The sequence below is a fragment of the Arvicanthis niloticus genome, chromosome 24, assembly GCF_011762505.2.
Source record: "Arvicanthis niloticus isolate mArvNil1 chromosome 24, mArvNil1.pat.X, whole genome shotgun sequence".
Taxonomy (NCBI): domain Eukaryota; kingdom Metazoa; phylum Chordata; class Mammalia; order Rodentia; family Muridae; genus Arvicanthis; species Arvicanthis niloticus.
In genome coordinates this window covers 20604423-20740914 of record NC_133432.1, presented here as the reverse complement: position 1 = coordinate 20740914, position 136492 = coordinate 20604423, and the positions used below count along the sequence as shown (strand labels likewise).

Sequence of the window (136492 nt, the reverse complement as noted above, 5' to 3'; positions counted from 1 at the left end):
AGCCCTTGAAGGATGGCAGCAAGATGGCTAGGAGTTCAAATCCACCCCAACTCCATGAGAACCTGTCTCATAAAAGCCAAAAGAACAAGAGAAGGGGTTGAGGTTTTGTCTTTAACTGTCTATTGTAGTGCTAAGTGCGGGTGGGGGTGGGGGGTGGGGAAGACCTTGAGTCTACTCGTAGACCCTGTGGCCCTGCCCCCCAAGTTAATTCTGATTGGTGAAATAAAGTTGCCTACAGTCAATAGCTGGGCAGAAGAGACAGAGGTGGGGTTGAGGTTTCATGGGATTGGGTCTGAGAGGACCACGTGGAAGCGAAGGAGCAAGGAAGCCACCGTGGGATAAGGCTCAAAAGAGCATGGCCCTAAGGGCTGCCCAATTGCAGTTAGGAGCAGCCCGGATGGAGCAAAGAAAATAGTAAGTAATAACTCAGGGTTATCAATAGGGAAATGCATTCTAACAACTTGGAGGGAGCTACCCATAAAGGCTGTGAGTGTCTTTTATCCAGGAACACAATAACTAAAGGTGGGGTGGAAGCTCCGGGCTGGGATTTAAATACTTACTACTACAAGAAGGGGAAGGCTGGCCGGGCGGTGGTGGCGCATGCCTTTAATCCCAGCACTTGGGAGGCAGAGGCAGGCGGATTTCTGAGTTCGAGGACAGCCTGGTCTACAGAGTGAGTTCCAGGACAGCCAGGGCTACACAGAGAAACCCTGTCTCGAAAAACCAAAAAAAAAAAAAAAAAAAAAAAAAGGGGGGGAGGGGGAAGGCATTCCTTAGAGTGTGTGTGCAAAGGCTCTTGGGAGCTGAGATGTGAGTGGCAAAACTGTCAGCAAACGAAAACCAAGACAGACAGGTGCGCCCCCACTTCCTCCCCCCTCGCCATCAGAGATCAAAGCGAGCCACACTGATGTTGCGGGAGGCCAGAGGTTCCAACCTCTCCTGTTGCCCAGGTTGGCCTGGAGCTCACATCTAGCTGGAGATAACCCGGAACACCTGACCCTTCCCCTCCAGGGTTATGGGATGACCGTTGTGCAACAGCACACCTGGCCCATACACTGCCTCTTTATCCCTTTAGCTGTTTCTTATAGGAAGATAAAGATTTTATTTTGACGACCGTCAATGAAATGGAATAAAAAAACACCAAAACCATGCCCATGTTGACACAGACAATTAAATCTCGACGAAGGAAAAAAACAAAATCAATGGAAGGAAGCGAGGCTGGCTTTTCAATAAATAACACATTATCTTCATTACCACAGCGTTCATTACCACAGCGTCTGGAAAGAAATAATTTTCCAACCTTTAGTTTTTCATTTCCAATATGGATGTCTTTTATTTCTTTTTATTATCTTATTACACGGGCTAGAACTTCTGGTAAAATATTGAACGAGAGAGCTGGAGAGATGGCTCAGCATTTAAGAGGGCTTGCTGCTCTTACAGAGGAGGCGGGTTTGCTTTTCAGAACCTGTAGGGGTGGCTCAAACCACCCATAGCTCTAGCCATGGGGGGGGGGGGTCTGATGCCTTCTTGGACACTCACACACATGTGACAGACACACACACACACACACGTGTAAACGTAATAATAAAATAAAATAGTAAGTAAAAATTTTAAAGTACACACTTGCCTCTTATTCTAAATTTTAGATGCTTCTACCACATTAAAGATATTGAAGCGGTAATTTGCTAAGCGGTAATTTGCTAATCTGCTCCGCCCAAATGTTTTGGATTCCAGAAAGAAAGACACACACACACACAGACACACACACACACAGCCTTATTTTTAATATCCCTTAAACAGCACAATGGCTGGGCACTTCCAAACCTCCCTTCAGCTGGCACACTCTCTCCTCTGATATTCCTGAATTATTACTTTATGAACCTATATTCCATCTCTGCTACCCCAGACCCAATCAGGGTAGAGTGGCCCCTGGGGTCACTTTACCCCACTTCTTACATAATGAGTGCTTTCTCTCCTACAGCTCTCAGGCTTGATCTTTCTGCTCCCCCAGCCCTTCCCCCCACCCCTGCCCGTCACCCTTGTTCTGTCACTTGGTTGTGCCTTGACCTCACCAAGACTGAAGGTGGTTGGCAGCCATCTTGGCTGCTGACTGACCTCACCAAGATGGAGGTGGCCGGCCATGTGATTCTAAAACCTCCTTCCTTTTGTTGCCCCTTGCCCAGGAAATCCAAAGTCCTGCCTCTGTGTCCCTGCCCAGCCATTGGCCACTAGCAGTTTTATTTACTAATTAGAACCAGCTGGGGGCAGGGACCATCAATGTCTCACAGGCAGACGTGCAAATTCTTGTGTGACTTTGGGAGCCGAATTAACACAAGTAGCATCAGAACCAATCCACAAAAAGATGTTATCTTTTATTCCTAGTTTTCAGAGACTATTTTTCAGGAATGAATGGAGGATTTAATAAAAAATAAATAAATTATGTTTATTCAGATTAGTGACTGGGAGGATGGTTCTGTGGATGAAGCGTTTGCCTCAAAAACATGAAGACTTGAGTTGAATCAGTAGCACCATGGTAAGCCAGGGGCAGTGGAGTGTGTCTGTAACCTCAGCAATCCCACAGCAAGATGGGAAGTGGAAACAGGAGACCAAGAAGCCACTGTGGACTACGGGGCATAGCAGCAAAGATATCCCATCCCAAACAGAAGGAGCATCAAGGACCAACACATGAGGATGTCCTCAGATCTCCACAGCCATGCCACATTTGATACACACACATACACACACACACACACACACACACACACGGGGCAGAGACATTCATCATGAACACACGCATATTACACACTTAGGAGAGCTTTCTTAGATCTCAATTCCCTGACTCCCTATCATAAGGCATAGAGTCAAGAGAGATGCTAGTGTATTTTGGATCTGAGGCTGGTTTAAGTTGCTGTGTGTGTGTGTGTGTGTGTGTGTGTGTGTGTGTGTGCGCGCGCGCGTGCGTGTGTGCCTGTGCGTGTGAATGTGCATGTGCTTGTGGTAACCAGAGTTGTTCTGTCAACCTTGAGCGACACTCTTTAAGAGCACACTCCCTTGGGTTGTTTGTTTGTTTGTTGCAACAGGGTCTCTCACTGACCACAAGCTTGCTGATTAGGCTAAGCTGATTGGCCAGTGAGTCCATAGGGATCCACCTGTCTCCACCCACTCAGCACTAGGATTACAGATGTGCCCCCACCACATTGGTTTGTGCATGGGTTTTACATGGACTGAGCTATTGCTTTGAAAGCCGGAGAGCCTGTCGGAGATGAGACTTCACTGGCAGAACTGGGCCACTGAAGGTGGGCCTTGGAAGGTTTTACTGATCCCTGGTTCTGACTCCTCTCCCCTGCATCTTGGTTAGCCATGGTGAGAATACCTTCTGCCTCATGCTCCTACTGTGAGCAACGGAGATACCTCCACTGCCATTCTTTTTGTAACGCACGTATATTGGTAAGCTGCCGAGCACTGTTTGAACGCTCTGAACTCAGGAAGCAGGACTGCACACACACATATCCTGCTGTCTCAGACCCAAGCATGTTTTTCTCAGAGTATCCTCCAGCATCTGAGAATAGGCTTACCTCCCAAACTCAGTGTCAGGGAGGGAAAGAAATAGCAAAACAGCCCGAGAGTGAAAGACTCTGTCCTTGAGGATACCTAGAAAGAGAGACCCATTTCCAACATAGGTCACTGGTGTTTATCCCAAGACATAAAAGTGCTTGCAGTGGGAGAGGGAAACTGGAAGTTCAACCACAGAGAGAAAGCCCCGTCTGGAATCCAGCTGACTACCTCAGCGTCCCCAGTCAGTTGTTGCTGGATGTTGTGAGTGCTTATTGGATGATGTCATGGATGTTGTGAGTACTTATTGGATGATGTCATGGATGTTGTGAGTACTTATTGGATGATGTCATGGATGTTGTGAGGGCTTATTGGATGATGTCATGGATGTTGTGTGTACTTATTGGATGATGTCATGGATGTTGTGAGTGCTTATTGGGTGATGTCATGGATGTTGTGAGTGCTTATTGGATGATGTCATGGATGTTGTTAGTGCTTATTGGATGATGTCATGGATGTTGTGAGTGCCTGATTTGATGATGTCATCTGCATCTGCTGCGATTTTTTTGTTTTAACTTGGAAGCCTCTCTCTCCTAAGGGGATGATCCTCTGCCCAGGTCTCTCTCCTGATTGACAGCCCCAACTGAATGGCTTGATGGGGTCTCCCCATTGATTTCTTCTATAATGTTTAGAGTACTCAATTTGATGAAACTTTGATGGTCATCCATCCATCAATTGCCATTTATTATTTTGCTTTGCCTTGCCATGTATTTAGGAAGCTTATTTGAAATTGAAAGTCTAGCAATCACATATCAGTCTCTGGACCACACAGAACACCTTCCCTGCCATGCTAGACTTAAACTCCTCTGTAACCATGAGCAAACATAAATCATTCCTGCCCTAAGTTGTGTCTGTCAGGTACTTTGGTCACATAAATGCAAAAGTGGCTAACACAGATGTTACGGAATTTTCTTACTTCTCAGACCCACATGATGTAGCTTAAAGATCAAGATATTTAAAAAAAAAAAAAAAAAAAAAAAAAAAAAAAAAAAAAGTAGGTTCTCCCTAGCTCCATATTTTTTAAAAACCAAGTGTAGAGACTGGAAAGATGGCTTTGTGGTTTAAGATTGCTTGCTGTTCTTGCAGGGGACCCAAATGTGCTTCCCAGCACCCACATCAACAGCTTATAACCTCCAGGGAATCTGCTGCCCTCTTCTGGCCTCTGAAGGCAGTGCACTCACATGCACACTCACACACAGACACACACACACACATACTCCAGAGCATATACATGTGTGCACACAAACAATTTAAAATCTAAAAATAAAAAAAAAGTAAGTGTGCTTATGCACACCTATAATCATAGCACTCAGGAAGTGGAGTTAGGGAGATCAGAGGTTCAGGGTCATTCTCAGCAACATAGCAAGTTCAAGCCAGCCTGGGCTATATATCCACCACCGTCCTCTCTTTTAACAAGAAAAAAGGCTTCCTCTTTTTTACCTCCCCGGACACAATCACATCTGTAAATATTTTCAGAAGAAGTAAGGGAGCAGAGTACAAAGCTTTCTATATTTTTTTATGTCTTCTTTATGAGATTTTTCTCAGTGCTTAAGTCTGCTGCAAGCATGAGGGATTAGCCCGGGACAATCAAGCCTCCAAGAAAAGTTGCCATCTCTCAAAGCCACTGAACCCCTTTGAACTGACTCACCTGCTGGGGATACAGGATTAAATGTTGCTTCCTGGTTGTCTGCTCCAAGGAGTCTCTGTAAAAACACCCTTTTCTGTTGTCTCTAAAAAAAAAAAACGGGAGGGACCAGGGGAGGAACAATGGCACAGATGGAAAAGTGCTTCCCTTGCAAGTGTGAGTACCTGAGTTAGATCCCATGACCCCACAGGAAATTGCAGAGCATGGGCTGGGGAGGTGGCTCAACACATAACGGGGCTTGCTGTTAAGCCTCATGACCTGACATCATGGAAGGAGAAAACAGACTCCAGAAAGTCATCCTCTGACTTCTACGAGCATGTTGTGGTGTGTACACATATGGGAACACACACACACATGCACTGTCATGGTTTAAATATGCTTGGCCCAGAGAGTGGCACTATTTGGAGGTGTGGCCTTGTTGGAATAGATGTGTCACTGTGGGTGTGCGCTTTAATACCCTAGTCTTGGCTGCCTGGAAGTCAGTATTCTACTAGCAGCCTTCAGATGAAGATGTAGAACTCTCAGCTCCTCCTGCACCATGCCTGCCTGGATGCTGCCATGCTTCCACCATGATGATAATGGACTGGACCTCTGAACCTGAGAGCCAGCCACAATTAAATGTAGTCCTTATAAGAGTTGCCTTGGTCATGATGCCTTTTCACAGCAGTAAAACTCTAACTAAGACATGCACATATGCACACACACTAAATAAATAAATGTGGTTTTCAAAGACCAGAGTAGGGGCTGGAGAGGTGGTTCAGCAGTTAAGAGCACCGACTGCTCTTTCAGCGGTCCTGAGTTCAATTCCCGGCAACCACATGGTGGCTCACAACCATCTGTCATGGGATCCGATGCCCTCTTCTGGTGTGTCTGAAGACAGCGACAGTGTACTCATATACATAAAATAAATCAATCTAAAAAAAAAAAAAACCCAGAGTATAGTGACACATGATGTCAGTGCTAACTAGGCAGAAACGGGCAGGCAGATCCCAGAAGCTCATGGACAGATAACCCAGCCTATTTGGTGAGTTCCAGATCCCAGTGAGAGGAATTCTAATAAATGAATGAATGAATGAATGAATGAATGAATAAGTAAATAAATGGTGGGCAATGCCTGAGGAACACCATCTGCACGCATGTACACATATACTTACATATGCATGCAACCACACACTGTGTGCAGTCAAGAATAAAACATGAAGGCTGTTGCTCAGCTCACTCTCTCCTTTTTCATTCAGCCCAGGACCCCAGCCCATGGGAGGGTGCTACCCACATTCAGAATGGGTCTTTCTACCTCAATAAAGCCTGTCTAGAGACCTCCTCACAGACTTGCCCAGATCTACGATACAGCGGTGAGTCTAAGTGCAAGTTGACGATGGAGACAGATCATCATATTTGGTCCTTAATATTTCTTTTTTCTTTTTAGGCAAAGAAGTTGCATACAGAGCTGTAAGGAATCCGGACTTGTGGAGTATCATAGCAGATGCCTGTATTCTCAGCCGAGATGAAGGCTGAGGCAAGAGAGTCGTGAGTTCCAGGCCAGCCCAAGCTACATCACAAAACCCAATCTCTGAGGACAGGAAACAGGCCATGCCTCCTCCTGGCTAGATAAAAAGCCCATGTGAGGATGGAATAAGACTGAATCATCTAGTAGTGACTTTGTCTATGTTGTGAATTCTGCAGAAAACTTCTGAGGACTTGGGATTCCGGCTAGTGGGATATCCCCAGAACGCACAGACATTTGTACAACATGGTTTCTATTAGAAAGGATAAAACAAGGAGCTGGAGAGATGCCTCTGCTGGCAAGAGTGCTTTGTGATCTTCTAGAAGACCCGAGTCCATCGCCAGTGTCCACACTAAGTGATTCTCAACCACCTGTGACTCCAGCTACCCGGGGATCCAGTGCCTCTGCTTCCACAGGCACTGCACGTATGCACACGCGCACACACATGCATGCACATGTACGAATAATTTAAAATATGAATAAATCTTTTAAGAAATGAAGGCTCTTAAAGAATAAAGCAACAAGGCTGTGGAAGTGCCTGTAATCTTAGCACTCAAAGGCTGAGGCAGGAGGATGGCCTGTTTGAGGTTAGCCTCGGCTCCGCAAGGAGACTATCTCAAAAACAGCAAAACAACTTAAGAACAAGAAAAGAAAGCAAACAATTAGCAGGGAAGGCAAAAAGACCAGCATAAAGCACTACCAAATGTTAGGAAAAAAAAAAGACCATTTAGTGCAACAGCTTGAGTTGAGGAGACTTGATTTTATTTCTTTTTTGCTGTGCTCCCCTGAACACACTGTCCAACTTCTCTGAACCTTGAATCCTCACTTTGAAGTAAGAAAAGATAATATCTGGCTCATAAATCTTCTAAAGATCTTCTAAAGATGATGTCACAGCCCCCAAGACCTGTATTATTTAAAGCAGAACAAGATGGCTCAGTCAGCTAATTGCTTGCTCCATAAACAGGAGGTGCTGAGTTAAAGACAAACACCCACATAAAAAGCCAGGCATGGTCTCCCACATTTGTAAGCCCAGCGCTGGGGATACAGAGTCCGTGTGAAGCTCTGAGCTCACTGGCTGGCCAGCTAGCCTAGTCTACTTGGTGAATTTCAGACCAGTGAGAGCCCCTGCCTCAAAAAAAAAAAAAAAAAAGAAGGCAGACATCTCTCGAGGAACAGCACCAGAGGCTGACCTTTGACCTCTAAATGTACATGTGTACACATGTGCACACACATGAACTGACCCACCCACCTACCATAAGCCCTCCCCCACACAAAAAGAATGGGTGTTTTAAAGAAACCAAAGGATGCTACAGAAGACAGAAATGAACGTTTTAAGACTTACAGCCGTGAGTTCTGAGCTGGCTCCATTCTGTTCTCCAATTATTTTAGTACATATTAGAATCACTTTTTGGTTACTAACTACTGTCTCTTTGCCAGTACTTAAGACCTTAAGATTTATTTGAGTTCCACACTCATAAATAATTGAGATTTATTTTCACATGGTGCAATTAGAAGAAATTATATAATCTTAGAGTAAGAAGGTCAGAATATTTATTCTCAGGGGAGGTGGTGCAGCAGTTAAGAGTGCTTGGGCCCAAGTTCCAGATCAGGCTGGTCAAAAGCCACCTGTAACTCCAGTTCCAGGGGATCTGATGCCCTCGTGTGGCCTCCAAGGAAATAAAACTCTTTAAAAAAAAAAAAAAAAAAAAAAAAAATATATATATATATATATATATATATATATATATATATTATCTGTAAACTTATGGAGTCACTATGTAAATCAATATGGAGATTTCTCAAAAAATAAATAACAAAAAAATAAATGGGCTGGAGAGATGACTCAGCAGTTAAGAGCACTGGCTGCCCTTCCAGGGGACCTGAGTTCAATTCCTAGCAACCACATGGTGGCTCACAACCATCTGTAATGGGATCAGATGCCCTCTTCTGGCATGCAGGCATACATGCAGATAGAACACTTATCTATATAAAATAAACAAATAAACCTACTAAATTCAGAGCTACGTATGACACAGCCATACCACGGCTAGGAATATACGGGAAGAACCCTGAGTCAGCAGGTCACAGAGACACCTGCACAACCATTGCTGCCCTGGTTATGATAGCCATGAGTTGGTACCAGCTCAGATGCCATCAATAGGCAGACAGGAGTTTTATTCTGTCACAGAGAGAGAAATGAAATCATGTTGCAGGGAAGTGGATGGGGACCGGAAATGACTGTGTCAAGTGAAGTAAACCAGACTCAGAGAGACAGAGACAACATGAGTTCTCTTAGCTAAAGAATCCAGATTTCAAAATGCATGTGCATGTGTTTTTTTAAGTGACTCTTACATGCCCTTTTGATATACCGTTTATGAGGGTACCTTTTCATGTACATACAATGAGACAGACGTGATGGGGTTTGGAGCCTTCAGAAAATTTTAGGGCTGAAATCTGGAACTCTCGTTCCAGGAAGATGGCTCAGTGGGTGAAGGTCCTGGACAACTTGAGCTTGGTTCCCCAAGACCCACACGGTGGAAGGAGAGAGCTGAACCCCATATCATGGCATGCTTATGCACACACAAAATATGAAACAAAAACAGTTTTAAAGTAATGCAGTGCATGGAGTATGGTCTCTTAAATAACTGAACGCTGACCAATTTATTTACTTCTTACTTCTGCAGTGTTGGGGGTGGAACCCAGGACCCTTGTATGCCAATCAAGTGCGCCCCCACTGAGCCTCAGCCCCAGGCAATATGAGCTCCACTATGCACACACACACACACACACACACACACACACATACTAGTTACATATATAAGCACAGAAATCAGACGATCAGGTCTCTACTGACAATTACACATTTTTAAATTTAAAATGGCGACAGTCCAAATCTCTTCCCCAAGGGTCTAGGGAACCGTGTGGAAGAGGGAAAGAAAAGATTTTAAGAGGCAGAGGGGACGGAGGACACCAAGGACCCAAAGCCCTCTAAATACAACAAAACCAATGCACCCAGGAACTCGCAGAGGCCGTGGTAGCAGGCACAGGGCCTGCACATGTCTGCTCCAGATGAGCTCCCGGTGTGAGAGCCGCATCTGCTCCGCCTCAGGGCATGGCTGAACGGGGTGGGGGGGTGCGGGGGGGGGCTCAGGACCCAGGAAGTTGATCACACTTACCCCAAACTGTCCCTGGGTGGTGTTGGGCCATAGGGCAGTCCCCCACACACACACCGCTCCTGGCATGGGGAAGCACAGTCTAAGGTGATGGACAGCTGGAGCAGGTTGGGGGGCTTGGGGGGGGGGAATGGGCCTCCTCTCTCAGGAGAGCTGAGAACAAAGTGGGGTCCAGCAGACTAGATCTGGGGGGGGGGGAGGCAGAGGAGAGGGGAGCTCTGGCTGGTCGGGGGAGGGGGTAGGGATGGGGTGGGGTGGGGAGGGGGGAGTTCTTGGCTTGAGAGCTGTAGGTTTGGTTTGGGGCTTGGTGGTGGCCATGGCTGGGAGCGCAGAGAGCGCCTTCTACAGGAGCTTAGACAGAGGCTCTGTAGGCAAAGGCCTTCTCCATGGCTCCCCACGGATACGGATGAAAAGAGACAGTACATGGTTTTAAGACATTTATTGTCATGGCGGAAAGTGGGCGAGTAAAACCATACCCCACTTCTCAGGGTGGGTCTGAGGTTAAATACCTTTTGCAGGGAGGAATGTCTGGGAAGGAAAGCATATTGGCTAAGCCCTCCAGGCCTTTAGGTACCTCATCAAAATTGTGATCTGTCTTGAGCCTGTGTGACCACAGGTCATGTCCTCTACATGTGGAGGGGCTTGGGGCATTGCCCTTAGGGGAGCTGAGGCTAGTGACAGGGGCCTGAGATAGATAGATAGATAGATGGATAGATAGATAGATAGATAGATAGATAGATAGATAGATAGATAGATAGATAGATAGATAGATAGATATTCGTTTTGAGGGACAGGGTTTCTATGAAGCCTTGGCTGTCCTGGATTTTGCTATGTAGACCAGGCTGGCCTTGAACTCTGAGAGAGCCCTCTGCCTCTGCCTGCCAAGTGCTGGAATTAAAGGTTTACACCTTCACCCAACAAGACACAGTATGTTTTAATAACTGACTGGAGAATTGGGGCTGTGGAGAGTGAGGCTAGCTGGAGAAGTGGGTTACTGGGTGTCTGGGTGTGTGACTTTGACGTGTGTATCTCCCACTAGGGTCCTCTTGTTACCAGTCCATTTCCTAGCTGCTGGGAGTTTGATGTACTTGTTGCCCTGCTAATTAAGATCTACCATTGCCCTGATAGCTTTCTGGGGCTTGGAGTATAATGGAGGACCCCCTTCATTGGTAGGGCTTCTCTTTCTCTGAATTTGCCTGGGGGGGGGGGGTTAAAAAAATCACACACACACACACACACACACACACACACACACACACACACACACAAACTGCCCTACACACAGAACATTACGTAGCCTTGGTTAAGATTTCTCCTGAAAAGAACTCATCCGGCTAGCACCTGAGATTCCTGCAATGCTTCCCTGGTCCTAATGAGACATTTCAGGGCCCTAAGCCCTCAACCTAGATGTCCTTACTTCCAGTCCCCAAAATTATATAAGCCTTGAATCACCTGAAGTAAAGTTGATCTGTAGCTGGTCATTCACCGTAAGTACTCACAGGGCTTCCGAAGCCCCGTTCTTTGTCTCTGCTCCCTCTGCCCTCATGGACCAACTATCAACTCTCAGTTGATGATCTCCAAGGGCAGGGAGTCATAGCACTCTGGTTCACCATCATGTTCTACTCTCCCACAAGCCCAGAAACATGGACCAGCCCATCGCAGGGGCTCTGTCTTGCCCTAGCTCCTTCCTCTGGTGACTCTACTGTGCTTCCTTGCTGTCAGGAGGCGGAGAGCCTTCCAAACATTACCAATGCTGTGAAGTTTCAACTCACAGAGGCTCAGCAACATCACAGCCAAGGACTGTGTACTGACCTCTGAAAGCGTGTGCTAACACAAACCTGGAAGTCTCCTCTCGGTGCATTTTATCTCGGGAATAAAATGCTATGTCTCATGGGTGCATTAAAGGGCAGTCTTTGAGGCATCTAAAGAAATGGCTCAGTAGTTAAAAGTGCTTATGCAAATAGTAGGCATGCATGTATGTGCATATGCATGGGGTGTGCATGCGTGTGTGTGTGTGTGTGTGTGTGTGTGTGTGTGTGTGTGTGTGTGTGTGACAGAAGCACACTTTGGAAATTTCTCTGGAATATTTACATGAACTCACACACAATGAACCAAACAGCCAAGCTCACAAGAGAGGGACAAGGAGAAAGTGTGTGGTCCCTATGGGTGGGGGTGGGGCATCAGGGAGCATGCTGTAACAATTGATCAAAAGAGGTGCTCTGGATACTGGGGCCCAAAAATATAAAATATTGATATGATCACTCTAAAGCAGGGACTGATCTGTTGACTTCCTCAGGAGAGAAATAGAGGAAATACTAGAGTAGACTGGGGAATGCTACTCAGATAGTAAGTGTTTACTTTGCAATCATGAGGTCCTGAGTTCAATTCCTAGAACTTTGTGAAGAGGAAGAGAAAAGCCAGGCATGGTGCTGAGAGCTTATAATCCCAGTGCGGGGAGGCTGAGACAGACAGCTCCCTGGGGCCCACTGGCCAGTCAGCTTAGCCTTCTCAGTGAGCTCCAGACCAGTGGGAGAGCCTGTCTCAAAAAAGAAGGTGAAATTTTTAAAAAGGAGAAAGGGAAGGGGGGGCGGTCAGTGGGTAAAGGGGTCTGCCACCAACCCTGATGATCTGAGTTCAAGCCCCAGAACCAATATGGTAGAAGGAAAGAACCAACTTTTGCAAGTTGTCCTCTGACTGCTACATGTGTGCCATGGCATGTGCATGCCTCCATACAGGTGTGCACTGCACACCCCCCAATACACATACACATACACATACACACACACACACACACACACACACACACACACACACACACACACACAGGCACACACACTAAATGAGTAACTCTAATACAATACTTTTAGTATTTTTAAAGAATTGGTTATTTTTACTTTATATGTATAAGTATTTTGCCTGTACACATGTCTGTGCACCCATGTATGCAGTGGCCAAGGAGGCCAGAAGAGAGTATCAGATCCCCTGGAATGGAAGTTATAGGTAGTTGTGAGCTGCTATGGGAGAAATGAGAACCACTCAGTGTGTGTGTGTGTGTGTGTGTGTGTGTGTGTGTGTGTGTTGGATAGAACCTAACAGATGGCACCCAAGGTTGTCTTCTAGACTCCATGAACACTCATATACACGGGCACATGTATGTTCCTGTAGACTCAAACACACACACACACACACACTATGGAATAAGGAGAGAGACATCATCCATCATCCACTGAACCCACATATCAGAAGAAAAATAACAAAAACACTGAACTATATTGAATTAGCTGGAAGAAAACAGTGATAGCGTTTTCGGACTCATTCAGAAATGCTTCTCGCTGCAAAATTAGCATGTCTTAAAAGAATAAATTGGTCCTGATCAAACTCAGAAAACCATTTAGAGACTCTCAAAACCAAGATATACCTAGGCATTTTGGTAAGAGCCATTCATAATAAACATGGCAAGTTACCTCTGACTTATTTTTTTTTTCCACAGAGGAATATTTTCTTATAAATGAATCCATTACCAAGTGCTCATTAGATATTAGGGCCCTGATACCTGGCTGAATAGGAAGAAAAGGAAGCTAATTAAGACAGCTAGGGACCTGTTACTTTGTGAGCTTGCCAAAGAAGTGATTCCCACATCCATCCTTCTGCACATAGCTTTTAATGTCTGCATGAGGCTCACCCTAGGATTGACTCCAAGAGAAGCTGGTGAAGACGCCATCTCTGACTCAGGGACTTCGGTCTGAGAATGGAGAGAGAGGAGTTACAGACTAGACCCTTGATGTCCTCCATTATGGTTTGAAAATGAAATATCCTCACAGGCTCAGAGTTTAGGGACTTGTTCACCAGCAGGTGGTGCTATTTCAAGAGGTCATGAACCCTTTAGGAAGTGAGCCCAGCTGGGGGAAGGGAGATCACTGGGCTGGGCGAGAAGGGATCTCAGAAGGTTATATGAAGTCCCTGGTTCCTAATTCTCTCTCCTTCCTGGTCCCTCATGATACGAACAGCTCCTACTACCTGCTCCTACCACCATAAGCTGAGTTGCTTTGCCATGCCTTCCCCACTCCCCCACTGATGGACTGATGGAACCACAAGCTTTCATTTGTTTCTGTGTTTCACTCACAACAGTACAAAAATGCTAATATGGCCCCAAGCCTTAATCTTTAAAACGGTACTATTGGAAAGTGGTAGAAACTTAAAGGGGTGGGGCCTAGAGCAGTGGTTCTCAACCTGTAGGTCACGACCCCTTGTGGGGAGGGGGGCAAATAATCCTTCCCAGGGAAAACACAGAGATTTACATCATGATTCATAACAGTAGCAAGACTACAGTTATGATGTAGCAACAAAAAAATGATTTTTATGGTTGAGGGTCACCACAACACAAGGAACTATATTAAAGGGTCACATCACTGAACTAGAGAAAACCCATTGGAGACTGAATTCTTACCAGGGCAATGGCACCCCATCTCCTCTTTCTCTCTTTGCTGCCTGGCTCAATACTAGGGTCCGGTTTTGCTACATTCTGCCCTTCTGCCACAATGTTCTGCTTCATCACAGGTCCAAACACACGGGGCTACTGTTAACTGATCGAGGACCGAGACCTCCAAAACTGTGAGCCCGAATGAACCTTTCTTCTTTATAAACTATTTGTATCCAGGTATTTGTTACAGTAGCAGAACGCTGACTCATGCAGGAGGTAAATATTTTAAACCAATAAACTGCAACACCATCTTATGTCTAGTGCACAAAGCTCTGGGTTCTGACCCCAGGACCCCAAAAAGCAAAGTCAAAAATGAGTTTCCTTTAGTTAAGAGACATTTCCAGTTGCTAAGGAAGACATCTAAGCATGTGAGACATGGCATCAGGGCTCATGGAGAATCTGAAAGCTTTCTCCCTGGAGGGTAGTGGTGGTGGTGGTAGAACTGGTGACTGTGGAGAGGCAGACACTTGCCTCTGCCCCCAGCTGTTGGGCACAAGGCTGCCCACACCCTCCTCACCACACCAGACCTCATGGTCTGGGTGTTGGGTGGTTCCTTGATGCAATACAAATATTTAAGTGCTGTAAACACGTGTTCCACTTTATGTCTAGATGTGTTTGAATGATGTGGTAACAGGAAAGGTATATTCTGATTTTCCTGTCAAATTAAACAAACACATTAGCTCAGGTAAACAGAGCCCATGGAAATGAGCACACTGGGATGTGGAGTAGCTTCAAAGAAGGTTCAGATCTTCTCCTCATCTCCCTCCCCAGGACTGCAGACAACCTTGGCACCCCAACTACCAGGGCAATATCAGTAATAGAAGCCATTACGTAAGCATTTCCTGTCCCCTGGGAACAACAGGCTGAGTCTTTTGGAGGGGACACGGAGCAGAGTGGGACAGACTGTGGTGGCCAAAGGAATGGTCAGTTTGTGACTCTGAGTCATAAATTGTCATAATGAAGAGGCAGACAGAACGTGAGGCTGTAGCTGCTGTCCTAACTCCCCTAAAAGGTTTGGAAATTAAAATAATAGGCTTTTTAAAAAAGAGCCACGAAGGACTCTGTCTAATGGCCCACACTCTGCTCTAGCCACAGACAGACCCAGACAGGCCAGTGACAAGAACAGACTGTCACCTACACCCTCTCCCCTAGGACAAAAGACTGAGAAGTGGGAAATAGGGTTCACTCACTGGGTTGGGCTGAGAAAGGAGTCCCAGGAGAGCTGGGAAGAAAGAGCTGGTTCATGAGAGAACACTTGCCTAGAATCCTCCAGTGAGGGGCTGGAGGCGTGGCTCAGTGGTAGAGTCAACACTTGAGGAACAGCAGCTGAGGTTATCCCCTAGTCTCCACATGCTCACACACAAGTGTCCTTGTGGTACTTACTTCACATAGACAGATGCCCTCCTTTACTGAGCTTCAGCGGCTATAGGGTGTGTCTGTCTGCCCTCATTTCCTGGTAACCCCATTTCCTACGCTGCTCCTCCTCAGGGCCTGGTAATCCCGGCTCTCCCGGTACACTCTTGGCTTGGATGATGTCAACCTTCCTCTTTTGCGTTTTAATATTTATTTACTATGTGTGTCTGCGCGTCTGAGTGCAGCTGCCCGTGGAGTTAAGAGGGCTCCGGGTTCTCTAGAGCTGGAGTTACAGGTGACTGTGAGCTAGCAGAAGTGGGTCCTTTCCAAGAGTAGTTTGGGCTCTTAACTGCTGAGTTCCTTCTCTAAGTTTGGATGGTAACTCCCATCATGACTGATACACTCCTGTCTCCCTGGAGATGCTCTCCAGACCTTTCTCAGGGTCCTCTTGACCTTCACCCTTGAGAGCCCTCTAAGTACTGCCACCGTCTACTCTATCCCCAGGTCAGGACATGGTGGGCCAACAATGACCTTTGAACTGCAGCCCCATCCATTAAGCATTACATCATAGATCTCTCTTGAATCCATCCACAGCTTTACAACCCACTTGCGCAAATGTCACCACACACACACCCAACACGGGCACACCCCAGAGAGCCATTACTTCTAGACTGGTCTATGAAAATACTTACCAAGTCATGTCTTTCCCTCTTGGCCTCTCCAAGCCATTTTAAAAGCCTCTGCAACTCCAATGATCTTATTAAAATGCAAATCAGATCAAGTTGTTCTTTTGCATAATTGTTCCTAGGGCCCAGGCCTGGCCTCCACCTACCTGAATGAACCATTAATCTCTAGACTAGACGGGTTCTCCCTCCTCCTCCTTCCTCTCTCTCTCTGAGTGTGCATGTGAGGCACCCACATTCGTGTGTGCAGAGGCCAAAGGAAGATTCTGGGTATCCTCTATCACTCCCCATCGTATCCCCTTGAGACACCGATCCTCACTTCATTTAAACACTTGTTCCCAGTTGGTATAGCTGTTTGGGAAGGTGTTTGTTTAATCTTTGTTTTATGTTTATGGGTGTTTCGTCTGCATGTATTTCTATGTCTATGCTTTGTGCTGTTTGAGGAGGTGGTGGCCTTGCTGGAGGAAGTATGTTGCTGAGGCCACACTTTGAGATGAAGAGACTTGGGCCACCTCCAGTTCACTCTCTACGTGGCACTCCAGCTACCATGACCATAAGCCCAAGTAAGCCCTTCCTTCTCTAAGTTGCCTTGATCACTGTGTTTTATTAGAATAGAAAAGTAACCAATATGGCGAGGCTGGCAGCCCTCAAGCTCCGGCTGTCCTCTGGTAGCAGCCTCCCATAGCCTCGGGTTGCATAGGCCAAAAGGTAGGGGCACAACCATGTCCAGCTTTTTATGTGGGGGTCGGGAATTGAACTTAGGTCCTATGCTTTCAAGGCAAGTTCTCTTACCCACTGAGCCATCTCCCCAGCCCCCTTTCCTGAATACTCTACATCATTTCTCAGCTCTAAGTACGTAGGTGGAGCCTTCCCTGACATGGTCTTCCCTCCTTTCTAGAACCAGGATTCTTCCATTAGGTTATAGGTCTATCACGGCACACACGTCTTCCAGGGGCTGTCACTCCTCCTACCAGGAAACATCTCCAGGTAACCACTAACCCTGCCTTCTTGGTAATACTCACTAGACACTGTCTGACTTCCATCCACTATTCATCTCTGGGAGTCTGGCTGTCTCCCATAAATGTCATCATTGGAAGCATAAGAATAGTTCTTCCATGTTACACTGAGTTAGCAACAGATCCCCAATGGAATTAGAACAAAGTCAATGTTTGATGCAAATGTGTTGGAATGAATTACATAGACCATGAGGTACATGGACTACCACCAAAAAAAAAAAAAAAAATCTGTGCCGTTCTTTCAAGGAATCATTGTTTAGGCTATGAAGGGAGTTGGAGGGCAGCCTGGGCTACTTAACAAGACCATGTTGGGATCAAAGGGAGATCAGGAGTGCTAAGGATTCATGCTCAGGTCCTCCTGTTGGGCACTACCAAATGAGGTGCCTCTACCTTAAACCTTTTCTTAACAGACTACAGCTTTGCTTCAACAAACAGGGATGGGGAGGAAGAGAAGAAGAAAGGAGAAGAACAAACCCTTGGATATATAGTATTCTGAAGAATGTTTGGAGGGTTTTTCTCTCCCCATTCTCTAAGATTCTTAAAACTGTGTGTGTGTGAGTACAGGTGCCTACAGAGGCCAAAAAATTCCTGGAAGCTGGAGTGATACGCAGTTTTAAGTGGCCTGCACACACACACACACATTTAATAGCTTGAGTAAATGTAAAATATGGTGGCTCTTACCAGTAATCCCAGCACTCAGGAGGCAGAGGCAAGAAGACTGCCACAGACTGAGGGACATCCTGGGAGGTGGCTCAGTGGTAAGAGCACTTGTATGTGGCATGGGGACACAAGTTTGAATGCCCAGAAGCCAGGTTAAAAAGCAGAGAGCCCACACATGTGCCTGTAACCCCCCAATGCTGGGGATCGGAGTGGAGACAAGGGAATCACTGGGGCTAGCTGGACACCAGCCTTGCTCTAGGTTCAGTAAGGGACAGTCTCAAGGGAGTAATGTTAAAAGGAACAGAGCAGTCCTCATTTGGACTCTGTGCCTGTGTACGGGTGAGCGCGCCTGCATACCCACGTGTATACACAGAAATCTCACACACAAACATACACAACCAACCAAATAGCATGCATTAGTGAACCGATGCTGTCTGAGGCTAGCACATAGATGCCTGAGATCCAGCAGACAGCTTGACCTTGGCTGAAAAGCACGCAGGAAGTGTGGATGGCTACATATTGAAAATCCTCTTGTGCTCTCTCCAGCCCATAATAGCCAATGACCTTAACTTCTGTTTCTTACCTAACACTCCCCTGATAGAACACCTCAACACATATCCAGGTTAGGGCATGCCTGCCTTCTCCCAAACCTAACATAGAGCACAGTGTGTGAAATCTGGGAAGACACGCCCACTCAGGTCAGTCTAACCTGCTGTCCCTTCCAGCGTAGCCTTGAATGCACTGATGTATGGCGTCACTTTTGTTCTGTGACGTCACGTGGCGGGACACATCACCTGGAGCAACCTGAATGCAAGCCCCAGCACGGTCAGTTCCATCTGCCTCTGAGCAGGTGATCTGCTTATCTTCTTTCATTAGTAATCTAAGTCTCTGAATTATATAAAATATTTATCGCGTTGTGTCTTTGCACACGTGTGGGTATGTGACCAAGCATTGCACAGGAAGACCATGCTCAGAGGACAGCTTGCAGGAGTTAGTCTTCTTCTTCTGCCATGATCAGACTCGGGCCATCAAGCTTGGGGACAATTTCCCTTATGCAGCGGAGGCATCTTTGTGTGCCCCTAATTTTTTAAGAGATTTATTTATGTACATGTGTGTCTGTCTGAGTTTATGTTCACCACATGCATGCAGAGGCTCCAGAGACCAGAAGATGACGTCATGTCCCCGAGCGTTAGAGTCAGAGGTGGTCATGGGTTAGCTGACACAGGTTCTAGAGCAGTAAACACTCAAACTACTGAGCTATCTTTCCAATACACCCCTACTTTTAAAAATCTCTGTTGAGTATGTACAAGTGTCTGCGTCTGTATGTGACTAAAGGTGTGCTTGTGACACAGAGCAAGAGTGAGGTCAGAGGCAAACTGTGGCTTTAGTCCTCACTGTCTACCTCAAGACCGGCTCTCTCATCTGTCACTTGCAAACCCAGGCCAGCTGGCCCTGGAGCTCCTGAGGAGGGGGCGGGGTCTGACAGAACATAAAACTCAAAAGAACAGAAGTATCTTTAATCTGAGGACATAAAAGAGTAACCGTGCCCTCGATCTTTAGGAAAGATTATTACGTTTTAGATAAAAGAGTTTTAAAATAACTTCAATTACTTGAGAAAAGAAAATTGACTAAGATGTTTCTGACAAAAACAAACAAGCAAACAAACTTGGAAGCCAGGCATAGTGATGCACACTTGCAATTCCAGCAATCAGGAGTCAGTGGCAAGCGAGTCAGATGTTCAAAGCCATCCTCAGCTACAAAGTGAATTTGGGGCTAGCCTGGGATACAGTAGACACCTGTCTCAAAAAATGAAAGGGGAAAAAAAGAGCTGAACAGAAAACTTGAGCCTTAAAGGTCAGACTGTGCACAGCAATGAGAGCAGAAATGGAGACAGAGAGAGGAGACAGAGGTAGGGGTAGGGGTGTGTGTGTGTGTGTCCCCCAAGCCCACACAGAAAGAAAGACAAGAAGAAACCCTATTCCATGCATGTTTGCTGGACCAATAACACACTGGATAGCAACATCTCTTCTAGAAGGGGCTGGAACATTCCCACAAAAGTTCTAAATACACAAAAGTTTAAAGTGATTGACATAATACCTTAAAATATTTGGAAAAATAAATAAAACATTTGGGGCTGGAGAGATGGCTCAGCAGTTAAAAGCGCTGCTGCTCTTCCTGAGAACCTGAGTTTAGTTCTCAGCACCCATGTTGGCCAGCTCAAAACCACCCAGCTCTAGAGGGTCTGACACCGTTCTGGCCTCCATGGACATGGCACTCATTTGCGTGCCTGTGTACACACACACACACACACACACACACACACACACACGCACACGCACACGCACACATACATACACACCTTTGACAACGGAACAACCGTTTTCAGGTGTGACTCTAAACAGAGTTCTTACCTTGGAAGGGGTAGGAAGGTTTAGCCCAGGGCACTCAAAGCTAAAACTATTAAGTGATCACTCTACCAAGAGCCAGCAGCTCAGAGAGCCTGCCTGCTGGTGCTGGCCTGCAATCCCAGCTCTCAGCAGGCTGAGGCAGGAGCATTACCATGAGTGGATGTCAGCCTGCACTACTTAAGCAGAGCAGATTTAAAGAAAAGAGAGGAAGGTAGGGAAAAAAGCCAGTAGCTCGGGAGGAAAAGGCAGAGATGTTTATTCCCTGTGCAATACTCAGGGATAGCATTTAAGAAAATTACTAAAATAAAATCCAAAACTATTAAAAATCCAGAGGTGACTGTCACCTTCACTGTCTCAGAAATCGACTCATTAAAGGGCCTGAGTTCTGGTAAGAAGCTCGAGCGGAGATCCCAGCCCCATGTGTGGGTGCTGTGTGGCGGCATGGCTGCCTGCTGGTGTCAGACCATGGAATGTGGCTGGGAAACTGCCCCATGCAGCGATGGCAACTGAGGACCTGCCGGGGGCCAGGCAGCTTTTGTCTTTGGAGATCCTCAACTCAGATAGGCTCAACACCCGGAAATGTCCTTCGTTTTGTTCTTCCTCTGGTATCTCGTGTCCTTGGGATCAAAGCCTCTTTCCCTGGCCCCAAACAGTGCCCACTGTGGGGTTCTGGCCATGTAATCCATCGAGCTGAACGTCTTGGAGCCTCCACTCTCTTCGTACTGCAGAACGAGCTCTTGGAAGCGGCTGTAATTGATCCATGTCCACCACTCTCCACCGATCTTAAACTGCAAAGCAAAGTTGTCAGGTCAGAAGTTAAACTGTGTAGAAGGAATAAAGTTCCAGTTCCATCTGGATCACAGCAGCTGCGCTGGCTAGTTTTATGGCAATTTGGCACAATCTAGAGTCTTTTTAGAAGAGACAATCTTATTTGAGAAAATGCCACCATCAGACCGGCCTGTGGTACATTTACTTAATTGATGACTGATGCGGCAGGGCCCAGCTCACTGTGGCTGGTGGTCTGGACGGTGTAAGAGAGCAGGCGGAGCAAGCCATGAGGAGCAGGCCAGTAAGCAGCACCCCTCCATGGCCTCTGCATCAGCTCCTGTCTCCAGGTTCCTGCCTTGAGATCTTGCCCTGACTTCCTTCAGTGACAGACCGACTACAAGCATACGCTGAAATAAACCTTCCCTCCCCAAGTTACTTTTGGCTGTGGTGTTTCATCACAGCAATAGAAGCCATGACTAAAACACACAGCATTAACCTGGGACTGGAGAAATGGCTCAGCAGCCAATAGAATGCATTGCTCTCCCAGAAGGCCAGACTTCCTCCCCAGCACCCATGCTGGTCAGCCACAATTGCCTGTGTGCCTGTATCTCCAAATAGCCCAAGGGCTATAATTCTAGCTCCAGGATATTCAAGGCCCTCTTCTGACCAACATGGACAAGGCCACCAACCAGCATACGTAAATATAAGTAAATGAGTTTTTTTTATAGATCAAATGAATGTCAAAAAGCCCCTAGTGAGAGGGTCAAGGATGTGGATCTGCTGGTAGAGGCCTCTCCAAACATGGGTTCTGTTCCCAGCATTGCACAAACTGGACATGGTGGTGCACACCAGTAATTCCAGTATTCATCAACTAGAATCAGGATGATCACAAGTTCAAGGTCAGCCTAGATCATATAGTAAGTTGAAAGCCAGCCTGAGCTACATGTGACCCTGGCACAGAAAAGGAAAACGAAAGTTTTACATTGCTAATAAACCCGGGTTTCCTATCCTGTTAAACGTTCATGTGTTTTCAGTATGCTTGTGGCCCTGGAGACTGCTCCAAACCATGCATGTCAGGCATGCCTGTTAGCAAGGAATACTTCCTGAACTAGGCAGAGTGACCCAGGCCTGAAGTCTCAGAGCCTGGGAGACTGAGGTTCTATTTAAGAATACATACGTTTGTATCATACATGTATAGGCCTGTAACAATTAATGAAAAAAGAGGCCATGAATCTGAAAGACTGCAAGGAAGGGGTATATGGAGCAAAAAAAGGGAAGGGAGATGTTAATTACATTATAATCTCAAAAAATAAAAGAAAAAAAAATTAAAGCCCTTAAAAAAAAAAAAAGAAAGAGCCGGGCGGTGGTGGCGCACGCCTTTAATCCCAGCACTTGGGAGGCAGAGGCAGGCAGATTTCTGAGTTCGAGGCCAGCCTGGTCTACAAAGTGAGTTCCAGGACAGCCAGGGCTACACAGAGAAACCCTGTCTCGAAAAAGCAAAAAAAAAAAAAAGAGAATTTATATCAGTGGGAGGGAATCAGAGGCAACCTGGGCTATATTTCTGAAAAAGGGAAGGAGGCTACTCCCTAAAGTTGGCAGCTGAGTTTCCCTGGAGTGAGGTGACTGTGATGCCCACAGACACACCTGGTCAAGCTGACTCCGCCTCTTCCTGCCGGGGTTGCTTTCTATCTGGTGTGTGCTCTCTCAGCTCTGCTGGCAGTATGGACATGTGGAGGGCTTTCTATTGCTAAACTTTGCTTGAGTGAAACCTTAATCAATGGCTTCTAACTCTGAGCTGCTAAATGACTCGAGCTAGCCTTTGCATCCTAACGTGAGTACAATATCTCATTAGCAGAAAGCCTCGTTAAGAATTTTAATTCAATAATGGGGAATAATCCAATTTGTACTCTCTTAAGTAAATTGCTTCTCAAAAATCACTGTGGAATAATGGCCGGGATGGAGAGAACAGAGAAGCCACAGAGGAGGAGGAGGAGGAGGAGGAGGAGGAGGAGGAGGAGGAGGAGGAGGAGGAGGAGGAGGAGGAAGAGGAAGAGGAAGAGGAAGAGGAAGAAGAGGCGGAGGAAGAGGAAGAGGAGGAGGTAGAAGAGGCGGAAAACTCACTTTATGTGCATTCAAAGCTTCTAGCTGGCACTCATTTGTGCAAAGCTAATGTTGATGGGAGACTTGTGAACAGACTAGTGTTTCTGTCCCAGCACTAGGAAGACTGAGGCAGGAGGAACAAGAGTTCAAGGGCAGCCTGGGCTACAGAGTGAGAGCCTGTCTCAAAATAAAAGCAGGCTAGAGACACAGCTAAATGATTAAGACCACTCATAGCTCATGCAGAAGGCACAAGTTCGGGTCCCAGCACCCATGGTGGATGGCTCACAACCACCTACAATTCTAGCTCTGGAGAATCTAACACCCCCCTCTGATCTCTGAGGTACTTACTTTCATGCTATCAGTCGCGTGCACATGCGTGCACATACACACCAAAAAATTTTTTTTCAAATAAATCTTAGTCTAATTCTATGAACCAATTGAAGCAACTGTTTCCAGTTACAGTTTGAAAGAAGTATTAAAAATGAAAAACATAGCTTCCTGGAGTTAGGATAATACTTGTTGAATTTAAATGGCTCATGGTTTATGTCAGTTAAGAGCTTTCTAGGAGACAGGGCCAAATGCATGTAAAAGCTTAATTAGTCTGCGGATTAGCATTCTTTGGGATGCTGCCCCAGGGCTTCCTGCAATCTTACAGGCAGAGACCTAAAGCCCATCCTCACGGCCTTCCAAGACTGCACTGCACACAGGGATCTCCAGGCCTGCAGCAGGCAGATAGCTCCCAGCACTCAGGAGGTAGAGGCAGGAAGAGTTTCAAGTCATCCTCAGCTACACAGTAAATTCCAATTCGAGGCCTGACTGGCCAATGTGAGACCCTGTCTCCAAAACCAGGAAGGAGGGGTGCAGCTGGAGAGGTGGCTCGGTGGGTTAAAGCACTTGCTGCTCTTGCAGAGGGCCCAAGTTTGATTCCCAGCACCCACGTGGAGGAGGTCACAACCCCTTGTAACTCCAGCTTCAAGGGACCCAAGGCCTCTGGTTTTCACTGGTGCCTGCACTCACACGCATGTACCCACACATATGTATACGTAATTAAGAGTAAAACTTTTATTTTTTTTTAAAGCAAACAAAAAATAAGAAATAAAGGATTCCTTGTTATGGATAGTCTCAGAAAGACGAAAGGATCCAGACAGCAGTTCTCAACCTGTGGGTCCCGACCCCCCTGGGAGTCGAACAACCCTTTCACAGGGGTCACACATTAGATATGCTGTATATCAGATATTTATGTTACAGTTCATAACAGTAGCAAAACTACAGTTATGAAGTAGCAACAAAAGCAAGTTCATGGTTGGGGGTCACCGCAACATGAGGAACTGTGTTAAAAGGTCATAGCGGTAAGAAGGTTGAGAACCACTGGATTAGAACCATAAATCTAATTTTTAGTCCCGTCTACATTAAAAAAAAAAAAATTCAGAGTTGAGTCAAGGCGCGCACGCGCGCACACACACACACACACCCCTCACAACAACTCATATGCAATGCATCTCATCTGCAAGTCCCAGAAGCAGTCTGCAAATTTGAGCAGTCCAGAATGGAAAAAAGCACTTGCACAGACAGGACTATTCGAAGCTGAAGTGACCAATGACAATTCTGATCCCCAGTCTCTGAGGAGAAAACTGGAAGTCTGAGCAGCTGCGGGTGACACGGATGCAAGGTAGGCTCAGGTCACCATGACAGGGCACCGCAGTCTGGGCAGCTCAGGGACAGAGAGGTTTTGAAGGCCAAAGCCCACAGTCAGGTCCCTGCAAGTCTGGTCTCCGGGGCGCGCTATCTTCCTGGCTGGCAGAGAATGTCCTCTCAGTGGCTCAACACAGCTCTCTCCCTGAGCACAGGCTCACAGTGTCTCCTGTGAGGATGCGGATCCGATCAGGTCAGGGCCCTGTTCTCATGCCTGCATCCAACCCTTGGAAGCCCCGCGTTTAATGCAGTCACACTAGGGAATTAGAAACCCAACACAAATTAATTTGGGGTACGAGGAACACAGAATTCCATCCAGAGTATGAGTAACTCTGAAAATAACGTGAGCCACCAGGTCTCAAGGATCGAACTAAATTTCTACATGCCGGAGACAAGCTGAGATGAAGGTCGCTCAGAAAAGTCCAACTGCTTTATGCAAAAATCAGAAGCTAAAAGGGCAGCGTTTAGCACATCTGACACAAACTGTACTGGAAGACAGCTGTGTCAACAGGGAAACCAAGCCTCAGATCTCAAGACGTGAGGGGAAGTGTCCTGAGACATGGGGTCATGTGACTTCGGGGACTCCTCACACCCCACAGGAAGGGAGGAGGAAAATCTGTGCAGAATTATGAACACACTCAAAAGGTCACGGACGGTCTTATGATACAGTATGATGAGGTACGGGCCTGATTAAATAGCCGGCTGCTCTAGACGGGCCAGCCAGAGAGGCCAGATGCACAGGCCTGAGTACCTGCCACAGGAAAATAATCAAACAACCTCATCTGGCTATTTTCCCACCTTTCACACAGAGAAAATCCCATAAACCAAATGACTGACAGCACGGGTCTATAATTATAAACGATCCACAGAAACCGACACACGATGACACATTAGCCATGGGCTCAGCTCTGAATTCAAACCCGACACTGGGGCTAGGAGCATATTCCCTTTATCTTAATGGATGTTGTAATATTTTAAAAATCTTTATTACACTTATTCATTTGGGCGGAGAGGGTGCACATGTGTGGAGGTCACAGAACAGCTTGCAGGAGTCAGTTCTCTCCATTCACCCTGTGGGTCCCCAGAGTCAGGTGGTTCACCCTGGTGGCAAGTGCCTTTACAAACTGAGCCATCTCTCTGGCCCCAGATCATTTTGTGTTTGACGTCTCTAAGCTTGCTAGCTTAAGGCGATTCATCCACTTGTGAGCCCAGATGGAGAGCCACTGTAACCCCACTCTAGGAGATATGACACCCTGTTCAGGCCTCCGAGGGCATTGCACTCACATGCACATACCATGCACACTGGCACACACACATGATTAAAAATAAAAGTAATTCTTTAAACAAGAATCTCTAAACAAAATCTTTAAACTCAAACATCGGAATGGAGCTGTTTTGTTCAGGGCTTTCTTAACGCTTGTATTAGGAAAGACAGTGGACAAGCAGACATCCCCTGGGATCAAGTAAGGGGCACAAAGAAGAAAAAGAAGAAAGGGGAAAGTTAAGCGGGTGCAGCACACGTCTCACCTTCTTGTGTCCGATCAGGAGGCAGTTGGAGTGTTCATGCTCACACGCAATGTCATAGTCGGGAAGCAGACCCACCAGCTCACGGACAAACCGGACCACTTCCTCGTGCCAAGGGACGTTGGCCATGGTGAGGCTGCTGGCTGCACTCTCACCACAGTAGGTCACGCCCTGTGGGAAGGAGAGCATCAGGGACTGTTAGTTACAGACCTGTCTCTGGGGGACAGCTTGTGGTGGTCACAGTTCATTGCGGACTTGATTTGAGATCACCTAGGAGACAAACCACTGGGCACATCTGTGAGAATGTCTCCAGAAAGGGTTAAGTAAAGTGGGACCCACACTGAATGTGAGTGTACCATCAATGGGCTGGGGTCCTGGACTGAAAAACAGGCACACTGGCATCCATCTCTCTGCTCCCTCACTGTGGAAGCCGTAGGGGAAGCCATGAGAGCAGCTGCCTCACGCTCCTGCCGCCATGCCTGCTCCGCCATGATGTGAGCCTTTCTTCCCTTAAATTGCTTTTGTAGGCTTTTCTCACAGCTATTGAGAAGAGTAACCAATACAGATCCCACCGAAATTCTATTAACGAGATAACCATTTTTTTTCTGACAGAGTATGTCTATGTGGCTCTTTCTGCTGAGCCATCTCTCTAGCTCCACTGAGTGTGAATTTATAAAGTATTCTATATTATACACACTGAGCAGGTCATATTTAGGCATATTTGTGTATTTTATATTCATGCAACAACAATTAATGAGAAAAAAGACCTTAAATTTGAAAGTGGGCAAGGAAGGGCACATGTGAGAGCTTGTAGGGAAGAAAAGGGGAAATGATGTATTTATATTCACAATATCAAAAATAAAAGAATTAAAAATAAATACATAGAATATCACACCAAAGGAGAAGCATTTGTGGATTTACACGCAAGCTGTAATTATTTTACAAACATGGAAATTTCTATTAAAAACAACTGTAGTTCAGTAAGTTGGCTTCTAATTTTTGATACCTACCTGGGAACCCAGACATATCCCCTGAATCTCCTCAGCTCTCTACTGGGTAAACTGCAGTGGGAAATGATTCTTTCTCAAAAAGGTTTATCTTCAGACATCTCCAGATCAACCCTTGTCAGTTTGTCTCTGAGATGTTTCGTGTATCCCAGGCTAGCCTCAAATTCAATCTGTATCCTGACAAGCCTGAGCTCCTGATGCTCTGACTCCATCTCCTGCAAGCTGGGGTTACAACCATGGCCACCGTGACCAGTTCAGCACTGGACTTCCTCAGCAGCTGGCTTCAATATTCTAGACACAGGCAGGAACCGAAACCCAAGGGCAAGCTCACTGCTTACAAGCCCCTCCCTGATACAGACACACAGACACATATGCTGCATACACATACAGAGATTCAGACAGACAAATGCTACAGAGAGAGAGAGAGAGAGAGAGAGAGAGAGAGAGAGAGAGAGAGAGACTACACAGACAGACACTCCACATACACCTTACAGACATGCAAATACCATATACACAGACACTACACATACAGACACTACAGAGACACTGCACATGTATGTGCACACAGACACAAAGAGGTGGGGAGGAAACATGCACCACAGACACACAGAAACACTACAGAGACACTACATAGAGGCAGAACTGCATCATATTAAAAAGAAAGGCCGATCCTACAAGCGAGCCTTAGGCGACCCACCCCTACAGATGGCAGAGCTGGGACTTGGCCTGAGACTCAGATGAGCGACCGCTTGCTGCAGATGGCCGCCACCACAGATGGCTGTTTGCAGCACTACGGACACTGCACCCAGATACCCTTCTCTGCATGTTAACCACCCACAGCCCCACTTCCTTAGAAGAGATGAGGAAACGGCCTCTGTTTGCTCAGGGACTGGAAGACTTCATTAGGCTGAGCTTCGGTGGATTTTTACAGGCAAGCAGTAACACAGTTCAAGACACCATTAGAAAAATCAAGTTGGAAAACTATGCTAATTACTAACCCAAATGTTAAAAAAAAAAAGGAGGAGGAGGAGGAGGAGGAGGAAGAGGAGGAGGAGGAGGGGGAAGAAGGGGGCTTACAGGCAGGTCATCAGATTGCAATGCTGCCTATGATAGCTGAGCTACGCAACTGTGGAAAAGCTATCTCAAAGGAACTCCTTGTTAATATTTAAAAGTTCCCTGAAGCACAGAGGTCTCAGACAAGATCTTATATTCATAACTATGATTGAGGGAGATATTTAAATATTTTATTATTCAGCAATAACAAAGGGGACTCACTGGGAAGATGGACTACATGCTGAAGTTCATTAAAACCTTCTGTTTGTCTTGTGTAGCCCAGGCTGGCCTCCATTTCACTATGTAGCCAAGGATGACCTTAAACTCTCAACCCTCCTGCATGCACCAGCAATCCTGGCTTATGCAGCGCTGGGGATGCCAGCACTTCATGTGTGGTAGGCAAGTGCTGCACCAGAGTGGCATCAGCCATGCTTTGAATGTCTACTACCTAAGGGCCATGAACCAACCGACCAGAGGGGCGTCAGCCCAAACCCTGAACTCTCTACTCTCTGAGGACCATGAACTGTTAAGCAGGAGCTAAGCATTACTTCAGTGTGGCTGGATTTATAACTGTCTCCAAGACAGGCCCTGATGTGTCTGTGAAGGTCTTACTGTGAAAGGTTCACTGAGGAGGAACCATCCCATGGGCTGAAGACCCAAACTAAAAAGGGAAAAAGGAAGGCACCAAGATAGCTCAGCAGGTCAAAGTGCTTTGTCACCATGCCTGAGGACACAAGTTTGACCCCCAAGTCCCATGTAGTCAGAGAAAACTGACTCCCAAACCCTGTCCTTATTGTCACAGCTCATGCATACACAAACATACATACATACACACACACACACACACACACATACACACATACAATGTAACATTTTTTAAGTTTTAAAAAAGGCTGAGTGTGGTAGCACACAGCTTTAATTGGAACACTCTGAAGGCAGAGACAAGCTCTGTGAGTTTAGAGCTAGCCTAGTCTACAGAGTACATTCCAGGCCAGACAGAGTTACACAGTAAGATCCTTTCTCAAATAAATAAATAAAATTATATTAAGGCTAAATAAACTAGAAAGAAAAGAGAAAGCCATTAGTATGTCGGTATTTCTGTTCTGCTTACTGACCCAACTAGATGTAAACGGGCAGCCCCCACTCCCACTATCATGTCTTCCCCTTGATGACAGACTACAGACTCTCCTCAGACCATGCATAGCACATCTGTCAAAAAAAATCCCTGCCCTCCTGTAAGTGGCCCCTTATGGAGTATGTGGACGCAGCAACGTGAAGACTGATAGAGAAACACCAGAGGCTTGAGTAACTGGCAGCCTCCTGCCCCTGCCCCTTGCCCTGCATGTGGGCAGAGAGGGGATCTTTGCTGTGTGTGCTCTGCCATGGTTGAGCCCTGTCAACAGTGTGCCAACAGAGGGTGACTTTAAACAGAGTCACTTGACATCAAGCAGCTACCAGGCACTTCCTGGGCTCAGAAGAGACACAAACACAGGACTTCTTACAAATGTGTTTCTGGGCTTCAAGTTTTCAATGCAGCAGATGTTTGTAACGTGAAGCACATTTTTACCAACAAGCAGGCAGATAATGAGCTGAGAGTCTCGGGCTCACGAATGAAGGCCCCATTCAAACCTAATGAGGCTAAAATGCATGTTAATTTACAGGGAATATAAAAGAAAAAATATTTTACCAGACTGGAAATGAAAGAAAAGAGGAAATCAATATAATAAAGAGATAGCATCTACTGATTTATTTCCTATAAAGTGCCTAATGGAAGGCAGTCTAAACATTTACTGGATCCAGGCACAGATTATCCCACTGAATTCTCAAACAAACCTCCTGAACAATTATTAATTTAAGGCAGATGGGTGGTGTGCACCTACAAGCCCAGCGCTTGGCAGGCTGAGGCAGGAGAGAGAGGTTCCAGACCTGCCTGGGCTGCCCAACCAGACACCTGCCTCGGAGAATAAAAGCCACTGTCATTCTACTTTTAGGACAGATAATTCAATTTGAAAAGCTACACCGGTACATGTCGAATATGTATCAATACATGTTTCAAAATATGAGCGAGATGGTGCAGCAAGTAAGGGCACGTGCTGCCAAGTCTGACACCTGGGGGATCCCCGAAACCCACATGGCGGAGGATGAAACCGACTAATGCAGGTCACTGGCTGACCTCTGAGTGTATCCATGGTTAGCATGGGGAACCTCGTGTGTGTGTGTGTGTGTGTGTGTGTGTGTGTGTATCTATGTGTGTGTATACATATATATATATATACACACACACACACATATGTATATATATATGTATATACACACACGAATAGATACACATATGGACATTTGGAAAAAAAGAAGAAAAGTTTTAGATTTTAAACCAAACCTGTGATTCATGCCTGAGCAGCCTCATAAATAAAATGAAAAGACAAAGGAGGTAGGAAAAGAAAGAAAGAGAACTTTCTTAATCTGGTTCAGTCAGTAAAACAAGAGAAACTGCTAAAAAGATGTGAATAGGGATCATGTTTGAAACTCATCCAAAAACATTCACGTTTCTACTCTTCGTGTGGTATTTATGCATTTATTTAGTGTGTGTGCATACATGGAGGTCAGAGGTCAACTTGCTGGCATTGGCTCTCTGTGTCCAGCCAGGGACAGTGCAGGTCGTAAGGCCTGGTGGCAAACCACCTTTACCTGTTGTCACTGGCCCTTGCTTTTGTTTTGGCTGTTTTGAGACATGTGGTCTAGGCTAGCCTACAACCATGGGAGCCGAGGATGACCCTGAGCTGCTGATCTCCTGCCTGCGTCTCCCAGGTGCTGGGGTTACGGTAAGCTCTCTCACTCCCAGCTTGCCTCTACCTTAGGATCCTACAAATAATTCAGCTCACCTGCAACTCAGATGACAGGCAGGGCCAGCACTGGTTGTGCAGGGCACACATAAATGCGAGGCCATGCATGTGGGGTCCTGCACGTGAGCCTGGCGTGCACGATCGAGGCTGCCCCGAGGCTCACAGGAGGACTTTCCCTTTCTGCTGAGTAAGGGTGGGTATGACTCCAGGCTTCTCAGGGTTTGACTCAGCCCTGGGCAGACATTCCTCTGATGCACTGTCCTGCACTGAAAGGCTGTCTTCTGTCCTTTAGGCTGGGGTCCCTCCTGAACCAACGGACTATGACACACACCACCTCTTGTCCTCAGACCCTGAGGGTTCCATTTACAGACCTGACATATCAATTACACTCACTAAAGGGTTTCACTTCTGGGTGTGTGTGTGTGGGGGGGGGGGGATAGGGGTTATCTTGGCTGTCATACTGTTTCTCAACAACAAAGGCGTTTTAGAGACCCCTCTCCCCCCCCCCCCCCCCCTTCTTAATGTCTCCTTAGCCTCCACAAGTTTTCTCTCCAGGACTTTATTGTTAATTATGTAACTGTGGCTAAGTGTACCTGAGTGTAGTGCCTACAGATGCCAAAAGAGCATGTCAGACTGCCTGGAGCTGGAATTAAAAGTGAGCTGCCAGACGCTGGTGCTGGGAACTGAACTGAACCCTCTGCAAGAACGAACGGCATGCACTCTCAACCCCTGAGCCAACTCTCCAGCGCCCTCCACTGTTTTTGTCTTCACTTTGTCTTTGTTTTTTACATTGAGTGTCACCTTATAGCCCAGGCTGGCCTCAAATTCTGCCTTAGCCTCCCAAGCACTAGGATTACAGGCATGAAGCCACCACCACAGCAAAAATGTCCCCTTTTCAGACATTAACTCTCTGAATCCTACTAACAAGAAAGCTTACCTTTCCTGGTTTACTAACTCATGTTTAGTTGGTTGCTGTTTGCTTGCTTGAAATGCTGGGAATAGAACCCAGGGCCTCATAGATCCCAGGCAAGCACTCCACCACCAGGCCATGTCCTCAGTCCTGTTTCAGTCTCTGAGTTTCAAGAGTCAGGACATGATGGTGCATACCTGTAACCCCAGCCCAGAGGCAGCTAAGGCAGAGGACTAGTAAACAAGGTAAACCTGGGCTAAAACAGAAGGAGTTCAAGGCCAGCCTGGGCAACATAGCAAAACCCTGCTTCAAAATAAGGAGAGAAGAGCTTCGGAGAGAGCTCAGGGGTATGATGCCCTAACTGACCTGTTCGTAACTGACCTGTTCGTCTGGAGGGGAGGGCACACTCATGGCAGCTCAGCAGTATGATGCTCTAACTGACCTGTTCGTCTGGAGGGAAGGGTACGCTCATGGCCTGCCTGTTCCTTGTAGAATCTCAGGGAGAATGCCGGTCTCCAGAGATAGCCACACGCCCATGCCTACTGCCTAACTATTCAAAACTGCCAGCAGGTGGAATCAGCTGGGGTGTCCATCAACAGATGACTAGGTGAGGAAAATCTGGTCTAAGAGGCTGGTGACAAGGCTCAGTGCGTAAAGGCAATTGCCACCAAGTCTGATGACGTGACTTGGATCTTGGAGTCCACAGAGTGGAAGGAGGGAAGCAACTCCTGAAGGCCGTCCTGCCCACCAATGCATGCAGACTGTCACTCTTGCTAGACCACACATTTCTCTTAAGAATTTTAAACATCACATCTCTCAAAGCAGCTCACTGTAGTTCTACGGACTTCAATACCATCTCCACGCCTCCCATCCTTGCTATCAGTTTTCCCCTGAGTGCTTCAGTGAGGGCTGGCACACGGAGTGCCAGCAATCCTGCCGGGATAAAAGGACGAAGTGGGAAGCTGTTTGAAAGGGACCCTGGGCGGTGACACAGCTTTCTCTGCTTCAGAGTCATGTGAACTGGAGACAAATACACAAAACCCCAGCAGGGGAATCTACTGTCTAACAAGTAGCCATTTCTTTCTTTCTTTCTTTTTTTTTTCCAAAAAATAGTAATTACTACTACCCCCAGAAAATTACTGCCACTAGTATGGTAGTGGCACATAGCTGTAATCCCAGCACTTAGGAAGTAGAAGCAGGAGGATCAGGGTTTCAAGCTCATCTTTGGCCACATAGTATAATGTCAACAGAAGACTGTTTAAAAAACATTTATAATAATATTTGACATTTTTTTTTTCAAATTGTAAAATGTTCACCATAGGAAACCTGACTTCAGAAGAAAGGGCAAGAGGAAAAGGGAGGGAGAAGGGGGAGAAAAGAGGGCAAAAAGGGAGCCTGTGGTCCGGCCAAGCACAATAAAAACAGACATTTTACTACCATATAATTTGTGGCAACATTTTTAATAGCTAAACCATAAATTAAAACACCACTAATCTCTGCTGTTGGCGAGCTTTCCCTGAACAGGGACATATATTTTCAGACAGTTTATATTTGTGCGTCATTAAAACTTCTGCCAAGAGAAACCTTTTGAACTTAAGAGCAATTTTAAAATCAAAGAGTGTCTTAGGCCTGACCAGAGATAAAATGATAATGGCTCAGAAAGCAGGAGCACTGGATGCCTATCTTCTGCTCCCCGCTCCCGCCCCTCCTGCAAAGAGCTAAGCAGAGGCCCTTGGTGCACACCTCCCGGTCTTCCTGCAAAGAGCTAAGCAGGGCCCTGGGTGCGACCTCCCGGCCCTCCTGCAGAGCATCTATCTCTGAAGAAGCGAATGCTGCTTCCCAGCACTCTTGAGACTCCAGGAATATTACGTTTCAAAACTCCACACTGAGAAGGCAAGAGCTGGCTTCTAAAGATGAGGATTTTCTCCTACCAGTCAGTCATCTCATGGATGCTCTTTGGACCCCAGAGAGCCTCTCCATGCTCTACCTCACAGGCAGGGTTCCAAACTGTCACTTCCAGCCCAGGCTTAACCCCGAAACGGTGGCCTCTATGAACTTATACTTGAATATATAAAAGTACCCTAAATATAAATGTGTGTACGTGTGTTTCCTTTTCCTTTCTTTTTTCTTTTCTTTTCCTTTCTTTTTTCTTGAGACAATGTCTCATGAAGCCCACATTTACCTCAACCTCATGGAGTAATCAAGGCTGAGTTTGAAGTGCTGGGATTACATGCCTCTACCACTACGCATCACCACTGGATAGTAAGTTTTTTCAATCTTTTTGTATGTGTGGTGGTGGGACTGGAGGTCAGTCTTTGCTTTCTACCTCACTTAAGAAGGGTCTCATTGTTTGCCTCTGTGTAAGCCAGGCTAGCTGACCCACAAGTCCTGGCTAAAAAGTGAGTTCCAGGCTAGGCTGGACTACAGAACAAGACCCTATCTCAAAAACAAACAAAAAGTGGATGGATGGATGGATGGATGGATGGATGGATGGATGGATGGATAGATGAATGGATGAACAGAGAACTCACCTTTTAACTTACATAGCTTACGGTAAAGTAATCAGGGATAAGGACAGACACAGTGGGGTAGCAGTTGAGCTGAAACCAGCCCAGCCCCAGACTGGTCCATCGAAGGCAGACCTACCACCCACACCTGGAGGAGGTTTGAAACGTCTCACAGAATCCAATTCCTCACCTCAGCACTGCTTTCTCAGTTTAGTGGAGCCACACAGAATAGCTCTTAAGAAAAACTGTTGAAGATTTTTTTTTTTTAATCCCAACACCAAATATCTAAAATGTCAGTCTAAACTGACCATGTTGTATGTGGCAGAGACGTACTGTAAAAATAAATCAATGAAATAGTTGATTCTTATAAACTGACCAGTCCCATAATTAAACTTATCTCTCACTCTTTAAAAAAAAAACTTGTGTGTGTGTGTGTGTGTGTGTGTGTGCAGCGTCCTCAGAACTCCCCTTGAGCTGGGTCCTGTAGGGATGCAGCAACTGTGCTTATGCACTGAGCCATCTCTTCAGCCCAGAAGCTTTCAAAGGCCAACGCTCAGTCTCCTTCAGTGCTGCTGTCTGTGCTGCCCAGGACAAAGGCAGCTTCCCGGTGAATTTATGATCCAAATACCCCAGCCCTCGGCCAGCTACCCTTGGCTGCAGCGTGCCCACCACCAGGCGGCAGAGCTCACCTTGACCTCGATGAAGTCGGGGTTCCCCAAGGACACTAGCTCGGCATAGGCCTGGAGGTCATCCACGTTCCAACACTTCACAAGTGTCAGTCTGTACACCGTTCGCTGTTGCTGAAACAGAGGGAAAACAACTTGGCTTTAACCTGAGCATAAGTCACAGATTCACCCAAGAACACTGGCCAACACCCTTGAGCCACAGAGAACCCAGGTCAGGTGAAGCCCCTATGGACTTCTACAAACTGAAGTTACTTTAAAAAAAAAAAAAAAAAAAAAAAAAAAAAAAAGGCTGTTCAGCCAGCTCAACTGGTAGAGCATAAGAGTCTTTAAACGGTTTTATCTTTCATTACGTGTATATAGGTGTGTCTTTGTGTATAGGAGCACACTGCCTTCTGAAGTCAGTGGAAAGCAGAAAGCATCAGACCCCCACCCCTATAACACAGTGCCGAGCGTGGAGCCCAGGACCTCTGGGAGAACTCCACTGCTCTCACCCACTGAGCCCCTGAAGCGCAATCTGCAGACGGGCACAAACTGTTAGCACACAGCCTCCCCACACCCTCAACCCTACCCCCAGGATTTAGAACCATGTTAGTCACCAAACAGCTACCTAACACACACACAGACTGAACTGGCTTCAGTATAAGCAAGGGGCTAGTGAGAGGGTTCAGTGAGTAAAGGCGCTTGCTGAAAATCCTTGCAACCTGAGTTCGAACTCTGGGACCTACATGGTGACCGGTGAGAACCAATTCCTGCAAGTTGTCCCCTTACCTGTGTGTGCATACACACACACACACACACACACACACACACACACACACATGCACACACAGATACACAAATGAACACACACAAGTACTCATACATGCAGAAGCACTCACACATTCACACACACATTCACACCACACACACTAAATAAACAAATAAATAAGTAAAATGATCATCAAAGAGAAAGCACGCTCCCCAGCGGTGCTGCCACTGGTAAGCTGCCCGTGCTCCCGTGGATAGCTCCTCTCCCATGCTAGGGTAAGAAGCTGTAATTCAACTCATTATGTGATGGAGAGATGGCTCAGCAGCTCAGAGCACCCACCCCAGCACCCACATCAGGCAGCTCACAACCACCTGTAACACTAGCTCTAGGGGCTCCGACATGGTCTTCAGGACTCCATGACCACCTGAATACATGAGTGCGTGCGCACACTTAAAAAAAAATCTTCCCAGGTCACACACACACACAAATAAAAGGGAGACCAGTTAGAAAAAAAGGAGAGGATTCTGGGTGGAGCAGGACAAAAGAGTGGAAAGGAGGGTAAAATGACCAAAAGGCATTACAGACACGCAAGAAAATGTCAAAATGAGTCGTGGTATCAGTAAACTGCTACATTCTAATGAAAAGCTGATTAAATCATATTAGGCGATGGAAAATTAATTCAAATAACCTTTTCAAGCTTTTCAAGTTCACAGGAGAACCACGTGGACTGTGAATAACACGGATTGTCATTCTTTCTTTCCGGCTTTCTTGTCACTTACAATCGCTGGCCTTTCTTTTGCCAGGAGAATCATATTCATGGGTCTAACCAACGTCTACCAAAGAACCTGGATTGACTCGGGTTTTTACAGAGAGCACTAAGATGGCAGTCATTAAAGACTCTGAACGATGGACAACCCAAGACTCGGCCACCTTTCTGGACCTGAAGGTAACAAGTAAGAGTCAAGGGCATTCTAGAAAACCCTTGAAAGACCACTACTGATAACTTAAAATCAAAGGCTAACATTTTGTCCTTGAGGGGATGCCAGACCTGGGTAACAAATACAAGTTCCCAGGAACTTTATACTGAGCAGGGCTCAAAATAATGGAGAGAAGAAAAAAGACTTCAAGGTCCCTACTCCTATGTTTGGGGAAAAGAAAAGCGTTAATTTATAAAAAGAAAAAAACACAAGAGTAATTTTTGTTTGTTTGTTTAAAAAGCAAGTCTCCTGCAGCCCAGGCTGGCCAAGCACAACCTTGAACTTCTGCCTCTGTTTCCTGGGTGCTGGGGTGTCCATGTTCCTGAATGCTACAGCACCCTGCACATGTGAGACCTTTCATGGAACAAGCTTAGAAATTTATACTAAAGAGCATCTGTCAGGCATCAAAAGCACTTCATTCCTATCTATTTCTTTAGAAAGGCATTTTACCAGGCAAGAAAAGACAGGGCATTTCTAAATTCCCTTTAAATGGCTGTCAGGCTGCCACATCAAACTGGAGACATAGATAGAGCTGGGCTGGAGAGGTGTTTAACAGTTAAGAACACATTCTGCTCTTACAGAGACTTGAATTCTGTTCCCAGCATCTATGCTGAACAGCTCAGAAGCACCTGGAATTCCAGCTCCCAGGGATCTGTCACCCTCTTCTGGCCTCTATAGGCACTTGCAGTCTTGTACACAGACACACAATTCAAAAATAAAAGAGATGTTACCAGTTAAACTCACATTAGGCTGTCTATCCTGTGTTTTAAAGTCTTCCTGAAAGTTCTGATCAAATCAAGAACGCCAGGGCAAAAAAGACTGAAGTGCACACAAAAGCAGTAAACTGTGAGTAATATAATTGGATTCTTGGAAAGCTACCAACTTAAAAAAAAAATCAGATGCAAATAAAGTGGCCAATTACCAAGGAAAATTCACCAGCTCTCCTAGCCTAGAGCAGCAGTGGGTGAAAATAAACCCGAGGGAGGATGGGACCCAAAGCACACATGTTCCTCAGTATGTTCAACCCCTATCTTTGTAAAATAGGGGATTTGTGCAGGCTTGGCAATGGTAACCCAGTAAGCCCAGCTCTTAAAAGGCTGTGGCAAGAATATAGCAAGTTTACAGCCTGGGCTACACAGCAAATACCAAGCTAGCCTGGGCTACACAAGAGTGCTGGGCTAGCTGGACGACACACAGCAACCCTGTTTCCAAACTAACAAAAAAGCCGTTTTTGTTTGTCTGCCTGTTTTAGCACCTTTATCCTGTTGGACGCAGAACTAAGCCTTGCACAAATAAAGCAAGCCAAGTCCCAGGGACCTGTTCCGACCCCTCTATGAAAATACCAATGACAGATGAGGTGGCTCAGTGTGTGAGAATGCAAGGGCTGCAAGCATGAGAACATAAGTTCGGATCCCCAGAACTCAAATAAAAAGACAGGCCTGGCTGCACACATCTGTGACCCTAGGGATGGAGTAGGAGTTGGGGGATGGGCAGAGAAGATCGCTGTGTCACTGGCTGCCAGCCTCACTCCAGGTTCAGTGTACAAACCTGTCACAGGGCAATAAGGTAGAGAGTGACACAGCAGGTCAGCTGATGTCCTCCCCTGGCCTCCACAGACAGCATGGCACTTGCCCCCCTCCCACACACTCCCAAGAATATACCACACAAACGTTCATCATACGCTTACACACCAAAACTAAAGTAAGTCAGCCCTAACAGAGGAAAGGTTCCGTGCCAGCAAAGACCATTTACAGAATAGAAGGAAGAGAATATTCAATATTCCATTTAAACATCTCTATAAAAACCCAACAATTCATTTATGAAATTACAAGCAAGAGACTAAACTTAAACGAAACACTTTTCTGAGAGACCTAAACCAAACTCTGCCTGCCTCTCTTTCTACCTCCATGGAAAGCAGGATTTATAAACCGAGATTAACTCCAAGAGGGATTTACAAGTCCTTTGAACATATAACCTGATGAGGTCCATAGCAGCAGAGACATTAGTCAGCACTTGCTGTGTGCCAGATGCTGTTACAAGTGTTTGTGTCTTTCCAAGACTATAGTATCTATATGAACATCAGAAGGAATCTTAGCAGATATGTGTGACTATTATTTTCACTTGACAAATAGAAAATCCAGGCTCAGAGAGGGTATGCTTCTAAAAGCCACACAGTAGCTGGGACTTGAGCCCCAGCAACAGGAACCCTAGCAATTGGGCTTGCATGTACACTCTGTTTCTGTCTGTCTGTCTGTCTGTCTGTCTGTCTGCCTGCCTGCCTGCCTGCCTGCCTGTGTCTATCAGCTACACCTTGTAAAACTGAGCTAAAATACACAAAGAAATTGAGACTAAGGCCTTGACTCGGTAGCTAGAGTGTTTGTCTTCCCTACAACGAGGTCCTAGTGTCCATCCCCAGCACCACATAAACCAGGCATGGTGGCATGTGCCTGTCACCCCGACACTAGGGAGACAGAGGCAGGAGGATGAGGAGTTCAAGACCATCCTGAGAGACAGAGCAAGTTTAAAGCAAGCCTGTACTTCATGAGACCCTGACTCCAGTGGGGGACACTGAATGGCTCAGTGGTTTACGACTGTTCTTACATAGGATCTGAGTTCTGTACCCCACACCCAAACTGGTCAGATTACAGCTTCCTGGAACTCCAGTTCCAGGGAATCCTACACCTTCTTTTGGCCTCTGAACTCACATGCAGAGAGACACACGTAATAAAAAAAATCTTTTTTTAAAGATGTGTGAGTAAATTCATATTCCGAATGGATGTTCCACTGTAATTAATATAATGAAGCCCACCTCTACAGCTGAGCCACTTCCAGCTGTAGTGTCAACTGTCGCTGTGCCACAGTAATGGTGGCTTCTAAACCAGACGCGACTCTGCTACCTTGGGGCTATTCTGCTCCAACTTTGAAAGTTCCTTCCACAGAGTGACGCCTTGAGAAGCCTTTGTGGATTCTGTAAGTGGGGGTGCTCCTGACATCTAGTGGGCAGAGGCCAGAGCTGCTGCTGAGCACAGGATAACCACAAGCCCTCCCACCCTGCACCCCCTTCCTTGCTATCACAATCATTCAGTGAAAAAGGCCAGTGGAACGGAAGCCAACAAGTCCTGTGAGAGCCGGTCTTCCCGTGACCACTGACAGAGCCTTGGCTGTCCTTGGCCGTTTTCTTAATGTCCATGTTTGGGATCCAACTGTCTTCTTCCAGAAGTGTACTCACTGAAGTGTGTGTCAGAGCACGCACATGCCACACAAGCTGCAGAGCTCAGAGGACTGAAGGGGACTGAACTCAGGGTGTGGGGCTTGGCAGCACAAGCCTTTACCCACTGCGGCATCTCACTGGCCCTGATCTTATTTGACTTTACTTTGAAGGCCAGGCTCTGATGAAGGCCAGGCTGGCTTCTAACTCCCCATCTAGCCAGTCACCTTGACGTTCCGATCTGTGTGCCTCCACTCAGAGTTCTGGGATTACAGGCGTTAGCACGCCCAGCAAAGTCATTACTACCAAGAGCAGCGGTCAGAGCGGGAGAGTGCCTGGGCTTCTTCCTGGAGAGGCTGTGGAGAGCTGGTTTGTCCTTCCTGGGGCTTACGCTGAGTCAACCGTGAAGCCATCTGGGTCTGGAACTCTCCAGAAGGCCAGAGAGATGGCTCTGTGCTTAGGAGCACTCCCTGCTATTACAGAGGACCTGGCAGATGATCACAACTACCTGAACCTCCAGCTCCAAGGGGTCTGGTGCTCCCTTCTGGACTCCAAGGGCATCATACTCCCATGTACAGAAGACACACACACTCGCGCGCACACACATACACATGCTCACATATGCACACAAAATTAGATAGGCTGGCTGGCTGTGGTGGTGCAGGCCTCTAATCAGAGGAAGACTTTGCTGTGCATCTGGGCCAAACTGCTCTCCATAGTGAGTTCCAGGCCAGCCAGAGCTACAGAGTGAGACCCTCTCTCAATAAGTAAGTAAATAATAAAATCAAATTATTTATAAGTCCTGTTATAGTTTGGTTTTTGTTGCTGTGATTGACCATGACCAGAAGCAGCCTGGGGAGGAAAGGCTTACTTGGCTTACAGATTACAGATTGAGGCTTGGTTTGTGGCGACATATTGTAATGCTAAGTGCAGGCCCCCAAGACCTGGTTGTCCCAGAGACAAGAGAGTCTGCATGCAGACCCAAGTGATGCTATGTGTGACCTTGGCCCCATATTATTTTTGATTGGTGAATAAAGATGCCTACAGTCTATAGTCTATAGCTGTGCAGAATTGAGATAAGTGGGGCCTGGTGTTCCTGATCTTGGGGTTGGAGGAGACCACAAGGGGGAGGGGAAAAGATGGAGAGAGGAGAAAGACACCAAGCGTTAGGACTCAAGAAACCGTGGCCCTGAGGGCTGGCCAACTGGAGTTAAGAGCAGTCTGGATGAAACACAGTAATAACTCAGGGTTATGGATAAAAACAGATCTTAATAACATGGAAGGTAGACACTGCTCAACATCAGTGCTGATAAAGGCTTATTATAAATATAAAGGTTGTGTGGTTTTTATCCAGGAGCCGAGTGCCCAGTGGTGGGAAAGAAAGCCAGACTGAGACTAAATATTTCCTGTAACAGTTATAGCCCATCTTCGGAGGAAATCGGGGTAAGAACCCATGCAGGAACCGAGGCAGAGACCATGGAGGGATGCTGCTTACTGGCTTGCTCAGCAGGCTTTCTTATGCACCTGAGGACTAGGTGGCACCACCCATAGTGGGCTGGGCACGTCCCCAGCAACTCGTTATTCAAGAAAATGCCCCACAAGCATGGCTACTGGCCAATCTAGTGGGAGCATTTTCTCAATTCAGGTTTCCTCTTCCCAGATGACCCTAGCTTACAATAACCTGGAAAAAAACCTAACATGTACAGACTCACTCACAGCCTTCTGGTTTATAACCTAACATGGACAGACTCACAGTCTTCTGGACAGACTCACGGCCTTCTGGTTTATTCTGTGCTCATTGTTCCTGGCTTTGTTTCCTAAGGATCTGTACATTCTGGCCAGGCGATGGTACACCATTAATCCCAGCACTTGGGAGGCAGAGGCAGGTAGATCTCTATGAGTTCAAGGCCAGCCTGGTCTACAGGCTGTTTTGCATTCCAAAACAGCCAGGGCTATGCTACACAGAGAAACACTTGTTTTCTTGGTAAAGAAAACAAAAAAGAATCTATACATTTAATTGGCACATGTCATTCAAAACATTTTTTTTTCCTTTCTTTTCTGAGTTTATGTATGATATATGTGTATACAGATTTGTGAGCATGCACGTAGGTAGCCATACACATGCCACAGGACAAGTGTGGAGGTCAGAGGACTATCTGGATTGTACGTCTTCAACCTCGAGATGGGATTTCCTTGGTTGTCCGCTGTGCCTAACCCAGGCTAGCTGACCCGTCTCAACACAGGGGCACTGATATTGAAGATGAGCTAAGTCTGGCTTTACACGAGTGCTAAGGATTAGAACTCAGAGCCTCAGGCTTCTGTATGGTGAGTACCTGGCCCACCGCACCACCTCCTATATCCCTCCTTTAGTTCTTCAGCATCTCAAGATGTTCAATGTGATGTTTTGAGTGAGAATGGCCCCACAGGCTCATATATTTGAATGCTTTTCCTAACTTGGTGGAACTGTTTTGGGAAGGGTTGGGAAGGCTTAGGAAGTGTGGCCTTGGTGGAGGAGGTGTGTCATGGGTGTCGGGGGGGCAGCTTTGTGGTTTCTAAAGCCCATACTAGGCCCAATCTCTGGTTCTCTGCCTCCAACCTGCAAATCAGATGGGAGCTCTCAGCTACTGCTCCAGCGCCCTGCCTGCCCGCCAGCCTGCCCCAGTCATGCTCCCTGACATGATGGTCATGGCCTCACCCTCTGAAACTGTGTGCAAATCCCCAGTTATCCTCTTATATGCACCTTGGTCATGGAATCTCTTCACAGCAAGAGAACAGTGAGCCCGGCCACACTCTTTTTCCATCCTAATATTCTACATTCATCTTAGCTTGCTTCGCTGACTGACTCTGCAGGCTTACAGGCCTTTTGTTAAGAGCCAACTTTGGTTTTATATCATCTCTACTCTGTGGATAGTCTTCTGTTTCATTAACTCCTTTACTCCCTCCCAAGTTCTTACTCTGTGGGTAATTAGCAGGTTGGCTCTAACTTCTTAATATGTATTGATCGTTAGTCTTTCTTTACTGAAAGAGGAACTCTGTCTCAGCAAAAACATTCACTTCTTGTCACTGTGAAGAAAGCTCCAGACTGATGACCCACAGTGGGTTCCATGCAGCAGAGGCCTCCGTCAGTCTTGAAGACTCCTGTCCCTGGAGCTGGAGGGATGGCTCAGCGGAGAAGAGCACTGACTGCTGTTCCAGAGCAACCAGGTTTGATTGCCAGCACCCTCATGGCAGATAACAACTATCTGAAACGCCAGGGGATCTGATGTCCTCTTCTGTACTGCACGGCCACCAGGAAATAGTTTGTAGACACACACTCCGGCAAGACACTCGTACACACTGAAAATAATACAGTAATTTTTAAAAGGAACAAAAAAAAAAAAGAGTACTGTCTCCATCTTCCCAAGTCTGGCAGAGTTCCAAGTAGGCTTGGCCATCTTTTTCTCAAAGACAAAAGAGGTAGCAACAGAAGATCATTACCAGAAGGTAACGTGAGTTAAACAGAGTGGGGAAACAACTTAAAGATACATTTTTATTTGTTTGTTTTGAGACAGCAGCTCACACTGCCTATACTGGTTAATACCAACGTGACAGAATCCAGAAGAGCACGTGGCCCGGGCCTCTGAGCACGTGTTTGAGGGACTATCTTAGCTGTATTAACTGATGTGGGAAAGACACGCCCTCACTGCGAGCAGGACCACTCCCTGGCTGGAACAGTGTAAAGGAAAAGACACACCCTCACGCCCTCACTGCAAGCAGGACCGCTCCCTGGCTTGACAGTGTAAAGGTTGCTGAGCAGCAGCACGCATTCAGTGCTCTGGTCCCGCCCCCCAAATGTCATGTGACCTTCTGCTTCAGGTGCTTGCATTCCGTCATTCCGCTGCTGCACTAGGCCTTGATCAGGAGCAGAACCAGCCCTTTGCCCTGTACGTCACTTTTGTTGGGTAAAGGCACTTCCATGTAAATCGTAGCAACTTGATTTGTATCTACAGAACCCATGTAAAAAGCCAGATGTGGTGGCTCACATTTGTAATCCCAGCATTCCTACTGAGAGATGAGAGGCAGAGGCTGGGAGGTCAAGGGGCAGCCACCCTGGAGTATGCTGCCCACTGGCAGAAATAAGAGACACTTCAACAGATGAAGGGAATCCACTACAGAAAGCTGTCCTCTGACTTTACCACATGTACCATGGCTTGTGCATGCACACACACAGAGAGAGAGAAAGAGAGAGACAGAGAGAGAGAGGCAGAGAGGCAGAGAGAGAGACAGAGAGATAGAGAATGAGAACACATGGCTTTTTAAAAGCTGAATAACATCTTAGCAATAACTGGAGAGAGTAATACAACAATGCATTGCTATAAATGGAACCAATGGAGCCGGAGAGGCGACAGCAGAGCATGATGGGATGATTGTCGCCAGATTACACACGGACATGGAAAGGTGGAGTACTTGAAGTTTTCTAACACTGATCAAAGGGATTAGAAAACGAACACGGCTCCACAGTGCACAGGAGGAGCACCTTGTACTTACGACATCACTGCAATGCTCTGACCAATTACAGGTCAGCTCGCTGGAGCACCCCTAATTAAATTCAGATGCATCAAAAGGGGTAGGGACAAGAAAACAGGGAGTTCTTGGGAAAGAGGGGTTCAGTGAGAATGGGAGGGGAGTAAGAGAGGAACTGGGGGATTATATACATGTGTGAAATGGAAAGGAATACATTTTTGTTTGTTTTTGCTTTTCAAGGCAGGGTATCTCTGTGTAGAGCAGGCTGGCCTCAAACTCACAGAGATCTGCCTGCCTCTACATCTTGAATGCTGGGATTAAAGGCCTGCACCACCAACACTCATCAAAATCATTTTTAATGGGGCTGGAGCGATGGCTCAGCTGGTTGAGCGCACCAGCTGCTTTCAGAGGACATGAGTTTGATTCCAGCACCCACGTGGCAGCTCACAGCTGTAACTCCAGTTCCAGGGCATCCAAAGCCCTCTTCTGGCCTCCTTGGGCACCAGGCACACACATGGTACATACACTTATAGGCAGGCAAAAGACTCATACACATTAAAATTAAAAAGCAATAAAATAATTTCAAAAGCAAGAAAAAATTAAGGAAGGAAATTGGGGCTGGAGAATGGCTCAGGGCCTGAGCACTTGCTACTCTTGCAGAGGACCTGGGTTCTGTTCCCAGGAGACCTCTTACAACCAGCCTTAACTCCAGCCCCTGGGGAAGACTCCCTCTGCTGGCCACCAAGGGCAACTGCATAACATAGAGACAGCATAGAAATAAAAATAAAATAAAGCTTTTCAAAAAAGAAGATTATAGTCCAGCATTTCTGTGGAACACAGAAACAGCTTTTAGATATTAATACACAAAACAACTCAGTAACACAAGGTAGATACTCACTGACCGACTGAAGCTTATTTCAGGGATGGAATGTAGCTTGGTATTTGAAAATCAGTGCCACTTACCGTATTACCATTAGCAGAAGAAAGGAGCAGAATTTACTCAATAGAATGAGAATAAGCATGTGAACTCAACAATTATTCATAATTTAAAACATCATAGGGCCCTGAGAACAAAAGGAACATTCTCCAAACTAATGATATTTACAAGAAGTCAACAACAAAATATTATTCATGGTAAGACAGCGAATGTTACTCCTGAATCCAGAAGCCCATGGGAAGGCAGTGGTAGACCTTCCTAGAAACTGTATCACACAGCAAAGCTGGTCCTACATGATAAACAAAAGATACCATGGGCCGGTGAGATGGCTCCGCAGGAACAAGTGCTTACAGCCAAGCCTCACAACCTAGGTCTGATGTCAGGGACCCACATGCTGCAAGGACAGAACCAACTCTTGCAAGCTGTCCTCCTCCATATCTGTACTGACTCACAAATGCTTGGTATGCATGTGTCACCACACACATAACACACACACTCCTCCACATAGGTGCTGTTGCACATACACTACAGTATCTCTGTGCCAGCACAGACACACTGTCTTAGGGTTTTACTGCTATGAACAGACACCATGACCAAGGCAACTCTTATAAGGACAACATTTAATTGGGGCTGCCTTACAGGTTCAGAGGTTCAGCCCATTATCATCAAGGCAGAAGCATGGCAGCATCCAGGCAGGCATAGTGCAGGAGGAGCTGAGAGTTCTACATCTTCATCTGAAAGCTGCTAGGATAAGACTGACTTCCAGACAGCCAGGATGAGGGTCTTAAAACCCACACCCACAGTGACACACCTACTCCAACAGGGCCACACCTTCTAACAGTGCCACTCCCTGGGCTGAGCCTATAAAGACCATCACACACATATACACAAACACACTTTTTTTTTTTTTTTTTTTTTTTTTTTTTTTTTTTGGTTTTTCGAGACAGGGTTTCTCTGTGTAGCCCTGGCTGTCCTGGAACTCACTCTGTAGACCAGGCTGGCCTCGAACTCAGAAATCCACCTGCCTCTGCCTCCCAAGTGTTGGGATTAAAGGCGTGCGCCACCACTGCCCGGCCTACAAACACACTCTTAAAAGATCTTTTTAAACATACCATATGACTGGATTTAAAGAATTAATTATTTTATAATTAATAAATTCTTATTCTAATTAATTAATGTTAATATAATCAATACTTTAATATAACTAATAAAATACATATTAATAAAGAATTAATCATTTTAGAAGACTTTGTAATATAAGCATCCAAAAAACACTAATTCTGGCATATCTATAATTTTTGAAAACTAAAAAATTAAGTATTATTTACCAGGGGCATCCAACACTATATATTTGTGAAAAAAAATCACAAAGCACATGAATGACCTCTACAAAGGAACTGTAAAATACCATTTAGGAAATGGTCCCATCTGAAAGACTTAAGAAGGGAGTTCTCAAGTCCAAACCAGGCCTGGGCTACAGGGTGAGTTCAAGGCCAGTCTGGGCTATGAGAGCCCCTGTCACACACACAAAATACAAATGTGGGTCAATACTCTAATGCAAGGATCAATACATTCTGGCCCAAAGGTTGAATGGTCCTCCACTTGTTCTCCTTATAGCCTTGAACTAAAAATGGATTTTATGTCTGAACAATTACAGTCTGTCTTGTAACTGAGAACAGAGACCATGAAGGCCAATTACACAACTCGCAACACCACCTCAACAAATGTCAAGGCCTTCAGCAGAACTCTGCCTGGACTCAGCCTTCACTATTACCATCTGGGCTTTGTGGCTGTGAATGTATAAAGCTGTTTTCTCCTTTCCTAGAGCATCGCCTCCACCCAGTCCCTTCACTGTGGCCCCGGTGTGTGTGGACATGCATACTTAACTCCTAGAAGACCTTGAGCTCCTGTCTTCCCAGTCTTCCCATCCCAGGTGCTGGAGTTATGCAGTGGCACCAACTCTTCTGTTACCCCTAGAGACAAGGAGGCGAATTCTGCCTAGACTCAGCACACACGGCAGTGTCTCAACCCAGATCACAGTTTAGCTTTTGTTATTTTTAAAAAGTGTCTGTTTATTTGAGACAGAATCTCATTATGTAGCCTTAGCTGGTCCAAAGCATACAATGTAGACCAGGAAACCAGGAAACCATCCTGCTCCTACTTGCCTCTTGATTTTTTTTTTTTGTTGTTGTTGTTGTTGTTGTTTTGTTTTTCAAGACAGGGTTTCTCTGTGTAGCCCTGGCTGTCCTGGAACTCACTCTGTAGACCAGGCTGGCCTCGAACTCAGAAATCCACCTGCCTCTGCCTCCCAAGTGCTGGGATTAAAGGCGTGCGCCGCCACCACCACCCGACCCAACTTGCCTCTTGAAAGAGTATTTTTTGAATGGTAAGAAGCTCAGAGTTACACAAAGCAGGCTGAGGCAAATCTACTCTAGAAAGAACAGGGTCTGAACGTTTGGATTAAAGAATGGGATAAACACAGCATTGAAACAAAATAGTGTCCACATCTGGGTGGGTGTATATATGAGTGCAGGCGCCCAAGGAGGCCAGAAGACAGCAATGGATCCCAAGGCTGCAGTTACAGGCGGTCTGACTGCCCAGTGTCCTGCTAGCTATCCTTCCAATGGTGTTATAAAAATATTCACAGATTAGTTTTATTCCAATGAGGTGGTTCGAGGGGTAAAAGTGCTTGCTGCCAAGCCTGAGACCCAGAGTTCAAGCCCTGGAACCCCCATGACTGAAAGACAGAAGTGACTCTTACAAGGTGTCATCTGATCTCCAGATGCATGTCTTGGCATACCCACACCCACACCCACACACAAATACAGAGAGAGATAAATTAATGAATGTCAAAAAACACTTTAATAAAATAAACTAGTCCCATGTCCCTGCCACTGCCTAAGTGGGGAAGCTGATCAGGCAGGAACTTACAATCCTGTCAGGTGTCAGAGCCCAGGCTGAGGCTGTGCTGCGGTCTCCTCTGCTCTCCCTGGCGCCTCAGGTAGTCATAATAAAATGTTGAAACCTGTACAATTACATGGTGGAGTTCTGCTGCTTCTAATTAGGCTGCACATTCCAGGTGAGGTTATTACAGCCCAGACCTACAGCTCTCTTAATTCCAGTGATTTATCTTGACAGTCGCAATTCAAGACAAACTAGTTGAGGTGGTGTCAAAACAAGATAAAATAGTCTTCTAAAATACAGCACCGACTTGCTAGTAATCAAAGGGATGGGAATTGAAGCAGTAATGAGGTACCATTTTGGATTATCAAATTGGCACAGGTTGTTCCTTTTAAATAGCACTGCTCAGGGCTTCCTAAGACAGGCACACTCCTTCCCTCACGGTGGGGCTGTGATTCAGCACAGACATTTTGAAAATTAATGCGGCAACGTGATTAAGGATTCTAGAAAATATCAAACTGTTGATCTGGTAATTGCGTTTCTAAAAATTTAGCCTATGGGAATGATAAAGCTCGCAGACAAATGCTGAGGAGAGACACTATCCCGTGGAGCCCTTCTAGCATGCTGAGATACCATAGAGTTTCAAACTGTTCAACACCAACCAACAGCCCACAGATCTATGGTGTGGCCATTGGCCAAAACACCTACAGTGGTATTTCAGATGGTACCTGTGAACCCCAGCAAGGCTGAGGCAGATATTCCTATGGAAAGCAGGGCTCAGTGCAGACGTATGGGCTAGTTTCTTACCCTGTAGCTGTGAAAAAATATCCTGACAAAAGCAGCCTAAGGAAGGATTTAACTTGGCTCACAGTTCAAAGTCCATCATGGTGGGGAAGTCAAGGCAGCAGGAGCAAGAGGCAGCCAGCCACACTGCATCCAGTCAAACGGGAGTGAGCAATACACGCTCAAATGCTCACTCTAAACCCACTTCCTCCCTTCTATGTACTCCAGACCAGGCCCAGGGAACAGCGAAGCCCTCCTTCGGAGTGGGTCTTCCCACATCAATTAACCTAATCAAGAGAATCCCTCCAAAGGCTTGTCTTCCACATTCTGCCAAATTAACAGGCTCTATGAGCCATCAGAGCAGGATTCTAGGAAAGAGAGGGTGAGCTAAGGTTGAGTTTGTTTTATTAGACTCTCGTTCCCACCGAAACCTTGGAAAAACCTGTTCTAGAGGAATGTTTAATGACAGGCAGTGATTTTCATATTCAATTTGTAAAAGGATGTAGTAACAAGTGGGTGTGGGATCTCATGACCGAAGAGCACTGCCATGAGGTGACAGAGAGGGTCCCTGAGCACAGAGCACCATAGAGAGGTCAGAGAACAATGTCACCAAAATCAATAAGCAGATGCCTCGTCAGCTCCATCACTTACACTTCTATGTCTGAAGATATAAACAGAAAAGCCAATCCTCGGGCAGTATTCCCAGAGACAGCCCATCCATCATTCCTGCAGTAAACCCATACAGACAGAAGTGGCCGGACCCAAGATACATTGTGTGGAGAGACACTCCACACAAGCATCACAGGCAGGGTCAGTGTGACTGGACCACACACATCCCTCAGATAAGCCAACGAACTCAATAGCAGATCTACCTTCCACAACTATTGCTTAAGCCGACCCCAATGTTGGAGTTCCAAACAGTAAGAAAATGACGGCCTTACTGGGACTTGATTGTTTAATCACAAGATTTTAGGGTTTAGAAATGACTGGATTATTCAACATAACTCAATAAATGTCCCTGTGCTTAAGACTGGATCTCAAAAACAAAAGACTGACTACAAAGACAGCTGGGTCCTTGAGCGAAGCTTCCCAGGCTCCCTCTCTGGAACACTTATTAGTGAGTGAGGTGTGTCTGGTGTTTTAAAGTAAAATCAGAAATGACAGCAAGCTGAACCTGCAAGAGGAAGGACAGGCCAGGGAGATGGCTCAGCAGTTAAACACACCTGCCAAACATAAAAGCAAAGAACCAGCTGTCCAAAGTTGTCCTGACTTCTACATGTGTGCTGAGGCACTCAACTACAAACCACATAACAATAATACTAAGTAATTAAAGAAAACTTTTAAGAGGGGGCTGGATTAACAGCTCAGCACACCCTGTTCTGGCAAAGGAACCAAGTTCAATTTCAAGTACCCACATCAGGTAGCTCACAGCCACATGTAATTCCACTCCAAGGGATTCAGCGTCCCCTTCTGGCCACTGTAGGTATTGTATTCACACATGAACATGCATGTATGTGTGTGCGCGCACACACACACACACATTTAAAACTAATACTTCTTAGCGGATGATTCTGTCCTTGAAGTGAGCCTATAAAGTTTATACTGAGCTGTGTCTGCGGGGACAGACTGTAGACTGTTGAGCCTGACTTTTTAAGATGAATCAGAAGCGACAGTGAGCCAAGAGGAAAAGCAGAGAGCACTACAGCCTCAGTGGCACTCCTGTGATGGTGCCTTTCATTCAGATTGCTGTCCTAAGAGGCATTCCTTACTAAGCAACACGGAAGACGAACCACTAGCCAAAGGATGCTACAGGTCCATCTCCTGAGGGGCTCCACTCAAACAGATGAGGGGGGAAAGGAGAGAGGGAGACAATACTAAATAGCATTGATTGAAGACACAATGAGATGGGCGGCCTCATGACCAGGAACTGGACTCAGAGTCTGCCAGGAACACATGGGAACAAAACTAGCATTGAGTCAAGATGGATGCTCACACAATTCCGGGGTGCGCTCACCTGACCTCTCAGATGGGAGGCCAACATAGTTCTATAAGGAGGTGACTGTGGTCAAAGAAAATTAAACTGATAGACATAGAAAGCATTAAAAAGTAAATGAACCCAGACATGGTGGCAAGTGCCTATGATTCCAGTGTTCAGGTAACAACAGAAGTTCAAGGCCATACATCTGGAAACCTTGCCTGAAACAAACATACAATGGAGTCAGGCATGGTAAAAAAAAAAAAAAAAATCTGTGTAATAACAAGAGGTTTTTAAAAACAGATTGTTAGGAATGTAGGATGGCTCAGCAGTGGAACCCAGTGAGGGGCTGGGGGCATGGCTCAGTGGTAGAGCCCCTTCCTAGAATCCCCCAGTGAAGGACTAGGGGCGTGGCTCAGTGGTAGAGCCCCTGCCTAGAATCCCCCAGGGAGGGGCTGGGGGCGTGGCTCAGTGGTAGAGAACTCACCTGACATGCAGCTCCAAACTCAGCATAAAAATTAAATAAATAAATACATACATACATACATACATACATACAGTTTCACATGCACACAGTACACATATAGATCCTATTAAAAAATGTGTACAGTGTTATCCAATTGTACCTTTTAGAACTGAAATACACCCTGTATATGTTGAATAGTTAACTACCATAACAAACACCAAACACTCCTAAGGTTGAGGCCAGGTGACAATTCCATAGGCTGGATTTCTTTTCTGGAGATTATGAAATTATGAGGTTCAGAACGATCAGGTGGACTCTTGTTGGTTCCATTTCTAACCTCAGCCCTCCCATCCGTAGAGAACGGGAAACAAGAGCAAACCCAGCCTCAACCCTGGGGGAGGGAAAGGCTCAGAGGCTGCTGAGGTTGTAATCATGTGAGGGCCAGGGCTGCAGCTCAAACGAGGCATAAATTGAACAATACTGCTTGCCTGGCATGCACAAAGCCCCTGCCTTCCATCCCCAGGACCACATAAACTCCAAAGGCTGCTCTGTATGTGAAACGGGACATTTCCGACTGGTCCCAGCTACAACCCATTTCTCCCCACTGCGTAGCTGGCTTTAGGAACAGAACAAATAGCTGGATACAAATGGTATTCATTCCAAGCCAGTACCTCCAGGACTAATGGAGTAATTCTTTTATTCCTGTGAAGGCGAATGACTTTTTCCCACACGCGGTGCCTTCTTGCAGGCCCTCAGCAGAGGTGCAAGTTATCTTTAAATCGCCATAAATCAAACAGACCCCCAAATGGTCTCTAGGATCTTCATTTCCCAAAAGCGTTAATAAAATGGTTTTTCAGATGTCAATTTGAGAAAGTACTTCCTTCCTTCTGGCTTCAACCAGCCAAAGAAATGAGCTCCTGATCATTCTTTTTAATTTCCCTTTCCCCTTAAACTCTGCTTTTAATAAATCAAACGTGATGATTCTCATAAGGGAGTTCGATTCTAATCTCCAAAATGGGATGGCTGGGCTCAAAGTTTAAAACAGGCCTGGAGATGAGCAGCCTTGAAGGAGCTCACTTGCAAAGGAATTAAAGGTTATGAAGAGAGCTCATCAGCAAAGAAAAAAAGCCACCGAGGTCAGCAAGACAGCCTCAGGGGTAGAAGGCGCTTGCTGCCAAGCTCACGACTTGAGTACAATCTACATGGTGGAAAGAGAGAACCAATTCAAGTTGTCCTCTGACCTCCAAACAAGTGAGGACACACATATACACTCACTCATACACACTCTCACATACAAACACAAACATACTCATACTCACACACATATTCACACTCTCTCACACACACAATAAATATAGAAAAAAAAAAAAACAACAACAAAAGGGTTTTTTTTATGGCCACTGTGAGTGGTGAAGGGCCACAGGCCCCTGGGCTATCCATCAGTTGCCAGCATCACTAGGACCATGAAAAGCCTGCCTCAAGGCACAGCCTACGCCCCTTATCCCAGCATCATTCACTTCTTGATAACCAGGCAGCACCAGAGACCATCGCAGTGCAGATCTCCAAGTGTGCAAGCTTTCCTGTGTCCACATATGTATTCAGCGCCTTCTTTACCTTTAAGCACACACTGAGGTGTTAACTTTTGCACCGTGAAGGGTAACAGTAAAATGAGAGCAAAATTCTGCTTCCCTTCTCTCGGCTACGTAGAATGGCTCTCAAGGTGGAGCTCGTGCTGTTCTCTCCTCTTCCCACATTGAGGACTTGCACCTGTTCACGTTCCAGGCATCTCTTGGCTTGTGCTTGGGGTCCTGTTCTAGTTTTCGTCCTTTGGTGTGAGAAAATACCCAAACCAAAAGCAGCTTTTGCTTTTGCTTTTTGCAAAAGAAATAGGAAAGGACTTATTTGGCTTAAATTTCAAAGTCACAGTCCATCACTGATGAACATCAGGACAGAAACCAGTAAAGGAGGATCAGAAACTCAAGGTCATTCACGGTTACAAACTGAGTTCGAGGCCAGCCTGGGCTACAAGAGGTCCTGCCTTTAAAACAAACAAACAAACAAACAAACAAACAACAAAACCAAATGCAAACATGGTGACATATATCTTTAATCCCAGCACCTGGGAGACAGAGACAGGGGATCTCCACTAAGTTTGAGGCCAGCCTGGTCAATAAAGCCAGTTCCAAGCCAACCGCTACATGGTCAGACCACATCTAAATAAGTGAATGAATGAATGAATGAATGAATGACTAAAGAGATGGCTTACCAGTTTCCTGCTCTTAAAGAGGACAAGTTCAATTCCCATCATCCACTTGGCAGCTCACAACTGTCTATAATTCCTGTTCCAGATGATCTGACACCCTTTTCTGGTCTCTTTGGGGTCTATATGTAGTACACAGATATACAGGTAAAACACTCATATATATAAGATAAAAATTAGTATATATATATTTTTAATGTAGTAACTATACTGTCTCCCATCTCCAACAAACCACTGAGATGGTTTCAGTAACAGCCTGTGTATTTCCAATATTTAAGCTTCTTCTTCCCTCCCTTAGATAAACTGATACCTTCTTTCCTTTTATTTATTTTGTGTGGGGGGGGGGGCTAGAAATCGGCATACAAGTGCATATACAATTTTGTGTGTACACACAGGTACATGTGTGTGCTCATCTGTATGTATGAAAGCGGAGGCTAGAGAATGTCCTAGGGTGTCATTTCTCAGGTGCTGTCTTCCTTGGGTTGGAGGAGGGGCTATCACACATGAGGCCAGCGCCCATGAAGGCCAGAAGAGGCTCAGCTGCCACTGGAAGAGCAGCAAGTGTGAGGTGCTCGGCTTCCTCTCCAGCCCATGCTGTTTTTTGAGACAGATCTCTCAATGGACGGCCTGGAGTTCTGCAAGTGAGCTAAGCTGGCTGGCCACTGAGCCCCAGGGATCCCCCATATCCACTTCCCCAGTGCTGAGATTCTAAGAACACACCACCGTGCCTAGCTTTTTATGTGGCGCTGGAAATCTGCACGTAGCCCTCAAACTTGCTCAACAGGCATATGACCACCAGCCACTGTCCGCCCTCTGTCAGCTCTTCCTCGGCTCCCTAGCTCTTTGCTCCCAGCCCTGTTGCTTACTAATTCCCTGGTGGCAGACAGCAAACCACCTTCAGCCTCCACGCCTCCGTCTGCTCGAGCTACAGGCTGTCCACAACAAGCCACCCTGCTAAAAGGGCACATTTTCCTGGTGCCCTCAAGCAGAGTGTGGCTAAGGAATGGAGTCTGGCCAACAAGATACCAATGGAAGAGTTATATAAATCACCCAGAGACTGGAAAGATGGCTTGCCAGTTATAAGTGTAGTCACTTTTGCAGGTAACCCAAGTTCAGCTCCCAGCACCTGTGTGAGACAGCTCACCACCACCTATAACTCCAGTTCCAGGGGCTCTGACGCCCTTTTCTGACCTCTGCAGACACTGCAGTCACACACACATACCAACATACAGACAGACAGATAATTAAAAACAATCAATCTTTAAAAGGTGCTGGATTCAGCAATGCCAAGCGAGAAAAGAAGGAACTGGAGACTGCACACAAGCCCCTGGCTCACCTACATACAAGCATCATCTCACACATCTTGCCTGTGTGGATAATATGAATGCCGATGGCACAGCCCACTTAGTTCTGGATCTGGCTAGTGATGCAGGCTGCTTATTCTCACTATTTTACAAATATCTATAACCGTAACTTCAGTTCTGTTAGCCTCCATGATTACGAGCTCTTGCTGCTTTCCCAGAGAACCAGAGTTTGGTTCCCAACACATACACAGGGCAGCTCTCAACTGCCTGCCACCCCAGCTCCAGGGAGCCCGACACCCTCTTCTGGCCCCCGCATTCATGTGGCATACATTCGCACACACAAAGACATACACACATAAATAATTTTTTTAAATTATTTTTAAGCTGACTTTCTGAAATGCAAGGGCTCAGAACTTTGCTTGTTGGTGCTTTTTTTGGTCTTGTCAACAAGAAGCCATGCTGGATAGTATACTACCTGCAAATGATCCTCTCTCTCCCTCTCTGTGCCGCCAGTAAACAGGGCCCTCCGCTGCCTTGTCTACTGTTGTCCAGGACTAGGATCATCCTTACCAGGCATTAAGCACTCAGTAAGTACCTGCCGGGTGAAGGGGCCGTCTGTGTGGTTGGGATACTAGCGTCTGTGTATGGATGGGTATGCAGTCTCATTCAGCTCTGACAGGACATCGAACAAGGCTGGAGGAATAGCTCAGGGACAGAATGTGTGCTCGGCATGCGTGAGGCCCTGAGTTCACTGTCCGTCATCAAGAAAAACAAAAATAAACAAAATAGCACACAGGAAAAAAAAATCTACAAATGTTAGAAGGCAGCAGCCCATTTTTAGCAGGAACTAATAGGACATGACTATCATAAGAAAAGCAATTTGGGTAAAAAGTGTTACACACATACACAGATACACACACACACACACACACACACACACACACACACACACACAATGATTACAGCAATATACGCACCCAAAACCCAAGTCAGTGTGTCCAAGGCCTGCCTTCATTACATGAGACCCTGACAATCAATTGGAAAAATTGCATATATCAACTAAAGTCTTCTGAAGAATTTCTACATGAAATAACTCTGGCAGAGATCTGTACAGTAAAACAACACTTCCATCAAATCTAAAGGTCAGCAGCAACTGCCTGGCAGAGAAAGGCAGCCTTTGTGCCGGCACCAACCAGGATGTCTCTTGTTTGGTGATACCTAGTAATCTGGCCACACCAAATTCAACTGACTCTGGTGGTCCATCACCCATATCTGCAACGCCATTTATTTCCCTCACAGTTTGCAGAAAATCAACATAAACTCTGCCCTTGCAAACATCCATTTAAAACACTGGGTTGAAAGATCTGTATGCAAAGTCAAGTCTGGATATTAAACTCCCACTCCACTGGAAAACCAAGAACCTCCAGGCAGAGGAGCTGCAGGCAGCTGCCTGGATGCAGAAGGCATTTGGAAGATATATGGATGCTAATATTCTTTATATGTATGTGAGCCAAAAGTCAAAGGAAGTACATATAAAACTCTATTACCTTGTGGATAGACAGATCTTGAAAAACACTTCTCATTTTTAGATAGTTGCCAAGTTACAGCTGCTGTTCAAGCCCCAATCTTCTCAGGGCTGACCTCAATATACAACTAGCTTTGAGAAAAAGACGGTTTACAAACCAAAAGAGAAAAGTATTATTTCCTGAAAGTCACCCTCTGTTCTGTGTATTTATAGTCATCTGGCTCATTGAGATGTAGAAATTTCTGGAATCTATTTTGCAGTGATACACAAACAACCATCATAAAACTTCAGCAAACTTTTAGAGACAAGTAACAATTACAAAATAGGGCTAGCTTTTGTTGGGGACTTCAGTAGGGAGCCTGCTTTGTTATGAGACACAGTCTCAGTAAGTAGCCTGGGTGGGAGAGGTGTGAATGGGAGGCGGTGATCTCAAAGCTGATGGGGGGCAACAGAGACAGACAGAGACAGTGAGAGAAACAGAGAGGTAGAGGAAAATACAAACACAGAAAAGGCTGAGCAAGACACAGTCCCAAGAACACATATCCTGTGACCTAATTCCTCCAGACAGGCCCCACCTTCTGCTTCTCATAACCACCAATGCCATCACCGAGAGGAGTCCTTCTGTTGGTCAGGGCCCTCACTGACCCAGCCAGCGCTGCACAGCATTTTAATTTTAATTCTTCCTTCTTCTCTTGAGAGCCTCTCAATCCTACCAAGCTGACACCAGGATGGGGCTAGAGATGGCAAGTGCTCAGTGATTAAGTGATTAAGTGATTAAGAGCAGAGGACCCGAGTCCAGTTCCCAGCACCCCTATCAGGCAGATCACAACTGCCTTTAATTCCAGCTCCAGCAGATCTGATGTCCTCTCCTGCTCTCTGCAGCCAACCCCATATGTGTGGTGCACACGCACGCGCGCGCACACACACACAAAAATATTTTTAAAAATATTACAGCCAGGGCATGGTGCTGCACATCTTAATACCAGCACTTGGGAGGCAGAAGCAGGCAGATCTTTGAGTTTGAGGCTAGCCTGATCTACAAAACAAATTCTAGTACAGCTAGAGCTACAAAGAGAAACTATCTCAAATAAATAAATAAATAAAGTATATCATTTCTTTATTCTTTTTATGGTTCTCTTTATTCGTCCCAATCTCAATATTCAGCCTATAACACTTTTATGGTCAGAGAAGGGAAGGTCAACTATTAAATGTTCCTTTAGGTGTAAATTACGGGCCATGTGCAAACACTGTCTTGTTTACATAGTAGACAGAAGGTTGAAAAGATGCCTAAAGTCTGCAAAATGCTTCTACAAGCAGGAAGACCCGAGTGTAATCCCAGAGTGAGCACACACAAGCCGGCTGTGAGGACATGTGCTTGTAGCCCTAGTGTCACAGAGGCAGAGCCAGGCTCACTGGCCAGACAACCTAAACTAACCAGAGTCTCGGGCCTCTGAGACACTGTCTCAAAACAAGGTGGGTGGCACCTGAGGAATGACACCTAAGGCTGAGCTCTGACCTACCCACCCATGTATACCTAAACTCACATGACCACAAATATTAACTAGTATACAGCACCCCATTCATATCACAAGCACCCCCTTAACAAGGGAGTAAAGCCCCGGCATGTCAGGCCACCAAGCCACGCAGTTTTCCGAGCTAACGTTTGCTTTTGGGTTTGTAGGCTTTGGTTTTTGTTTTGTTTGTTTTGTAGGGACAGGGTCTCACTGTGTTTCCCTGGCTGCCCTTAAATTCACAGAGAGATGGATGCCTGGGATCTAAAAGTCAGTGCCAGAGGACTGCCGAGCATGGCTGCGGTCTCATTCAGTTCCCCAGGACCACAGTGAGAACAAGAGAAGGAGTACACAGGGCCAACTATTTCCAAGAAGACATTCACACTTTCTTTACGGATTTGTTTTATTATTTATTTACATGTACGTAAATAAAGTATGACTGTGTGTGTGTTTATGTGTGTGTGTATACATGCACACACATGTACACAGGTGCCCATAGGAACCAGGAGAGAGAATCAGATCTATAACTAGAGTTACAGTGGTTGTGAGCCTCTTGACACAGATGCCGGGAACTCAACTCCCATCCGGAAGAACAAGTACAGGCTTTAACCACTGAGCCAGCTCCCCAGCCCAAGACACTCAGTTCAGATGTTCTGACTTTTAAAGAGTTCTTATGCATTAATTACATGCTGACACAGTTACCTGTGTGTGAGCTCACACTGACAGTTACTTATAAGCTTACACGCACACTCACATATGAGCTCACACTCAAATTTCTGGAAATTAGCTTTATACTTAAACCTCGATTATCTGCCGACATCCCTGGTGGGCATGCTGCACGCTACTACCCAGCACACTGTGCTATGAACCTTGTGGAGATGTTCCTCTCTTTAAACGCATGACCAGTGGTAACACCAAAAAGGACATAAAGCCAACACACTCAGGAGAAACCTGGTAAGGCATACCAACATGAGAAATGTTCCTTGCTCCTCAAAAATCTGAAGATTTTCTAAGCCAGAAAGTAACCCAGGAAGCCAGTAAGAGGGCTTCATGGGTAAAATCACCTGACACGAGTAACACAGTGACCTTGGTCCCAGAAGCCAATGATAATGCTGAATGCGGTGGTGGCATCTATAACCCCAGCACTCCTACAACACGAGAGGTGGAGACAGGAGAATTGCCAGAAACATGGAGGTGAGCTAGCCTGGACTACCCAACAGCAGAAGCAATAAGAGAAATCCTTCCTCAACAAAATGAAAGGAGAAAACCAACCCCAAATGCTGTCCTCACACATGGTATGTGCACACACATGTACCACACTCTGCCCCCCATCCTAAATGCTATCCTCACACATGGTGTGTGCACAGACATATGTACTCCACTCTGCCCCACCTCACTCAATAATAAAAAATACATTTTTAAAGGCAGAATTTACTTTAGTAATGGAACAAGCCTTTAATGCCAGCACTCAAGAGGCAGGAGCAGTTCGAGGCCAGCCTGGTCTACAGAGCGTGTTCCAGGACAGTCAGGGCTACACAGAGAAACCCTGTCTCAAAACACAAAACACCCTGAAGATGTGGCCCAGGAGAGGGCTCAGCAGTTACCAGCACCTACTGCTCCTGCACCCCCACGGGGAGGTTCACAAGTGCCTGTCACCTCCAGCTCCGTGCCCTCCTCTGGCCTCTGAAGAGAGGCCTCAGTGATCTGGAATACTAGTTGCAGAGGACCAGGGTTCAGTTTCTACTACCCACACAGCCATAGTCTTCTGACCCCTGTGGGACTACACAGTACACATGCAGGCAACACACTCCACACAGAAATCTTTTGTAAAAAATTAAAGAAAAGATTTTTTAAAATGATATAATCTTTCTGTATTTAAAGAAAGATGAAGTAATAAACAAGGCTCTGTTAATTTCTTATTGACTTATTTTTGGGATATTGTCACAATTCTTACCTTTGCAGATAAGGCTTTCAAACTGTCTAGGAACCGCTGCCAGAAATCCTTGAAGAGCGGGCGGTCGATCTTCTTCAGGCTGTCTTTGGTGCTAGCGTCCACGCTCACATAGAGCTGAGTAACTGGTGTGAGGCTCCTGGGAATGGGAAAAGAAAGAAAACGTAAAAATGATGCCTATATCAGGAACTCCGCCATATGAGATGTGGAGTCTGGAAGAGCTGACACAACCTTCCACTTTGTCCACCTGTCCGAAGCAACTACTCTGTTTCCTTTGGGCAGAGCTGGGACCGGAAGCCGAGGCCACGTGCAGTGAGGAATGGCCCTCTGCCACTGAGCTACAGCCTCAGTCCACAATGATTTCATAGTGCACCACAACAAAAACTCTCTGGTTATCTTCAAATGGTTATTAGGACATGGAGCCTAATAAACTGAAAGCTGATGGGATTTGCTCCAAAAAAACATTTCTAAACAGCTCCACTTCCCCTATACCCTAATAACTGTTCTTTTCCACTACCTCTGGTGAGTAATGGGCTAGAAGGGAAGTTAAAGCATTTAAGAACCGTTATTAAAATCAGGGTTGAGAAAAATTAAAAACTACAGTGTAGTGTCTGGACCAATGGGACACCTGCATCTTCTGGTCACTTGAAAAAACTCCAAGGAACAGGAAACAGGACTCCGCCCACATATGGTATGTGAAGAGCAGAGAGCCACACCCATGCTCCAGAAGGAGGAACGGATTCACATCTGCTTTCCCTGGGTAAAGGATATAGGCTGAAGAGGTGGGGGTGGGTGTGTGGATGTGTGTGTGTGTGTGTGTGTGTGTGTGTTGCTTTTCTTTTGTTTTTCTGAGTCCAGCTCTCACCAGGTTGATCTAAAACTTGCTATGTAGAGATTTTCTCAAACCCACCATCCTCCTGCCTTGGTCTTCTCAGTGCTGGGATTACAGATATTTACCACCACATCCAACTTCTACTGGGAGTGTTTATTAACACTATGGGGTCCTCTAAGATGACTCAGTGGGTAAAAGCACTTGTTACCAAGCCTGATGACCTAAGTTTTGTCCCCACACCCACGGGAGAAGAGAATTGACTCAAAAGTTGTCCTTCGTGGAGATCACAGATGTGACATGGCAAACACATACAAAGAAACACACAAAATGCAATTTAATTATTTTAATTCTTTATAATCCCAGTGCTGCCATCCTAGGCTTCAAAGTGAGGCCCTGCTTCAAAAACCAAAGGAAGTACAAAGGACTGTCCTGAAAGCTACTGTATGTAGCACGGCCTCAGACACCCAGTGCTCGTCATAGCCCTTCCTGATCACAGCAGAGATGGCCTGACCTTTTCCTGTATGTGTAGCCACTTAGGATGATGGACAGCAATTCCCGAAGGTCAGACCTACCATACACATCCACCACACACAGAAATCACAAGTTCTGGCGGGTGACACTGTGTCGAGTGTTGGAGATACAGGGTCAAGGAAGTCTCCAGATCTCAGTCCAGAAGCAGACACAGAGGAAAGAGGGCCTGTCTGTAGGAATGACAGGGATGACAGAGCTCACGCTATAGGGCTGGACAGCAGCAGCACAGGGACCCTGAAGACATCTCCTAGGACCTGGGGATCCTATTTCTGCCTAGACCTGGCCTCTGTAACAAGACAGGTCACAAGGCTCCCAGCCTGAGCCCCTCCTCTACCTCTGCATATAACATGTCAATAAAAAGGCTCTATAGGGACTGGGGAGATGGCTCAGCAACTAAGAGCACTCGCTGCTCTGGCAGAGGAGCTGGGGTGGTTCCCAGAACCTGTATCAAATGGCTCATAACTGCCAAGACCCTCTTCCGGCCTCAGCATACATGGTACATATGTAGATAAGCAGACACACATACACATAAAATCAAAATATTTTTAAAGAGTGCTATACCATAACTCCTGTGTCTGAGGACTCCATCACTACTTAGAATAATGGAAAAGGAGAATATGTTGGAATACAACCTTAAACCCAACCCTCACTGTCATAAAGTCCAAAAGCTGTGTAGACACCGTGATGACACATTCTAATTTTAGATTTCTGAATGAAGTATGATCGTACAGAGTGAGTAATATGGCTCAGCAGGGAAAGGCAAGCCTAGACTAATGACCTGAGTTTAGTCCCCAGGACCCAGGTGGTGGCCAGCCTCAGCTCAACAGTGACTTCTGGACCAGTATCAGGCCTGACTTCCACTGGTCACTGTCTACAAGACAATACTGACCCTGGAGTGCAGTGACGCTGTGGCCTTACCTGATTGCCTCAGGGAACTGTGCATTGGTGACCAGAAAGCTGGAGATCCCATGCTGGTGCAGCAGCTTCAAAAGCCTGTTGATCTCTGGGTACATTATCGGCTCACCCACGAGCGACAGAGCACAGTGTTTGACCTCCATCCCCTCTTCAAATCGCTCTGCCTTGAGGCCTGGCACTCCTGAGAGAGCAGTAAAGAAAGTCAGCACAAGGCACAAGCAGATAGCGCTGCTTCCTTGACCGCGAATGATGCTTTGGTTTCAGAGGGAAAACCCCTTTCTTGTTTTTATTTTTTGAAACAGGAGCTCACTTTGTGTCCCAAGCTAGCCTGAAACTCTCAGTAATCCTCCTGTCTCAGCCCCCTCACTGCTGAGATTACAGGAGTGGGCCACCACACCCACCTTCAAACTTAATTCTCTTTTCTTTAAAAAAATGATTTTATTTTATGGGTATGGGTATTTTGCCTGCATACACATTTGTGCAGTGCCCAGGGAGACCAGGAGAGGGCACCAGCTCACCTGGAGCTGGAGTAAATGGACAGAGAGCTGCCCTGTGTGTGCTGGGAATAGATCCCGGACCTCTCCAAGAACAGTTAGTGCTTTTAATCTCTCAGCCATCTCTTTAGCCATGAACCTTGCTGGTGGAGCTGGAGGGATGGTGTGGTGGGCAAAAGCTCTTGCTCTCACAACCATTAAGGACCTGGGTTCAGATCTCAGCACTCGGATATGAAGCTGGGTATGGCCATGCAAACCTCTATAACCCTAAGCACCAATGGGAGCAGTCACAGGAGGATTTGCTAGGGACTGTGAGAGACCCTGTCTAAAAGAAGAGGGGAGGGGCAATTATAGGGCAGGACACCCAGCATCCATCCTGCTTTGAACCTCTCTCTCCCTCCCTCCCTTTCTCTCTCTCTCTCTCTCTCTCTCTCTCTCTCTCTCACACACACACACACACACACACACACACACACAGAGAGAGAGAGAGACAAAGAGAGAGAGACAAAGAGAGACAGAGAGAAATGTCACTATTGCCCCAGAAAAAAAAAAAAAAAAAAAAGAACTTAAAATGTACTTGGAAATATAAACATGCAAGTAAACCACTCTTCCCCTATCTAACGACCAGGAAGCAGATGAAAATTCTAACAATGACAGATGACATCTTCTGTGAGACTGGCACTCAGCGTGTGCATTTCCCATCAGTATTTCTGAGTGAGTTTTTCCTTGCATTATCGAAATCTAAGATTTAACTCAAATCCAAGTTTTAAATAAAACTTGATCCTTCAACTCAGTCTGTGTTGCCAAGACAACTAGCACGCTGCCTAACAGTCCTGGTTAGCTTTAAATTCCCCATGAGCAGCAGAAGAGAGGGGTGGGTTTACCCTGAACTGCAAAATCAGCCTCCAACTCTGAACGTGGGACGAGGGTATGCTGGCTAGATCTTGGGGAGGCGGGGAGAGGCACTGGGCTCTACTTCTGACTCTACTACGAGTCTGGCATCCTTGGGCAGGGCTCCAGCCTTCTTCTCCCCTAATGTTTAACATGGTGAGCAGAAAAGACCAACATGAACAAGAATTAAGTCAGGGGCTGGGATGTGGCTCAGTTGGCCAAGTGCCTGCTAGCAGGCATAGAGGTACATTCCTGTAATCCTAGCATTCAGGAGGAAGAGGCAGAAGAAACACAAGTTTAAGGTTATCCTCAGCTACATGCTGAGTGGGGGGCCAGCTTGGGCTACATAAGACTTTGATGCAACCCCGTTCCCCTACTCCCGCACACACAGATAACAACAAACAAACAAAAAATGAAGGCTTGCAGGTGACACAGAGCAAGATGGTGACTGTGGAGGGACTGGGGATGCAGCTAGTGTGAAAGGGGCTGCAGCTGCGGCCGTCTAGAATGAATCACCAGTGCGGTGTTTTGTTGATCAGATGTGTGCGAGGGAGAATAAGGTGTCCCAGGGAGAAGTTTTGAGTGTATGACCTGAGCAATGGAGCTCTGGAACAACAGAGACAAAACAAGCAATGAACCCAACAAAATAACCAAGAGAAACCCTGGGTAAGTATGGAAAAGTACATCCAGTATTCAAAGTCAGACAAGAAGCTGAACCGTTTGTCAGGCAGCCAAACGAATAAGCACTGCCCACATGTGGACTCTAGAGAGACAGCTTCAGGAATCGGCACACACACAGACACACACACAACATGGATATATAAACAAGCACAAACACAATGCAAGCATACACACCACACATGCACACACACACAATCCAATCCACAAAATCTTAACCCTTTCGAGTTTTCCTGGTTTCACTGTTGCTAAGCAACTTCTGGGCCATTTCCCTCATCCTGGGCAGCCGCTTCCTCCTCCTGAATCACCACAAGGACAGTCATCAGACAAAGTAAGGAGCAAACTTACAGAAACTCACAGAACGACGCCAAAGAAAGCAGAACTTCGGGATTTAGCCTAACATTCAGTAAAGCAAACGGCACACACACGATGAATGATGCACCTGTCCACATACGACATCCTTATTTCTTTTTTGTGGCTTGAGGCAAGGTCTCACTGTAAAATCCAAGATGGCTTCCAACTACATAGCCCAAGATGTGCTAGAACTTACTATTCTTCTGCCTCAGCCTACTGAGTACCAGGACCATAGGTGAGCCTCACCATGCCTGGCTCAAGGATTTCCATGTCTTAAGTCAAGGCTAATCAAATATGAGACATTCTCTTCTTCATTCTCACGATACAGGTCCACGGCTGAGAGTGACAGCCACGACACATGTTTGATGGAGACTTCACAATGTCAGGTGCGTGTATATGCTTGTGTAGATACCAGAGGACAACCTCCTTATTCCTCAGGTACCATCCATCCTGTTGAAACAGGGTCCTCGTCACCGAGGAAGCAAAGCTGGCTGGCAGGGAGCCCTGGGGATCCATCTGCCTCTGTCTTCTCAGCATGCACATGCCACCCATGCCCTGATCTCTCATATGGGTTCTGGAAGCTGAACTCAGGGCCTCAAGCTTGTTCAACATCAGGGTTCTGTTTTGTCATCCCCTACCCCTTTTCCTGAACCTTAAACCAGGTTCAGAGACCAGGGGCTAGAGAGACGGCTCAGAGGTTCAGAATGCTTGCTGCTCTTGCAGAGAAGCTGGGTTTGCTCTGAGCACCCACATGGCAGCTCAAACTCCTGTGACTCCAGTTCCAGGGGATCTGACGCTCTTCTCTGGACTTGGTGGGCACCAGGCAAGCACATGGTGCACATACATATTATGCTGGCAAAACACTCAGACACATACAGGAAAGCAAACAAGCCACAGGTGTGTCCACACCTCTGTGTCACTGTCTGACACAGCAAGCGCTAAGGACGAACAGAAACACAACAACAAATGTCCATTTCATGTACATCTTCGAGACCCACGACATTCTTAACAATGCAGTCACCCCTTGGTGCCCCAGGCTGACGTTCTGATCGTGTGTGTGTGTGTGTGTGTGTGTGTGTGTGTGTGTGTGTGCGCGCGCGCGGTCAGGGTGGTGTTAGGGGTTGGGGAGGCAGAGTATAGTGCTAGAAGACGCTAAGTTGCTTTGAAGTCCTGACCCACTTCTCATCATCAATACACAGTTAACTGTGCTTGTGTATAAAGGAGAGGTCGTAAGAAGAAAGCTATCTTAATGACTAGGTCAAAGAGACAATGACTGCCCACTGAACTGAGAGCACAGAGGCAAACATTTGGAAAAAAGAAATCAGAGAATATCCTCAAAACTGAGCCACCCCATAGAAAGAATGGTGCTTTCCTGGCAGAGTTAGGAGGCACTCTCGGGAACAAAGGACATTCTTGTTGTTGTTGGTTGACTGGTTTTGATTTGGGGAGGTTTTGTTTTGTTTTATGTTGTTTGAGACAGGGCCACATGTAGCCCAGGCTGCTCTTGAACTTAATATGTAGCTAAGAATGATCTTGAACTCCTGATCCTACTGCCTTCCCCTTCCCAAGTGCTAGGGTTACAAGGTGCACCATCATGCCTGGTCTAGGGATAGAGCCCAGGGCTTCACACACATGCCAGGTTAAGTGTTCTCTGCCCAAGCCACACCCTCATGCTGACAGTCACTGAAGTGCACCTCTAAAGACAAGCCAGGGTGGAGGTGCCCGGTGTAGCAGCTAAGAGGAAAAGGGCTTCAAGAACGAACATGCATGTACTTTGCAATTTATGAAGGAGGAGAAGGAGAAGGTGGGGAGGGGAAGGGAAGGGAAAGGAGGAGAACTAGAACTATTTCTAAGCACTTCTGGTTACAACATACAAATACCAAAGCATTCTACATCTGCCTCAATGACACTGATAGAAGTCCTCTCTCTCTTTCTCTCTCTGTCCCTTCCCACCCACCTCTTTTTTCAGTTTTATGAAACAGGATCTCAAATTCATAGTCCCCTGCTGAAATGATGGCAGGGCAGACAGACACTCAACCAATAAATCTATTCTGATGCCGCCCAATCAACTGCAGATATCATTGACCTTAGGAAAAAGCTGCATCTGAGACATTGGAAAGAGGGTGGAGTACCTGCAGCCCTGATTCTAGAGCCACCTTCTTAGTGGGCTCCAACAATACAGAACAATTCCAATGTGCACAGTAAGTCACTACGTAAAACCATCATGTTGCACGTTCATCCCGTCTGTCTACAGCAGGCTCTCATCAACTGCACACCCAAGTTCAACAGTGCAGACTCCTGGAATCCTGTGAAAAGCATGCATTTGCCAGCCCTGGTGGCTCACACCTGTCATCCCAGGCCTCAGGAGGCTGAAGCAGGAGGAGCAGTTCAAGGCCAGCCTGAGTTACACAGTAAGACCCTCATGACAAAAACAGAAGGACAAGAAGGAAAGCAGAACGAGAAAAGAAAGAACTGTACATTCACGGGCCTCAGCTCGCCAGACTTCCTCTCTGGGAAGGAGCAGCAGTCGGTGTCTGAGCAGCCACAGATGCTTCTGACTCACAGTCAAGTCTGGAGCCAGAGCTCCCAGTGAAGCCAAATATATCTAAGTATTCGGCAGAACTGAACTGGAAAACTAGAAAATGAAGGACAGTTTCTGCGGCATCACTGTGGGCCATGTGAAGGCATTTTATTAAGAACACCGCCCTTTCCATGGGGCGTTCATTCATAAATGAAATGAGGCAACCCCACCTCACTAACCAGTACATTTACCTTTTGGGGTTTTTTAGGCAAGGACTCCCTATGTAGATCAGCTTGGCCTTTAAATTCAGAGAGCCACCTGCCTCTGCCTCCTGGGTGCTGGGATTAAAGGTTTGAGCCCCCACATCTACATTACCTCATCTTTAATTCTGAGTATGTGTCTGGGAGAGAAGGGGTATGTGCACATGAGTGTAGTTAGTGCCTGCGGAGGCCAGAAGAGGGCGCCAGATCACCAAGCTGTGGTGATGAGGTTGTAAGCCACCTGAAGTGGGGGCTGGGGACAGAACACTCTAAACAACTGAGCCCATCTCGCTACAGACTAAAGCATCAGGTCCATTCACCAAGACATCTCATGCTCTCCAAGAAGCAATAGTAAAGGCATTTAGGACCGTCGACAAGACAACAAGACACATCTCCAGGAGAAACAGACAGTGCACCTCACGCTAGGTGCTAATAAGCTTTGGCTGGAATTGTTCATTCTTCCATCTAATGGAAATATAAAAGCTAAAAGGGCTACAGTTTTGCTTCCACGCAGGGAGATTCACAGTAGTGCAGGAGGCATGGAGGTCCCTGTGCCCACAGATAAGCACTGGAGATACCAGGAATGTGAAACACACAACTGTCTCTTCCAAGGGAGACGTGTTTTACCTGTTTTCCACCCAGAAGGTTGGTCCTGGCTTCCATCCCTGCCCCAGATAAGACCGGGTGTCACAGTGATAAACACCCGTAAATGCCAGTACTCGAGAGACAGAGGCAGGAAGACCAGAAGTCCAAGGCCATCATCCTCCAGTACAAGGCAAGTTCAAGACCAGCTTCAGATATGAATACCTTGTCTCGTAGCAAGGAAAATAAAATAAACAAGCAGGCAAATACCTTTGAACTGTTTAATCATGTTCTGATGATTCTCAATGGCTTCCTTCAAGATCAATTCAGGCTGGTCCATCTTCCACCGCCACTCAGTGCCCACAGGATTCGTATGGTGCCTGTAAACACAGGGCGCTAAGGCCTTCTGTTATGACATCCCAGAGTCTACTGTGACTAGCTCATCCAACATAAGGTTAGAGCTGCTGTCCCGACAAAGCTCCTCTGCTCAGAGGATTCTCCCTACTCGGTCATGGCACATGGCAGAGACAGGTGGAGAGGTCCCTCAGCAGTCTGCCCGCTCTTGCCTCAGAGTCAACTCCAGGTATAAGCTGACCAAACAAATGAACCTGATTTTTAAAAAATACTGTATTATTTATTTATGTCCATGTCTGTGGGTATATGTGCACCCGTGTCCAGGTACTCAAGGAGCTCGGAAGAGGCATCGGCTCCCTGGTCCTCTGACAAGGAATAATGCTTCTAACTGCTGAGCCTCCTCTCCAGCTCCTCCTTCCTGCTTTTAGTCATGTAAACTGAATAAAGGCACACACGTCAGTGACCTCTGGCCACCACATCTCCACTGTGAGTTGACGCTTCCTAAACCACAGAAGATCAGAAGCACTCAAGATTTAGAAACCAGAACCTATGCCAAGTACCAAGATTCTCAACAACAGTGGGCGTGGCCTCTCTCTACACTCCAGTCTTTTGTTCTGAGACAGACTCCCTTATAGCCCAGGCTGCTCTCAAATTCCCCATGTAGTCGAGGATAGCCTTTAGCTTCAAATCCTCTAGCCCCATATCCCCAGTGCTGGATTATGGAGCAGACCACTGTATGTGGTTTAGGCGGTGTTGGGAATGGAACCCAGGCTTCACGAGTGAGGGCAAGCCCTCTACCGACTAAGGGCTAGCGTGAAGGCAAGCCTCTACCGACTAAGCCGCATCCACAGCACTTCTGCGCTTCTTACTCTTTGGCTATGCCTTTTCCCTTCAGTGTTCCTCAGAATATGTAACACACACAGGCCTCATTGCTTCCAACTCTGATTTTTTTCCCCTGTGTTTATATGTGGTTATGTAAATGTATGTATAGCTGACCCCAGAGGCCAGAAGAGGGCATCAGATCCCCAGAAAGCTGGAGTTTCAGGCAGTTGTGAACTGTCTGATGAGAGTTAGGGGCTAAACTCAGTCCTAAGAGCAGCAAGTGCACTTAACCACCGAGTTACTCTCCAGCCCCTAGCTACAATTTTAACCACTGTTTGTGGACTTAAATAGGTTTGGCCCCCACAGACTCATGTGTTTGAATGCTTGGCCCACAGGGAGCGACACTATTAGGAGATGTGGCCTTGTTGGAGGAAGTGTGTCAGTGGGGGTGGGCTTTGAGGGTTCCTAGTTCTCAAGATCCACCTAGGATGAAAGAGAAGAGCCTATGAGGGACAGTCCCCTCCTAGCTGCCTTCTGATCAAACTGTAACTCTCTCAGCCCCTTCTCTATCTGCCTGCCATGCTCCTGCCATGATGATAATGGACTGAACCTCTGAACCTGTAAGCCAGCCCTAATTAAATGATGTCCTTTATAAGCGCTGCCTTGGTCATGGTCTGTTCACAGCAGTAGAACCCTAAGACACTAACTCTATTAGCACACTCATGACAGGGCTATGTAGGCTGACATTCTTCTTGACACTTTGCTTGAGCTTGGTCCCCAACAGCACACAAGTCCCACACTCCACGGGCAGTGCTGGGTATCTGGTCACCTCACCGGACATCCCCACTTACCGCCAGCAGAAGACACATTTATTCGCACACGCCAAGCTTGGGGTGGCCTCCATGCAGCGATGGCTCTCGATGCCGTAGAATGTGTGTTTGTAGCAACCTCCTCTCCCCCGCAGCATCGCCTGTGACAAGCAGGAAACACGCCATCACTTGAGCAGAGTAACAGAAACTCAACAGCTAGGCACTGTTTGTTTGCCTGCTTTAGTTTTCTTGTTTATTACTGTGTATGAGGTGTGTGCAGGCTCAGGCAGGCTACAGCATGTGAAGCTCTGAAAACAACGTTGTGGAGTTGACTCTTTCTGCCGCCTTTATGTGGGTCCCAGAGACTGAACTCAGGCCACTAGGCTTCTGTGGCAAGTCCTTCACCCTGAGCCATCTCCTCAGCCCAAAGACATCATTCCTAAGATACATTATGGGGCAGAGGAGGACTCAGTAGGTAAAAGCACTGGCTGACCTGAGTGTGACCCCCGGGACCCACAAGGTAGAAGGTGAACCAACACCTCCAAATTGTCCCAACCTCCACACACCGATAACCAAGTTCTGCCTGTGCTTTTCCCAGGGTGCGTCCCCGCTGTCAGCAGTATGTGAGTGACCATGCTGCCTCGGTTCCACTCCTCCCCATGTGCGTCCTGACGCGTCAAAGGCAGAGACGCTGACCGAGCATCACATTAGTCCACGGGGCCCTGAGGCCCCACTTCGAGTTCTGTTTGTTTTGTTTCTAATCTACTTTTGATTTCTGTGGTTCAGACTGGGTAAATCCTATTGACTGGTCCTGGGTACAATCTGTGCCATCGATCTGCTGGGGTCAGAGTACAGAGGCTGCCACCCTGGCCGACGGCTGAGCCCCGGGGAAGCCGTTTTACCTGTTATTCTGCTTTTCTGGGGTATTGGGCTTCTCGGCTGTGTTTTTAGCCTTGCTCTTGCCTGGACTATTTAATTCCTTCGTTTGTGTGAAGATCACTGACGACTGACTGACTGCTACAGCTGCTCAGAGTATTCGCCGGCTTTGATCCTGTTGACAGCAGCTGACTGTCTTCTACTCTCTGAGTTATGACTTTCTCAAGTCCTTGCTGTGACAGGTGATTTTTCTGCAGTGTCCCGGGCATTCTGTCAGCGAGGAGAGTCTAGACCAGTAGCTCTCAACCTGTGGGCCATAACCCCACAGGGCCACCTATGAGCTGTCCTGTACATCAGACGTTTACATTACAGTTCATAACAGCAGCAAAATGACAGTTACAAAGCAGCAACAAAAACCAAACGTTATGTTTGGGGGTCATTACAACATGGGGAGATGCAGTAGAGGCTGCAGCCTTAGGAAGGTTGAGAACCACTGAGCTACACCTTTCCTCTCTCTCTCTCTCACTTTACTTTGCTGAGCTGGGAGAAGGGTCCTGTGCCGGGCTTTCTGCAGCAACTGAACTGCCCCAGCCTTTACAGATTGCCTTACCTTGAATGGCCCCTGGTCTTTGCTGGTTCACTGGAAGACAACGGTGTCAAGCCAGTGGACTTCTTGGCCTGGACTGCTTCTATAGCAAGGCTCCCTCTGGCCTGTATACTCTGCAGAAAGCAAACTCCTGTCCTCACAGGGACAAAGAGACTGCCCTAACTACAAGAGCCACCTAGTTACCATGGTACTGCTATGGTATAATTGGGAAAGAAAATGTCAGGCCAGCAAGGAAGGAGAGCATTTCTCAGGCCAAGTTCTTGTGGGGGAATGGTCTCTTCTCACAGAAAGTGGTTGACTGGTATCTGCAGACAGAGAAAGAATTCCAGGCCCAGCTAGACGGAAGAGAGCATGCCCTATTTGTTGTTAGTGGGAATGCCAGTGTCCTTTGTCAGGAGAACTGGGCCTGCCTAACTCAGTTGGAGGGGCTCCCCTTCAAGCTAGGAGAGAGTAGAGCCTAAGGAGGCATGCCTTTCTGTGAGGTTGAGGCAGCTAGCACGGGTCTCCGTCACCATCTCCTTTTGGGTGGAGGACTTGAGACTTCGGGCTTCTGTGATGCTCCCCATGCCCGACAGCTGCCCCCCTCTCACCACCTCCTTCCACAGCACACCTCAGAGCCACGCCTCCTGGCTAAAGAACCCCAAACCACCCAGAAGATGATGCCCAAGCCCTACCAGCATGTTTGGAGATGCCAGCCAGGCTCCTAATCTCTCAGCCTAATAACCCTTGACGTGGAAGTTCAGAAGAAGATGGCAGATCATTTGCTTCTCTCATCAAGCTCGTCTCCACCCCTCTCTACAACCAGAGCGCTGCTTTGGCTCAGGGCTCTCAACAGTCTCAGCTCTATGGTCTGTCACTGTGACTGATTTCCCCACCACACAGATAACTCACATTCTCCAAATGACCAGCAATCCACGACCCAGTCCCCACCCAGCAGAGACCTGCCACCTAGCATAGGGCCTCAAACTCTGACTTAATGTGACACTGAATTACAGAGGTCACTCATCTTAAGACAACCTCACTCAGGTCTGTGACAACCGCTGCAGCTGCTTGGGGCTTCACATGCTTCCTGGCCTACCCTGTTTTCAGGAAGTCTACATGGCAGCTCTGTCTGTCTGAGACAAGGTCTTACATATAACAGGATGGGTTCACACTCTGTGTAGCCAAGGATGATCTTGAACACTTCTGAGGAGTACTGGGATTGCGAGTGTACACGATCCCACCAGTTGACCCAGTACAGGAGATAGAGAAGCCAAGGCTTCCGGCATGCAAGCCAAGTAAGTACTCTACTAACTGAGCCACACCCACAGTCCTATAGACATGTCTGTGCTTCCCTGCTGGACTAAGTGACAAAATGTTTTACTGGAAAACCATCATCATCGTCTGTAAACAGGAGGACTACTTGTGAGTCTTGGTTCTCTCCTTCCACCCTGTGGGTCATAGCTACTGAACCCAAATGGTCAAACCTGGTGGCAAGCACCCTTATACACTAAGCCAGCTTGCCAGCCCTTGGGAATATTTATAAATATAGATGGCAATAATAAAAAGAGAGGGTGGTGGCTGCCAGTTGTTGTCCTGGGCAAGTGAAAAGGCAAAGCTGTATAACTGCTGACTGGAGAGCACAGAGAGGAGACCGAGAAGCCACTGGTGACAGGACATGGAAAGTATGCGACTCTGGCACAAACTCAGACTGCTGAGCAAGACACTATCACCTTCAGAGTCACAGGGTAGCTTCGGGCAAGACAGCTCTTACCTGGACATTGAGGTGGCCAAGTATGGTGGTGTATATCTGTAATCCCAGGACTCAAAGGGACTAGAAATTCAAGGCCAGCCTGGGCTATACAGTAAGACTTTATATCCAAAACAGTCAAGAAAGATAAAGAAAATAATTGCCTATAGAATTCTTATTAATAGAATTGTTTTAAAATTACTGCCAACCTCACATTGCTAATAATCCCATGAGTAAAGTAAGTGAATGAATAAACACCTAGCTGTAATAACCATGTGTTTGAGTCATTTTAGGGTTGCCCATCACTTGCTCTGAAGCTGTGTCTGCCATCCACGTTGGCCTAGTCCTTCCTAGTATTCCTGTTTCAACACATGGCCTAGTGCAGTGGGAATGGCTTAAAGGGGGCCACCTCCAAGTCTTATTACAAATTAGAAACAGGGCTGGAGAGATGATGAGCACATGGCGCTCCTGCAAAAGTCTCAAGTTCAGTTCCCAGCACCTACATCAGATAGCTCCCAACCACCTGTAACTCCAGCCTAAGGACTCGACATCTTCTAGTCACTGAAGGCACTACACTCATGTACACACAGATAAACACAAACACACACTTTACATTAAAATTAAAGTAAATCAATTAGAAACAAAGCATGGGCCTTAATGAGTCGTGGCATTTCAAGACATAAGGCCTATTTCCTGTGTCATTCCATGGCAACCCCCCAGCAAGTGACTTCTCAGGACTCCACCCCCATTCTGAGTTATGAATGAGGTCTGAGTCTGTGGAGCTGTGTGCAGCCTCCTTGCTCACTCTCTTCACTTGAATGAAGCCCTGGGCTTCTTAGCCCTCCTTCGCTAAGGGCTGCTTCCATCTAAGTCTTACCATATACAAATAAGCCTGGCATCTCACTGTTTCCTGTGCAAAGCCACTTCTAATCTTTCTCAAACGTGACGTATCCACTTAAAGTGGGAGGGCTGCAGGCGTGGCTCAGTGATCAAATGCTTGTCTAGCCCGGTGAGACTCTGTCTTGTGCTTAGCTCCACACAGAAGAAGGAGAGAGGAGCAGCAGGAGGAGAAGCTAAGAGAAGAAGAGAAAGAGGAAGAGAAAAAAAAAGATGAGGAAGAAGAGAATGTGTAAGAGAAAGAGGAGGAACAGGAGGAGGAAGAATAAGAGGAGTAGGCCACAAAAGAAGTGGGCCAGCAGATCTAGACCCGGCAGCTGGCCCCTCACCGAGGCGTCTACCACTGAAGCCTCACAGGATTTTGCATGGAAATACACATTTAACATAAAGTGCTTCCTCTTTCATTTCATTACAGATTGAATGAAACACCAATTTTCAAAATTATGCCTGTGATTTATTATCTAAAAATTGAATTTAGTGATGGTAAAAAAGACACTGCTTATTACTGGCTGTGCTCAGAAGGCACCGAGTTGGACGTCACTGAAAGTCACTGGACTGGAAAAGAGAACCATGGGGAATGTGACATGTGGAAGCCATTAACTAATGTGCAGGGCTGAGCGCACTGCCACCAAAAGTAGACGGAGTAACAGAAAGTATCAGAGCAAAAGTCTCTTGGAATATTTGTGCCTTAGGAAGAAGGAAGAGGAACGACTCAGGATTATAGTTTCTTGGGCTGTAGCTCAGAGGTACAGTGATCATCCAGCAGGAACGAGGCCCTGGGTTTAAGTCCAGGACCACACAAACAGGGCATGGTACTGCATATGTAATCCCAGCATTTGGGAAGTATTGGAAGGCGAATCAGGAGCTCAAGGTCATCCTCAGCTACAAATGAGTTCAAGGCCAGCCCAGTGTCCATTAATCAATGTCTCAATGAATAGACAAGGTGTGACATGCAATGCCATCAGCCATGGTGAAGAATCAAATGCAGATTCATGGTGCCCAACAGCTGTGCCACAGAAACATCAGAGCAGTGACAGAAAGCAGGCACAATGAGCCAGGCCTACCACTACAGTCTTCTGAAATGTCGAATGAGCCTGTTAATGTGGAGACGAAAGGCAGATCAATGGCTCATGAGAGCTGGGGGAGACTCAAGAATGCGACTGCTGGCCTTTCTTCCAGAGAGAGATCCTGAAGTCAGACTGGGATGATGGCTATCAACACACTAAAGTGAGCCACGTATTGAATGTAAATTATTCCACAACACTGCTGAGAACCGTAAAGGAGCCATCAAAGTGGCTCAGAGGGGAAAGGCTCTGCTGTCAAGCTTGAAGACCTGAGTTTGGTCCCCAGAGCTCACAAGGGTGAAGGAGAGAACCACATCCTATAGGCTAAGCACTGACCTCCACCTGTGCACACACATATAAAATAAATGAGTTGCAGAAAATAGAAATATTTGAATAAAGCCAATAAATACCTTTGTCCACCTGCAAAGCTTCACACCAGAGTGGCTGCCAATCAACTGGTACCCTACATGGAGAAGCAGACAACAGAAAGAAAAATGAACCCAAAGTCTCACAGCACAAGGTGTCATCAAAACTGAGTAAGACCACTTTTCTTTACTAAGTTATGGCATTCAACGACCCTGTTGCTAAAAACCCTGAAGGTTTAACTTACTAAGAAAGCTTTTGTGTTTTGGTTTGTAGCTAGGTCTCACTGAATAACCCCAGTCTTCCTTCCTCAGCCTCCAAGAGTGCTGAGGCTGTAGGTTGTGAGCCAGCAACCTAATGGCCATGAAAACTGATAACCATACTGAGGCAAGACTTACAGCCTCAGCACCCAGCAGATGGAGGCAGGAACACCTAGAGGTCAAGGACATTCTGAAGTTTGAAGCTGGGTTATGCGAGATCCTGTCTCGATAAAACAAAAAACAAAAAGACAAACAACAAAACCATACTGGGTGTGGTGGTGCACACCTTTAATCCCAGCACTCAGGAGGCAGATCTTGAGGCTAGCCTAGTCTACACAGTGAGTTTCTACCCAGGGCTACATAGTAAAAGCCTAACTCACAAAAAGATAAATCAATAAAACACATATGTATTTAATGACAGAGAGTCAAACAATGAACTAAGCCATTGTCATGTGGGGAGGTTTTTGGCTTCCAGGAGCTAAACAGTCTCAAGCCAGTCTCAGTAGTGAATCTCAAGGTCTGAGCAGTGTCCCAGACAAACCTGGTCTCCTTCCTCTCACTCTGTTGAAACAGCCCAAAAGCAACTTACAGGAACACAGGGTTTTCTGTCTCACACTTTCAGGTCACAGTCCATCACTGAGGGAAGTCGAGGGAGGGAGGTAAGCACGGGGGAAACTGCTTGATGGTTCACTTACAGGCTACTGCTCCCTTAACTTGTGTACACAGTCTAGGACCATCACTCAAGGAATGATGCCGCCCACAGTGGGCCGCTCCCTCCTACAGCAATTAATAATCAAGACAATTCCCCGCAGATATGCCAACAGGCCAACCTGACCTAGGCAATTGTATAATTAAGACTTCCTTCTTAGGTGACAGCTGGGTCAAGGTGATAATTAAGGCTGACAAAGACCTTGCCCAGAAACACACTGCATTCAACAACTACAGTGCATGTGGCAGTCTGAATGAGAAATGTCCCCAAAAGGCTCACACAAATGATGCTGTATATCATATACAATATAGAGTCCATAGATGAAAGAGAAATGTCATTTGTCCTTCTGAGCCAGGCTTACTATAATCATCTCCAGTATCAACTTTCCTACAAAAGTAATTTTATTCTTTATGTCCAACAAAGGTGTATGGATATTTTCTTCATCCATTCATCTGCTGACACCGAGTCTGACTAGTTGGCAGTTGTACCCTTTGGCTACAGGGCTACAGTAAACGCAGTGGTACAGTTATCTCTGTGGTACTCTGACTCAAAGAGCTCTTCAAGGTAGGCCAGCAAGAGGGCTCAGGAGGTAAAGGCATGTGCTGACAAGCCTGAGTTCAATCCCTGAAACCCATATGGTGGACAGAGAGAACTGAAGTGCAGACGTGAAAGGCAATGGGGACGTCTGAAGTTGGGCTTATGCATTTTGCATTGTGACATGGCCTCGAGCCTCTGGGGGAATGAAGCCCAGGGAAAGGAATGTGCTGGTGTGAATGAGAATGGCCCCCATAGGCTCATGTATTCAAATGCTTGGTCCCAGTTAATGGAACTGTTTGGGAAGGATTTGGAGGTGTGGCCTTGTTGGAGGTGGTGTGTCACCGGGGGTGGGGCCTGGAGGTCTCAAAAGTTCACACCATTCCCATTTAGCTATCTCTGCCTCCTACTTGTGGATAAGGGTGTAAGCTCTCAGGTCCTGCTCCTGTGTCACGCCTGCCTGTGCCACAACTGCCTGCTGCTGCCTCCCACCATGATAGTCATGGACTCCACTCTGAAACTGTAAGCCAAATAAATCAACTCTTTCTTTTATAAGTTCCCTTGATCACGCTGTCTATTCACAGCAACAGAAAAGTAACTAAGACACTGGACATAAAAAGATTGCCAAGTCTAAGCCAGATGGTAGTGGTGCATGCCTATGATCCCAGCGTTTGGGAGGCAGAGGCAGGCGGATTTCTGAGTTCCATGACAGCCTGGCCTACAGAGTGAGTTCCAGGACAGCCAGGGCTACACAGAGAAACCCTGTCTTGAAAAAACAAAAAAACAAAAATACTGTCAAATCTGGTGGTCTGGAGAGAAGGCTCAGCAGTTAAGAGAAACTGGCTGTTCTTTCAGAAATGCTGAGTTCAATTCCCAGTACCCACATGGGAGCTCACTACGGTCTGTAACTGTAGTCCCATGGGATTCAGTACCTTCTTCTGGTGTAAAAATGTACATCAGACAAAACATCCATATACATAAATAAATAAATCTTTTTTTTTTTTTTAATGCCAAATCTGAAGATACAATGACAGAAGCTAAACTGAAAAGTGAGACAAGAAACAAAGAATTTAACAAATAGAAACATCAGTGAGCTTTGGTCAAATGCAAGCAGCTGGGAAGACATGTAGCACAGTCTCCAAGGAACAAGGAGAGGACATAATAAAATAACTGAAGAAATAATAAAACTAGAGAAATGTAATAAAACTCAAGTAACGGGTTGGAGAGATGACTCATATGGGTTTAGAACACTGGCTACTCTTCAGAGGACCTATGTTCAACTCCCGGCACCCATACTGTGGGTCCCAATCATCCAGTTCCAGAGGATCTGAAGCCTTCTGGCCTCCGGGGGTGGTATCCAAACATACATGCAGGAAAACCAAGAAGACCCTGGGTTTGAACCCAGCACCATGAAAACTAGATATGATGGGACATGTCTATAATCTCAGCACTTGGAAGGTAGAGGCAGGAGGATCAGAAGTTCAAGATCATCCTTAATTTGATAGTGAGTTTGAAACCATCCTGGAATACACAAGACCCAAAAGAAAGCCTGAGAAAGAGGCGAGGAGAGAAGGCAATGGGGTGGGTAGGAGTGGCTCTGGCAGCTCAGCTCCACTGGATGGACAACACCTAGGTCTGTCCAGAGAGGTCAGAAATGGGGGACTCTGAGGAAATAAATGTTCCTCTGATGGAGTCAAGAAGTGAGCAGTTTATATACGGCAGTGCCACTGTGGAAGGCGGGCTGGTTGGAGAAAGCTTGTCATGGGAAGAGTGCCTAAGGGTGTGGCTGCTTCCTGTCTCCAACTTCCATCTTCTTCCTACATCAAGGTCTCTCCCAGGCAGTTCTGCTGCCCCGTGGCTCTATCTCATTATAGACTCAGAACGAGGGCCACATGGCCCCAGACCACACAGACTAAGCGTCTGAAACTGAGCTAGAAAAATGGTTCCTCCCAAATTGTTCTTCTCAGGTCCCAGTGCCCAAGTTCTGACACACGCTGTGACCCAACACTGACCACACGAGACTTCTTTGTGTCCTGTGACAAGCCTGTCCTATGTTTCCCATCCTGGGCATCAAGCCGAGCACACAGGAGAGCAGGAATGTCCCAGTCTGGGCAGATGGTCACCTTGTTTAGTCAGGGCCTCCCGCAGGGCAGGCGTTATCATAGCTCTTCCTTGGCTGTCCTCGCTCTTCTCAGCGTTCCTCTGCAGGGCAGCTTTCCCCTCCTGGTGAGCCTTTTCTTTCTGTGTTCAATTGAGAAAATAAAATCCAGATCTGACAACAATCAAGAATCCCTAACAACAGTGAGGAGGTCAAGGAGCCAAGGTGAGCTGGGCGGTGGTGGCGCACCCCTTTGATCCCAGCACTTGGGAGGCAGAGGCAGGCGGATTTCTGAGTTCGAGGCCAGCCTGGTCTACAGAGTGAGTTCCAGGACAGCCAGGGATACACAGAGAAATCCTGTCTCGAAAAAAACAAAAAAACAAAAAACAAAAAACAAAAACAAAAACAAAAAATGGAGCCAAGGTGAGACCCAGCATCCCATAGGGTGATCTCACTTACAGAGAGACAATGACCAAAAGACATACCACCAGGGTCAACAAATAAACAACAACAACAAAAAAAACAACCATAAAAACACAACCTAAGTCGGTAGTTCATCTGTTTAAAAAGGATTTAATTTTTATTCTACTTTATTTACTTAGAGAATGTGTGTGTGGCACTCAGAAGACACTTGGGAGTTGGTTCTTTTCTCCTCTGTATGCATCCCAGCGACCAAACTCAGGCGATCAGGCTTGGTGGCAAGCACCTTTACCCACTGAACCATCTTGCCTGCCCCAAGATCAAACATTTTTAGCAATCAAACACAGACAAACTGCCTAACTTTGGTAAATTACTGACTCTCTCTGAATTTCAGCTTCTTCACCTGAAAAGGGGGCAGAGTGCAAAGATTAAATAAACTACCATTCCAGGTTGGGCAGTGGTGGCATGTGTAATCATGTGTTCTCATTAGTGGCTACACATCAAGTTTAAGGATAGCCTGGGCTACATTTGACTCTCAAAGAAACAGCAACAACAAACAACAAGAAAAGACAAAAAGAGGGAAGGGATTCAGGCTAACTCAACGGCACCGCAGAGCCCAGCATACACAATGGCTCCTGGGTTAACACACAGCAACACAATACAGAGCCCAGCATACACAATGGCCCCTGGGTTAACACAGAGCAACACAATAAATTAAATACATGTGTGCACCTATATATACGCAAACATATACATACATATATAAAATAAATAAAGAAAAAACACTGCTCACTTATTTCCAGGTCTTTCTGAAGATGAAAAATACACACAGACCATCTAGTAGCTTTTATGGGAAATTTTAAAATACTGTAAGCTGGCAACTTCTAGGTCCAACATCATTCCACTTCCAAAACTAATAAATAGCAAAGAATGGTTATGGATTTCATTACTGTGTTCTCTAGCGACCTCTACTGGCCACCAGACAAAAAGCAAAGAATATGTTCTCCTAACCTCACTATTTAAGGAAGGTTTAACAAGGTGTAAATTCCAGAATTCTATCTAAATCTGCTATTTCATTTTAATTTTCCATTTAAAGACTGTTTACATAAAGAAAATTACATTTTCAGTCAAAAGATAAAAATTACTTTCACTGCATTTTAGTTTGACTGATTTGGAAAAAAAATATAAAAGAACTCATGTTTTTGTTTTGTTGTTGTTGTTTATTTGTTTGAGACAAGGTTTTTCTGTGTAGCCCCAGCTGTCCTGGAGCTAGCTCTGTAGACCAGGCTGGCCTCGAACTCACAGAGATCCTCCTGCCTCTGCCTCCCCAGTTCTGAGATTAGAGTTGTTTACACCACCACTGCTGGGCTTCCATTTGAAATATGAATGATAAAGAATCCTCCACAGCCCTGAATGCCCTCTCTGAACCAGTGTCCTCTCCTCAGCCTCCACATTAAGATGGACAGCACCCATCCTCCCCACAGCCTGTTTCCACAGAACTGAAGAAAAAGAATTTAGCAAAGTCCACGGAAGGGCCAGAGAGATGGCTCAGCAGATAAATTCGATTGCCACAGGCCTGATAACTTGAGTCCAATTGTGGGGACCCACAGGGTGGAAGGAGAGAGCCCATTCAAAGATGTCCTCTGGCTGTACCCTATACAACATGTTGTATGTGTGCCCCTATACACATACAACACACAAAGTGCATACACACGTGAAACAAATGTAATTTTGAATGTTCAAAGTTCATGTAAATACAGCAAAACAAGAAAGACAAACAGCAACAGAAACAGAACCCTTCCAGGTGGAAGACAGAGAAACTAAACCCCCTTCCCTGCCAGCCAGGAGGGTGCTGCGCTGGAATCTAGGCACTGAGCGGACCATAGGATCCACCTGCAGCATCCCCCAAAGGAACAGTACCTTTTCCCTCTTCACAGAGTTCATAATGTTGCCCAGGTCCTCGACATCAACCACAGAATTCAGGCTCTGATAATCCTGGGTCCCGGGCTCGTCCTCGCTGCTGCTCTCACAGGGCTCTTCCTCCTGCAAGGCGAGAACTTCAGAGCCCCACACAAAGCTCATCTCTCACCCGCCTCCACGGGGGGCCGGACTGTTTTATTGTGACTGCGTGATTTTGTGCTGCTGGGGACTGATTCCCTGGCCTTTCACAATCCTGGGCGGGTGCTCTACCACTGCCACACTTCAAAGCAGCTTTACAGTGTTTTTGTGTGAGTTGTCTTTGCTGCTTTTGTATTTATCAGTATGTGTGTTTGTGTGTGTGTGTGTGTGTGTGCACACATGCCAAAGTATACTTATGGAGTCAATGCTTTCTTTCGTCTATGTAGGTTCCAGAGACGGAACTCAGGTCAAGCTTGATGGCAAGTGCCCTTAATACTAAGGCATCTTACTAGCCCCACCTTTATAGTATTAATTTTTAAAAATATAAGCCATCTTAGATCCCTGGCATCAAAGTGATCCCTGTGAAAAGGCATCACAGAGTGTGTCTGGAGAGGTGGCTCAGTGGTTAAGAGCACTGCTTTTTCAGAGGACCTGAGTTCAACTCCCGGCACCCACATGGCAGCTCACAACTGTCTCTAATGTTGGTTCCAGGGGATCTGGTGCCCTCTTCTGGCCTCCATGGATGGGTGCTGCATCCACTCTGTACACAGACCTACTTGCAAGCCACATAAACAAAAAAACCTCAGAGTGACAAAAAACTAATCCCTTAGCAAACACGCAGTGGGAACAGTAGGCTGCGGGTAGCTCGGTGGGACAGCACTTCCTAGCAGGTTTGAGGCCACCAAAAGCAGAAGGAGCCACCAAGATGCTTGCTGCAATGAGTAGTGGTGCCTGCACAAAGCCTGGCAGCCTGGGCTCTATCTCTTGGATTCACTTCGTGAACAGAGGGAACTGACTTCTACTGTCCACAAGGGGTCACCTGACCTCTACACGTGTGCAAACACACACACATGAGAAAAAAAAAATTTTAATTCTGGGCAGAGACTTGTTTGCTTCTAGATGACAAACTAGTAATGTGTCACAGATAGTATCACCCAACAATGGGCCATATGTGTGGCAGTGGCCCCATGAGCCCTTATTGCCTGTGACATCACAGGCCTCTCTCTCCGTTTCTTTCAGCACACGTACTGATGCCCATCCAGCACTGGAGCAGCCTGAACACGCCAATGCTCAGAACATATTTTGAGGTTAAATGCCATGTGCCTGTGACTCATTTCTGCAGGCAAGTATAGGGAAGTGATTTCAATTCAGTGCTGTATGAAGGGTCGAAGGCCAATGTTTCTGGAAAAAGAAACAAGCCCAGCCTCAGCCATACAGCTCTGCCAGGCTTAACACAGATGCTGCTGTGCAATAGGGGAGGATGAGCACAGCTATGACCCCAAACCCTCAGAGGAAAGTGAGTCTGGAGAGGTAGACAGACTGACAGGTATTTCCACAGCGTGTAACGAGCCCTGGGTTCCGTCCCAGCACTGGATAAACACACCTATATTCCCAGCACACTGAAGGTGGAGGCCAGAGCATCAGAAGTTCGAGGTCATCCTCAATCAAGCAGATATCGATCAATGCCATTTGAGCTATGTGAGACCCTGACTCAAAATTAATCAACTCAATTGCAATTTTAAAATTGGCAGCATGTGGTATTTAGCTGGTGACACACGTGGCTGACCATCTTGGGCTCTGTAACTCAGGCTCAGAACCTCATCTCTGACAGGGGTGAGCTTACTGCCTCTCAAAGGAACTCATTTCATCTTCTCATAAAGTCTAATCAGAACTGCCATTAACTTGGCTCTGTGACCTTCAGAAAATTTAAAACCTGTCTTCAATAAAGGATGAATGCAGAGGATTCCAGAGACGGCTCAGCTGCCAAAAGCACTGGCTGCTCTAGGTCCAGTTGCTAGCATCTACTTGGTAGCTCACAATGGTCTGGAACTCCAGTTGTGTGGATCCCACGCCCTCTTCTGGCCTTCACAGGTACTGCATGCATGTGCTGCACAATAAATACACTTGCAGGCAAAAGACCCATACATACACATTTAAAAAAAAAAAAATGAATGTTTAAAAAAAACAAGCCGGGCAGTGGTAGCGCACGACTTTTAATCCCAGCACTTGGGAGGCAGAGGCAGGCAGATTTCTGAGTTCAAGGCCAGCCTGGTCTACAGAATGAGTTCCAGGACAGCCAAGGCTACTCAGAGAAACCCTGTCTCAAAAAAACAAAAAAACAAACAAACAAACAAACCAAAAAAACAAAAACAAACAAAAAAAAAAACCAAATACAAAAACAAAAAAAAGAACAAAAGAAGTTAAATGTAACTCATGAAAGCCACAAGAGTTAGAAAACGATTGTGAAGCACTCCTTCCTCCCCAGAAAGGTTCTGGTTCAATTACAGTAACCCAGGGGTACAGACATTTCCAAGTTCTCCAGCTGAGGCTGGAGGGTCTAGGGATGGGCGGCCACAGGAGGCTGCCTCTGCCGTGGAACAACTGAGCAGACATTAAGGGAACGTAAAGCTGTAAGAGTGGATGGGAAAAGTCACCTAAGTTGGTGGGAGGCAGAACACAAAACAACAGTAAGCCCCTGAGAAATTGCCAGCAAATTGGGAACCAAAGTGTGGCGTGGGGGACAGGTGTGGGGAGATCACATCCTGGAAGGAACATGGCAGAGGCTTCTAAAGTGCTTGAAAGGGGCTGGGGAAACCGTTTGGTGGTTAAGGTGCTTGCTGGGCAAACATGAGGACCAGAGTTCGGATCCCTAGTTCGAATCCATATAAATGCTGGGTGAGTGTGGCTGCCCAGCTGTACTCCAGCCTGGCTAAAATGCAGAGCAAGCTGGCTAGAGAGACTAGCCATCTCTCTCTCTGAGCACTGGGTTTGATTGAGATATCCTGCCTCAATGAATAAGGTACAAGAGCAATCAAACACGATTCCAAACATCAACCTCTGGCATGCACATGTGTACATATGTACAAGCATACACATATGCCCACAAACATGGACACTACATACACATATATGAAACTGAGGGGAAAATACAAACTTTAAAATATAGTCTAAAAGGAGTGCAATGTAGCCCGTGTCTAACCTGGAAAACACAAGATGATGGAATAGCCAGACTGCAGACAGGAGTAGCTGTGGAAAGCCTGTTATAGTACACTGGGGAAGAAGATACTGGCTGTTCACAGGTAACAGGAAAGCAGATGCCTGGTGCTCAAACTCACCTGTCATTTGACACCTATGCTCAGCACCAAGGACCCCATGTGTCAGTAGCTGGTAATGAAGAGAGGGAAAAAGAGGATGCAGGTGGAGACGGGAGTAAGCAGGGGCCAAGGTCAGGTAGAGGGGCGGAGTTTTGAGTTTCTGAAACAGTAGGGGAAACTACAGAGAATGACCACGCACACCTCTGATCCCAGCTCTCAGGGCTACATAATGAGATCCTATCTTGCTTGTCACCGTAATCTCAGCAGTCAGGAAAGAGGTCACTAGGTCAAAGCCAGCATGGACTACACACACCCAGCAATTGGGAGCACAGCAATTGCTCCAAGGCAATTTTGGGAGCACAGGGCAAGGCCCTGTCTGAAAAAGGAAAGGGGGGAAAAAAAAAACCTAGTGGCACAAGTCTGTGATCCTCATTATTCAAGAAGCTAAAGCAGGAAAATTCCACAATCAACCTAGGCTAAGGAGTGACTTTAAGGGTAGCCTAGGTAACTTAGTAAGACCCCAGTGACAAAAAAAAAAAAAAAGGAAAGAAAAGAAAAGAAAATCAAGATGGGTAACCATGTGATCCCAGCAAGCAAGGCAGGAAAATCTGGAACTCAAAGTCATCCTCAGTTATGTGTCAAGGCCAGCTGTATGAGACCCTGTCTAAAACAAATCAAAAATGGTGGGCTGGAGATATACTGGCAAGACCTGCGATCCCATTCAATCCTCAGGAAGAAAACAAAGGACTCAGGCTTTGTGTGTCTGCACACTTGTGCAGCTGCACCTGGGAGGCCGAGAAAAGAGACTGTGTATTTGCGGCCAGCCAAAGAGCAAAAGGAAGCCCTACACCACCCTTATGGAGGGACCACATTGTCGATCGCTGGAGCTGTGAGGGCCGGGAGCAGCTACGGAGCTGCACTGACCATTTCCACAGACATTTAAGCCTCGTCTACTGACTGGAGCAAAAGTGGAGAAAAAGACACAGCAGGCCAACACTCAGAGCCAGGCAGCCAGCCGGAAGAGCCCAGCTATGCCAACAGCAGCTACTGTGCAATTCTAAGGACATGGATGCCTGAGGAATCACTGAGAGTAATGCTTAGAGGCTGAGGGAGTCGACAGGTGAACCCAGAATGACCTGCTGCTCCAACAGTGAAGCAACAGTCACTGCAGTCAGGATACAGGCTCAGACCAAGACATATGTCACTCCTCTTAGCTTCCATTTCTTGACCAGAGAAAGACGGTAAGTCAGAATGACTCAGCAATGCAGCAGTGAAAGGGACAAGAACAAGTGTCATGGCCCTGAGCTTCAAGGCCCAGTGCTCGGAAACTAAGCAATGAGCTCCAAGCCAGTCCAGGCTACATAACCAGACCCCGTCAGACAAAAGGGAAAAGGGAACAGAAAAAGGGGGAAGTGGGAAAGGAAAGAGGGAAGGGAAGAAGAAAGAAAAGACAGAAGGGAAGGAGGGAAGAGGGACGAGGTGGTGAGAAGAATGAAAGAATGAAGAGAAGGAAGAGGAGGAGGATACCAGAGGAAGAAGAAAAGAAAGAAGAGGAAAAGGGGGAAGGGGAGGAGAAGGAGCCACACATCTAGCACATGGCTAGCACCCGCTGTAAGTCACAAGCTGCGCTCACTCGCTCGCTCTGAAATAGCTGCAATGAGTTTCAGATCATCTAACCAGGGCAGAGGTAAAGCCAGGTATCTCCACACAGCCACACAGAGGACAGCCACACAGAAGACAGCCACACAGAGGACAGCCTCACAGAGGACAGCCACACATGCATGCGCACTCTCTCTCTCTCACACACTCTCACACTCACGCACGCTCACGCACACCCGTGCGTGCACACACACACACAGAGTTACAAAGGAGCATAAGCACATACCTCAGCATCCCCTCGATGCAATTCGCCTTGCGGGTGAGACCGTGTCTCTCCGGGGCCGTGCTGGGCCGACTCACACTTCCCTCTCTTGCAGTTCCTACCACAGGCCTTTTTCTCCCCTCTCTGCAGGGCCTGCAGCCGGGAGATGAGCTTGGTCTTCCAGGCTGTGAAGTCGGCCTCGATGCTGCCATGTTTGCTCTGAACTGCATTGCAATCACCCTCCCCTCGGGTCAGCACCCGCTGGGCACCGAGCATCCAGAGCCATTTGTCAACGTTTGTGCTGACCTTCAGGAAGGAAAGGAGAGAGACACACTGAAAAAACCATAACCCACAAACATACAAACTAAACATCTAATCTAAAGCAGGCTTGCAGGCTGCACGGCACAAGCGCAGCGATTCCGGGCCACAGCTCAGGAGCTTCTGCTGAGGAACACAGCACAGGTCCAAAAAACAATCTTCAAGCTGCAAGCTGGGCCTGGTGCCTCAGGCCTTCAGTCTAACTGCTCAGGAGCTGAAGGTGGAGGGTCTCAAGTCCAAGGCTTCCCTGAACTATACAGTAAGCACAAGGCCAGCCTGGGCAACTTATGAGACTATATTCCAAAATAAAATGCTAGAAATATACTTCAGTGACAGAGCTCTTGCCTACACAAGAGAGCCAGGTTTCAGTCCTCAGCACTGTATAAACCAGGTGTGGTGGCACACACAACTCTGAGATGAAGGCAAGAGGATCAGAAGTTCAAGATTATTCTGGCTGAGAATGGAACTGAGTGGCAAAGCCCCTGCCTAGAATCCCCCAGTGAGGGACTGAGGCCATGGCTCAGTGGTAGAGCCCCTGCCTAGAATCCCCCAGGGAGGGGCTGGGGGCGTGGCTCAGTGGTAGAGCCCCTGCCTAGAATCCCCCAGTGAGGGGCTGGGGGCGTGGCTCAGTGGTAGAGCCCCTGCCTAGAATCCCCCAGTGAGGGGCTGGGGGTGTGGCTCAGCGGTAGAGCCCCTGCCTAGACTCCCCCAGGGAGGGGCTGGGGGCGTGGCTCAGCAGCAGTGTACTGGTTTAGCATGCTCTGGCCCTAGGTTCCATCAACAGCACCATGAAGAAAGAACATTAAATGTAATAATTTATTATATTGGGGCTGAAAAGATGGCTTTGCAGTACACTCAATTCCCAGCACTCACACACATGGCAGCTCACAAGTCTGAAATTCTGGTTCCATGATACCCTGCACCTTCTTCTGACCTCTGGAGAAATCAGGCACACAAGTGTTGCACAGATAACCATGTAGGCAAAACACACATACAAATGAAATAAAAATTAAAAAGTAAAGTTCACAGGTTAGTTCTCACACATGTTTGTGAGACTTTGTCTGTCAGTCTGTCTGTCTTTTGGTTAAGGAAGGACCTAGTCCTATAACTCCCCACACACCCACCTTGTTGAAGTGGCTCCGGTAGGCAGAGTCTCCCAGGCCAAACACCGCATATCGCAGTCCCTTCAGGTAAGTTTTGCCAAAGCGGAAGTCATTAGCCGCATCCTCTAACCATTTGCAGAACCACTCTGCACTCTCTGTAGGGCGGCCGTCCGTGTATGTAGCAACCAGGAAGGCGCAGACGTTTTTACTAGTGATCTGAATAAGGCAGTGTTGATGTCAGAAGAATATTAGAAGTAAGCACGATCACAAGAATATTCAAGGCAAGGATGGAGAGATGACTCAGTGGCTCAGAACACCTGCTGCTCTTACCGAGAGCCCAGGTTCTATCCCCAGAACCCACACGGTGGATCAGAATCAGCTGTAACTCCAGTTCCAGGGGATTCAACAAAGCCCTCTCTGGCCTCCATGGGCACCAGGCATGCACATGGTGCACTTACAGACAGGCAGGCAAATGCTGATGGTCAAGAAAATAAAGACATAATAAATCTTTAAAAAATAACATACAGGGTTTCAATTGTGCAAGTGAAGTTCGTTTTTTGAATGCAGGCATTGGAGCCGAGCCCAGTGGTATACCAGGAATCCCAGAACCCTCGGGAGGCAGAGGCAATAGGACAGCTGTGAGTCTGAGGTCAAGCCAGGGACACAGGGCAGGATCCTGATTCAAAAACCAAATAGATAAAAGTTCCTGAGTCACAGTAGAAAAGGTTCCAGTTGAAATGGTTCAGCATGAATTTTTTTTTTAAATTACTCTGGAGATTCTGTTCAGGACGGGTGGTCAATTATATTTGAATTTTAGATCTTTATTTGAATTGTAAGTATATGTTTGTGTGTATGTATGTGTGTGCATGTGAGTGTGAGTGCGCATGAGTGCAAGTGCCCAAGGAGGCCAAAAGAGGGCATCACAATCCCCAGAGCTGGAATTGTAAGCAGCTGTGAGCTACCCCATGTGGGTGCTGGGAACTGAACCTAGCTCCTCTGCGAGAGCCACAAAACCTCTTAACTGGTGTATCATCTCTACAGCCCCAAATTTGGGAGTTTTAATTAAAAAAAAAAAAATTTACCAACCTCTCCTATCAGATTGTCATCTGGATCATATTCCTTCAGATTAATAATGGCCACAGGCAGGTCCAGAGAGGTGACAGCTTTGGCAAGAATCGCTGCAAATCCCTAGAAAGAGAGAAAAGGTAATACACTCTTCAGTGTGCCAAATAAGGCAAGCAGAGGGCTTGGTGCCCCCGGTGGTGGGTGCTTCCTCAGCAGCTTCGTCCTGAGCATCCTCACTGTAAGCAGGGGACTCTTGTCTGCTGAGGCACTGAGTCATGGTCCCACTCTATAAAGGTGTGCCCAGGACTAAACTCACACTGGCTTTGGTGCTTTGCCCCAGTCGGAATAGAAAAATTGTCCTGAGAATGAGAATAGAGAAGCTGGGAACTGGAGAGATGGCTCAGTGGTTAAGAGCACTGACTGTTCTTCCAGAGGTCCTGAGTTCAATTCCCAGCAACCACATGGTGGCTCACAACCATCTGTAATGGGATCTGATGCCCTCTTCTGGTGTGTCTGAAGACAACAAACTCATATACATGAAATAAATAAATAAGTAAAAATATTTAAAAAAAGAAAGAAAGAAAAGAAATAGAGAAGCTGGGGGCTGGTTAGACACCTCAGTGCACAGAGGAAGGCACTTGCCCCCAAGCTTGATGACCTAGGTTAGATGCTGGGGCTTACATGGTAGAAAGATAAAACCAACTCCCACAAGTAGTTCTCTGACCTCCACACACACGTATGTGTACACGCACACACATACAATAAGTAAATATAATAAAGATTGTATTTTTATTTTATTTATTTTTTATTATTTTACTTTTTTTATTCTAGACTGGGGAAATACTTCAGTGGATAAAGAGCTTATAACACAGTCATGAGGCCCTGACTTCAGAACCCTCAGATCGACGTAAAGTCGGATACAACAGCACACACTGGAATGCCACTGCTCCTACAACAAGATGGGACATGGAGACGGGGCCTCCCCAGAAGCTAGGCTAACTAGCCTGGGGTCCACAGCCTTAAGTAACAGAGACCCAGTCTCAGAGCAGAAAATGAGGACAAACGCCCAAGCATGTCTTCTGACCTTGACTTGTGCAGTCTGGCATGTATAGACTCACACTTCACACACACACAAACAATGTAAAAAATGTTTAAATTTTTAAAAGAAAAAGAAGCTAAAAGCAGGCAAGATGGTTATGTACTTATAATCCCAGAACCTAGGCGTTAGAGACAGGTGGCTCCCTGAGGCTCATGGACCAGCCGGCCTAGCCTATTTGGAGAATCTCAAGCCAGTGAAAACACAAAGGTAGATAAAAACACAAGGTAGATAGGATCTGAAGGACAACATCCCAGGCTTGGGGGTAGGAGAGGGATTCTGCAAACATCAGGGCTGGCCGAGTGTCAATCTGAGCAAGACACGAAGGCAATTCAGTTGAACATGATTCAGTAGCCGGTGCCGGTTCAAACTTCAGGAGCCTGACCCTGGGCAGTTTGTTCCAGGCATATTTAAGCACAGCACAGTTTTGGAAAAAAACTTTCCTGATGATAATTAACTCAATTCTGTGTGTACAAGAAAGCTTAAGACAATATTGGAAACTCTTTTCACGGCACATGTGACCTCGTCCATAAGGATGGGTTCTACTGACTGAGAAACAATGCTCAAGGTAAGGGCTAGGGAGGAAAAGTCTGAGATAAATGGGAGAGTTGGGGGCTGTCAGGTGTGGCCTGGCCCTACAGATCGACAGCACAGAGCACATGAGGCTTTAACTACATCCATTCCCAACCTTCTAGGCAGAAAACAGTTAAACTTCGCTTCCTGTGAAGAGACAATGGTGTGTTTAACATTCTGCTTTCCCAAGCGCTCATCTGTGAGCACAGGGACCCTGTGCCATCTACAATGATACATGGCTGCCACGTGCCCATGTGCTACAATACACACATGCACACAAACACAGCTGGGTGGCAGGAAATGAGAAGCTGGCTGACAAACAGGAAGAGGTCCTGGAGTTGAGGTCTTGTCTGACAGCCCAGGGAGGCTCTGGGATGAAGTCAACTACAGCAAAGAGAGAAGGCAGGAGACAGAAAACCAAGTTATTATACCGCATGGAGGAAGATACACAGATGTCAAAGACCGGGGGCAGTTACCCTCTCCCATGTAACATTCTTGTCAGCTCTCCCAAAGCACATGACCAAATGCTTCAGGAAATCTCAAGTTTCCAAGCAGGTTGACACTCACATGCTTTGCTACTTGGCAGTCCCAGGACTTGGCCCCCTACAACTCCTAACCAGCTATGTCCACTTCACTGTCTGGGCACTCACCATGCCAGCCTCACTTTTGGGCAACATTACACAGAAGCAAACAAAACAAACAAAGCCCTGGTCCTGAAGATGCTTCTCCAAAAGTCAGTGGAGCATACCAGGTGATACTGAGCACCATGGAAGAAAAGATGAGAGGAGAGGTAGAGGCTGGGGCAAGGACAGCAAGCGAGGTTACTCTCCAGAGAACGTCAGCACAAGGGTGTGTGTAAAAATGTAAGTAGTTGACCCTTGTTACTCAGCCCAAAGTCCCTAAACCCCTTGAATTCACTATCTGGCCAGTGACATAAATCATCAGAGAGCCCTTAGACTCCAGGACAAAGGCTGGCAGCCAGGAAAACCAACCATGTGATTAGAATTTAATCACCAATGGCCAACGATTAAAAGGAGTTATTACGTGATTAATATGTATGATAAAGCCTCAGAGGTACTCAGCAAAGGTCACTCTCCACTATACAGAGAGAATCTGAGGTTAGCCTGGAATAAAGAAAAGCTGGCCTGAAACAAAATATTATAAGGCTCTGAATGGGGCCAGTGTCATGGCTCAGTGGGTGAGTTAAGGCTCTTGCCACCAAGCGTGAGGACCTGAGTTTGATCCCCAGGACCCACATAGTAAAGAGAGAGCCAACTCCAGCAGGCTGCCCTCTGAGCTCCATGTCGGTGCAGTGGTGTGTGGTACACATACACACAAGAATGCAGGTGGCTTCAGCTGTGCTACTGCTGGCACAAGCCGCATTACTCCTGTGACTCAGGAGTCTGTGCCCACACGGTTACATCCTTGCCCTCTTCCTAAATGAGCGCTTTCCCTCAACCCTCGTACTTAAAATCTACATAAAAGTGTTTCTGAATAAACTCCAATTCTGCCCCCATTGACATGGCTCAGCAGTTAAGAGCAGTCTGTTCTTCCAGAGGACCAAGGTTCAAATCCCAGCATCCATGGAGGTTCATATCTGTGTGCAGCTCCAGTCCCAGGGGACCTGACCCCTTCTTCTGGCCCTCAAGGGCACCAGGCATGCAACTGACATGCAGGCAAAACATCCATCACATAAAATAAATTTTTGTGAAACACTGAAGTAACAATTACAAGGTCAGCAACTTGGCTCAGTGAGTAAAGCTCAACTGCCAAACCTGATGCCCTGAGCTTAAGCCTCCCCTCCCTCCCACATCCCTCCCCACCCCACCCCACCCCCGTCTCCCCTTCCCTCAAGCCACATGGTAGAAGGAGAGAACCGACTCCTGCAATTTCTCCTCCGGCATCCACACATGTGCCCACACACAGGCTCAAACACACACTAAGTAATAAAGTTTTTTAAATCAAATAATGACGATAACAAGTATTATTCCACCTGAGACTGTCTTGAACAAAACAGCTATTCTGTACAACGTCCACAGGAGGGCAGTAGAACCCGCTCTAGCAGCACACAAAATAATTGTTCAAGGCAGCCTTCCTCAAGCCTCTCCTTAGAAAGCACTCAACAGTCATGACCCTCATTCCAGGGAAGCAAGCTAGGAACACGTGCATCCAAGAAGAGTCGCCAGGGGAGTCTGGTCCACACATATCCAGTTCCAGTCTATTTTAACATCTACCTTCCCTGCCTCTAACACACTGACTGCACTGACTGGATGTGTGAATGTGCCAGAGATGAGACCCATCCCTGACACCATCACCATCTCTCACTTCTCTCTAGTGCTTGGCACATCCAACCAACAGCTGACAGCCACAGGCATCCCAAGGCAGCTATAAAAGCAGCACGCACACACACACACACACACACACACACACACACACACGCAAATCAAGCTTGCTTCATTACCAGAGTGCTGAACAATTTTTTCTACCTCAATTGTGAGGTCCTACATGTGAGATTACAATGTCATGTCACAATGTTGGATGTGCCTGAAATCCACATCCTATCACCACAGCAGAATCTCCATCCTCCAGAGGCAGACACGGGCTTCAGGGCCCTTCCAGACCAGAACCCACAGACACTGGGTCCAACAGCAGAAAGCCATCCACCATTCCAGAAAGGAATGAAGAGAGAAGGGGGAAGGGACTAGAAGGCTGACAAAGCTAACTGCTAAAGAGGGTTTCTGGAATTTTCTTTAAACACTGGCAAAAGGAAGGAGAGCCATGGTACAGAGTGCTCACCTTGGCAGTGCCTGTCTGGGATCCGTAGAAAATCTTCACTCCAGTCACGTGTGTCTGCTTCTTCTGAGGGGAGAGAGAGCTATCAGGAGCTCCTGGGACACTTTTCTCCTGGGAACGAGTGACCTTGAAGATGAACAACAGAAGAGAACCCATCAAGATTCAACCTCAGGCAGAGGCAGGCAGATCTGTGAGTTCAAAGCCAGCCTGGTCTACAGAGATCCAGGACAGCCAGAGCTACAGAGAAACCTTGTCTCAAAAAAAGGAAGGAAGGAAGGAAGAAAGGAAGGAAGGAAGGAAGGGAGGGAGGGAGGAAAAAAGGAAAAGAAAAAAAAAAATCAATCCCCTAAATCCCCTTGTGTGTGATTCCCTTCATCTTTCTGGGTATATACCTCAGCTCATCCTCTTAGCCTAACTGGGTCCCAAAAGGCAAGACCCACTTTGTCCAAGCTGCATGACACCCATTCCCTGCAGAGGAAAGCTGCAGCCTCCCCTTGGCATTTATGGAGGACTGGTTCCAGGATAGACAGACATACACAGCTGCAGGACCTCTTTCTTTACGGAGATGGACTCGATGTCCACCCCTCCCTAGAGCACTCTCACATCAAACCATTCCACCATTCCACCCAAGCCCAACATGGGCAACCTGAAAGCAGCCCCATCACCTTACAAATCCTACCCAGACTGGAGGATGGCTTCCCTACAGCTGCAGAGTCGGAGTCCGCTGCTCAGGTAACCTCCCACATTCTACAGACTCTATCACCTTCCAAGAGCAAAAGGCCACATGGGATTAGAACAGAATTACATACACCTGCCCAAAGAAAACAAGAATGAGGAGCAACCTGAATCTCAACTGAGTCGCTGGACACCCCTCCTCCTGTGAGGGAGAGTCAACAGTCACCAAGCCTGATCTCTTGCAAGCAGTCAGAGCAGCTCTGACAGAGACAGCTGTTATGCTCAGAAGATGACACGAGAGTGTGTATTCACACACACACACACACACCACCATAACCACTGAAAACAACTCCAGTAAACTGACTGGTTCACAAAGTGGGACTTGAATGAACAAGTCTTCAGTCTGGCATAGTCCTCTCCTAGGGTGAACAGAAACTGCATCTTAGAAAATGTCACACAACAGGTGAGAAGTCAGCACATGTTCGGTAAAGAAGTCTGTTGCGCTCTGTGTGTGTGTGTGTGTGTGTGTGTGTGTGTGTGTGTGTGTGTAACTAGAGTTACAGGCAGTTGTAAGTCGCTGACATGGGCTGTAGGAGCAGAGGGTCCTCTGCAGGAGCACACATGCCCTTAACTGCTGAGCCATCTCTCCATGCCCACAGCCAGCTTTTTATGTGGATTCTGGGAATTGGACTCAGGTTGTCAGGTTTGCATAACAAGTGCTGTCACCCACCGAACCATCTCCCCATCTCCCGGTCCAGCTGCCAAATACTTTCTATTCTTTTGACTTAATCCTAAAAAGCATGAGGATATGGTGGGCAAACTGTGCAGTCTTCTGCTCTGACCTTTAGTGTGTGTAAAGGAAAGAGTACCCTAATCCCTGAAGGTGCAAAACAGCTTGATTTGTCTCATATGTTTATTTATCTGTTTATCTATCCATCTACCTCTTTATTTTTATCTTATTTTTTTTGTTTTGGTTTTGGTTTTCTGTTTAGTTGAAGCAGGGTCTCTCTACATAGCCCTGGCTGTCCTAAAACTCACTCTATAGGACAGGCTGACCCCAAACTCAGAGAAATCCCTGCCTTTGCTTGCAGGGTACTGGGATTAAAGGCATGCACTACCACACATGGGGATTCTTCTCTTTGTAGGTTAAAAGTCCATTATAAAACTCTTTTTGATTCTAACTTAGGCCATTATAACATAGTCTTTAAAATCTTAAGGGAAAAAATTTAAGGCAAAGTTCAAGGCCAGTGGCTACATAGTGTGCAGGCCAGGATACATAACACAGCCCTGTCTCATACTGGGTGGGCAAAGGCTCCTGTGGCCAAGCCTGCTGACTGGAACTCAATCTCTGGAACCTACATCATGGAATAAAAGAACCAACTCCTGAAAGATGTCACCACTCACACAGACAGACAGACAGATATTATGGAAGAAAGAAACCAACTCCTAAAAGGTGTTGCCTCTCTCCCACACAGACAGACACACACACACACACACTCACCACCACCACTACCAACAACAACAACAAAATAAATGAAAACCAAAAAATAAAAAATAAGAACTCAGGCTGGAGAGATGGCTCAGTGGTTAAGAGCACTCACTGACTGTTCTTCCAGAGGTCCTGAGTTCAATTCCTAGCAACCACACGGTGGCTCACAACTGTGTGTAATACAGTCTGATGCCCTCTTCTGGTGTGTCTGAAGACAACTACAGTGTACTCATATACATAAAATAAATCTTTAAAAAAAATAAAAAACAAAAATAAAAACTCTAAAGGTTCCTTTTTAGCTTTTCTGTAGTTTTATTGAAAGCTTTGAAAATGTTGTCTTTCTTTTTGAAAAAGAAAAATGGAGGCAGGTGCTAGAAAGACAGCTTAAAGTTAAAAGCATTTGTTCTCCATGAGGACCTGAGTTCCGTTCCCAGTGCCCCAGGGGGTTTACAAGCATCTGTAACTCCAATTCCAAGAGACCCAATACCCTCTTTGACCTCCAAGGGCACAGACCTACATGTGGGCAAAAGACTCATACATGTAAAATATTTCTTAGAAAAAAAAACAAAGATGGAAGGGGATCACCCAGTACAGACCCATCAATTGCACACACACACTGAGGACCCGAGTTCAAACCCTAGCACCCACATAAAAAGCTGGGTGTGGTGACACATACCTGTAAATCCCAGTGCTGGGGAGACCAAAAAATAAATAAATAAATAAAAATAAAAATAAAAAAAAAGTTTTAAAAAAAGGAGGTGTGCTGGTTCACTGGCCAGCAAACTCCAGGTTAAACGGGGGACCCCATCACAAAATTAGATGAGGTGGCAGAGACACGACTCAGCTGTTGAGAGCACACACTCAGCTGTTTCCAGTACCCAAACCAGTTACAACCACCTACAACTCCTACTCCAGAAGATCCAACACCCTCTTCGGGTCTCCACAGGCACCGTACAGATACCCACACATGGGCCCCTAATTAAAAATAAAATATTTTATGGGGAGAGGGAGAGAGAGAGGGAGAGAGAGAGAGAGGGAGAGAGAGAGAGAGGGAGAGAGAGAGAGAAACTACCCCACTTACCTGCTTCTTGACAATGATCTGGACACAGATCCAAAGGGTAACTCCCAGGGCACAGCCCATATATATGTAGAACCTGTTCATCCATAGCGACAGCAGAGACGAGGAGAAATCCCACACATCCAGAGGAGGGCCTGAGTTTAAAACCACACAGATGTAACACACAAAGATGCCCACTGATGCTTTAAGAATTATAAGCAAACTTCATATTCAATGATCTAAGAAGAAATGCAGATGGCTGAATCCATTTTTTGGTTGAAACAAAGTGTCATTTTGGAGACCAGGCCATCCTCAACAATCCCCCTGCCTCTGTGTACAAATAGCGCCATGAATGACTCTTGTTGCTGCCTCTCTGTATAACTATGGCTGTCCTGGAACTCACTAGGAAGATCAGGCTAGCCACCTGCCTCTGCCTTCCAAGTGCTGGGAGTAAAGACATGTACCCGCGTTAAAACAGATTTATTTGCATTACCTGTAGGCATGTGTGTATGTGCACAGTGCCACCATTAAAAAGATTCGTTTGTACTACTCTCAGTCACCTGGAGGCATGATGAACCTTGGAGGCCAGAGGTGAACCACAGACCTCTGGAAAAGGAGCAAGTGATCTTAACCACTGAGCAATTTCTCCAGCCCACGCTTGACTTGTTTTCAATCAGAGCGTTAAACACAGAAGCTGAAAAGATTTTTTTTCAAAGGACTAGAAATCTGAAATTTACTGTTTACAGGTGCTGTTCAATAGACCCAGAAGTTACCCACCACCACCACCACCCACCCCTGAGGTTTAGGCCAGTTTCCATCAAAACAAATCCCTTAGCATAAGAAAGGGGAAAACCTAGTTAAGAGCATGGACTGGCCCTCCCTGCTCCCCTGGAACAACGGTCTCCTGCTAATATGTGCCTTCAGTCGGCTGAGGTAGGAGGAACACCGTTAATTTTTAAGGCTCCTCTACATCCGAGTTTCAGGCCAGCTTAGACTACATAGCAATTCCCTAATCCGCCAGGGTAGTGAGTTCCAGGCGAGCCTCAGCTATAGGCTGAACACCGAGCCAGTTGCTACACAACTTGAGTTCCACACCTGGACTACATGGTGATTCCTAAATTTTCCTGAGCTACACAATGAGTTCTGAGTTAACCTGGGATACAAAATACGACCCTTCCAAAAGAAAAACAAAAATAAAATAAAGAGAAGCAAGAAGGAAAAATACGATACAATAAAAACACGAAGTAAAACATCAGGCGCAGCAATCTACCGCTCTACGTGCGGAGGGAAGTTGTTTCCTCCTGCCCGCCCGAAACCCTGGCCAGCCCGGCCTCACCCATCCTCCGCGGAGCCCGAGCCCCGCAAGTCGACAGCAAACGCAGAGAGCGCGGGACTACGATCAGGAGAGTAAGGTTTACAGAGCCAGGGAAGCCATGCCGTCCGCAGGCCCGCCCGCATTGGCCACAGGGGACAGAGGCGGGCCCTGGAGAAGAAGACGGAGCTAGCGGAAGCGCCAACCTCCTCTCTGATAGGCCCAAATAAAGAGGCGGGACCAGAGAGAAGCCCTGGATCGTAACCCTGGGAAAAGATGCTAAAGTACTTCCTGTACTTCTCGGATTGGCTCCGAGTGGAAAGGGGCGGGCCTGTGGGAAGCTTCCTCTAGAGCGGGAGATGCAAAAGCAAGCGTGCTTCCGGCTCCACTGGGATTGGCTCAGAAGAGGAAAGGGCGGGACAGAGGACAGTACTATCAGGAAATGAATGACAGCCAGCATGATGCAGATCGTTAATCAGGTACAGGCAGGCGGATCTCTGGGCGTTCCTAGTTCGAGGACCGCTTGGTCCGTGTAATGAGCTCCAGAACATACATATGCCAGGGCCATAGAGAGACCTTGTCTCAATAAATAAATAAAACAAATTCAGCTTGGCCTGTAATTTTAGCACTCTTGAGGGAGAAACAGAATGATCACGAGATTCAGGATAGCTACTAGAGTCTCGCTGTGTAGCTCTGGATGGTCTGTAATTTGCCTAAGTAAAATAAAATGGCTTTGAATTTACAAACGCAATTAGCCTGCCTCTGACTCCCAGGTGCATAGGTGTGTAGGCCAACAGGATTTATATTTACTTCTTTAAAAAAATTATATGTGTGTGTTGTATATGTGTATAATAATATATATATATATATATATATATATATATATATATATATATATATATATATATATATATATATATATTGGCTGTCTTCAGACACACCACAAGAGGGTGTCAGATTCCATTGCAAATGGTTGCGAGCCACCATGTGGTTCCTAGGAATTGAACTCAGGACCGCTGCTCTTAACCACTGAGTCATCTCTTCAGCTCCTCCAAGAAAATGTTTAAATGAAAGGGAAAGAAAAGGGGATCTAAAAATCAAGCAAACAACAAAACAGACTAAGGGTAGCTAGGTGTAGTAGCGCATACTTCTAATACCAATATTCGAGACTAAGGCAAAACGAGGATTGATTGCCCATGAGTTAGAGATCAGCCTAAACTGCATAGTGAGACATTGTTTCAAAAACAAAAACCACAATGACTATAGTATGATGCTGTCCAGATGTGTAGTGGGTGGGCTTATTTGCATTTTAACCAAAACAAAGCGACTGTAACAGGAAATGTTCAGGTTAGAAAAGTAGAATGTTAAGTGCATATGAGACCGGTGTCTGCTAACGGTATACACACTGAAGAATTTAAGAATAAAACCATATGATGATGTTTTGAAGACAATGATGAAAAAGGCTCTCAAGCAATCCAGACTGGCTTCGGACTCCTTGTGTTAGTGAAGATGGCCTTGAACTCTTGGAATCCTGTCTATACCTGCCAGATTCTGGTGTTACAGGCGATGGCCATCCTACAGGGTAATTTGCTGTAAAATAATACAATTAAAAGAGGAAGGAAAGAATAAGAATGGAAACAGGTTGATAATTATTGAAGCGAAACGGAAGGTCGTTACACTTTTTTACCTCCTCTTTTGCCTCTTAAATTCTCCTTAAAAGGTTAAAAATGAGTGCAGTCTCTGAACTCTGCAGAACTATTCAACCAGAGTGCCATGTTTCCACCGGAGCAACAAACGTCACTCACCAGCCTATAGGCATAGCTGGCGCTTGTAAATGACGTCACCACCGAACGGACCGCCTTCCTTTGAGGGCGGAGATAGAGGGCCGAAAAGTCACCGCGCAGGCGTAGTTGCTTTCTCCTACCTGGTAGCGCCACCCCGACGCATGCGCAGTAGGGCAGTCGAGTGCGTAGTGGCTACTGCCCGGTAGGTCCCGGAAGAGACGCGCACTCCTTAGGCGTTAAGGGTTCGCGTGCCATAGGGTCGTTTCAGCCGAGCACCTTAGACTCCCCGCGAGCTCGAGATCTGTGAGCAGTCACCATGTCGATCTTCACCCCCACCAACCAGATCCGACTGACCAATGTGGCGGTGGTGCGGATGAAGCGGGGAGGGAAGCGCTTCGAAATCGCCTGCTATAAAAACAAGGTCGTCGGCTGGCGGAGTGGCGTGTGAGTGATCTTGTGCCCAGAGTTCAGCGGACGGGCCACCCCGAGGCATGGCCTCCCTAACCACGGCTCTTGAGAGCCACGGGTACCTTTCAGGCCTGGTTTGCCTGATTCGGATTGGGTTCTGGTTTGGGATTTTGTTGTTACAAACTCCGTCAGAGCCGGGTGGAACTGACGGCCTAGGCCTGTAATCCCAGCGCTCCAGAGACTGAGGCAGGAGGATTGCTGCGAGTTCCGGGCCAGCCTGAAACTCTGTGTGTTTGTGTGTGTGTGTGTGTCCGTCCGTCCGTGTGTCCCTGTCCTAATAAAACAAAGCTGCAGTCAAGAGGACTCGAAATTGCAGTGGCCTCTTGGATTAATGATTAAGACAGGAATCCAGTACTCCAAATGCTATCACAAAGAAAAGAAACATTGTTGCCATTTTATTTTCCAGGGATAATAATCGGGAAGCTAATCCTACACCTGCAAATACTGAAACTAGTACAGAAAATGTCTCACACACCTCAAAATCCTCAATTTCCAAAGTGCGTAGTGCCTTCACTGCTGCCATCTAGGGACAGATATTCCAGGATGGGCGCACCACTCCCCACCACACCCTGAGTTTCCTTACATAAAACAATGACGTATTTTTTTCCCTCCGTGGTGAAGTGGACAGATACTGTCTTGAGTTTTCGATTGGTCCTTCGCAGGTAGTCACCAGGGAGAGAGACTAAATGTGTGTGTGTGTGTGTGTGTGTGTGTGTGTGTGTGTGTTTGGTTTCTCTTTTTTTTTCCTTTAGGGTTTGTTTGTTTTTTTGGGGTTTTTTTTGTTTTTTTGGTTTTTTTTTTGTTTTTTTTTTTTTTGGTTGTTGAGGCTAGCCTTAAACTCCCTAGTTCCCTGCCTCTACCTCCTAATGAAGGATTACAGATGTGCACATCACACCCAGCTTGCAGCACTTGCCGTTTATATTGTTGGCATCTTGTGTTTAAATGTGAGTGGATTTTCAGCTGTCCAGTGGATTCACATAGGACTTTCTCTCCTGCCCTTTCAAGGGAAAAAGACCTTGATGAAGTTCTGCAGACCCATTCAGTGTTTGTAAATGTTTCCAAAGGTCAGGTTGCCAAGAAGGAAGACCTCATCAGTGCATTTGGGACAGACGACCAGACTGAAATCTGCAAGCAGGTAGGTCCTGCCAGGTGCAACATAATGAATTCTCATGATGATAGGCAACATCAGGACCACTGATTTTTGTTTGTTTTTTTGAGATACAGAGTCTCACTATGTAGCCCAAGCTGACATCAAACTCATTGGATAGCCATGCTGGCATGGAACTTCTAATTCCCTGGCATCATGCCACCTCACCCACATCCATTATAACTTGCAATGATTAAGACTCCAGAAACTGTCAGAAAGAAAAGGAAACTTACTATGGTCATTTTTCTGGAATAAGAATTGGAAGCTAATCCTGCAAAGACTGAAATGAGATTGCAGATGACACGCACGCAAGCGTGCACGCACACACTTCCCTCAGAGTCCCCACTTTTTATCTAGGGACAGATATTCTAGGATAGACGCCTTCAGCACTTCCCACCACACCCTGAGTCTTTACTTTTTACTTTACTTTTTAAATTTACTTTTATGTAAATAAAACAGTGTTGTGGGGATTTTTGGTTTTGTCCCCCCCCCCAAGATTAAGTAGGAGATATGGGGGGGGGCGGGGACACACACACATACACACATCAGACAATATATCGCTATGTTGCTCTGGCTGGCTCAAAACTCACTTGTGTAGACCAAGCTGGCCTTGAGCTCACAATGATCCACTTGCCTCTGCCTCCTGAGTTCTGTAATTAAAGATGCATACCACCATGCCCAACTTCTTTTATTTTGTATGTCTGCACATGCATGCAAATTGGTGCAAGGTGCCTAAGAGACTAGAAAATGACCACAACACTAAAACCAGATTTCCCCTGGGCGCGAAGTTAAAAGCGTTAGCCCCATGGTCTGGGTGCTGGGAATTGAACTCTGGACCTCAGGAAGAACAGCAAGCTCCCTTTGCCAATGTGCCTTCTCTCCAGTCCCAAGTGCTGGAATTAAAATTGTTGCCACCACATATGCCTATGGGTTTTGGGGGGGTGGGGGCAGGGAGAGAGGAATTCTGTGGTGTTGGTTCTGAGAATTGAACCCAGGGCCTTGGCATGCAAGCTACAGGCTGTAACCAATCTTCCTATTGTTAACACGCTTTAACACAGTCCCTCATGTTGTGGTGACCCCCAGCCATAAAATTATGTTGTTGCTTCTTCATAACTGTAATTGTGCTACTGTTGGGACTCATGATTTAAATATTTGATAAGTGGGATATCTGATATGCAACCCTCAAAGGGGTCGTGACCTATAGGCTGAGGACTGCGGCTCTAAATGGACTTTCTCCCTGTCCCTTAGTAAGTAGGATCACCTCACTCCTTAGAATCCAGGGCTGTGTCAGCAGCTGCAGTGATGAAAGCAGATGAGCCTGCCTTTCCTCCCTGCTAACTACTTCTGTGCAGTAGAGAAAGATAACCAGAACTGATGAGGGCTTTCTGTATGTTCTGCCATCTTTAGATTTTGACTAAAGGAGAAGTTCAAGTGTCAGATAAAGAACGGCACACACAGCTGGAGCAGATGTTTAGGGATATTGCCACCATTGTGGCAGACAAGTGTGTGAACCCGGAAACAAAGAGACCCTACACCGTTATCCTCATCGAGAGAGCCATGAAGGACATCCACTACTCCGTCAAACCCAACAAGAGCACAAAGCAGCAGGTGAGGGTTCATGGTTGTCTTCAGAACCTAGGGCCATGGAAGTATCTGATGCTCCTGCCTTCCCGTCTCGGGTGCTGGGATCAGAAGCACACACTCGTAGTCTGCCTGGCTGTGCTGGTGGTTGAGCATTCTGGGCAAGCACTCCCCCAGCGGAGCCACACCCTTTAGCTGCTGTTTAAAGACAAAGCTTGGACTTTGAGTCATGTGAACGCTTTCCCTGTTTCTGTTTATTAACATATTTCGTACAGCTCTGCTGGCCTTTCTGCTGCATACCTGGATTTCAAACACTTTCGAGGCCGAGACCCTGTCTCAGAAAACAAAGTCACCTTTTGTTTTTTTTGTTTTTTTTTGTTTTTAGAATAGTCAGCTCTATAGTACTTTCTCAGAGCCTACAACCTTTGCAAGTTGTAATACTGGTACGTTCATCATGAGGGAGGTGGAGGCAAAATGTCACCCTTCGCTACATAACGAGTTTGAGGCAAGCTTGAACTGCATGAGAAACTCTAAAATAAAGACCTGGGGAGATGGTTCAGTCCATGAGAGCACTTGCCACACAAGAATGCAGGCCTAAACATGGATATCCAGAACCTAGATAAGAATCCGAATTGGGTCCTTTGCTTCTGCACCGGTAACCCCAATAATTCTTCCTGTGGGTCAGTGCCCGAGATAGCAACACAAAGGCCTGGCAGAACTTCAACGTGTATTGGCAGCTACGTCTAAACTCAAAAGCTCTCAAACCTGTAGGCATCCCGACACTCTGAATGGCTATTTATTTATTAGGCTTTCAAGGAAGCCATTGGGTCTGTCTTATCTACCCAGTGACGGATTCTAGGCAAGGGTGTTCACCAAGTGGGAAGGTCGTTGCTGGACGGCTTGTGGGATGCTCTGGTCCATTTTCCCAAGGAACATGCCTCTGGTCTCCCCACTGTTCTAGAATTACTATGAACTCAGCTATGGGCCCAGGTCCTCAAAGTTCATGGCTTAAAACGCGGTGGGCTTAGAAGTCTCTGAGGCCAACAAAAAGATATTTTGTCTATTCTAAAGAAGGTCACTTATGTTTGCAAATATATGTAATTCCCACCCCACACATTTTCTTGCTTTTAGAGTGCTAAGGGCAGAGCCCAGGTCCTCATGCATGCTTGGTAAGTGCTTTACCACTGAACTGATTCCCAGCCTTTGACAGTGCTTTCCTCCAAAGCAAAAGAAAAAATTTTTTTCATTTCACAAAAAGACACTATGTCATTTTTCTTTTTTTTTTTTTTTTTTTTTAAGATTTTTTTATTTTGCATGGATATGAGTACACTGTAGCTGTCTTCAGACACACCAGAAGAGGGCATCAGACCCCATTGCAGATGGTTGTGAGCCACCATATGGTTGCTGGGAATTGAACTCAGGACCTCTGAAAGAGCAGTCAGTGCTCTTAACCACTGAGCCATCTCTCCAGCCCCATCTCATTTTTGTAGGTATTTCTAGGATTGCTTGTATCTTGGCCCTGAAGCCACTGGCATACTTTGTTCGTGTTGCACACATGAGTTATCGAAGCACCACAACTAACTAACAAGCGCTCCTCGTTGTGTGTTGGAAGGCTTTGGAAGTGATAAGGCAGCTGAAGGAGAAGATGAAGATAGAACGGGCCCACATGCGGCTGCGCTTTCTCCTGCCCGTCAACGAAGGAAAGAAGCTGAAGGAAAAGCTAAAGCCACTCATGAAGGTCGTGGAGAGTGAGGACTACAGCCAGCAGCTGGAGATCGTAAGATGATGGGGGTGGGGAGCCAGCAGCGCAGCCCAGGTCCCGGGATTACGGCCGTAACACACTGTTCTCGGCTTCCTTCTACCAGAGTAGCCTCGTTCCTGATCATAAATGCTGTGTTCATTACTTTTGCATAGCTGTGACCCAAACACTTGAGAGAACAGATTAAAGGAAGTAAGAGTACACCGAGGCTCTCTTCAGAGACCAGAAGAGGGCATCAGATCCCATTACAGATGGTTGTGAGCCACCGTGTGGTTGCTGGGAATTGAACTCAGGACCTCTGGAAGAGCAGCCAGTGCTCTTAACCACTGAGCCATCTCACCAGCCCCTGAACCCAGGGTCTTAATGCTAAGCAATGCTGGCTCTCACTGTGAGCTGCAGCACTGGCCAGGTGAGTCTCAGGGCTAAGTGCCTTTTCCAGAGTCCAACAGTAGATGCTTAGCATGGAGGCTGAACTCCAGACCCAGCCTGCTGCCCTGGCCTCCACCGAGGCAGAGCACCTAGCCCACAGCCATAGGTCTGCCCTGAACTTTAAAACTGGCTTTATCCGGTACCATTACCCTTCCCTTGGAAACCAGCTGCATTAATCATTGCAGGTATGCCTCATCGACCCAGGCTGCTTCAGGGAAATTGATGAGCTAATAAAAAAGGAAACCAAAGGCAAGGGTTCTTTGGAAGTGCTCAGTCTGAAGGACGTGGAGGAAGGAGATGAGAAGTTCGAATGACATCGCTCAGCTCCTGAGCTGCAGCACGACCGCGGACGCTTGGTCCTGACAGCAGCAGCAGCAGCAGCAGCAGCAGCAGCAGCAGCAGCAGCAGCAGCAGCAGCTTATTTCTGTGACCTGCCAAGAGCCCTGCTCAAGCAACGTGCCACTTTCCATCTTGTGTTAAACATTTGCCCAGGTACCTGGGTATTTTTGTTGTCACCTGGGGTTTCCAGCAAAAATGAAAAATAACGCAAAATACAGAGTCCAGATGGGTGTTCACTGCATCTATGTCTTTCTAGTTCCAAAGGGAAGACCAGAGAACAGCGTTGGTGGATAAGAAGGTAGAGTTAGTCCATGACAGATCATTGGAGAGGGGTCTGTATAACAGGCGGGGAAGTTTGCTGGGAAAGAAGATGTGGTGTTTCTGGATAATCAAGTCAGGTCTGGGGTGTGAGCATGGAGAGAACCTCTGGTTCCCTACCAATAGATGTATAATGACTAGGGAGAATTTGAATTTTTAATTTTCAACAAACATAATACCACAACTGACTTAGTTAGATTATTCTTGGGAAAATCTATAAAGTCATTTAATACTAATTCTTAAAGGTTTATAATATATGTTAGAATAGTTGAAATTATATGTAATCAATAAAACTTATTTTTATTAAGCTCTGGCTTGCATTTCTAGACAGCTTTCTTTTTTGCTCTGGTTTTGTATTTTGTACTTTTCTCACTGCTGTGATGAAATGCCTGAGAAAAACATCTTAAGGAAGGTAAGGTTTTGCCTCCGCTCAGTGTGAGGGGTCACAGGCCTTCACAGCAGAGGAGGACGTGGTGGCAGAATGGCGAGGCAGCTGGTCGTGCTGCATCTGCCGTCAGGTAGCAGAGATGAGTGCAGGTGCTCAATTTTCCTTTCTATTTAATCAGGACCCCAGCCCAGACAGAAAACCCAATCTAGAGACTCTCACAGATGTGCCCAGAAGTCTGTTCCCACAGGGATTCTGCATCCTATCCAAATGGTGGTACAAACTGAGGGAGGTGGGGAGTTACAGGTTTGGTTTGGTTTGTGATTTGAGGGTCTTAGTCAAAGGCCTTTCTTTAATCCCAGCACTTGAGGTAGAGGCAGACAGATCTGAGTTAAGGCCAGCCTAGTTTCCAGCATGCTCCAGGACAGCCAGGACTACAGAGAAACCCTGTCTCAAAACCCAGACAAAACATCCAAAACAACCTTGACCATTTTTTGATTTTGCTTTTATTTTCTTCCTTTTAGGAGTCTATACTCCTGCCTCAGCCTCCTGAATACTGGGATTATAGGCCTGTGACCAACCCCTGTTTTTAGAGTTCGTTTATCTACAACCAACTAATATAGCACAAGAAATTTGGTTTTCCAAGGCAAAAAGCCCAGCTTTCACAAATGAGGTGTTTCTTTCTGGGATTTGTTTTGTTGTTTTTAAATAGGTTTTCAAGCCAACAACATGACCAGCAAAGGCCCATACCCCTAGTCTAATGACCTGAATCCTATCCGCAGGACCCACATGGGAGAGGTGTCGGGGACCGCTCTGCCAAATGTTGGAACACTGCCAAAAGCTTGGGGGCCAAAATTGTTCGAGCCCGCACTGCCCCAAGCTTTGGGGGCTAAATTGTTCCGGCTCATACTGCTGCTCCAGTCCAAGGATCAGGGTTCAGCAAGAGAGTGAGGGCAGACCTAAGAATGGAGACCAGACAGAGTGTGATTCAGTCCCGTTTATTCTCAAGTCTCTCTTCTCTCTTTCCAAGTCCCTTGTTCCTAGTCCAAGTCCCAAGTCTCCTAGTGCCTAGTGCCTCCAAGTTCCAAGTTTCCAGCCCCTTCTTCTGTCTGCCTCTCGCCTTTTATAAGTCTCACACACTCAAGGGAAAATCCTGGGTATATAAAACAAGATGTTATCAGAGTGCACTCAGCTGTTGTAGGCTTTTGAAAACAAGTCTCTTGTCAGGGTATATGGCTCAAGATGGCTGCAAGGATGATAGCTGCCTTCTGTCGGCTCCCCACAGAGAGGGAAACAGGTGACTTCAGAAGTTGTCCTGCCGGGTGGTGGTGCCGCACGCCTTTAATCCCAGCACTTGGGAGGCAGAGGCAGCCAGATAGATTTCTGAGTTCGAGGCCAGCCTGGTCTACAGAGTGAGTTCCAGGACAGCCAAGACTATACAAAGAAACCCTGTCTCAAAAAACCAAAAAAAAAAAAAAAAAAAAAGTTGTCCTAACTTCCATTTATACAGCAGTACACACGAACCCATACACACATGGGATGCAGGATAGCACAGCTTTATTCTCAGCACTCGGGTCAGGGATCCCATCTCTGATTTGGCAGCCAGTCTCATCTCCTCAGAAAGCTCCAGCCAGCTGGGGCTTTGTAGTGACACTTATCTCCAAAATAAATAAATAATGGGGGGAAAAAAGAGACAAGAATTGTGTAGCTCAGCCTGGCCTTGAACCGGGCCCTTCCTGCCTCGATGGCGTCAGTACTAAGGCCACAAAGTATGCCGTGTGCCCACAATGAGCTCAGTCACATCTCTGGTAATCCTTGTTTTTCTGAGTGAGGGAACTTAAATCACAATACCTCACAAGTCAGCTCTACAGCAGGATCGCATTATACTGCAGAGGGGGTGTGTGCTTATTCTCCAAGACAGTCTCTTGAGATGGGGTGAACACGTAAGACAGTGAGGAGCGCAGAGCACTCCAAGTGCCGGGTTCCAACAGAAAGGAAGTGAAGGAGGGATAGACGAGACTGACACCCACATGACTGCAACCTGACCTGCAGAGACTACAGTGGGCTGCTGTCCACCCCCCGCTCCCAAAACTGTATGTGTGCACACTCAGAGGCTAAAAGAGGGCATCTAATCCCAGGAGCTGGAGTTAGAGCTGTGAGCCCAATGTGGGTGCTAGGAATTGAACTCCGGTCCTATGGAAAGTGAGCTCTTAAGCACTGAGCTGTCTCCAGCCATAGCCTGCTGCTAATGGTGGCTGAGGGCACACAAAGGATTTATAGGTAATTGGCCAGGGCATCCTTAACCTCTGCTGGTTCATTGGGTGTGTATCCTGTACACTGAGAATAGAATCCAGAACTCTACTGCTTACTTAGCTGTGCCCTCAGCTGCTCACTAGGATGTTCTAGGTCAGCCCTGGCTCTTTCTAAGGCCTGGTAGAGTTTGGGTCAGGTCCATGGTCTCACACAAAGTTTTACACTCTGTACAAAGACCCATGGATTTGTTGAGGCCACCTTAGTAGGAAACACTGGCCACCCTTCGTCTTCATGTCAGGAGATACTTCAAAAAATCAGCCTGCAAAACCCTGGAAGTGCTCCTTGCCTAACACTTTTGTTTAAGGCTCCTCAGGCTGGAGGAAAGACGACAAACCCAGTAAATCCAGATGTTTTATTCTGTAAAGCATATGCACATACTTCAAACACAGAAAATCAATGAGGGAGGGACGCCATCACAGATCAGCTAGTGACCATCATGCAGCAAGGGACGGGAGATGGATCTGCTGCCCGAGTCCCACAGTGCCTGCAGGAGGGTCAAAACACAGGAGGCTGGGTTCCTATGCACTGCCAAGAACACAACAGAAATACCAGGTTCCAAACGATGAGAACTTACACATAGAATCAAAAACTGATTCAAGTCATACCATACGGTGAAAGAAAAGGAAAGAGATCAATATGATCCGAAACAACCATTTCCCAGGAAGTCACTGACTTCTGACTATACCCCCACACCTGAGGACAAGTCAGTGCTGCTGGGGTCAGAGGTCACTGGTAGCCCACTCTGACATTCCATTTCTGAGGTTAACCAGCAAGGAGCAGCTGAGAACAAGGCCCAGATGTGTCTGTAGTCCCCTAAACTTCAGCCCACAACCTCCTTCCCCAGCCATCCTCCCTCTGTCTACCTGCTATGGTGAATATTTGGGTTTTAAAGTATATATCTGGCCTCAGGATGTCCCAAGCATTTTGGGGACTTCCTCTCCCCAGGTCTTGTGGTGTTCCTCCTTCCCATCCTCTACAGATCCCAGCCACTGCCTGTCATTAACACAAGGATGATGACGAGGAACATAGCGAACACACCAATAAATGTGATTCTTCTCGTGTCTTACTCTGCTGGGACTTATTACTCAGTAGCAGCTTAATCAGAAGCCTGACGTCCTGACGTCACACTTACACCAGCCACGCCACATGGGCTTTCTCCATCCTGCCTAACAAGGGTCTCAAAGTCTCTGAGACCAAATTAAATTCACACATCAGCCACCTTATAAGCAACTCACCTCTGCTTTAAAAAATACTAGTGCATCATCACAGAACTACAATGATTATTTTAACAAGCTTCAATTTAGAACAAAAAAACAAAAGTATTGTTTTCCATCTAAGAATGCCTGGGATAAAATTCTCTAGGCCAGTTAAGTTTCAGAATATAGCAAGTTAACTCCAATTGAGACAGATCTACAGTTACGGGACAAAAGTACTGACATACCTAAATAGCTTTGTTTTCCTTTGAGAGATAGGGGATGAGTATGTGGCCCAGTCTGGCCTTGAACTTGAGATTCTCCTGCCTCAGCCTCCAGAGGGCTGCTCTTACATGCATTCATCCTCACACCTAACAAGTCTGGAACACTGCTTGAGAGAACACTGCATGGGGATTGTTAAGGCAAGGTGTTGATAGAAAAACATTGAAAATACAAATAACAGGTGGAAGGGATCATGAATGATTTTTGTAAGCGGAATATGAGAGGGCACTGGGACAGAGGAACCAGAGGGTCACAACCGTCCTAAGGAAAATGCTTCTGGCTTTGACTAGCAAGCCATCAGAGCCTCATGCCTTCTTCCTTCAGATCTCCCCAGCGTCGGTTTCACATTATATATCTATAATGGTCATTCTCCTTCTGGAGATGTGTGATGTACAAAAATGAATGCAAAAAAAAAATTAAGAAAATTTATCTCCTTTTCTAAAAGAAAAAACAAGAGCAAGCCCTGCTTGTGAGCATCAGAGCAACCCACCATCTCTTCTGCTAGGTGGAGTTAGTCGGCTTGCACAGTACTCCACAGCTACTTCTCAAGCCAGGAACTTCCCTATCAGGAGCACACAGGAGCAGAGCTGTTCCTAGCTGCCAGTGTAGAAATGAAATTCTGATCTTCAGTACAGAAATGACGTGGGTGCATGACCGCTCTTTCACCTGGGAGAGACAAGCATGTCTGTCCTAACCAGGGAATAGTAAATTGCAACTTTTTTTTTCTCTTTAAAAAAAAAGTTTCCTTGCAAGCAAACAGAAGGAATTACTGCTGTCACTATATGGTCATTGAGCCACAGGAGAAAGAGTGGCTTCTGAAATGCAGTGTCCTGACAAAGGTGCAAACAGCTTCCAACACTCAACACACCAGTCTGAAACAAGAACCACAGCAAACCTTGGCCCCACTGGCGCTGGAACACGACCTGCTCAACTCTGGCAAGATCCCCACATCCCCCTGGCACTACATGGAAGAACCCCATGTCCGTGCCCTCCTGCCCCTCAATGAGGGTGACGAGTTCAGGCTGCATCCAGGGCAAAGCACGTGCATCACAGGACCAATTTCCAGATCAATGTTTATAAATATGTACAAATCAGTTACAGGCACTTGAAATGTCTTTGGCTGGATTAACCCAACATTGCAAGATCGTGTATTCACAGAGTGGCCAGGCCCTGGCCGATTCAGCAGGCAATGATCATGGTTCTTGGTCTCTCAGAAAATGGGGAGCAGTGGGATTAGGCATCAGCCAAAGCCACCTAGAAAAGAGCAAGCAGACAAGTGAGTCAACTAGGGAACCACTGGGACCCAGAGCACCACCACAAGGTCACGCTGACTATCAACGCCTGTTACCTTTTGGCAAGGGAATTAGTAAGACTTTAAGGAAACTACCTCACCTCGGAGAAGAGTGAGCAAAACCCTAAGTCTATAAGCAGTTCCAACCTGCAAAACCACGTATGCTATGCTTGGAGAGCTAACCTGTCATTCACTCACTCATTCTGGAGACAGCTCTTGCTGGCTTGGAACACTCGATCTATGTGGACTGGCTTTGGACTAATTGATTGCTTTGCCATTGCCTCCTGAGAACAGAATTAAAGGTGTGTGCCACCATTCCTAACCTTGGATTTGTTTTTTGTTTTTTTTTTTTTGAGACAAGAATTCAGGTAGCCTAGGCTGACAAACTCACTATGAGCTGAGGATGACTTTAAACTCCTGATCCTCCTGCCTTGATCTCCCAAGTACTGGGATTACAGGCGTGTACCATGTCTGGTTTACAAAGTGCTGCAGACTGAGCCCATGGCCTTATGCTTGAAAGACATGCACTGTACTAACCAAGCCACATCCCTAACCACTAGTTAACTGGTCCTGATGACTGCTGCATGACTCGTGTGTTGAAGGAAGGACTGGGGGTAAAAGGCATGAGGGACATGAACTCTCCATCAGAGATTATTCCAGAACAGCTATCATCAAGTCCAGACTTTTTTTTTTTTTTTTTTGAGAAAGGCCTGTTGGCAGAGCCAGCCAGATCCACCCACTACTCACCTTCTCAGGGCAGAATTCAGGATTGCTCTGCCGCAGTTTGCTGGGTCTGCCTTTGATAACTGCATAGCAGAACATCGTTATCACCATCACGAAAAGGAAGTAACTGGTGTGCATGAGGTGCAGGTTTATTAATGAGCGGTCGTCCTGAAGAACAGAGGAAGCCAGACATGCATTCCATCACTGACATTCCAACAGCAGCTCCATGCCTGCAGCAAGGCCATGCCTCTGTGGTGCTCAGACTTGAACCCATGGCCTCACACACAACAGACTATCACTGAGCTCCATCCCCAGTCCCTCACAGTGATTCTTAAGTCTGAACAGGCAGTCTCTCCATGTGTCTCCAAAGCTGCCCGACTAGTTGTCATTATGTGAAGACATGGGACTTCCATGCAAGGGGAGCTGCCCGGCACTCCAGAGTCCTGCTCTGCTCTGACATGTCCTCTTGATCCCACAAGGCAGCTGGTCCACTGGACAGCTGGCACACCCTACCAGAGACAGCATCCTTTTTCCTTCGGTATTCATTATGTCCTGGCAGGAAGGGGCACAGGCTAGCCTCATTCCTGAGATCTCATATGTAACCACAGTAGAGGACCTTGGGAGAGACCTTGGCTACCTTCCATTACCTTCTCTTGACCCAGTGCTCAGGGCCCGTTTTAGAGTCTCACTCTTGAGTACAGTTTGACCTGGAACTCACTATGTAGCACAGGCTGGCCTGGAACTCATCTTGCTTCAGCTCCCAAGTGCCAGAATCTGAGTAATATATAGACCAGACCAGTCTTCTTTAAGACTTACTTTTACATATGTGTGTGTGCCATGTATGCAGGGCCTGTGGAAGCCAGGAGTGCACCAGGTCCTCAGGAGCTGAGGTTACAGGTGCTGTGCATTGCCTGAGGTAGGTGAACTCTGGTCCCCTGCAAGAGCAAGTGCTCCGAACTGCAGAACCATCTCTCTAGCCCCAGACCAGTGAGTGCATGAATGCTTCATCAACCACCTTACAAGGCAGTCAGGGCCCTGCTGAAGGAGACAGCTGAGCACTATGGCTGAGCAGGGAAGGCTCTGGAATCTGACCTCTGTCCATCATGCAGCCTTCCCTTCAACCCCACACTAGCAGCTCACTGGCTGCCAACATCCGTAACTGAACAGAAACTGAAAAAGGGATAGTCCAGGGAAAAAGAAATAGAAACCCATAGAGCACACTCAGGAAGGAAGCAAGGGTAAAAGTCACCAGTGTGGCAGGCTGTACCCACAGACTGCAGCAGTGACTGCTTCCTCTTTCCTCTGAGGTTAAATGCTATGTAGGCCCCACTATCAAGACAAATACACATTCTAGACCAGGCATGGTGACACAAGCCTATAGTCCCAGCACTTGAGAAGCCAAAGTAAGTGGATCACAACTCCCAGGCCTGCCTGAGCTACATGGTAAGACACTGTGTAAAAAGAGGAGAAACAAACAATGATTTGCCTCTTCTATGAACTTCCACCCTTTTTGTACCTTGACCAGCACTGACTATTGCTAACATTGACATTAAACAGATACTCTGCATGTAAGGCCTCACAGGATCTCACAATGACCCCTATAGGTTACAAATACAACAGATCTTAACATAAAACTGCTGCTTTAAAAAAACACAAAATTAAGGAACAAGGCTTTTCTAAACCACAAAGGTACCAAGATGTCCACAGCTCTACTGTCTAGTCTCCCAAACCAAGTGGAAATCTTCAATGACCAAGGCTGAGCTAACCCAAGATGTAACATTCATACACTCACAGCTCCGGGATGTACGTGTAAACACACACACATACACACACACACAGTCACAGACACACAACAAGGACTTGTTTCACTTACATCTGGAACAATAACGGTGAGTTTGGGATTTAAAGCATGGTAGACTTTCCCGATGGCACCCTTATAACACCAGAAAGGATTGTAGTCTTGAGCATATTTTGTGTTGGCATCTCTGGCAGTTGTGAAGATCTTGTACCAGAGTGTGGCGTTGCTGTATGTGTCGGGGACACAGTGAGGTGGCTGGCTGTAAGGGAGAGGAAGAGACCAGCTCGGTGACCTGAAACATTTATTTGGACTCCCTCCACACAGCACCGGGCAACACTGAACAGAGCAACATGAGGAAAGGAGAGAGAAGACATTTGGAACAATTCCCATGCTCCTCTGGGACAGATACCATTATGTTTTGAGACAGGATCTCAATACATACCAGAGGTTGGCCTACGAGTGCCTAGAATTGCAGGTGTGAACCAACACATCAAACTTCTATGGTGGGTTTTGTTTTAAATACACACATAAGGCATAGGACTGGACACCTCTAATCCCAGAAGTCCAGAGTGAGGCAGGGTAATCAGCAGCAATTCTAAGCCAACCTCTGCTCTATACTGCTTGAGACCAACTTAGATTACATGAGACTATCTCAAAACAAATCCCCAAAAAAACTAAAAACAAAAATAACTGTACTCATGTATATATCCCCTACAAATATACACAATTTAAAGTAATGAAAATGAATCTTTAAAAAATATAAAAGAAAACATAATTTCTGGGTCACAGAGATGAGGAGAACCTTTACCTTTAGGCACCTTTAATTACAGGTCACTCTGGCAGGGGACCTGGCTCTTCCTTGTCCAATACATGATTCCTTTAGTAGAAAAGGTAACTGGAGAGCGGCCACAGCATCACTACCCGACTGAAGCGCTAGCTTGGGGGCAGGATTCTTTCTGGTTTTGTTTTGTTGAGACAAGGCTAGCCTTGACCTCCTGATCCTCCCATCTCCACCCTTCCAGTGCTGGGACTACAGGTGTACTTCACATGCCCAGTTTATTCTGTGAAATGGAACCCAAGATTTCATGAATGCTAAGCAAAGACTCTACCAACTGAGCTACAACTGGCACATCTGTTTATGGAGAAATTAGACCTTCAAATTAAATTAAATAATCCCTGAAGCCAGCAAGATGGCTCAGAAGGTAAAGGTGCTTGCCGCCAAGCCTAACAACCTGAGTTCAGTCCCTAGAACCCACACAGGAGAGAACTGACTCCTGCCAGTAGTCGTCTTGGCCTCCAAAATGTGTAGGACACTTACACAGTGACAGGGAAGACTCCAGGGGCAGCTGTGAGGGTCATGCACGCTGTGAATACCACCTGCTCACAGTGGCCATGAAGGGCACAGTCATCGGCGTTCCAGGCAGCAGGCAGGGTGAAGGTGATGTTGACCTCCTCATGGGCTTCCCTACCTGTGAAAGAATTAGCAGTTTATTGGTGGACACAGGCAAAAATTTATAGACTGTTTACTGGTATTCAATTAAGTCTGAAGGCAAACTCAACAGGCACTGACTGGCCTCATACCCACCCTATGGGATTTCTGAAAGCCACAGTCCTGATCTGTGAGGCCCACCAGACTAGTCAAGCCACAAAGTAGTTCACAAAAGGCTTTTCAGTTGGGGGATAGGGAGCCATGCCAGAGCCCAGGCAGAACAGAGTTGGACAGTGTGAGTGGAGTGATTTTCCACACCAATGATACTTCACTCAGAATCTACCATTACCCCATGGATGTGCCTCAAGCCTCTCTGCACACACACAAGGAGAAGCAGAGGGTCACCGGACTTAGGGACGGTCTTGGGACTACAGAGTGAAGCTTGCACTAAATTAAGATGTTCTAAGGTCATAAGGAGAAAAGGGTGTTTGCTTCCTGAAACTCACAGGAGTGATTTGTATTCTTACCATGGTGGCTCAAACTGTCCACTCTTAACAGTCAAAGGCAACAGGCATCTTGAGGACTTGACTACCCAAAGGCTTTTGGGAACCAAAAGTTAGGCCCCACCCCAAAGTCCAGCCAGCCCTTAGAATGAACAAAGGCTTTCCAGATTTTCCCAGCTTCCTTTCATGTCTTCGTACACCACTGAACTACTGTGCCCAGGCCTAGCACATACAAGTAGGCATGGCCATAATCCATGCTACTTACTGTTTGTATTATTTAGCGTGATGGTTTGAATGAGAACGGTCCCCACAGGCTCAAATGTTTGAATACTAGTCCCCAATTGGTGCAACTATTTGGGGAGGATTATGATGTGTGGCCTTGTGGAAGAGGTCTGTCCTGGAGCCAGGCATGCATGCCTTTAATCCCAGCACTTGAGAAGCAGAGGCAGATGAATCTTTGATTGCAGTTCTGAGTTTGAGGTCAGCCTGGCCTACAGAGCAAGATCCAAAACAGCTAAGGCTACACCGAGAAGCACTACTGGGGGAGTTGGTGGGGAGGGGAGCCTCTGCCATTCCCAGTGAGCTCACTGCCTCCTGCTGTGGGCTAAGAGGTAAGCTCTCCGCTGCTCCAGCACCTGCAGCCATGCCTTTGTCCAACCATCAGCTAATATAAACTCAAGCCTCTAGGACAATTAGCCCAATTTAACTTCGAGTTGCTTTGTTCATGGTGCCTTAACACAGCAATAGAAAAATAAGTGAGACATTTAACAAGCCCCTAATTAGCATCTGAAGCACTTACTAAGTGTCAATTCATGATGAACTTTCGGGGTAACCCACCCCCACACATACTGTATGGACTGGCTATGAAGGTATATCCTGTATTAACTGTTAATTGCTGTGCCAGTGGCAGCACCAGGCTGACAGGATATGTAAGTGTTTGTCACTTCCTCACCTGCCCCCAAAGAAAGGCAAGCTGCCAAGGGGGAAGAATCTCCCACTATGCTAATAGCTTTTTTATATCAGAAATAAATGTGTCATTTGAGCAATAAAGTACTGGCAGCTGAAGCTGGGGCAGAAGAAAAGAAGACAGGAGAGGGAGACAGAGGAATGGAGGCAGAACAGGAGCAGGGCAGAGAGGTAGAGCAGAGAGAAAGCCACAGGGAAAGACAAGATGGCAGAGAAGTCGGGTTGAGTTAGAGGGATTGCCCCAGCAAAAAGGCCAGCAGCCTTATACTATACAGATGTCTCCGTGTCTTTACTATTAAATCACAAGCTGAGACCCCAGAAAGTCCTGTAATAATGAGCCGTCTAATAAGCTTTCCACTACTGTGATAAAACACTATAACCAAAAGCAACCTGGGGAGGAAAGGGTTGGTTTGTTTGTACCTCTCAGGTCATATACATTGCTTTGGAAGTCATGCCAGGACCTCAACCAAGGTAGGAACCTGGAGGAGGCAGGAGCTAACGCAGGAATCATGGAAGAGCGATACTTACTGGCTTGCTTTCCATGGCTTGCTCATTTATAATACCCAGGCTCACCCAGTCCAGGGTAATGCCACCCATAATACGCTGGTATTCTCCCACATCAATCATCAAAAACACACACCCCCCACAGGCTTAACCACAGGCCAATCTAGTGGGAGTATATTCTCAACTGATGTTTCCTCTTGCCAGATGACTCTAGTTTGTATCAAGCTGACGTAAAACTAGGCAGCATATGAACTTTGGTTTATCTTTTTTAGTACTGGGACCTAAACCCAGGGCATTACACGTGCTAGGCAACCCTTTACCCAATGAGTTACAACCCCAGCCTGATTCCTGTTATTTTCGCCTCTTCTATAATCCCCAAATTTCAAGGCTGGAGGCATCAGGTCTGAGGCTATTTCTAGTTCTTCCTAGAAGCTAGCACACTGCTAAATAAACTGTGGACATTTAAAACTGTGCAGACCTAGGGCTGAAGAGATGGCTCAGTGGTTAAGAGGACCTTAGAATCAATTCAAAGCACTACATAGCAGCTCACAACTGTCTAAAACACTAGTCCCAAGGGGATCCTGTGCTTTCTGGCCTCCATGGCACCAAGCATATACATGGTACATTAGCCATACATACAAGCAGGCAATATACAATACATATAACATACTTAATTAATTAATTTTAAATTAAAAAAAAAAAGTTCAGGCCTGAGAGAGCAGTTTTTCCCATGCATGAGGCCCTGGTTCAGATTCCAGCATCACAAACAACAGTAAATAATAACCTGTATGACAGCTCAGCAGCTCAAGAAAAATAAGCCTGATGATGAAGTTTGGGACACAGGACTGAGGTACATATTTTACACATCAAAGCAGACATGGCCTTCAGGTCCTCCCAGCATCCTTGAACCCTACCTGGCATGCCCTACCCCTCCTTATATAATCCAGACATTCTGGTCTCCTCTTCTTTCTCTTGGAGTGTACATACACTTTCTCTCTCTTTTTCTTCTTACCTCCCACTTCCCAAGGTGACTCCTCAGGCCTCAGTCCTTAGGGCCATTGAACTCACCTTGAGAGCAGCTTCCCAATAAACTTGCCTTTAATATAATCTAATCTGCCGGGCAGTGGTGGCGCACGCCTTTAATCCCAACACTTGGGAGGCAGAGGCAGGCAGGCGGATTTCTGAGTTCGAGGCCAGCCTGGTCTACAGAGTGAGTTCCAGGACAGCCAAGGCTAACAGAGAAACCCTGTCTTGAAAAACCAATATATATATATATATATATATATATATATATATATATATATATATATATATATATATTCATTCTAATCTGACTTGAATTGTCTCATTTCACCAGTAGAGAAACAACCTATCAGATGACCTAAGATTAATCCTACCTATATTTACAAACATTTCTATGAACAGGTATACTGCTTGTGCACCCCCACACAAACCCCAGCACAATACACCTATTCATAGATGTCTGTAAATACACTCACTGTCTTGAACAACACAAGAATGGAGTGCTGACTCCACAATCAAAAAACTGAGTGTAATTCTTGCCTCCCCAGACTTAAATTTAACAACCAATTTAGCTCTATGTGATTGGAACTTACTAACAACTTTAACAGTCAATTAACACATATTCATTCCTGTATCATAAACAGGGAAAAATACACAGCAGCAAAATCACTGCTTTCTGCTGTGTGCCCCTGACATTACAGATGAACTGCTCACACAGTGACTTAGCATGTTGTAAGTGGACACTCGCTATGTGACCCCAATGCAATCAAAAAGAGTCTACAAAACTATCACAGTAAGACAGTGTGAGATGTTATGCTTCTAAGATGTCTTCATTGTTTTTATTTGTAGTGTGTGCTGGCCTCAAACTCAGTACTGACAACCCTGAACTTATTATGACCCTCCTGCTTCTACCTCATGACCACCACGAGCTTTTCTAGTTCTCTGGTTTTTGTTTTGTTTTTTTGTTTGCGACAAAGTCTTAATATGTAGCCCTAGCTGTCCTAGAACTTGCTATGTAGACCACCAGATGACCTCAAACTTGCATAGATCCCCCTGAACCTGTCTCTTGAGTGCTGGGATTAAAGGCATGTGCCACCAGCTTTTCTGTTTACTTTTGAGGCAGAGCCCGAAACTCACAATCCTATTACTTTCCTCCCACATGCTGGGATGATCACTATGGACCACTGCCAAGCCTGGCCTCGGGGCGTTATGACCTAATAGGCATCCCTGCACTTTTTTGCTTCACTTCTCTTGGAGAGCTGGCTCAGCAGTAAGAGCAGAGGCCCTCTGGCCGAGGACCAGAGTTCAGTTCTTAGCACTCACACGGCAGCTCACAATCCTCTGTAACTACAGATCCACGGGATCTAAAGCTCTTCTCATGTTGGCAGGCACCAAGAACACACACAGCACATACATCCATGCAAAACATTCATATACACAAAATAAAAGTTTTTAATAATAAAAGTTCAAGTATAAATGGACCTGAGCAAGTAAAACCTATGTTGGTCAAAGGTCAAATATACTGAGGCCAGAAACAGAGCCCACACTTCCAGCTTCTCTCCCCTCCCACTCCGCCTCTCCCAGTGCTGCAGAGAAACCCAGGGCCTCACACACAAGCCCAGTGCTCTAGCAATGAGCTGTGTCTCCAGCTGCATCAGTCCTGACTCTTGACCAGCTTTTATGAAGAGACTGTGTATGATACCTGAAGACCCGACTGAGTGTAGACGCCCAGCAACCAGTCCTTCTTGACTTCATGAAGTCCAAGTCTCAAGAGGAGAAACAGCAGAAACACAGAACAGAACACGGAACCTATCTCAGCTGCTGCCTCAGAACTCTGAAAGGAAAGTAGCTGGCACACACCTGACAATCCAACCTGATGTCCAAGGATAGTGGAGTACAGGTGTGTGACATTTCGAGAGTACCCTCCAAAGGGCTTGAGAGGGTCCAAGGTCAAGGTAATGGCCACTGAAATATTGATGGGGCCTGACTCCTCCAGGGACTGGGGCGGCTGGGTGGATGATCTGGCCTGCCCGATGGTCATGGTGCTCTCAGGTGTGGTGGTATCATTGGAGAGATGCTTCAGTGTCTCGTTTTCTGATACACATAAGTCCAAATCATTAAACCGGAGCAGGAAGGTATTCCAATCCTTCAGCAAAATAAAACAGAGAGAAGATATGAAGTCCCAGCATCTCCAAGGCAGAAACAGCCGTGACCTCGGACTGCTACACAGCACAGGAGGAAAAGAATGAAATGAGGCTGACGGGCTCAAGCACCTGTAGAACACATGCTATAACTATGTTAGCCCTGGTAACCTGCACACTCCACAGTGGAGAATTCAGCATATTGTAAATTAAGAAAAAAATCAACTTGGCTCAAGATCAAACTCAAAAAGGGACCTTGAGGGGCTGGAGAGCTAGCTTGGTGGAGAGACTGCCATTCCAGAGATTGCCAGCACCCACATGGCAGTTAACACTAACTGTAACTCCAGTTCCAAGGGACCTGACACCCTCTTTCTGGCACTTCCCACACATAGTGCACAGACATAAAATGGGAGCAAAACCTCCATACACATAAAAGTAAATAAATGCAAAACAAAAAGGTCGAGGGCTGTCACGATGACTCCGTGTTTAAGAACACTTGCTACTCTTACAGGGAAACCAAGTTTGGTTCCCAGCACCCATGTGGTGGCTCACAGCCATCTGTAACTCCAGTGTCAGAGTCTTCGTATCCCTTTTGTGCTCCTGGGGCACATAGTGCACATATTTACATGCAGGCAAACACCCAGACATAGACACTAAAAATTTTACAAAAAAATCAGTCGGTCAGAGGGGGTGCACACACAGGTGGATCCCTGAGTTCCGGCACAGCCAGGGCTACACAGAGAAATCCTGCTTTAAAGAAAAAAAGGGGGCAGAGGATCTTGAACAAAAGTGGTGACACATTAAAATCACTAATTCTCATTTATTTTATAACTTGTTTTAAGATTTATGTATTTATATTAATATATGGGTATTTGTCTACATGTATGGCTGTGTACCACATGCATGCCTAAAACCTTGCAACTGTCTGTAACTCCAATTACAGGGAATCCAACACTGTCTTCTGGCCTCTGAGGACACTGCAAGCATGAGGACACAGACACACATGCAGGCAAACCATGCATCTATATTTAAATAAATAAATACATAAATAAAATGTATGGTGGTGCAAACATTTAATCCCAGCACTTAGGAGCCAGAAATCAGCCTGATCTGTAGAGTATCCAACAGGCAGGGCTGCATAGTGAGACTATGTAAATAAATCAGTAATACACCAATTAGAAATATAATAAAGAAAAAGAACTACACTGGAAATAAAAATGTCCTTTACTTCTCTTTAGGACCTAGGACTCTTACTCAATATTTTAGGTTAGCACATAAGGCCATAGGTTTGTCACCACATCTCCATGATGCACATTTCCCCTTCTCCGTGCCCACTCAACAATCTCTCTTCAGACTCTTTTGAAACACACTCTTACTACATGGCCCAGGATAGCTTTGAACTCACACTCTTTCTGCTTCCGTCTCCCCAGTGCTGGGATCACAGGCATGGACAACCATACGCAGTGTTTGTTTGTTTTATAAATACACTCTCCCAAATGCATGTTTCTCTACATAAAACTGATAGCATTACTTAAAACAACTAGGCATTCCCTAGCCAGTCACAGAAAAAAAAAAAAAAGACAGGAAATTCTATATAAATATGTATCTCTTGCTGACTTATCTACTATCTGTGTGCCCTTGAATGACAGAGCCAAGAGGATAGAGTTCAAAGCCAGCTTGGGCTTTAGGAGACCTTGTCTCAGAAAGAACTGTCCAGATGTAGTTGTACACAACACATTCAGCATCCCAGCATTCAGGAGGCTGAGGCAGGAAGATCACATCAGGTTCCAGGTCAGCCAATAGCCTGCAGTACAGAGTGAGACCTCAAATATAAAAAGAGCTGTCCTTCCTCTACCCACTCCTCTACAAGGTCCAACCAGCACAAGTAGACATTAGGAGTATACTGACCTCAGCCATTTCTGGGGACTTGATCTCCTTGATCTTGAAGAAATAGCCCAGGGTGAGGAAGGCGATGGCCATGGCGCTGACACTGATCATAAACACCACTAGCGGCGGCCGGCTGCTGATGTACAGCTTCAGGTTCTCCAGGGGGCTGACACTGAACATGCTTCTCATCAGCGGCAACCTGCAACACAGTCAGCACAGGAGTGACTGGTGGCCTGTCTGCTCTGAGCTGTAGCACTCACTTTAGTCTCCTATCATGGTACTGTGGAACAAAGGCTGAATCCGAGAAAATGTCCACACGGTGAGTTCATTCCAAAGACTAGAAGAGCCAGGCATGGTGGTGCATACCTGTGACTCCAGGAAGTAGAAGATTAGGAGTCAAAGTTCATCCTCAGCTCTGGGCAAAGCCAGCCTAAACTGTATAAAAGAGTCTTTCTAAGAAAATAAAAACGTATTTTTAAAAAAGGAAAAGAAAGTAGAGGGGAAGGGTGGAGCTGTTAGCTCATTGGTACGTGCTTACCCAGAATACACAGGGCCCTGGGTCCCATAACCAGCACTGTGTAAAACAGGGAGGAACACATGTATAAGGCCAGCACTTGAGAGAGAGACAGAGAGAAAAGGATCATGAGTCCAAGTTTATCCTTGGCCACATATTGACCAGGCTGGGCTACAGGAGACTGTCTCTCAAGTGCTCTATCACTGAGCTACATCCCCAGCCCCCACTGCTCCTGACTCTAGCCGAGCTGTCTGCGACCTCTCTTGGATGTCTATAGATAGTCACAGTTTGAGAACAAGAGCATCAGCAGTACTTTTCTCCTTTTTCCTACTTCAATGAAACATCAGTAGCAGTTGCTGTAATAAAATGCTTGCCTCACTTCTGAGTTTAACAAAAATGTTTTGCAATGTTTCACTATTAAATTTGGAACTCAACACAGGCTTCTGATGAGAAGTGTGCTGGTCAGAGTTTTATGTCAACTTGACACAAGCTGCAGTTCTTTTAGAAGAAGGAGACTCAAATGAAAAAATGCCCCCATTCCACTGGCCAGTGAGCAAACCTGTGGTGTTTTCTTGATTGATGATTGATGTGGGAGGGCCCAGCTCACTCTGGGCAGTGCCACCCCTGGGCTGGTGGTCCTAGGTGCTATAAGAAAGCAGGCTGAGCAAGCTATAAAGAGCAGGCCAGTAAGCAGCACCCCTCCAGGGCCTCTGCATCAGCTCCTGCCTCCAGCTTCCTGACTTGTTTGAGTTCCTTCAATGCTCTGGAAGTGGATGCCAAATAAGCTTGCTTTTTTGTTAACGGTGTTTTATCACAACATCAGAAGACTTCTCGAGAGTGAGGAAGTACTTAATTCTTTCTTAGAAGTTTACAAAAGATTTTCACTATACATTTTGTTTTTTGTTTTTGTTTTTTTTTAATGAGGGAAAAGGTTGAGACAGGATCTCCTGTATTCTAAGCTGGCCTTGAACCCTGAGCTTCCCACCTCTGTCTCCCAAGTATTGGGATTATAGACATATGTTACCACGTCTGGCTTGGTTTTCTCTTGGTTCTGGGGATTTAACCCAAGGTTATGTTTGCTATGTATCTATTGAATTCAACCAAATACTACATGTCAATGAATTCTTTACATAACTGCAATGTCTAAACAATCAATTTTTGCCTTTTTCTCTGTTAACATAAATAATCTGATTAATCTTTTCCATGCTGATTGCACGGTTTGGATAATTTTGGTATGACTGAGAATTAAAAGAGTTTTGTTTTGATATATGGGGAAGAACACATGCCAAATCACAGAACTATACCCCAGCTCCTGATCAAGACTTTTAAAGCTACTGTCATATTTGCTCCTTTACTCCCAGTTTTTCTATGTATTCATAAATAAGACAAGCTTGTCATTTTGCATAGCTATCTTTTTTCCTTTTTTTTTTTTTTTTTTTTTTTTTAATTCTTGAAACAAGAGCTCCCTGTGTGGCCCAGAGGGCCTGAGACTTCCTATGTGTATCAAGCTGACTCCAGACTCACAAAAATGCACCAGCCTCTGCTTCCCAAGTACTTGATTAAAGGCCTATGCTACCAGGAATAAGAAGCACTTCTACTTCTTAGAAATTGATTGACTTTGGCCAGAAAACTATGAGTCTGCCAAGTATTTGTTTTCTATTTTGAGGAGGCTATCTTAGCTACTTTAACAATTTTAAATGCCTATATGTCTATTTTTTACTTCTGGTGAGTCAAATTTGAGAAAACAGGTATTTTAAGAATTTTCCATTTTATATTGGCTTTTAAACATCACAGCACAGAATTACTTTGTTTTAAGATTTATTTTTATTTATGTGTATCTTTGTATGTTTGTGTGAGTATGTCACCTGTGTGCAGATAACTGTGGAGGCTAGAAAAGCCCATCGGATCCCCTAAAGATGGAGTTCTAGGTGATGTCGCCTGCTCACATAGGCACTGGGACGTGAACACAAATCCTCTGCATGAGGAGCAAGCACTCTGAACCTCTGAGGCATCTCTCCAGCCCTTTATTTGTAGTTTTGTTGTTGTTTTTTAAACTCAGGTTGGACTAGAACTGGCTATGTAGCCAAGGAGGACTTTGAGCTTCAGAAAAAGTCCTGCGTTCACCTCCACATGCTGGTATTTCAGGAATGCACCACCACACCCCATCTATGTAGTGCTGGGGATTGAACCCAGGGCAGCTCAAGGACCACACCTCTGAAACTTTCCAGTTGCCTGGTATTCCCAAACAGTAAATCACTCAAGAGTAGAGAAATAATCTTACCTGTCTCTGCCTCAAAATATCTGACAGCAAATGAAAGATTAGAACCATGTAAGGATAGGGAGAGGCTGACCAAACAGTACTAAGTTACGTCAAGCAGGAGCGAGAAGTTTTAGTGTTCTGTTCTATAGTAAAACTATTCTCAAACAGTATGTAGTCCAGGCCCTGAACTGACTCTCCTGCCTCCACCTTCCAAGCGCTGGGATGGTACGGAGCTAGGAATACAGGGGTACAACTCCATGCCTACACAAAAGCGTTCTCAACAAAATTATCAAGACTCCAAATAACTCACAAAACTCAAAGCCCTTTCTACCATTCACACTCATTTTCTTTTTCTTTTTTTTTTTCTTTTCTTTTCTTTTTTTTTTTTTTTTTTTTTTGGTTTTTCGAGACAGGGCTTTTCTGTGTAGTCCTGGCTGTCCTGAAACTCACTCTGTAGACCAGGCTGGCCCCGAACTCAGAAATCCGCCTGCCTCTGCCTCCCAAGTGCTGGGATTAAAAGGCGTGCGCCACCACAGCCCGACCACACTCATTTTCAAAGAGGAAATTAGAGGCTTGTATGTATGTCTTTATCAGCAAAGAGGTGTAAGAAGGTTTCTGAACCAGTGGCAAACACTTTAATCCCAGCACTCAAGAGGGAGGCAAAGGTAGGCCAATCCCTGTGAATCTGATGCCAGTCTGGTCTACACAGAGTTTCAGGCCAGCCAGGACTACTAAGACTTGCCTTTAAGTTTAAAAAAAAAAAAAAAAAAAAAAAAAAGCCGGGCAGTGGTGGTGCACACCTTTAATCCCAGCACTTGGAAGGCAGAGGCAGACAGATTTCTGAGTTCAAGGCCAGTCTGGTCTACAGAGTGAGTTCCAGGACAGCTACACAGAGAAGCCCTTTCTCGAAAAACAAACACAACAACAACAAAGTTTCTTACTCTTAAGAGTTAAGCCTTACTTTTAAATAAAAATGCAAGCTGGATAGTAGTGGTACACACCTCCCAACACCCAGGAGGCAGAGGCAAGCAGGTCTCTCTGAGTTCAAGCTCAGCCTGGTCGAGAACAAGTTCCAGGATAGCCAGGACTACACAGAGACACCCTGTCTTGAAAAACAAACAAACAAATAAACAAGCAAGCACTGCATTCCATTGGGCACCGGGGGCAGGCACTCTGGCTGGCCTCTTTCCCCTAAGTTCATTCCAACCAGGTGGTAAGAAATGAAGGCTGGGGAATGGCTTCTGAGAAGTCCAAGGACTGAGGGGAGGGACACCAGCTAGAGCCAAACTGTCTTCACAGGCACAGAAGGAAGATGAATACAGGCCACCAGTGTGCTACCTAGGCTACTTCACTGACAAAGCCAAACTGCAGACAACTCGGGCAAAAGGCAGCAACTGTGCAGAAGGTAGCTCCAACAATCCTCAAGTTCTAAGAACACAATTACTTAAAAGGACATAGAACAGCTTTGTGACACTCAACAGAATTAACTGTAGCCCGCCTGTGCTTCTCTGACTGTATTTCTAAAATCCTAATCACGGCTATGAAACAAAAGCTTGACTACTGAGCCGCTTGACTTAGGAATGTTTAAAACAGTTAAATATAAAAATAAAAAACAGTTGTTGAGATCACTCAGGGGTAAAGGTGCTTGACATGCAACCCTAGTGGCTTGAATATGATCCCTGGGACCCACATAAAGATGGGAGGAGAGAGCTGACTTCATATAAGTGTCCTTTGACCTCCATGTGAATACCATGGTGTGCACATACACATATACAAACTAAATACAATAGCCAAAAATTCAGAGAAAAGAAAATTAAAAATGTCAGTAACAATATACAATATAACAATATAAGGTAACAATATAACAATGTAAGGGCTGGAGAGATGGCTCAGTGGTTAAGAGCACTGACTACTCTTCCAGAGGACCTGAGTTCAATTCCCAGCAACCACATGGTGGCTTACAACTATCTGTAATGGGGTGTGATGCCCTCTTCTGGTTTCTGAAGACAGCAACAGGACAGTGTAGTCATATACATAAAATAAATAAATAAATTTAAAACAAACAAAAACTCTCTTCCACAATATATGTCATGCACTGGGCACCATGACAACTGCTTAACACACATTGGATGGGTGTTTTAATCTCTCCAACACTGTTAGGTGGGTATTGGTATTAGTGTCCCTATCTTACGGAAGTGGAAACTGAGTCAAAACAGCTTAGGTAACATACAAGGATACAAGGGACACGAGCGAGATGGACTCTCATTTAATTCACTGTGCTCTCACTCAATACCAGGGCCAGAAAGAGGGCTTCCCGCCAACCAATTCCACATGCCTCGGACACGGCAACTACACCATAACAACAATTAGACAATTAGACAATTGTTGTCTAAGAACAAGTTTTGTGGGATGGAAAGAAGGCTCAGCTGCTCTTCCAGGGCTCCTGGGTAGGGATCCCAATGCCCCAGTGCCGGTTCACAAGCATCTGGGATTACAGGCATGTGCCACCAACTCTGGCCCATCATTCGAACTCTACAGACTTTACATAGTGACCAGAACCATCCTGTAGGCCCACCACCCCTGCACTGTGCTCTATTTCCCCTCTACCCTCCCACCCCTCATCAGGACCAGTTTTCTCTAATGCGCGTGTATACAGAGGAGAGCACTGGACAAGAGAGGAAAGAAGGGTCCAAAGGAAGCATAGAACTGTAAAACCGTTCGCTCCTGAGAATGTTCACACAAGGCAACGACAGAAGCCTGGGAAGATACAAGTTCCAGAACTGTGATATGGCTTCAGTTTATTTCCATGTTAAACCCACATCTCTGGGGTCTCTGCATCCGGAGAACTAAAGCTACATGTCTTACAGTATGTGGAAATCATCCCTTAATTTGTTGAATTAAACTACGAGGACAGGTAAGAAATTAGCCCCCTGTCTCAGTACTGACTAGCTTTGCCACCAGGCTACCACTACTCTGTTTGTGACCAGGGCCTGGTCCCACACAGCTAACACCCCAATATGAGGCTGAGCCAGGAGGGTCACAACTTCAAGCTACACAGAGAGTTAGAGGCCAGCCTGAACTACACAGTGGAACTGTCTTTTAAAAATTTCTATCTTAGCCAGGCTTACTATCCATAGTTGCATGAGACACACACACACACACACACACACACACACACCGTCTCCAGTATTCAGATTAAAACCAAAACACTACCTTTATTATACTATTAAGCCTTGGCAGTGTGGCACACACCTGTATCTCCAAACTACTGAGTCTGAATCAGGAAGATCAATGTTGAAGGGAAGACTTGCCTACATAGGGAAATCCTAGCCAGTCTGGGCTGCATTAAACCCTGTTTTGGATTCATGTAAGATGACAACAAGGACCAATACTCCGTTTTGGGCTTGTGTAGATGAGTGGCTCCCTCTCATCTTCTCTACAGCCGAAGATCGCTCAACACCACACACACAGACACACACACACACACACACACACACACACACACGTACGTGTGGAGTAGGAGAGATGGCTAGGGGGTTTAAGAACAACACCTGCTATTCCAGAGGACCAGAATTAGGTTCTCAGCAACCATATCATCAGGCAGCTAACAATGGCGTGCAACTCTGGTTCTAGGGATACAACGCCCTCTTCTGGAATCGACGACTATTTGGACTCACGTGCACAAACAGACACAACCACATCATTTAAAAAAAAAAAAAAATCAAAACAAGTCATTTTTTTTTTTCCTAAAAATTGCAAAGGACGCTAGCAGTTCCACCCAGCCTTATCCAGCCGACCTAACAAGCCTTGACTCTGGAAGCAAGGCTCCGCAGGCCTCAGGCCTCGGGAGGATGGAGCAGGACGGAGCCAGCTAAATACAGAGGTGAGCGGAGCTGAGGTGGATGGAGGAGACTGCACACCGACCCGACCAGCGCGCCCGCGGGCCTGGGGTTCAGGGTCCCTGGCCCCGGGTCCCGGCCCACGCGCCCACGATCCCGACCCCGACCCTGCCTCCTACTCACCGCCCCACAGACCGGCGGCTCCGCGGACGCCCGCGGCCTGGCCCTGTTCACTCGCGGCGGCGCGCGGCGGGCCCCGGGCTGTCCCGCACCATCCTCTCCGCCGCTCCGGAGACAGCGAGCGGTTCCTCGGGGCCGAAGTGACGACCCGAAGACAGGCCAGAGCGCGCCAACGGGACGCCGGCTCCGCGCGCTGCGAACACCGGGCTTTCCGGGTGAAGGCAGAAAACCACGTCACCACTAACGCCGCCGCGACCTCTGACCCCGCACGCGACGGCGGCGCGGCAGGGACAGAATTGCTCCGGGGCGAGCGGCGGGGGAGAAGCAGGCAGTCTTCGTTTGGCTAAAAGGCAAAGGTATGGGAATGTGAAACTGCCTGAAGTCATTCGCGGATTGCGGTGAGCTTGCTCAGTTCCGTCCCGAAGTACTTCTGCATGTTTTGGTGTGTATGGTGTGAGATAATAAAGAGGACGCGATTTTCGTTTACTTTTGTTGGAGTTTTGTTTTGACACAGGGGTCTCGTGGATTGCAAGAGCTGGCTCCGTGTTCTCTGTTATTGAGCCCAGTGAGGGGCAAACTATGCTGCCCTGCCTGACTTCGAGCAATTGTTGAAAAGGAATAATCTCAAAACTGGGTGTGGTGGCACACAACTGTAATCCCAGCGCTCCGAGGCTGAGGTTTTTTTTTTTTTTTTTTTTTTTTTTTTAAATAAATAAATAAATAAGAATCGGAGTGTCACACAAACACAGCAACAAAATGAAAGTAATCCCACAAGGCAATTCATTCTTGTAAAAAAAAGGGTGTACCATGACCCTAACCACAATAGCAAGTGCACCAAAGCAGATGGTCTGAGCTTTTGCTCAAACTGCATGCCTGCCAATTGCTACCATACTCCCCAGCCACGGTGGAATCTAACCCTCCGGAACCATGAACTAAAATAAACTATGTTTTCCATAAACTACCTTAGTCATGGTGTTTTAGCACACTAATGCAACCCTCCTCTCTGTAGACTGGACTCTAGTTTAGAATCCACTGGATGGGAGCTCTGTCGCCTCTCTGGACAACAGGGCGTTGCTAGTTCTCAGGTAAATCATACAGAAAACCCAAGGCAGTCACAGATCTGTGTCTGCATGTGCACACTCTATGTACCATCCAAAGAATGAGCTACCACTGGTATCCTTTTGGTTTTGAATAAGTGCAAGTAGCAGGTGGAACATGGCAGAAATACACAGTAAAACACCATCAAATTGATGTTTATAAGAACCAGAACTAGGAGACTGGAGAAGCTATTGAGAGGGGTTTTGTTGTTGTTGTTGTTGTTGTTGTTTTGTTTTTTGGGTTTTTTTTTTGTAGAGGGTCTTCTGTATTCTTTATAATGAGCTGACTGCCAACAGTTATTGTTGTTATTTTTAATTTAGTACCGATAATCTAACAAATATTGTAGTGGTTTGAATGAAAATGGCCCCCTTATGTCCATATGCTTGAATGCTTGGTTCCTAGTTAGAGGAACTGTTTGGGAAGGATTTGAAGGAGGTGTGTCACTGGGGGTGATTTTTGAGGTTTCAAAAGTCCATGCCAGGCCCACTACCATCTCTCCCTACTTGCTGCCTATAGATCAGGATGTAAAGTTCCCAACTACTGCCCCAGTGCCATGCCTGTCTGCCATGCATGTCACGGTGATCATGAATTGACCCTCTGAAACTGTAAGCAAGCCCCCAATTGAAGACTTACTTTTTTAAAGAGAGATTTCCTGGTCCTGGTGTCTCTCCACAGCAACAGAACAGTAACTAAGATAAATATAGACCACAGAAAAATGGCTTAAAAGAGAGTGAGAGAAAAAAAAAATCCAGAATGGGATGACATCACCCTGTTCTTTTTTTGGTAGCCTGTCTATGTCACTGTCACTGGAAACTAATTTCCAGGATGCAAGGAAATCTGGAGACAGGGTAAATATACAAGCTTAGAATAAAAAGACTCTTAAGAGTGGGAGAGAATATTCTAGTTAAAAAAAAAAAAAAAAAAAAACAGGCTTAGAAACAGTGGGGCCAAAGGAACAAACGTTAGGACCCAGCCAAACCAAGCATGGTGGTTCATGGTGGCAAGAATCTCTGGGGATCCAGAGTATGTCCAGTGCTGAGTTGCTTTTAGAAGCAATCGCATATAAAGACACTGTGAGGTCATCAAACCGTGATGGAAATTGACTTATGAGGAAATGGAATGTTTAATTGATTATTATCAGGGAGAACAAAGATACGGAAGTACAGGAAGAAAAATACATGGAAACAGAGAAGGCCGTCTGTTTTACCAAAAAGGTCATCTGTTGTAAAGATCACTTCCTTAGAGTGCCATAGGTCAGAGTGCTCTTAGACACATTTCCTTCACAGATGAGGCTATATCACCTAGAAACAGAAAAGCCATAAGACATAGCACGTTACAACTTCCTTGTGCTAGAAAGCCTGCTGGACAGGCTACTTCCTTCTGTCCCATGCCAAGGGGTCAGGGTGCTCTTAAGATGCAGAATGTGTTTCTTCCTCATACAAGGCTGTTGGGAAAAGGAAAGAATTTCTTGCATGTAATAGCCAACTTAAGTTCACTCTCATTTAATGGAGATTCTTTACATTCAGAATTCAAACACTTTGTCCATCGTACCCTGATTCCATCTCTGGATGGTGTCCTGTGTTAGGTCCTTTTTACAAACAGGGAGATTTTACAAAAATCCCCCAATCAGAACTACCAGAAAGCTGTGTGAGGTCATCATAGATACCTGTGGAGCTATGGAGCCAGACCCTGCATTCACTTCAAGCTGGCAGCACGTTTCACCCTCCTCCAACCTCCAGCATAATGCAAGTACCATCATGCATTGTAGTATTTTTTTAAGTTTTATTTATTTTATGAATGAGTATACTGACTTCAGACACACAGAGAATATGGCATCAGACCCCTATTACAGATGGTTGTGAGCCACCATGAGGTTGCTGGGAATTGAACTCAGGACCTCTGGAAGAGCAGCCAGTGCTCTTAACTACCAAACTATCTTTCCAGCCCTATTATTATTTAATTTTTTTTTTTTTACAGTCCAGTCATTATCCCCCTCCCGGTCTGCTCTCCAACAGTTCGTCATCCCATTCCTCCTCCCCCATCTCCAAGAGGATGTCCCCACCCCATCACAAATTTTTTTTACCTTCATCTGTGCAGGCAATTTCCTTGGATACCCTGGTATTTTCTGCTTTGCATGCCTTTAATCCCAGCACTCTGGAGACAAAGACAGGCAGAGATCTCTGAGTTCAAGGATAGCCTGGTCTCACTCTGGAGTGAGTTTCAGGATAGCCACCGTCTCAAAAACACAAAACCAAACCAACCAAGCAAAAAACAAGATGGTGTATGGAATACTGGCCGTCAGCATGCTAACTACCTTTGCTGGGGGGTGGGGGAAACCCCACAATTCCATTACACATTTTTTTCTTTTAACCTAACCAGCATATACAGACTTTCTAAGTTTTATAAACAGTATATCACTATTATGGCAAGTGGCTGGGACTGTTTTAGGAGAGTGGTCTCAATGAGACTCTGGAAGAGGGCCCTAAGACAAAGAATTCATACCTCCATACCTCTCTTTAGCATGGCTTGAGGTAAGCCTGCCTTCTGAGGGGTGGCCCCTTGGCCAAGTAATTGACCAGGCTAGTTTGGAATGTTAGGTCCACCCAGGCTGGAGACTATGTTCTCTAGGCCAAAAGGAGTTTTCTCTTAACAAACCTCACCTACTATTATAATGTTTTCTCCTCTTTAGAGCCAACCTGCTATGAGTGACTATCCTCAGAGCCAAGCAACTTGCCAGGTTTGAGCATTCAATTATGCCCCATACTTGTGAAACAGAACCCCAGATGTCCAGAGTTTACACCTCACCCTAACACTCTCTCTCTCTCTCTCTCTCTCTCTCTCTCTCTCTCTCTCTCTCTCTCTCTCTCTCTCCTCTCTCCCTCTCTTTCACACACACAGACACACACACACACACACACACACACACACACACACACACACACAACCAGGGAAAAACAGAGAGTACAGCATTCAGCTCAGCTGGTACTTGACTTTGATCAGGAAGAATGAGGGAATGAACAGAGGACCCATGTAAGTACAGAAAAGCTGGAGTCAGCTAGCTCACACACGCACACATATGCATTCACACACATGCACACACCAGGGAAGAACAGAGCCCACAGCATTCATTGTAGCTGGGGCTTGGCTGGGGAGAAAAGGTAAGATGCGCGTACAAAAAAGCTGGAGTCAGGTGAGCTGTGGGCACTCTGATGGAGTGGTCCCAACTACAGCAACAACTCAGGACCTCGGCACCTTTATTAAGAGGCAGCAGCATTAGCTAGTCTCAGATGTCTAGGGTCAAACAATCTTTGGCTGTAAACATCTGGGAGAATGAAGCTGTGGCTGCTATGAACCCTTTGCACACACCAGTCCTTCACAAGGACTCATATTTGCACACACTGTCCACATTCACACTCAAGGGAAGGCTTTGTCAAACTCCCATCATCTGCTATGTACACATTCACTCAGGGCTTTTTTCAGTTCCTCACATGAGGCGGTGAGTTGGGGCTACATCTTTGTGGGTTATGGAAGCCCTCATCCCCGCTAGACAAGGCTTTCCAGGTGTGGCCGGTGAGCGGAGGAGTGTCCACACCCTGTAACTAACCCTCACCTTCCTATAAGGAAGCCCACTAAGTTCACTGGCAACACTGGACTTTGGTGGAAGTCCAAAGTCCTTGGCTTATCATTGAGACCTTAGAGGTAAATAGAGCTTAACCCTTGAAACATTGAAGAACCATACCAGAGATCAGAGTCTCCAAACAATTTGGCATCTCTGGGAAGGCTGCTGCTGCCAAGGGCATCTGGCATTTAGTCAAGAGAGCAACTGGTTACTTTTCTTTTGGATCTTTTTTCCCTAAGCTGCCTAGTCAAATCTTAACCCATTTTTCACCCCCACCCCTTTCTGAAGAGGTAACCCTAACAGCTATTATGGAGTTGAGGCAGTGAATATCCTGGCTTTTTTCTAGCTCAGTAGGGGGAGTAGATGTGACCATTGGGGTACCTCTCCAGTGGACCTACCTACAAGACCCCCCACCCCCAAAGTGCTCTAATAGTCATGTAGCAGCCAGGTGCAGAGAGGGAAGGAAGTCTTTGGTGCCTGCCAAGAGAGATGGGGTTGAGGTAGGGGGATAACAGCAATGTGACATCTCCACCTGTGTCCACACAGGCTCATGTGTGTGAGCACCTGTGGGGAGCCGACAGAAGGTGGCTATCATCCTTGCAGCCATCTTGAGCCATATACCCTGACAAGAGACTTGTTTTCAACAGCCTACAACAGCTGAGCACACTCTGATAACATCTTATATACCCAGGATTTTCCCTTGGGTGTGTGAGACTTAAAGGTGTGACTTAAAGGCATGGCTTAGAAGTGAGACATATAAAAGGCAAGAGGCAGACAGAAGAAATTATTAGACACTTGTACTTGGACTAGAGAACTCAGAAGAGAGTAAATTGGAACTTGAGACTTGAGACTTGGTACTAGGAACTAGGGACTAGAAGAGAAGAGAGACTGAAGAATGAATGGGACTAAATCACACTCTGTCTGGTCTCCATTCTTTATGTCCGTCCTCACTCTCTCTCTTGCTGAACCCCGACCTTTGGACTGGAGCAGCTTGGGGCAGTGCGAGCTCTAACAGTTTAGCCCCCAAGGCTTTTGGCAGTACGGGTTCCAACATTGACAGAGTGGCCCACAACATTTTGGCCCCCAAACGTGGGGTAGTGCGGTTCTCGACATGTTATGTTGGGCCTTCTGTCACGGCAGCATAAAACTAATTTCCAGACTTCAACTGATGTCTTTTAAAGCTCCCAACCATTATCACAGCAACAAAACATTAGTAACTATGTGTACTCTTCTTGTAGTAAGGAACCAAACATCAACCTACTTGGAAGAAGGATGGATCATGAAACTTTATTGATACAGACATCTTTCCCAACACTTGATTCAAGTCACATTCAGAGTACATAAATATCACACTTTCTTGTTTCTTGAGACAGTTTCTTAAAACAAAACAAAAAACAAAACAAAAAACCCAAAGAACAAACAACAACAATAACAACAAAATACCTCTGTCCTGTGTAGTCCTGGCTGTCTGGGAACTTACTCTGGAGACCATGCTGTCCTCAAACTCAGAGATCTGCTTGCCTCTGCCTCCGAGTGCTGGGATTAATGGCTTGCACCACCGTGCCCAGCAATACTACACTTTCTTGTTCAGAAAACAGAATCTCCAGCCACTGTCCTGATACTGAAATAATAAGCCTCTACCTGAGGCATGAGACCATTTGCCAAGCACTAGACCACGGACATATCTGCAGAAACTCAATGAGCAAGAAACTCACAGGTCAGCTTTCATGAGAAGCTGATGGGCTTTTCGGTTTTGTTCTGTTGTTGCTATGTTTTGTTTTTTGTTTTTTTGCTATTAGGTGTTATGTAGCCTAGGTTGGCCTCAAACTCCTAATATAACCAAGGCTAACTCTGACCTATTTTTCTGTTTGTTTATACAGTGCTGGGGTTC

The 136492-nt window shown here is 46.3% G+C and overlaps 3 protein-coding genes across 5 annotated transcripts; 1 reads left to right on the top strand and 2 right to left on the bottom strand.

The window, feature by feature from the left end:
• Positions 1-20766: 20766 nt before the first annotated feature.
• On the bottom strand, positions 20767-100534 carry LOC143437856 (S-adenosyl-L-methionine-dependent tRNA 4-demethylwyosine synthase TYW1). 3 transcript variants are annotated; one of them, XM_076923049.1, is made up of 16 exons: positions 98853-98984; positions 97541-97671; positions 94299-94421; positions 89855-89956; positions 88790-88984; positions 87372-87653; positions 82194-82316; positions 79879-79996; positions 76300-76352; positions 70759-70877; positions 69002-69111; positions 62955-63132; positions 60677-60812; positions 35628-35738; positions 26622-26789; positions 20767-21322 (listed from the first exon to the last, which is right to left on the bottom strand). In XM_076923049.1, the coding sequence occupies exons 1-16, from the start codon at positions 98854-98856 to the stop codon at positions 21101-21103; spliced, it is 2175 nt and encodes a 724-aa protein (XP_076779164.1). In that variant the 5' UTR covers positions 98857-98984; the 3' UTR covers positions 20767-21100. The 3 variants fall into 3 exon arrangements, with proteins under 3 accessions (XP_076779164.1, XP_076779165.1, XP_076779166.1); XM_076923050.1 differs by lacking the exon at positions 98853-98984 and adding an exon at positions 100516-100534 and having other exon boundaries at positions 20988-21322; XM_076923051.1 differs by lacking the exons at positions 76300-76352; positions 79879-79996; positions 82194-82316; ... (4 more) ...; positions 97541-97671; positions 98853-98984 and adding an exon at positions 71283-71423 and having other exon boundaries at positions 20988-21322.
• Positions 100535-100764: 230 nt separating this feature from the next.
• Positions 100765-106966, top strand: Sbds (SBDS ribosome maturation factor). Its single transcript, XM_076923048.1, has 5 exons — positions 100765-101056; positions 102086-102215; positions 103635-103835; positions 105421-105585; positions 106182-106966. Exons 1-5 carry the CDS (start codon positions 100929-100931, stop codon positions 106308-106310), a joined length of 753 nt encoding a protein of 250 aa, XP_076779163.1. The 5' UTR covers positions 100765-100928; the 3' UTR covers positions 106311-106966.
• Positions 106967-109688: 2722 nt separating this feature from the next.
• Tmem248 (transmembrane protein 248) lies at positions 109689-130144 on the bottom strand. The gene is made up of 7 exons (XM_076923047.1): positions 129888-130144; positions 123113-123290; positions 120924-121209; positions 115957-116107; positions 114714-114897; positions 112865-113008; positions 109689-112080 (listed from the first exon to the last, which is right to left on the bottom strand). Exons 2-7 carry the CDS (start codon positions 123278-123280, stop codon positions 112060-112062), a joined length of 954 nt encoding a protein of 317 aa, XP_076779162.1. The 5' UTR covers positions 123281-123290; positions 129888-130144; the 3' UTR covers positions 109689-112059.
• Between the last annotated feature and the right edge of the window lie 6348 nt (positions 130145-136492).

What these genes read in the sequence shown, in the direction of transcription:
- LOC143437856 (XM_076923049.1), bottom strand. An exon ending in GGAGGCCCTGACTAAACAAG is followed by an intron (nt 76,353 to 79,878) that starts GTGACCATCTGC and finishes TTCTCCATGTAG; the next exon opens with GGTACCAGTTGATTGGCAGC. An exon ending in AAATGTGTCTTCTGCTGGCG is followed by an intron (nt 69,112 to 70,758) that starts GTAAGTGGGGAT and finishes CTGTGTTTACAG; the next exon opens with GCACCATACGAATCCTGTGG.
- Sbds (XM_076923048.1), top strand. Translation starts at nt 100,929, where the DNA reads ATGTCGATCTTCACCCCCACCAACCAGATCCGACTGACCAATGTGGCG. An exon ending in AGACTGAAATCTGCAAGCAG is followed by an intron (nt 102,216 to 103,634) that starts GTAGGTCCTGCC and finishes TGCCATCTTTAG; the next exon opens with ATTTTGACTAAAGGAGAAGT. An exon ending in ACAGCCAGCAGCTGGAGATC is followed by an intron (nt 105,586 to 106,181) that starts GTAAGATGATGG and finishes TAATCATTGCAG; the next exon opens with GTATGCCTCATCGACCCAGG.
- Tmem248 (XM_076923047.1), bottom strand. Translation starts at nt 123,280, where the DNA reads ATGAGAAGCATGTTCAGTGTCAGCCCCCTGGAGAACCTGAAGCTGTAC. An exon ending in TCACCGTTATTGTTCCAGAT is followed by an intron (nt 113,009 to 114,713) that starts GTAAGTGAAACA and finishes TCTGTTCTTCAG; the next exon opens with GACGACCGCTCATTAATAAA. An exon ending in CTGAATTCTGCCCTGAGAAG is followed by an intron (nt 112,081 to 112,864) that starts GTGAGTAGTGGG and finishes GCTCTTTTCTAG; the next exon opens with GTGGCTTTGGCTGATGCCTA.